Below are 144,179 nucleotides of genomic sequence, written 5' to 3' on the forward strand. Positions count from 1 at the left end.
CAATTTTGCATTGTTGGGTGTGGGGGGAAGGGTCTAATGAACTCTCAAAGACCCCATTCATAAATGCGGAATAGGTTTATGCATTCGGTTTTCCTAGAGTCATTATCTCAGCCCTTTATTTCTTTGCTATTAAACTTGATTGGTGGAATTCCAAGTGAGTTTTGCTTCCCGGGTGCTGCTGTGCTCTTTGGGGTTTAGAATAGAATTTTTTATTGGCCAAGCGTGATTGGACACACAAGGAATTTGTTTTGGTGCATATGCTCTCATGTACATAAAAGAAAAAGGAAATATATATATATATATATATATATCAAAGGTACAACATTTAAAACACAAATGATGGTCATAGGTTGCAATTTAACCCTTAATGATAGCAACAAAAAGTTACAGTCATACAGTCATAAGTGGAAAGAGATTGGTGATGAAAACGATGAGAAGATTAATAGTAGTGTAGATTTAGTAAATAGTTTGACAGTGTTGAGGGAATTATTTGTTTAGCAGAGTGATGGCTTTTGGGAAAAAACTGTTCTTGTGTCTAGTTGTTCTGGTGTGCAATGCTCTGTAGCGGTAGGAGTTGAAACAGTTTATGTCCAGGATGTGAGGGATCGGTAAATATTTTCACGGCCCTCTTCTTGATTCGTGCAGTATACAGGTCCTCAATGGAAGGCAGGTTGGTAGCCATTATTTTTTCTGCAGTTCTAATTATCCTCTGAAGTTTTAATCGCTGGATAGGCAGTTGCTTACCTCCAGATACAGAAACAAAAGTCAAGACAAGGTGCTGGAGTCTAAACAGGAGCTGGCAACTTCCAAGGACTCGGCTGCGAATCCAGAACAAAGGAATTTCCTTTAAAATCTTCATGTTTCTTTTTCCTGTGAACTGCAAGGTCTGATTTCAGCATAATCCGTCGGGACGTCTTCTGCAGTTATATCTGGCTTAGGATCTGGTGCGTTGAATGTAATAGACGCGTAATGGATTTCTTCAGAGTCTTCGGGATCTCCATCCATGGATTCATCGGTGCTTCTTGGTTTGGGGGAAATGCCGTTCATTTCCTGCGTAGCGAGGTTCGAAGTGTTGGGTTTCTGTTGGAAGAGAGGAGCTGAGTGAACGGAGAATCTGCCACCATGAACACACAACTTAAAATTTGAGCTAATTTTAGAAGTCTACCACAAACCAGGTTGCAGTTATCGTTGGGTTTTTTTTGTTTTTTGTTTTCTAAAGAATAAGCAGAAGCAAAATAAGTAGAATCTGCAGAAACAGACAACCCCAAGGAAACCAGTTCTGCAAACTGGGGGGGAAAAAAGTTGCTTAAGCTTGTTTTGGCGATAACATTTCATATTAAAAAGAACTCTGTTTGAACTCGGATGGACTGAACGTTTCATTTCCCTCCCCTCCAAAATTCAATTTTTGAGCTTTATCATCCAGAACTTTTTTTTAAAAAAAAAAAATACCCTGCATATTGAGATTAAGGCATTTTACTGAGACACCAAAATGTAATCATACTTCTTCGTAAATAGTTGTGATAGACTTCAAAAATAGTTCTCCAGATGTTTTAAAGCTACAGCTTACAGCCACTCTTACTTACATGGCTAATGGCTGGAGGGGAGGGAGAAATGTTGGAGAGATCCTTTAGCAGTATCTTAATCATTTTAGAAAATATCTTACAATACTAGACAACACAGTATCAACAGTAGAGACCTTCAGGTTTCTAGGTTCTATCATATCTCAAGACTTAAAATGGACTCCTTACGTCAAAAACATCATCAAAAAAGCACAACAAAGAATGTTCTTTCTGCACAACTCAGAAAGCTTAAACTGCCCAAAGAGCTGCTGATCCAGTTCTACAGAGGAATTATTGAGTCTGTCATCTGCACCTCTATAATTGTCTGGTTTGGCTCTGCAACCAAACAAGACAAACACAAACTTCAACGGATAATTAGAACTGCAGAAAAAACAATGGCTACCAACCTGCCTTCCATTGAGGATCTTGTATACTGCACGAGTCAAAAAGAGGGTTGTGAAAATATCTACAGACCCATCACATCTTGGACATAAATTGTTTCAACTTCTATCCTTGAAACGAAGCTATAGGGCACTGCACACCAGAACAACTAGACACAAGGACAGTTTTTCCTCAAATGCCATCACTCTGCTTAACAACTAATTCCCACAACTCTGTCAAATAATTGTATTACTATTATTCTTCTCTTCCTTACTAGTGTCTATCTCTTCCCACTTATGACTATAACCATGTTGCTTGTATCTTTCAATTATATTGTTTTTATTTCTTTCCTAGTACGATTTGATAGCTTATTAGTAACCTTGACTATCACTAAGTGTTGTATCTTTTTGATGAATGTATTTTATTCTCCTTATGTACACTGAGAGCATATGCACCAAAGACAAATTCCTTGTGTGTCCAATCATGCTTGGCCAATAATGAAGCCTAGTCTAGTCTAGTCTAGTCTAGTCTAGTCTAGTCCAGTCTAGTCTACCACTATAGTTCATACCATAATGTTTCTCAGCCCAACTTTAAGATGTGTGGACTCCCAGAATTCCCTGAGCCACCATGCTGGCTGGGAGAAGTGTGGAAGTCCACACATCTTAAAGTTGTTAAGGTTGGGAAACATAGCCATACCAGCATCTTGTTTCTAAAACTATCCATTCAGATGCAAACAGAGCATGACAATTGCCCATTTGTACTATTTGTTCCTAGCATCTAGTATTCCAAGATTCTGAATATGTTGATTAGTTTGCCAATGGTGAAAATATCTCCTTCACCGAAGTGGGTTTCCCCCTGCCCCCATGTTTTATATCTCCAAAGTCAGTAGGTTTTCACTGTGTTTTCACTGTGTTTTCACATTCACTGTGGTCAATGAGTTCCCTGAATTAATTCTTTGAACAATGAGTTATTTCTCTTGGTGCTGAATCACAATTCATTTCATTAATTCTGTTCGCAATCAATTCCACTGAATTCCAGCGTTTGAGAAAGGATTACAGGAAGAAAAACTGACTCCCTAAAATCTCAACCATATCCACGGTTGAGCTTTTTCCCCTCAAACTTATCAGGAACCCAGAATCTAAAAGTAAACTTGATTTTGCTTATAGGAAAATTCCTGACGTAGCAGTATTGCAGATGGATGATGAGATCAGTCCTGAATTGCAAATAGTTGCAGAAGAAAAACAAGCCTTTCTATTATTGACCCAGTAGTTATAATATCAGGAGAGACAATGGAAACCAATAATTTCCCCACCAACTACCGTATTTACCTGAAAATACGACCTACTCCGAGAGTAAGTCCTAGCTTGTGCGCCCAATATACGTCCTATCCCCCAAATAAGCCCTAAGACCCCACCCACTCCAGGGTGCACAGGTAAAAATTAAGCTAGGGAGGGGATGAGGGGGTGGAGCTGCTCTACTACTTACCTTCAGACAGTCGCACACCCCGACACCTGCCTTGCTGGCCCATGTCTTCTGCAGCTAGCAAGGCCGGCAAGGCTTTCCTGAAGGCCTCTGCAGCAGATAACAGGTGTTATCGACTGCAGAAGCCTTCAGGAAAGCTTTGCTGGTCTCAGAAGAAGTTCCCAAAGGCCTCTGACAGTGAAAAGGAGGCCAGGAGTGATGCGCGCAAGTGAGGTGAGTCAGTGGAGGACACACACCCCCAAGAATAAGACCTAGTGCCTTTTTTTGGTGGCAAAAAATATAGATACAAGAGGGTCTTATTCTGGGGAAAACACTTTAGGCATAAGCATTCTCCAAAGCAAGGGTCTCCAATCTTGGCAACTTTAAATCTTTTCATGCCTTAGGCATGAAAACTGGCTGGATGACTTTGGGCCAATCACCAGGAGATGGTGAGTTCTAGTCCCGCCTTAGGCATGAAAGATGACTTGGTGACTTTGGGCCAATCACCAGGAGACGGTGAGTTCTAGTCCCACCTTAGGCATGAAAACCGACTGGGTGACTTTGGGCCAATCACCAGGAGCCGGTGAGTTCTACTCCTGCCTTAGGCATGAAAATCGGCTGGGTGACTTTGGGCCAATCACCAGGAGACAGTGAGTTCTAGTCCCGCCTTAGGCATGAAAGATGACTTGGTGACTTTGGGCCAATCACCAGGAGACGGTGAGTTCTAGTCCCACCTTAGGCATGAAAACCGATTGGGTGACTTTGGGCCAATCACCAGGAGACGGTGAGTTCTAGTCCTGCCTTAGGCATGAAAGATGACTTTGGGCCAATCACCAGGAGACGGTGAGTTCTACTCCCGCCTTAGGCATGAAAATCGGCTGGGTGACTTTGGGCCAATCACCAGGAGACAGTGAGTTCTAGTCCCGCCTTAGGCATGAAAGATGACTTGGTGATTTTGGGCCAATCACCAGGAGACGGTGAGTTCTAGTCCCGCCTTAGGCATGAAAACCGGCTGGGTGACTTTGGGCCAATCACCAGGAGACGGTGAGTTCTAGTTCTGCCTTTGGCATGAAAGCCAGCTAGGTGAGTATGGGCCAATCACCAGGAGACAGTGAGTTCTAGTTCCGCCTTAGGCATGAAGATCGGCTGGGTGACTTTGGGATTCTGGGAGTTGAAGTCCACAAGTCTTAAAGTTGCCAAGGTTGGAGAGCCCTGCTCCAAAGCATCTACCATGATTCCCCAAAAATAAGACCCTGTCTTATATTTTTTTGAGCCCTGAAATTTATTTTATTTATTTATTATTTAAATTTGTATACCGCCCTTCTCCCGAAGGACTCAGGGCGGTTCACAGCCAAGTAAAAAAGAACAATACATTATAAATACAGTTAAAATACCAGTAAAAAACTTATTTAAATTGGCCATAATTAAAATTTGGAAATAAAACCCATTAAAAACCCATAACTTAAAAAACTAACCCAGTCCAGCGCAGATAAATAAATAAGTTTTGAGCTCATGTGAAAGGTTCGGAGGTCCGGAAGTTGGCGAAGTCCTGGGGAGTTCGTTCCAGAGGCGAGCCCCACAGAGAAGGCCCTTCCCTGGGTGTCGCCAGGCGACACTGTCGCGCCCGGCACCCTGAGAGTCCCTCTCTGTGAGGCGCAGGTCGGTGAGAGGTATTCGGTAGCAGCAGGCGGTCCCGTAAATAACCCGGCCCTATGCCATGGGCGCTTTAAAGGCGTTCACCAACACCTTGAAGCGCACCGGAAGGCCACAGGTAGCCAGTGCAGCCTGCGCAGGATAGGTGTCACTCGGGAGCCACGAGGGGCTCCCTCTATCACCCGCGCAGCTGCATTCTGGACCAACTGCAGCCTCCGATGCCCTTCAAGGGGAGCCCCATGTAGAGAGCATTGCAGTAGTCAGGCGAGGCGTCACAAGGGCGTGGTGACTGTGCACAAGGCATCCCGGTCTAGAAAGGCGCAACTGGCGCGGCGAACCTGGTGGAAAGCTCTCCTGGAGGCGGCCGTCAAATGATCTTCAAAAGACAGCCGTGCATCCAGGAGAACGCCCAAATTGCGCACCCTCTCCATCGGGGCCAATGACTCGCTCCCGACAGTCAGCCGTGGACTCAGCTGACTGTGCGGGATGCCGGCATCCACAGCCACTCCGTCTTGGAGGATTGAGCTTGAGCCTGTTTCTCCCCATCCAGACCCGTCTGACTTCAAACACGGGACAGCACTTGATAGCTTCATTGGGGTGGCCGGTGTGGAAAAGTACAGCTGGGTGTCATCAGCGTACAGCTGGTACCTCACACGAAGCCACTGATGATCTCACCCAGCGGCTTCATATAGATGTTGAACAGAAGGCGAGAGAATCGGCCCTGCGGCACCCCACAAGTGAGGCGCTGCGGGGTCGACCTCTGCCCCCCCGTCAACACCGTCTGCGCGCGGTCGGAGAGATAGGAGGAGAACCACCGATAAACGGTGCCTCCCACTCCCAATCCCTCCAACCGGCGCAGCAGGATACCATGGTCGATGGTATCAAAAGCCGCTGAGAGGTCTAATAGGACCAGGGCAGAGGAATAACCCCTATCCCTGGCCCTCCAGAGATCATCCACCAACGCGACCAAAGCCGTCTCAGTGCTGTAACCGGGTCGGAAGCCGGACTGGAACGGGTCCAGATAGACAGTTTCCTCCAAATAAGCATTTGGCCTTATTTTCGGGAGGGGGTCTTATTATTTTGGGGCACGTGGAGCAAGACTGGGCTCCTCTTGCCATCTTACCTAATTTCCAGCTTTGTCTCCCTAACCCTAATCAGAGGAAATGGCAGGGACCGGCTGCACACATGGTTAAATATTTTCTGGAGAGGGCTTATTTTCAGAGGAGGGCTTATTTTCAGGGGAGGGTTTATTTTCAGAGGAGGGCTTATTTTCAGGGGAGGGCTTATTTTCAGGAGAGGCTTATTTTCAGAGGCTTATTTTCAGGGAGGCTTATTTTCAGGAGGCTTATTTTCAGAGGAGGTTTATTTTCAGGGAGGCTTATTTGGAGGGGAGGGCTTATTTTCAGAGGAGGGTTTATTTTCAGGGGAGGGCTTATTTTCAGAGGAGGGTTTATTTTCAGGAGAGGGCATATTTTCAGGGGAGGGCTTATTTTCAGGAGAGGGCTTATTTTCAGAGGAGGGTTTATTTTCAGGGGAGGGCTTATTTTCAGAGGAGGGCTTATTTTCAGAGGAGGGCTTATTTTCAGGGGAGGGCTTATTTTCAGAGGAGGGCTTATTTTCAGGGGAGGGCTTATTTTCAGGAGAGGGCTTATTTTCAGGGGAGGGCTTATTTTCAGGGAGGCTTATTTTCAGGAGGCTTATTTTCAGAGGAGGCTTATTTTCAGGAGGCTTATTTTCAGGAGGCTTATTTTCAGAGGAGGCTTATTTTCAGGGAGGGTTTATTTTCAGGGGACTTATTTTCAGAAGAGGGCTTATTTTCAGGGAGGCTTATTTTCAGGAGGCTTATTTTCAGGAGGCTTATTTTCAGGAGAGGCTTATTTTCAGGGAGGCTTATTTTCAGGAGGCTTATTTTCAGGGAGGCTTATTTTCAGGAGGCTTATTTTCAGGAGGCTTATTTTCAGAGGAGGCTTATTTTCAGGGAGGGCTTATTTTCAGGGGAGGGCTTATTTTCAGGGGAGGGCTTATTTTCAGGGGAGGGCTTATTTTCAGGGGAGGGCTTATTTTCAGAGGAGGGCTTATTTTCAGAGGAGGGCTTATTTTCAGGGGAGGGCTTATTTTCAGAGGAGGGCTTATTTTCAGGGGAGGGCTTATTTTCAGGGGAGGGCTTATTTTCAGGGGAGGGCTTATTTTCAGGGGAGGGCTTATTTTCAGGGGAGGGCTTATTTTCAGGGGAGGGCTTATTTTCAGGGGAGGGCTTATTTTTGGGAAAACATGGTATAAGTTTGGAGGAAACAGTATATCCTTGACTATTTATCTTCAAACTTACCAACAGTTTCCATTGCCTCTCATGGTATTGTAAATACAATCAAAAAGCAACTGGACTTTCTTTGTTTTTGTTTGAACAAATCTCCCTTCTCACCCATGGAGCTTCTTCTGTTTTGACTGAATGGGGGAGAATTGCTGAAAGGGCTGTGTTGCAAACAGAAGATAGGTGGTGTCGTAACCCTCCCTCTACGGACACCACCTATCTCCTGTTTACAACACAATCCTTGCAGCAAATTCCAAAAAGGTTCCACACCCATTTGACGGGCCCAGATAAACCTCCAAGTGGCCTCAATGACGCTCAGAAAGTGTGCTAATGACCAGCTGTTTGCAAGGAACATAAATCCTTCCATTCCCCGCCATTCAACCAGAACTGAAGAAGCTTTTTGGATGAGAAGCGAAACATCTTCAAAGAAAACCAAAGAAAGTCTTGAAAAAGCACCTTTGGGATAACCGGATGATTGAGAATCTCCATAGACAATGAGGCCAATAATAAAGCCCTTTTCTCTTCTGATGCCACTTCCAATTCCAGGCTGGTCTCTGTTTGTTTGTTTGTTTGTTTGTTTGTTTACATTTATACCCCGCCCTTCTCCGAAGACTCAGGGCGGCTTACAGTGTATAGGGCAATAGTCTCATTCTATTTGTATTTTTTTTTTACAAAGTCAACTTATTGCCCCCCCAACAATCTGGGTCCTCATTTTACCTACCTTATAAAGGATGGAAGGCTGAGTCAACCTTGGGCCGGGCTTGAACCTGCAGTAATTGCAGGCTTTGTGTTCTTAATAACAGGCCTTACCAGCCTGAGCTATCCGGCCCAATAATTGTGGCCCACTAGCAGCCAGCGGAGCTGGTGGCAGACTCAGAAAGTGCGGAGATTGGGGAGGAGCATGGGCCAGTCCTAGAGTCTGGGGAAGATTCTGATGAGTGCTCTGCGTCGGAGGCAGAGATGGGGCCAGGGCCATCTGACAGTTGTCAGCTGCCTTCGGAGTCAGACATCAGTAGAGCAGAAGAACAGATGGAGATGGTTTCCAGTGTACGCATGAGCAGAGCTGCCAGGTGGTGGGAACAGCTAAGGAACAAGGGTCGACTCAGGAGTAAAGCCACAGGTGGACAGTGAATGGCCCCTCCCATAGGGAATAAAGAGGGGCAAAAGGGGAGGGGAGTTTGCAGGAGACAATTAGTTCAATTCATTAGAGTGAAGATCTGTTCCTGAATTCTTGCCGATTATTGTCTGCTACAGAGCGTTTGGAAAATATCAGCCTGGCAGCTCTCCAAGCCTGATAAAGGTCTGCAGTTGTGAAATCTCTTGAAAGACAGTTGGCCAGGACTTTGCTGGAGAGGAATTCCCTTTAAATGAAATAAAAGGGGTTTTATCGGGAGGAGGAGTCGGCTTCGTGCTTTTGGGAAGCCTAGGTCAGCACAATCTCATCGTGCGAAATCGAGTTCATCTCAACCAAGAGATGGACTTGTGAGATGGGACAGGTCCAAATGGAAGCCAAGAACCAAAAAGCATTGTCCCCAACCAGTAGGGGAAATGACTTACATCTCAAGACTTCCTGATGGCAGGTCAGAAAGAGGTGAGGCCGTCACTTTGGCTAAAGGGAAGTGCAGCTGAAGCCCGGCCAATGCTGGAGGAAGAGCAAAGCTTGCTCTGTGGTCTAGTGCAGGGTTCTCCAACCTTGACAACTTTAAGCCTGGCGAACTTCAACTCCTAGAATTCCCCAGCCAGCAAAGCTTAAAGTTGCCAAGGTTGGAGAACCCTGGTCTAGCGGACCTCAAAGCTGAATCTCCCTTTTTTTTTTAGACAACCGCTGAAAGTTATGGAGTTGCAGAGATGAGTGAGAGAAAAAAAAAATAGTGGGCTATCCCACCTTTCTGACCAGCCACCCATTTGAGATGCTCTGTTTTGGTTGCACGATACTCAAATGGGCCTCTGTGGCTCAGACTGGTAAGACAGTCTGTTATTAACACAGCTGCTTGCAATTACTGCAGGTTCTAGTCCCACCAGGCCCAAGGTTGACTCAGCCTTCCATCCTTTATAAGGTAGGTAAAATGAGGACCCAGATTGTTGGGGGCAATAAGTTGACTTTGTATATAAATATACAAATAGGATGAAGACTATTGCTAACATAGCGTAAGCCGCCCTGAGTCTTCGGAGAAGGGCGGGATATAAATGCAAATTTAAAAAAAATGTCCTTGCTTCGAATTGCAGTAGGAAAGGAGGCATTACAAACCTTGACATTCGTTAAGCTATTTCCTGTTTCTGAGACCGTCACCCTTTTGCTCTTCCACCGGTATCTGCAACAACAAAAAATAATAATAAATAAATAATCACTTTCTTTTACATGCTGATTGTCTGGGCTCGGTTAAAGTTCCTTGTTATGAGTAATAAACGTTGGCAAATATGCTTGTCCCTCCACGTATAGATACCACTAGCAAGAATGTTGATTCACAGGACTGGAATTATGTAACAGGATGTACATGAAGAAAGCTAAACCACTGCCCAAAAGAGGGAACGGGCTTGCTTTCCCAGAGAAAAATAATTTCCCCAGTAGATGATTATATCCAGTGGTGGGATTCAGCCAGTTCGCACCACTTCGGGGGAACCGGTTGTTAACTTTGTGAGCAGTTTGGCAAACTGGTTGTTGGAAGAAATCATTAGGGTAGAGAACCGGTTGTTAAATTACTTGAATCCCATCACTGATTATATCCCTACACTAATTCTAGAAACGAGATACAATATTGTCGTTGTCAAATATGAAAGCATAACAATAACAGAATAACAGAGTTGGAAAGGAGCTTGGAAGTCGTCTAATTTAGATGTCATCAAGCTTTCGGACCTCAGGGACCACTAAATTCATAATTTTAAATCCTGCGGACCACTAATATGATCTGCCTAATGACCGCCTGGGTGGGGGTGGCTAGGTGGACATGTGACAGGTGGGGGTGGCCAACTCAATGTCACTCACATCGAGGGATGCTACGCCGGCCTCTACTCGCTCCTCCCCTCCCAGCCACTCCTCGCCTATCCACCCGGGCTCCTTAGGGCCCTAACAGGAAGCAGTTGCTGGAGCTAAGCAGCCACCACGAAAAAGAATTGGCAAAACAGCTGGCTCAGTTCAAATTGGATCTGACCGAGAAGGAGAATCATCAGCCTGTGAGCATAGGATTTCCAAACAGAGGGAAGACCTGTGGGAGTGCAAGGCCAGGTACTGGTGCCTGGAGGCTCAGCGGGCTGAGATGGTCAGCCAGTTCCAGGCCATGATGCTGTCCCACTGGAACAAGGCCTTCCGGCTCTTCACCACCAGCTGTACGTCCCTCCAGCCTTTGCCCAAAGTCCTGCACCAGGAGGCCGAAGGAGACCCCAAGTCAGAATTTCTGCCTCCCTCTGACCCTCACAAAAAGACTCCAAAGGGGGAGACTCTCTGCAGCAACACAAACGTTCATTGCCCATATCCGTCCCAGTGGCCGTAGTTTGAGGACCCCTGATTTAATGCAATATAAAAAATGCAAATTATTTTTCTGTGGACCACCAAAATTCTCTAATGGACCACCGGTTGCTGACCGCTGTATCTAATCCATCCCCTGCTCCAGAAGGAGACCTTATACTATTTCAGACAAATTGCTGTCCAATCTCTTCTTGAACACCTCTAGTGTTGGATCATTCACAACTTCTGGAAGAAGTGGTTCCACTGATTAGCTGTTCTAACTGTCAGGAAATTTCTCCTTGGTTGTAGGGCGCTTCTCTCCTTGGTTAGTTTCCATCCATGGTTTCTTGTCCTGCCTTCAGGTGCTTTAGAGAATAAGTTGACTCCCTCTTCTTCGTGGCAGCCCTTCAGGTATTGGAACACCGCTATCAATTCAACCCTGGTCCTCCTTTTCATTAAATTAGACATATGAAATTCCTGCAACAGTTCTTCATATGTTCTAGCTTCCAATCCCCTACTCATCTTTTCAGTAATAAGCATGAAACATTCAATGGCAAGAATGGAAACCACAACCTTAATGTTAGAAAAAAATTTAAGAAAAGGTAGGATAAGTGATAAGGAGACAGAATTTCCATCCCATGCAGGAAGTTTTTAAGAAAATGTTGGATAACCATCTGTCTGAGATGGTGTAGGGTTTCCTGCTTAGGCAGGGGGTTGGACTAGAAGGCCTCCAAGGTCCCTTCCAACTCTGTTGTTGTTGTTGTTGTTGTTGTTATTTAACCACCAGTGTCATATGGTTCCTATGTATTCCTCCAAAGACTAAGCTAGCTGCCAAATGAAGAAGTCAAAATTAAAATTGAGTTTAAAAGAGTGATGGTGTTCACTGCCTTAGGTATGTGGCAAACAAACTCTGGGAATTAATAGAAAAAGTAGAAGAAACTAGATTTTTAAAAAAATGGTAAATCCCCCAAAGTCACTTTTCCTGAGATGGGTGGTCATATAAATTGGATAGATAAATAAATAAGTAAATTACCAAACGAAACAATCCAAATGGTGCCTACCGTTCCTGTCCTATTGTTTCTTTCCCTACATATATATATATATATATATATATATATATATATATATATATATATATATATATATATATATATATATATATATGTGTGTGTGTGTGTGTGTGTGTGTGTGTGTGTGTGTGTGTGTGTGTGTGTGTGTGTGTGTGTGTGTAGGTCTTTGGTTATTTGGGTTTTCTCCTGCGTAAAATTGGAAGTGTCTTGGCGACGTTTGTGAAGTCTCATTCGTCATCTTCAGGCTGCAGCTTCATGCTTCTGGGAGCACAACCAAGCCCCCACCCAAACAGGACACACCCCAGCCAATCAGAGCACAAAAACCCCATCCAATCAGAGCACAGCCAAGCTCCCATCCAATCAGTTCAAACCCCACTAGCAGTTAAAAGGAAGAAACAGCTGCAATCACACATTGCTCCCAGAAGCACGAAGCTGAAGCCTGAAGATGACGAATGAGACTTCGAAACGTCGCCAAGACACTTCCAATTTTACGCGGGAGAAAACCCGAATAACCAAAGACCTACATACAAACACCTGCGAAAACCTCAGAAAACAAATATATATATATATATATATACTTACACTTCCTTGTTACTCCTCATATATATGGTTATATATTATATAATCTTTTTGTGTTACGCTTGTGTATATTGTTATGATAAAATTAAATAAAAAAAATAAAAAAATAAAAAAATGAAGGTTTGGTGTCTTGTGTGAAAACTCAGTCTGTGAGAACAGTTTTCCTAGGCCTTCTCTCCCCTTTGAAGTTTTCTTGGTATAATTTGATTCTAACATAGCATATTTAATTTGTTCAGTTATAAATAAGAGCAACTTTGCCGGAGAAAATTAAATACTTTGTTATTGTCAGAAAAGAAAGGTTGTGTACTTTATGAACGGAGATTATTCAGACTTAATAATACTCCAGATAATCATCAACTAAGTATGTGGGGAGCTAATAAACCGAAGTGGGAATTCATAGATTTCTTCGTGTCTGAATGAAAGAAGAACAGCCAGAGAGAGAGAAATATATTAGTGGCAATAAAACACTGACAATGGTACATAAACTCATAGGAACAAAATAAAAAATTTAAGAAGCTTCTAAAACATAACAGGACATTTATATATGTCTTAGTAAGTCAACTTTTGGGAGAGAGAGAGAGAGAGAGAGAGAGAGAGAGTTAATCTTTATAGTCAGTTCTTATTTTAATGGTGTAGGACGATGGAGAAGGAATTACCAATGCATAGAGTAATAATATCATACAAGATTGCTGAGGCTATAAAAGTTGGCAGGAGGTCTCAAACTGAGGCTCCCAGCTGTTGAGTTGTGTGCTACCAATATCTTGATGCCTCTGATAAAAGCACTGATGCTGTGAGAGGGCACCATCTCCAGATGAACACATCTATTTAGAGGGAGAAAGTGTCTGGAAAGGTCCAATAAATGACTTACACAAATTTGCAAATGTTTCTGCAAAAGCAGAAATTTTCCCAAGGGAGCTGAAAAACAAAAGTGTCTGCCTGCCTGCCTGCCTGCCTGTCTGTCTGACTCGCAGTCTGTCCATCCATCTATCCATCCATCCATCTATCACTGATGATGTTACCTAATTAGGGTAATGAAATGTCTGGAAAAAAAGCAAGCAAGCTCAGAGAGCACCAAGGACTGCTTTTCTTTTTTTCTATCTATCTATCTATCTATCTATCTATCTATCTATCTATCTATCTATCTATCTATCTATCTATCTATCTATCTATCTTCTCCATCATCTATCTGTATCAACTATCTCTATCTATCTTCTCTATCATATCTATGTATCTATCTATGTATGTATGTATGTATGTATGTATCTATCTATCTATCTATCTAATCTCTATCTTCTCTTTCATCTCTGTATCAACTATCTCTATTATCTATCTATCTATCTATCTATCTATCTATCTATCTATCTATCTAATCTATCTATCTTCTCTTTCATCTCTGTATCAACTATCTCTATTATCTATCTATGTATGTATGTATGTATGTATGTATCTATCTATCTATCTATCTAATCTATCTATCTTCTCTTTCATCTATCTCTATCACCTATCTATCCATCTATCATTTATCTATCTATCTATCTATCTTCTCTATCATCTCTGTATCAACTATCTCTATTATCTATCTATCTATCTATCTATCTATCTATCTATCTATCTATCTATCTATCTATCTATCTATCTATCTATCTATCTATCTATCTATCTTCTCTATCATCTCTGTATCAACTATCTCTATTATCTATCTATCTATCTATCTATCTATCTATCTATCTATCTATCTATCTATCTATCTATCTTCTCCATCATCTATCTGTATCAACTATCTCTATCTATCTTCTCTATCATATCTATGTATCTATCTATGTATCTATCTATCTATCTATCATCTATCTATCTATCATCTATCTATCTATCGATCTATCTAATCTATCTATCTTCTCTTTCATCTATCTATAATCCATCTATCTATCTATCTATCTATCTATCTATCTATCTATCTATCTCTATCTATCTATCTATCTATCTATCTCATCTATCTCTGTATCAACTATCTCTATTATCTATCTATCTATCATATCTATCTATCTATCTATCTATCTATCTATCATCTATTCATCTATCTATTATCTATCTATCCATCCATCTATCTGTATCAACTATCTCTATCTATCTTCTCTATCATATCTATGTATCTATCTATGTATCTATCTATCTATCATCTATCTATCTATCATCTATCTATCTATCATCTATCTATCTATCTATCTAATCTATCTATCTTCTCTTTCATCTATCTATAAGCCATCCATCCATCCATCCATCCATCTATCTATCTATCTATCTATCTATCTATCTATCTATCTATCTATCTTCTCTATCATCTATCTCTATCACCTATCGATCGATCGACCCATCAATCAATCTATCTTTTGAATCAATTTTACAAAGTTTCTATGTTCCTCCAGTCATGTCTGACTCCGTTCAGTTTAAAACCTCCAAATCAACAGTGAACTTGAAATGAAACTCACCAATATAACAGTTTAAACAAAATAACTATTATCATTTCATAAATGCTAAGGAGAAACCATAGCTTATAAGTTTTTTTTAATTTACTCATTTATATCCCACCTTTATTCTTTTTATAAAAAAGATGGTAAGCATGCCAGACAAGAATATCCTGAAATTCAGAAGACGACATTATCTTCCAACGTATATTTTCAACCTCATTGTTCATCAATCAACCCAGAATAAATTCCCACGATTACCTACCTTTTATAAGCAAAGATGATTCCAATGATTATCATGATTACAGCCAGCATGATGAGGGTACCAGTCACCATCAGAAGCAGGGTTGTCTTCGGTTCTTTGGACGGATGGAAAAACAAATAGAGTTCAATAGTCTGTTGTCTTTCCAGTTTGGATTTTAATACAGAGCCAGTTTGCTCTAGTGATTAAGGCATCAGTCTAGAAACCAGGAGATGGTGAGTTCTAGTCCCATCCTTAACCATGAGATCCAGCTGGGTAAATTTGGGATGGTCAACAGGAGGTGATGAGTTCTAATCCTGTCATCCGCATGAAAGCTGACTGAGTTACTTTGAGACAGTCACTAGGACATCATGAATTCTAGTCCCTCCTTAGGCATGAAAGCCAGCTGGGTGATTTTGGCTCAATGACCAGGAGATGGTGAGTTCTAGTCCCCCCTTAGGCATGAAAACCAGCTGGGTGATTTTGGGTCAATCACTAGAAGATGATGAGTTTTAGTCCTGCTAAGTCATGAAAGCCAATTGGGTGACCTTGGGTCATTCACTCCCTCTTAGCCGAACCCACCTCACAGGGTTGTTGTTGTGGAGAAAATAGGAGGAGGAAGGAACGTTAGATACGTTCGCCACTTTCAGTTGGTTATAAAAATAATAATACAGGCAGGATATAAATCTATAAAAATAAATTAAAAAAATAAATAACCCTGCCCCAGCTTTCCCAAAATTCCCTCCCCTCTTTGCTACAGTGCATTCAGAAAGTATCCAGACCCCCTCTTCACTTTTGTCAATTTTGTTATGCTGCAGCCTGATTCTACAGTTCTTGACATTCATTGTTTTTTCCTCATTCATCTACATTTAGCAGCCCATAATGACAAAGCGAAAACAGAATTTTAGAAAGGTCTGTAAATTTACTAAAAATGTATTAAAAAGGAGGGGGGGGGAACCTCTTGAAATATCACACTGGCATAAGGCCGGTGGTGAAATCCAATTTTTTTTTACTACTGGTTCTGTGGGCATGGCTTGGTGGGCATGACGTGGCCTGGTGGACGTGGCATAGTGGGCGTGGCAGGGGAAAGAAACTGCAAAATCTCCATTCCCTCCACACTCCTGCAGGAAGGATCTTGCAAAATCCCCATTCCCTCCCCACTCCTGGGGGAAGGATCTTGCAAAATCCCCATTCCCTCCCCACTCCTGGGGGAAGGATATTGCAAAATCCCCATTCCCTCCCCACTTCTGGGGGAAGGATATTGCAAAATCCCCATTCCCACCCTACTCTGGAGCCAGCCAGAGGTGGCATTTGCTGGTTCTCCAAACTACTCAAAATTTCCACTACTGGTTCTTTGAATATAGTGACCAGACGTCCCGCTTTTGGCGGGACAGTCCCGCTTTTTAATAATTTGTCCCGCATCCCGCGGCAATTCCAAAAAGTTTTTTTTTTGTTTCACTCCCATTCTGGAAATGGGAGGCGGCAATGCAAGAGGAGGAGGCGCAGAAGGGGGAGTGGCAGAGAAAGGGGCGCGAGAGGGAGGAGAGACGCCGCTTGTCTTCACCTGAGAGGAAGAGAAGAGCAGAGAGGAGAGCCGAGGAGAACCGAGCCTGCCTGGAAGAGCCAAGAGGAGAGCCGAGCCTGCCTGGAAGAGCAGAGAAGCAGCAGCCGGTCCTCCTCCTTCAGGCAGGTGGCAAGACTCAGCGCACATGCGCAGCCCACCCCCCCACCCGGTCAATGGTGTCCTGCTTTGCCATTGCTGAAATCTGGTCACTTTATCTTTGAACTGCTCGAAATTTCTGCTACCGGTTCTCCAGAACCTGTCAGAACCTGCTGGATTTCACCCCTGATTCAGGCCCTTCTCTCCGAACTTTGCTGAAATGTCTTTGGCAACAATTACATCCCGGAGTCTTTTGGGATGCAGCGCAACAAACTTTGCATATCTGCATTGTGTGTGTGGGGGGATTTCTGCCCTTCCTCCTTGCAAATCGTGCGAAGTGAAGGGAGTCTGAATACTTTCTGAATGCATTGCATAAGGGTAAGTGCCTGTAATTCCAGATTTTTCATCCCAAAGAGTAAACGCCAAATTGCCTCACATACCTGTTACGAAGAGTTCAACGGATGTTTCATTTGTGCCAATTTCGTTGGATGCGTGACACGTGTATGTCCCAGCATCCTCCAGCTTAAGATCAGAAAGCTTCAGGACATTCAAGGCTTGGGGTAGTTTCCCCAGGTCTTGGCTTCCCTTAGTCCAAGTCACCTTGGGCGAAGGGTTGCCATTTACATTGCAGCGTAGCTGGATGCAATCCCCTTTGTGAACGCTGAGCTGAGAAACGTTTGTGAAATTTTCCTGACCTGCAAGATTCGACAGAGAGAGACTGAGAAGACAATGCCTAGAAATCTCAACATTTGCTCGAATGATTTTACCAACAGGCAACGATTTCGGCAACAGGTAAAAATGTCTTGGTTTGCAACTTGGAGAAGACACTGATGCCATCTCATGGCATTTGTTCATGACTTCCTCCTAACCATGAATCCCGAATTACCAAATAAAAAATTAAGAGTAGTTAATTAAGTTAAGGCCAGTCCCTCTCTCTCAGGGCCAACCCACCTCATAGGGTTGTTGTTGTTGTGGGGAAAATAGGAGGAAGAAAGAGTATTATGTATGTATGTTCACCATCTGGAGTTATTTTTGAAAATAATAAAGGTGGGAGAAAGATAGATGATAGATAGATAGATAGATGAGAGATGAGATAGATGAGATAGAAAGAGGGATTACTGTAGATAGACAAGAGAGATGAAAGAGATAAATGAGATAGAAATGATAGAGGATGGATGGATGGATGGATGGATGGATGGATGGGTAGGTAGATAGATAGATAGATAGATAGATAGATAGATAGATAGATAGATAGATAGATAGATAGATAGATAGATGAGAGACAAGATAGATGAGATAGAAAGAGGGATTACTATAGATAGACGAGAGAGATGAAAGAGATAAATGAGATAGAAATGATAAAGGATGGATGGGTGGATGGATGGATGGATGGATGGATAGATAGATAGATAAGATAGATGATAGAGAGAGAGAGATGATAGCTAGATAGAGATAGAGAGATAGAGATGAGAGATAGAGAGATGAGAGATATTTATTATTTATTTATTTTATTATTTATTAATCAAACTTCTATACCGCCCTTCTCCCGAAGGACTCAGGGCGGTGTACAGCCTTCATTTAAAACAGTTAATATACATATTAAAATAACAATTAAAAAGCTTATTCAATACTAGGCCGAAATTAAAACCGTCAATTGACCATATAAAATACCCAATAAAATTACCATTAAAAGTTTAAAATTTAAAATTTAGAATTTAAAAATCAGGCCAGATAGATAGATAGATAGATAGATAGATAGATAGATAGATAGATAGATAGATAGATAGATAGATAGATAGATAGATAGATAGATAGAGATGAGAGATATGAAAGAGATTGATGAGATAGGGATGATAGAGGATGGATGGATGGATAGATAGATAGATAGATAGATAGATAGATAGATAGATAGATAGATAGATAGATAGGAGATAGATGAGAGACAAGATAGATGAGATAGAAAGAGGGATTACTATAGATAGATGAGAGATATGAAAGAGATTGATGAGATAGGGATGATAGAGGATGGATGGATGGATAGATAGATAGATAGATAGATAGATAGATAGATAGATAGATAGATAGATAGATATGGGTCATGCATAAGAGCACAACAGTGCCTACTGTTCCTGTCCTATTGTTACCTTTCATTATATCCAATTAATATAGTTAATTCATACTCATGCTTATATATATAATATATTGTATAGTTATTTCATGCTTATGCTTATATATACTGTGTGACAAAATAAATAAATAAATAAAAAATAAATAGAAATAGAAATAGATGAGACAGCCAGGCAGCCAGGCAAGACAATCTAGGCAAAAACATTTCAGTTATTTGAAATGGACAACAGTTTAAATTCTTTTTTACTTCTAGGGCAATTCTGAACAATATTAGGTGGGTAAGTAGTTCTTGACTTACCACCACAATTGGGACCAGAATTTCCATTGTTAAGCTACATGATTTTTAAGTGAGTCATAATTGATGTTGTGAGGTTTTTTTTAAAAAAATCACAAATCATTGCAGTTATTAAGTCAATTATTTTATCATTGCAAATGGGGATCCCTTGACCCTGGGGCATTATAATCATCAAAAAAATACATGCCAGGGGGGTCAGCAAAGACTTCTTTTTCTTTGGTCAACTCCTGCTGGCCTTTTCTGCCTCGTTTTTGATACCTCCTTCCTGAGCAAAAGGCTGCTGGGAGAATCACACAACTTACTTTTATTGAAGCGAAAACGTTCCACCTTGATCCCTAACATCTGCGGTTTGACTGTAAGAGAAAAATAAATCATCCAGTTCAGAAATTCTTTCCAACAGAGACTTGGAAGCAATCAGATTACCAACGTTGATTTCCTGGAGCTGGTGTCCCAACCTCTTCTCTTCCACTCTCCCTTTTCGGTTATAAGATGCTAAGAATTGGCCGCCATTTTGATAGGACAGCAATAGCACTTAGACTTATATACCGCTTCACAGTGCTTTTACAACCCTCTCTAAGTGGTTTACAAAATTGGCATATTTCCCCCAACAATCTGGGTCCTCATTTTACCCACCTTGGAAGAATGGAAGGCTGAGTCTGGTGGGATTTGAACTGCCAAATTTCAGGCAGCCAGTAGCCTCAGTGGTGGGGTTCAGCCAGTTCACACCACTTTGGGAGAACCAGTTGTTAACTTTCTGAGCAGTTTGGCGAACTGGTTGTTGGAAGAAATCATTAGGGCAGAGAACCAGTTGTTAAATTACTTGACTCCCACCACTGAGTAGCCTACAGTACTGCACTCTAACCACTGGGCCACCACGGATAATGTCCACATCAGTGTTTCTCAACCTTAGCAATTTTAAGGCATGTGAAGGCATGCTGACTGGGGGATTCTGGGAGTTGAAGTCCACAAAGTTGAAATTTAAAAGTTAAAATTGAGAAGGCTGGGAAACCCTGCCATAGAGAATCTCTGATTGTCCCCTTTTCCCGACAAGCTAATGAAGAAAAACACCTCTCAAAGGGAGCCAGGCTGAGTGAACGAGAGAACAGTAAACTGTGGGGCTTTGCTCTCTGATGCAAAGGACCAGTGCAACTGGTTCTCTCCGGTTCGCTTGAACCGGTAGCGGCAGCAGTGGGAGGCTCTGCCCACCCACCCAGATGTAATGACGCCCTGTTTTTGATGTTCTGCGCATGCGCAGAAAATCCTGTGCATGTGCAGAGGTGGCGCACACGCTTAAATTTGCGAACCGGTAGCGAAGGTAATGCCACCCCTGGACCGGTTACATAGCTCCATTCTTCAAACCAGAAATGAGTTGAAATTGCCTTCGGATTCAGGGCTTAAACACTCACAAATGACATTCAGTTGGACGGTTTTCTCTCTGGGAAGAGGATTGGTCTCATTTGTGTAATTGACCCTGCAGGTGATGTTCCGATTGTGGTCTGCGGCAGAAGGTGTGAAATTCAACACTGAGCTGTAAATCTGGATCCCATTCAGCTGAGAACGAGAGCCTTCGAGTTCGGGAAAGCCATTCCAGATGAATGTTGGAGGCATCCAACTACAGCTTACAGAGGTTGCACAGGTGATGGATGTAGAATGTCCTGCTTTCATCGTACCCGCGATCTGTATTTTTGGTAATTGTCTTTCTAAGAAGACAAGAGAGGAATCAGAAGAAAGTTATTCCAGGACTACACTCTTCCATCCACTGATCTTGATCTTCAGGCTCGTTCCCAAATGAGTCTCAAGTGAGATGGACCCATTGCAATTTTATCGTCTCTTGGAGCAGGGGTCACCAACCTTTCGGATGTCAAGGACCGCCAAATTCATAATTTTAAATCCCGCGGACCACTAATAGGATCTGCCTAATGACCGGCAGGGTGGGCATGGCTAGGTGGTCATGTGATTGGTTGGGCATGGGCAACTCACTTCAAGGGGTGCCTCACCAGCTTGCCCCTCCCCTCCCAGCCTCTCCTCGCCACCCCTCCCGGGCTCCTTAGGGCCCCAACAGGAAGCAGTTGTTGGAACTAAGCAGCCAACATGAGAAAGGGTGGCTGGCTCAGTTCAAATTGGATCTGGCCAAGAAGGAGGCTCAGCAGAAGCACCTCCCTGAGGATTAGGAGCATAGGCTTTCCAAGCAGAGGGAAGATCTGCAGGAGTGCAAGGCCAGATACCAGCATCTGGAGGCTCAGCAGGCTGAGATGGTCAGCCAGTTCCAGGCCATGTGGCAGTCCCATTGAAACAAGGCCCTCCGGCTCTTTGCCACCAGCGGCACTTCCCTCCAGCCTTCGCTCAAAGCCCCACACCAGGAGGCTGAAGCAGAATTTCTGCCCCACTCCAACCCACACACAAAAAAGTCCCTGAAGGAGAGACTCTCTGCAGCAACACAAACGTTCACTGCACGTTGTAGTTGGAGGACCCCTGATTTAGTGCAATATAAAAAATGGAAATATTTTTTCTGTGGACCAACAAAATTTTATCGCGGACCACCAGTGGTCCACGGACCACCAGTTGGTGATCACTGTCTTGGAGTACAAGATTTTATGCAACCAGACATATATTTCAAACCTTTATGAAGATTCTCAGTGATCCAGACCATAGTTGTATTAAAAGTGGGGGGGTTTTTTTCTTTTATTTTGAAAAGGCGACTGGACTGGTGTCTATATTTCAAGCATCTTCTCAAGCATTTGAAGTAGCTTCTCGTATGAGAAGCAAAACTTTTTCAAAGAAAAAAACCCAAGAAAGTCCAGTTGCCTTTAAAAAAAAAAAAGTTCCTTTGGTATGTGCATGAACCCACATTTGTCAGCATCTCGTGAATCTATAACACCTATGAAGCCCACTTCCAGTTTCAAGAACTTTGGTGCGTCCATCTACAAGGGCAAAGCTCCAGCTCCAGCAGCCCAGGAAGTGCAAAACCAGGGCAGGAAACACATCACAAAAGAATTCTTCAGGAGGATCTTCACTGGTGGGCTGTTAATCAAAAGTCTTAGGGCTTCTTTCCCTCTTTTTATCGATTTCTACCATCAAGCTAAGAAAACAATTGCCTTTGACCATGGTTTATTAGAAAATCCACAAGAGGCTTTTCAAACATGGCAAATCTAAACATCACAGTTTATAAATTATACAAAATGGGCTTACACATCCCACTATGGATGTGTAATTTAAATAATTTAAAATATTTAAAAATATTTACAGATCCCTCACATCCAGGACATAAACTGTTTCAACTCCTACCCTCAAAACGACGCTATAGAGCACTGCACACCAGAACAACAAGACAAAAGAACAGTTTTTTCCCAAAGGCCATCACTCTGCTAAACAAATAATTCCCTCAACACTCTCAAATTATTTACTAAATCTGCACTACTATTAATCTTCTCATCGTTCCCATCACCATTCTCTTTCCACTTATGACTGTATGAGTGTAATTTTGTTGCTGGCAATCCTTATGATTTATATTGATATATTGACCATCAATTGTGTTGTACACGTTGTACCTTGATGAACGTATCTTTTCTTTTATGTACACTGAGAGCATATGCACCAAGACAAATTCCTTGTGTGTCCAATCACACTTGGCCAATAAAAATTCTATTCTATTCTATTCTAGCATAAGTCAAAGAAACTGAAATGTCGCTGAGTACAGTGTTGGCGAACTTTTTCGGCACTGAGTGCCGAAATGAGAGAGCGCCAGGGATGAATTCTAAAAATTTTCCTTACTGGTTCTGTGGGCGTGGCTTAATTGGTGGGTGTGGCTTGGTGGTCAGGTGACCGGGTGGGCATGGCCAATAACCATAAATAATAAAAATAATAAACAAAGTACACAAAATAATAAGACGTACTAAAAACCAACTTTCACACTTTACACACACACAACGCAACACAACTGACTCACACACAATGTAAAAGCAGCTGCACCTCACTCAAAATGGCCCCTGCAACAAGCAGGAACCTCACACAGTCACAAAAAGCCCAAAAACCAACTTTTACACTTTACACACACACAACACAACACAACTGACTCACACACACACACACAAAATGCCACATACAGCTTTGTGAGATTTTGTGTGTTTGTGTAGTTAGAGTGAAACACTACAGAAACACACCAAATCTCAGAAAGCTGCACAAATATTTTATTTTATTTTATTTATATTTTTAGATAAAAGCAGCTAAATTTAAAACTTCCTTAACTTTAAATTGCTATGTATAAAAGAAAAATAAAACTCCTAAAAAAACCCCAATTAACTTTAATTAATTAATTAATTAATTTTTAAAAAGCTCCCCCCCCTTACTTACCCAATTCAAGGGAAAAGGCAGGCAGATTGAATTGCTCACCAATGAGATGGAGTGCAGGCAGGCAGATTGAGTTGCTAGCTGATGAGATGGATTGCAGTCAGGCAGATTGAGTTGCTAGCTGATGCAATTGATTGCAGCAGCCAAAGCAAGACCGGAATAGTGAGCGAGACCGAAAGAAGCAGGAATCTGCCAAGTAGGCAAGTGGGGACCGGGCAATTGGGTGGGCATGGGCGCAGGGGACCAAGGATTTTCGGTACCGGTTCTCTGAACTACCCACCCCCATCGCTACTGGATCGCCCGATCTGATCCGATCTGAATCGGGAGCATTTCACCCCTGGAGTGCACGCACATGCTGGAAACCGGAAGAGCAGCCCACCTGGTGCACATGTGCACACCGGAAAGATGATCATCCAGTTTCCGGTGCTCCCGCACTTGTGAAGACCAACTGGCCAGCGCTCCGGAATTCAGAAGAGCAATGGGTGACAGCTCGCATGCCCGGAGAGATGGCTCTGCGTGCCACTTCCAGCACACGTGCCATAGGTTCACCATCAGGGGCTTACTATGACGTGTGAAACTGAGGCCAGGGGGGGAGGGGGTCATCTATATTACTAAGGAAACATTAATGCTCCCCTGAAGCATTTCACTACCCCTGGATGCTTTTGGGTCTAAGCCTGTGGCTGCCTGTGCATGTCACGGTTGTTATCTGCAGCCCCAACCCAGTGGTGGGCTGCTCCCGGTTCTATCTGGTTCTTGCGAACCGGTAGTAAAAGCGGATGATCTGCACAGAAGGGAGCATCCGTAGAATGCATCCGTAGAAGCGAGCATGCAAGCAAAGCAAGCACGCATGAGTTCTCCCGTTGGAACTGGTGATAAAAGGTAAGCAGAACCCACCTCTGCCTCAAACCCAACCGTATTTGTTTATGTATTAATCAAATATGGCCAGAGAATAACTCTGGGCAGCATACAAGAATCCAAGAATCCAATCACTGTATAAAAGAATTAGTACCCCATCCCATCGTGCAACTATTTTAAAAGCATTATCAAAGCAGAACTAAAAGAAGAACAAAAAAGACAACAGAGGGAGGGGTGTTAATAATAACATTTTACAAAGGCTGGTGAAAACGGGAGCTTCCGACAAAGGCCAAACTTTTCCCCAGGTACTCACCTGTCACCTTCAGGTATGGTTTAGTCTTGCGAAAGTCAAAGTTTGCCCGAGGTTCTTTTTCCATTCTGAAAAGGTACTCCCCTGTATCATTTTTTTGGGCATTTAAGATGAGGAGAGAACAGTTTCCTGCTGTTAGATCCCCAATGATTTGGAAGCGATTCCAAGCCTGCTTTTGATTAGAGATGGCTACAGAAACTTGTCTTTTGGATATTTCATTCTTCCAAAATCCCTTCACTGGATTATTGTTATTAGCATCATTTTTAATATAAGTGAAAATGCAAGGAATCACAGCACAGAGCCCTTCCTCTACTGACACATTACCAGCTTCCAGGTTATACCGGTCATTAACCACATCTGCAAAGAATGGAAAACAAGAAGCTCAGCTACCCAGTAACGGACACCTTGTCCCACTTCCATCATTGGAGAGGAGAACGAATCCAGGGCTGAGGTCAAGGGTCAGCCTTTTACCTTCCCACCAGCTCTTACCTTTCCGAAACATCTGTGTTGAAATTAGCCCAAGGAAGAAGGCCATGAACAAGGGGACAAGCCATGTTCTCATCCCTGAAACTTCAGCCTCTTTGGAAGGTTGCAGTCAGCGGTAGGATCCTAAAAAGGCCAAGGAGGCAAACCTGGGTACAGAAATTGTGAGAATGAGTTTTTCCTTGGGAGAATATTGAAGCCGGGGCAGTATCAGATGATGGATACTCAACACAAAATCTATCCATGATTGTAACAACTGTTTCTTCTCCATTCGGACAAATTCAGGTAGTCTTCGACTTACAACTTTTTGTTTAGGTGACCATTTAAAGTTACAACAGCAATTGGGGAGAAAAAAGTGATTTACAACCCAGGCCTTGCTCTTATGACTGTTGCAGTATCTCTATGGTCACTGCATGGTGACACAGTGGTTAGAATGCAAGTATTGCAGGCAAAGTCTGCCCACTGCCAGCAGTTCGATCCTGACCGGCTCAAGGTTGACTCAGCCTTCCATCCAGTGGTGGGGATTCAGCCGGTTCGCACCACTTCAGGAGAACCGGTTGTTAACTTTCTGAGCAGTTTGGCAAACTGGTTGTTGGAAGGAATCTGTTGTGTCTCGTTCGCTTTCCCCGCAGCCAGGCCCGTCTTACCTCCTTCCGAATGCTGAGGAATGTCCTAGCATGCCTCCAGGCCCCAGCCCTGGCTCCATGCCCAGACAGGCCGAGGAAGAAGAAGTGCCTCCAGCCCCCAGCCCTGGCTCCATGCCCAGGCAAACGGAGCAACTAGACCCTCCCCCCCCACAGCATGTGAGCCTGAGGAAGGTCAATTACCAACAGCTGCAGACTGGAGTGACCCTCGCTTCAGGAGAATTGATAGGCGGCGTCAACAGAAGGAAGGGAGGGGCAGGTCTGGATAAGTGCTGAGTCATGGAGCCACACCCCATGGCCTATATAAAGGATCTGCTTTCTGGCATTCTCTGAGTCAGGCAAAGTCTACCTTATATTGCTGAAGTCACTTTCTGGTCTCCTGCCTGCCTTGAGAACTTTGCTAGGACTTTGGCAGAACTGCAGAGGCACGCCTGATTCGGATTTCCCTGACCCGGCCGTCAGCGGAGGAGTGGGACACGACAAAATCATTAGGGCAGAGAACCGGTTGTTAAATTACTTGAATCCCACCACTACTACCATCTTTCCGAGGTGGGTAAAATGAGGACCCAGATTGTTGGGGGCAATTATGCTGAATCTGTAAACCGCTTAGAGAGGCCTGCAAAGCAGTGGTGGGTTGCTCCCGGTTTGGTCCGGTTCTTGCGAACCGGTAGTAAAACCGCCGGGAGGCTCTGCCCACTGACCCAGATGTCGGCATCGACGTACTGCACATGTGCGCGCGCTCCCGTTGCAAACCGGTAGTAAAGGCAAGTAGAACCCACCCCTGCTGCAAAGCACTGTGAAGTGGTATATAAATCTAAGTGCTATTGCTATCAACATTCAGGCACTTATTTTTATGATGGTTACATTGTCCCGGAGTTCTGTGCTCCCTGTTTGCAACCTTCCCAGCCGTCTTTCAACAAACAAAGGCAATGGGTGAAGCCAGTCTACTTCATGACCGCCTGATTCATTTAACAACTGCAATGATTCATAGTAAAATGGTTATTACATGAGACACAGCTCAGTGAACAACAGCTTTACCTAGCAACATAAATTCTGGTCCCAACTGTGGTCATAAGTCAAGGACTACCTGTAGTTTTCCTTGAGGTTGGTAGAAGATGCCATTTAAGTCACTCGGCCTGGGCACAGATTAGGCTAAAAGTCTTTGGAGTTTTACACAAAAATTGTGTAATTTTTTTCCCCCCGATCAAAGTAAATCAGAACAGATACCAGCCGCAATGCAGAGAGAGATTCTGGATCATTCTGGTAGAATACTTTTGAACAAGAAATGCTCTTAATATCTGGAATGGCCACCAAAATACTACCTTGAATGGACCTGAAGATTCTTAGTGATTATCTTCTTTAGTATTGTCAGATATTCTGTAAACATCCAAGTATATTTCCACGAAGTTTGGGAATCAGATCAGAAGTTTATTACATGGCGTAATTATCACGCCATCGGTTGGTTTGTTTTTATCTGGGCCACCTTCCCAACTTCAACCAATTCCTTCCGCCAATAAGGGTGCCAAATTAAGCAAATACACATCCAAGAGAGTCTTTTTGCATAAGGACTTTTGGAGAAGTGGAACTAATATCATATGTAAAACAGGGGTGAAATGTTCCCAGTTTGGACTGAATCTCCCGATCCGGTAGCGATGGCGGTGGGTGGTTCAGAGAATCAGTAGCAAAAATCCCTGCCACCCCTCCCCATGCCCAGCTGAGCCGCAGGATCATAAGAGGTTTTTTTTTACTTTTAAAAGCATTTTTCTTTGGCCGAAAAATTGCTTTTAAAAGTAAAAAAAAAGCCTCTGATGATTGTGCGGCTCAGCTGGGATCATCAGAGGCTTTTAAAAGCATTTTTTCTACAACCTCTTCAGCATAAAAATGCTTTTAAAAGTTAAAAAAAAAAGTTGGCCACGCCCACCTTTTTTTTTTACAATAGAAAGTTTTTTCTTTTTTCTTTTCTTATACACATATTGTAAATGTACATTTTCTTATTCATAGATAATCATACATATTCTCTCTAAAGAAAGCAAAAAATAAAACATTTTAATTGCATTTGGAGTTGCTCGTCTACCCTTTTATTTATTTATTTATTTATTTTATTTATTTTATTTGATTTTTATACCGCCCTTCTCCCGAAGGACTCAGGGCGGTGTACAGGCATAATAAAACCGACAATATAATATACAAGTTTAAAATACGATTTAAAAAACTTATTTAGATTAGCCCAGTGATTAAAATTTACCATACTAAAAAACCCCGTTTAAAATTAATAAATTTAACATTAAAATCCCAATTTAAGCCAGCCCCGTGCGGATAAAAAGATGAGTCTTGAGTTCGCGACGAAATGTCCGAAGGCCAGGTATTTGGCGTAAACCCGGGGGAAGCTCGTTCCAGAGTGTGGGAGCCCCCACAGAGAAGGCCCTTCCCCTGGGGGCCGCCAGCCGACATTGTTTGGCGGACGGCACCCTGAGAAGTCCCTCTCTATGGGAGCGTACGGGTCGGTGGGAGGCATGAGGTAACAGCAGGCGGTCCCGTAAGTACCCAGGTCCTAAGCCATGGAGCGCTTTCTTTCCCTCTGTTTTACAACAAACCTTCTTCTCCTCTTTTCCCTCCCTCCCTCCTTCCTCTCCTTTCCTACCTTCTTCCTCCTCTCCCTCTTCATACCTACTTCCCCTTCCTCTCCCCCACTCCTCTCCTCTTTCCCTCCTTTCTCACCTTCTCTCCTACTCTTATCCCCTAACTTATCTTCCTCTCCTTCTCCTTCCCTCCATCCCTCTCTCTCCTTCACCTCCTCTATCTTACCCTGTATTCCTCTCTTCTTTCTTTCTTCTTTGTTGTATAATATTTCCCTTGTTTGGTAACCGAGCAACTCCAATCTTCTGATATTATATACTTTCTTTTCAATTTTACCCCAAACACGCCCACCCAGTCACATTACCCCACCCACCTACCCACCGAGACACATCCACAGAACCGGTAGTAACAAATTTTACATTTCACCCCTGATGTAAAACTTTACTCTGTTTTTACTTCCCAGACTGTGGATTCTATTTTTATGCAATCAAAACGGGTGCTTCTGGTCACAAGAGGAAAGGAATGTGACTTTAAGGGGACTTCCATAGTTGTTTCAGACTGAGCATCCACAAGCTGAGTGAAAGCGTGAAGGAAGGGATAGTCAATTGGACAAAATAGATTTCTTTTGTAAAAAAAAAATTTTTTTACACAAACACATAATAATACATCAATCTCTCCGTGTGTCGTCTCAGTGTTTCTTCAGTAACTTCTTCTTCTTTTTAGTTACTCCTTCTGTCTTCATTTAATAATAATATAATAATAACAGAGTTGGAAGGGACCTTGGAGGTCTTCTAGTCCAACCCCCTGCTTAGGCAGGAAACCCTACACCATCTCAGACAGATGGTTATCCAACATTTTCTTAAAAATTTCCAGTGTTGGAGCATTCACAACTTCTGCAGGCAAGTTGTTCCACTGGTTAATTGTTCTCACTGTCAGGAAATTTCTCCTTAGTTCTAAGTTGCTTCTCTCCTTGATCAGTTTCCACCCATTGCTTTTTGTTCTACCCTCAGGTGCTTTGGAGAATAGCTTGACTCCCAAATCTTCTTTGTGGCAGCCCCTGAGATATTGGAACACTGCTATCATGTCTCCCCTAGTCCTTCTTTTCATTAAACTAGACATACCCAGTTCCTGCAACCGTTCTTCATATGTTTTAGCCTCCCTTATTTCTTCCCTTATAATTTCCATTTCTCTATTACAATATTTCCCCCCAAGTACAATACATTTAATATAATGTTCTCCTATTTCGTTATCAAAAATCTTTATCTATTTCTCTCTTCTAACCAATCGTAAAATTTTCCCCCATATCTTAAAACATTCCATTATCTTCTCTCTCTTTAATCATCAAGGTTAATCTCTTCATCGGACAGAATAGATTTCTGAACAGTGGCTGTCCCATAGTAGGCTTTTGCTCCCAAATCCCATCAGCTGAAGATAGATCTGAGACAGTTCCATTCTTCTGTCCCTCTAGCACACTTTATGTGATAGGAACTGTTGCTAAAAGAGGGAATTGTGATGCATTGTGGCTGCAATCGAAGAATGCCTTGTGTTTACATTTGTTGCACAGTGTCTAACTTTTGTCAGTTGATTCAGAGAACAAGTCCAGGAGAAACCTGCAGGACACAGAGACCTATTTTCAGTGGTGGGATTCAGCCAGTTCACACCACTTCAGCAGAACCAGTTGTTAACTTTCTGAGCAGTTGGACGAACTGGTTGTTGGAAGAAATCATTAGGGCAGGGAACCGGTTGTTAAATTGTTTGAATCCCACCACTGCCTATTTTGACTCTCATTCTTACTTCTTTAGAACTGGAGACAGAACTAAACGTATGATTTAGGAATGATAAATGACAAAAGATTGACAGTAGCAGATGAGATCGCATCCACCACATTTACAAAATGGTAGGGAGATCCTTGTGGGTTCACATCACAAGCTTCCTACTAGAGGAGTCTCTTAGGGAAGTTAGGAAGCTGGCAGGTAAGCCGTGAGGTCGTAACCCTAATTTATACGGACACTAATTTAGTCTGTCAAATTAGTAGTAAAGTGGTTATTTTAATCAGAAGTTTTCTCCTTAGTTTGTCTTTTAAAACTGCCCTTTTGTGATGGCTGAAGGAATTATGGGCCTCATCATTGCAGACAGGCTTCTCCTGATATTTCTTTACCTCTAGGGCAGTTGGGATTTGTAGTTCCCCAATCTTGCAACACCGAATCCCAAAAAATGTTAATGTATAACTTGGTGAAGTTCTGCTTGCTTTGGTCTCCTGGAATTGCCCACCGTTCAGCTTCACTTCTCTCTAATCCGCCTGGTAAATGTTATGAGCCTTTTCCATATTGTTCAGCTGCTTCTATTCAGAGAGCTAGAAACTTAGAATTTCTCAACATTACCATGTTGCAAACAGGCCACAGATGTTTTGGTATCATGACCATCAAACTTCCTGAATACAGTTTCAAGAAGAAGGAAGGAGAAGAGGAAAAGGAGAGGACGTCAGCGCTGGTAGTCATTATAATAGAGCATAAAGAAAGATCCATGATGAATCTGATGTTTTTAAAGTCTTCCTTTAAACTTCAAATGCATCACAGTTTTAGGCTTGCTATATTTCATATCTCTCTAGGGCTGTAATTCTAAATAAATTACATAATATAAATATATGTAATTCTAAATAGAAAGGAGAATCTTTCACTGTAGATCATGGTTGATGATTTAACACCATTGATAATGTTGCTGCCCTACAAAGCGCCGCTGACTATCTGTCAGAATGGTCGAGCATTTGGCAACTCCAAATCTCAACTAATAAATGCTCTGTCCTACACATTGGCAAAATAATAATAATAAATAAATCAGAACACTAAATACAAGTTGGGGGAAAACAATCTCGTAGATGACCCTCACTCTGTCAAGGACCTAGGAGTACTCATCGCAAATGATCTAAGCCCCAGAGCTCTCTGTAACAGCATTGCCAAAAAGGCATTAAGAGTTGTTAACCTAATTTTGCAAAGCTTCTTCTCCGGTAACATTGTATTGCTAACTAGGGCATACAAAACCTTTGCCAGACCATTTCTTGAATACAGCTCATCCGCCTGGAATCCACACTGTAATATTGGACATTAACACAATTGAGCGGGTCCAGAAATATTTCACAAGAAGAATACTCCAGATCTCTACTCACAACAGAATCCCTTATGCTATCAGGCTTGAAATTCTGGACTTGGACTATCTGGAACTGTGCCACCTGCGGTCTGATCTAAGCACAGTACACAAAATTGTCTGCTTTAACATCTTACCTGTCAACGACTCTTCAGCTTCAACCACAATAATACACGGACAAACAATCGATACAACCTCAAGGTAAACCACTCCAAACTCGATTGCAGAAAATACAACTTGAGCAACAGAGTGGTCAACGCCTGGAATGCTCTACCCAGCTCAAAATCACCACCACCCCAGTTTTAACCTCAAACTGTCTACCGTGGACCTCACCCCATTCCTAAGACATCCATAAAGGGGGCGTGCATAAGTGCACCAGGGTACCTACTGACCGTATTTATCTGTACTTACTTCCTATGTTTATGTTTATGTCTATCCTGCTATCTTGTACATGTTTGACAAATAAATAAATAAACCCTACCAATACTCTAGGATCTGATGGTGCTATTCTCAATATGCCTATTCAGATTTTAAAAACCCCATTATCTTTTTGACATGTTTACTGATAAAAGTGCCTTGGCACGTGCCAGGCCAATCCCCAATGAATGTACAGGCGTGAACTCTGAATTTACTTACTATGAGAGAAACGTCACTGGTACTTAAGTTTCTTAAAAGGTTAGAAATTATGTGTCTGCTTGCTGGAGGAATTTCCGGTATATATGCCCAGATTTCATAAGTGGCTTGAAGATTTCTTTAAAGCAATAGCCTCGTCTTCTTCGTTGCAAATTTCATAGTTACATGTTATCATCATATTATATATAAGCACTCTAAATATATAATTTAAGACCTACCAATCTTGTAAGTGTACATGTGAGTTGAGGATAGAGGATAAAGCATGATTTAAAAAAAAAAACCTGGGGATTTGCTCGGATTTAAAATATATTTCAGGCTAAGCCAGTGGTGGGATTCAACCAGTTCGCACCACTTTGGGAGAACCGGTTGTTAACTTTCTGAGCAGTTTGGTGAACTGGTTGTTGGATGAAATCATTAGGGCAGAGAACCGGTTGTTAAATTATTTGAATCCCATCACTAGATAGATAGATAGATAGATAGATAGATAGATAGATAGATAGATAGATAGATAGATAGACAGACAGACAGGCAGACAGACAGATAGAGTGGTGAATTGGTTGTTGGATGAAATCATTAGGGAAGAGAATCGGTTGTTAAATTATTTGAATCCCATCACGAGAGAGAGAGAGAGAGAGAGAGAGAGAGAGAGATAGGTGGGATTCAGCCAGTTCACACCACTTTGGGAGAACCGGTTGTTAATTTTCTGAGCAGTTTGGTGAACTGGTTGTTGGATGAAATCATTAGGGCAGAGAACCGGTTGTTAAATTATTTGAATCTCATCACTGGGCTAAGCTATATATATTTGGTGGGAGAGTGTAGGGGAATTTCTTTTTTCCTAAAGAAAGAGTTTCCATTTCCAGATTTGAGAATTTCCAGATTTGAGAATTTCCAGATTTGAGAATTTCCAGATTTGAGAATTTGGGGACTTGTAAGCGATGAGAGAATAAGAAGTTCTGAAAGATTCAGGGAAGTATTATCAGGCACACCTTCCTGGTCAAAGCAGACATGAAAGTGGGAAATTGTAGGCAGGATTTACCATCACTTTTACTTCTGGCAGGGAACCCAGGAATGATCACTTTAGGCAGTACTTAAATAAATGACCCAAAGCAAACATCAGAAGTCTGAAAGGACACTTAGTTTCAACTGGAGAAGAATCAGCATTTCAAAAAACACCCTTTGATTCTTGACTCTGTGAGATGCTTGACCCTGTGAGATGCTCACTCAACTCCTACCCTCAAAACGACGCTATAGAGCACTGCACACCAGAACAACTAGACACAAGAACAGTTTTTTCCCTGAAGGCCATCACTCTGCTAAACAAATAATTCCCTCAACACTGTCAAACCATTTACTGAATCTGCACTACTATTAACCTTCTCATCATTCCCATCACCAATCTCTTTCCACTTATGACTGTATGACTGTAACTTGTTGCTGGCAATCCTTATGATTTATATTGATATATTGACCATCAATTGTGTTGTAAATGCTGTACCTTGATGAACGTATCTTTTCTTTTATGTACACTGAGAGTATATGCACCAAGACAAATTCCTTGTGTGTCCAATCACACTTGGCCAATAAAATTCTATTCTATTCTATTCTATTCTATTCTATTCTATTCTACTTTATTGAATTACCCTTTCTGAAATCATTCCTGCTGGATTAAAAAGTGGTATGTGTGTGTGTGTATAAACTACAGGTAGTCCTCAACGTGCGACCACAGTTGAGCCCGACGTTTCTGTTGTTAAGTGAGACATTTGTTAAGTGAGTTTCACCCCATTGTCTTCCCTCAGTTGTTAAGTGAATCACTGTAATTGTTAAGCTAGCGACACGGTTATTAAGTGGCTTCCCCCATTGACTTTGCTTGTCAGAAAGTCACAAAAGGGGAACACATGACCCCAGGACTCTGCAATGGTCATAAATAAGAATCAGTTGCCAAGAATTTTGATCATGTAACGATGGGGATGCTGCAACGGTCGTAAGTGTGAAAAATGGTCATAAGTCACTGTTTCAATGCTGCTGTAACTTGAAACAATCACTGTTTTAAGTTGAGGACTACCTGTATATAATATACATATATATAGGTCTTGGAAACCTACAAAAACATATACATACATACATACATACATACATACATACATACATACATACATATATATATATATATATATATATATATTAATCAGAATGGCAAACCCTTGTGCCATCTTGCATTATATACTCTGGCAATGGTTACTGGTTATGCTGTATTCTTTTTACAGTTCAATAAATTAGGGAGCCATCTACCTGGATATTAACTTCTTGTTCTAGTCTTAAGAAATGACCACATAATGATTCTTGCTTTTCCCCATCAAGGGAAAATATCTCTGCATCCGTCAAGGTAATATATGTAATATTATATGCATTATTTTGGATCACAAAGCATAAAATCCTTTAGAGTAAGAATGCAGGAACGACAAATTAAAAAGCAATTTGCTGCTCTTCCATGTCTCTAAAAATTTGTACTCTGAGGCAACTCCCGGTCAATGCTTGGACCAGCTGTGCAAAAGCTTCTGGTGGCAAAAGCCACCTTTTAAAATATTTTTTCCAGTAAAACAAAACCCTAAAAAAACTAACAGCAGCAACAGCAGGAAGAAAAACTGGGCACTGCCAGGGACTTGAGAAACCAAACAACGTACCCACTTAAACCAGAAATTCCAGAGTGAGCCAAACTCTCTTACGGTGGTCGGCCAGCTAAGCTGCAGAAGTAAAGGGTGCCAATAAAAGCTCAGATTAGACCCTTTAAAGCAGGTGCCTCCAACCTTGGCAACTTGAAGACTTCAACTGCCAGAATTCTGGGAGTTGAAGTCCACAAGTCTTCAAGTTGCCACGGTTGGAGACCCTCTGCTTCAAAGCTCTTTTTGATCTCAGTCAGAGGCCTTTGAAGTCAGCTAGGCTCTTAAAATTCCCACTGAGTGAAAAGGAAGGAAGGTCTCACCTCTTGGTGCAGAAGAGCTGCTGTTCTCCAAGACTTTTGGAGGGCTTCTGTGCTCCTGTGGTTTATTCTGTGCTGTTGTCAGAACAGTGCAGGAAAAGGCCTTTTTGACGGAAATCTCTTTCCTCGCAGGAAAGCAGAAGTGGTTATCATTCTCACAGGCCAATTGCAACACCCTTGTTCAACAAATTCAAAAAGGCATGGGAGTTAGATTGGGTGACATAGGAGATTATTCTTGTTGGTGGGGAATAACAATGCACCCTCAACCAGGGGTCGGTTCTACTTAACCTTTACTCTGGTTTGCATTGTACCCGCGCGCAGAAGAAGTGGGAGGAGCCTCCCGCCAGTTTTACTACCGGTTCTAGAGAACCGGTCCGAATCGAGGGCAACCCACCACTGCCCTCAACGCACGTCAGATCAGAGTATAAAAGTGATTTGTTTCTGGGAGTTCTCTGGAATCGGATTTTGAGTTGCAGATGTTTGATTGCAATACTTCCCCTTCAAAAAAAAAAAAAAGTTTGGAGAAACTTGACTTTGTAAAAAAGTCAAAAAAGTTTGGAGAAAGTTGACTTTGTAAAAAAATATACAAATAGAATGAGACTATTGCCTTATACATTGTAAGCCGCCCTGAGTCTTCGGAGAAGGGCGGGGTATAAATGTAAAAAAAAAAAAAAAAAGAACAATAAAATGCCAACCCCTGAGATACCAGGTAGTCCTTGATGTACGACCACAATGGAGCCCAAAATGTATCTCGCGGTGAGATAAATTTCTTTATTAAGTGAATCACTGCAGTTGTTAAATTAGTACACATCTGTTCATTTGCGCAGGACTGGACTAGAATTTTTAAATTTTAAATTTGGTTTTAATCAGGTTTTATTATTTTATTGGGGTTTTAATATTCGGCCGTATTTAATAAGTTTTTTAAATTGTGGTTTTAACTTGTATTTATCTGTGTATATTTTACTTGGCTGTAAACCGCCCTGAGTCCCTTGGGAGATAGGGCGGTATAAAAATACGATAAATAAATAAATAAAAAAAATAGTAACCCAGTTGTTAAGTGAATCTGGTTTCCCCAGTATAAATCACGTGACCATGGAGATGCTGCAATGGTCATAAGTGTGAAAAATAGTCATAAGTCACTTTTTTCAGTGCCGTTGTAACTTTGAATGGTCACTAAATGAACTGTTGTAAATTGAGGACAACTTATACCAGGGGTCAGCAACCTGTGGCTCTGGAGCCACATGTGGCTCTTTCACCCCTCTGCTGCGGCTCCCTGTCACTCAAAATATGCATCACAACCGCCAATGTGCGGTCATTAAAGCCATCATTAAGACCAGTGGTTCTCAACCTTTATAGTGCTGCGACCCCTTTAATACAATTCCCCACGACGTGGCAACCCCTTTAATACAATTCCCCATGATGTGACGACCCCAACCGTAAAATTATTTTCGTTTTGAATTTATTGCGCCTGAAGCCGTCTTGGCTAGCGATCTGAACTGCTTGCGATTGCCTTGAGGACGGAGGCATTAAAGCGGAGACTCCTCCCCTATTAAGTTTATGGTGCCTGAAGCCAGATTAGGCTAGCGATTGGGAGCGATTGCAGCTGGCTTGAGAGGGAGACATCAGAGCAAAGATTTCTCTCTTTTTTAATTCATCGCGCCTGAAGCCGAATTCGGCTAGCGATTTGAAGAGCCTGCAGGTGGCTTGTGAAGTCAACCATTGGAGCGCGATTCTTCGACTCGCAAGTATACTTCCCATATTTCCGATGGTCTTAGGCGACCCCTGGCAAATCGCCATTCGACCCCCCAACGGGGTCGCGACCCACAGGTTGAGAACCGCTGATTAAGACCACCATGAATGGTCATTAAGCAAACTGTTGTAAGTCAAGGACTACCTGTATGTACATCCATTAGACAAGTGAGGTGACATTGAGTCAATAACATGAAGTTGGGTCTGGTTAGCCAATTCATCAATAGCCGATGATTCTATAGGAACAGAAATCTCTTACAGATTATCCTCGACTTACTACCACAACTGAGCCCAAAACTTATGTTGCCAAGTGAGACATTTGTTAAGTGAGTTTTGCCCCATTTTACAACCTTTCTTGCCATAGTTGTGTTAGAAGAAATATCCAACACAGTTCCCGGTGGGGAAAAAAGACACTGGATCCATGGAAGTTGCTTGGAAAGGAGGTTTATTGATGAACAGGATGACATGCCTTGGAGAGCTTGGGCGGAAAAAAAAGGAAGAGGTGCTGAGAGTCCTTGGGTTTTATACCCTCTCTGGCTCTGAACCTCCTAGGGCACAGGAAGAGTACCCTGACTGGTTACTGTCAGAGGTCGTAGCTAGCTTTTTAAGTTGTCTCTGTCTTAAGTTTGGTTGAATTTTGATGGGTGATGCAATGAGGGGCAATTAAATGGCTCTGCCTGAAGGAGGTAAATCTTTGTTATGTAGAATGGACTGGCCCAGGCCTTAACATTAACAAAGGTGGGGGGGTTGGCTGAGTTTCTGCCTCCCTTTTAGGGGAAATATTCTGCCCTTTTAATATTTCCTAAAATATCTCATTTTCCTAGAAGACTGGGAGGGTTTTGACTTCCTACAGTTGTTACATGAATCACTGCAGCTGTTCACTTAGAAGCACGGTTGTTAAGTGAATCTGGTTTCCCCACTGACTTTGCTTGTCAGAAGTTTACAACAGGGGATCCCATGACCCTGGGACATTGCAACCGTCATAAATATGAACTAGTTGCGCGCGTCTGGATTTTGATCACATGAGCATGGGGATGCTGCAAAGGTCGTATGTGTGAAAAATGGTCACAAATCACTTTTTTCAGTGCCGTTGTAAGTTCGAACTGTCAATAATTAACTCTTGTGCGTGGAGGACAACTTGCATAGGGTCATAAATCAGCTGTCGTCATGCAGAACACAGGGGTGAAATGCTCCCGGTTCAGACCGGATTATCTGATCCGGTAGCAGTGGTGGCGGGTGGTTTGAGAACCGGTAGCAAAAATCCCTGCCCCCCCCCCCCGATGCCCAGCTGAGCTGCGCAATCATCAGAAGGTTTTTTTTTTTAACTTTTAAAAGCATTTTTTCTTCGGCTGAAAAAATGCTTTTAAAAGTAAAAAAAAAAGCCTCTGATGATTGCGCAGCTCAGCTGGGATCATCAGAGCCTTTTAAAAGCATTTTTTTCTATTTTGACGATCCCAGCTGAGTTGCCTGATCGTCAGAGGCTTTTCTTTTCTTTTAAAAGCATTTTTTTTTTGCCTTAAAAGAAAAGAAAAGCCTCTGATGATCAGGCAACTCTGCTGGGATCATCAGAGGAGCCTTTTAAAAGCATTTTTTCTACAACCTCTTCGGCCGAACTGTCATTAATTAACTCTAAACAACCAGTAGTAACAAATTTTACATTTCACCACTGGCAAAACAGGTATTGTTGGTCTTCACTTCATCATGCTACCTTCATACGTCTTGCATGTACACAAGGGCATAAACTAAATTTGGACTGAGACATCTTAAGTCTTTGATGAGTTCTCCATCAAAGGAAACCTCACCTGGTAAGCGTTTTATGCTCAGGGAAGCATAAGGAAGCAATCCCAAATCCCAGTGTCTGAAGGAAAACTTCTGGATCCACACTTTTCCCCTAAAATCCTTTCTAAAATCCTGAAGCACCTTATTTAGCTATCACCTGGATATACGGAAGACTCGGTGTGAGATAAGGTGAACCAGCTCCTTAACTCAGTTTTTATTCACCTGAAAATGGCCGGATTTGTTCCAGCATGAGAATATAAAGGATTATCCCCTTGAAAGCATTTTTCATCATCACTACCCTCACCTAAAGAACCTCTGGTCAACTAGTAGTTTTAAAAAGTTTCCTGCTAGGGCTGAGAATAATCTGATGCTGGCTGTATAAGCTTGATCCTCACTCATTAAGTCATACTTGAGCGACGGATTGAGAGAAGATGTTTGTCATTGAAACACCAAAGGTAATTTTGGAGTTGAATCAAAGCTCTAAGCTCCTGTTATCACATTGACCCTACATTCAATGTTGACTCTGCCCTCTTAGGGGACTGGAGGCTAAAAAGCATATAAAGAACGGCTGCTGGAATTGGGTATGCCTAGTTTAATGAAAAGAAGGACTAGAGGTGACATGATAGCGGTGTTCCAATATCTAAGAGGTTGCCACAAAGAAGAGGGAGTCAAATCGATTTGTCGTGTCCCACTCCCCCTCCGACGACCGGGTCTAGGAAGTCCGTATCAAGCGTGGCCACGAAGCCTCTGCAGCTTTGCCAAATTCCTTTCAGATTTCTCAGGGCAGGCAGGAATCCAAGTTGTGACTTCAGCAAACTAGATGAGACTTTGCTTGACTCAAGGAATGCCAAAAGCAGGTCCTTTATATAGGCTCCATGACTCAGCATTTATCCAGGCCTGCCCCTCCCTTCCTTCTGATGACGTCGCCTCTCAGATCTCCAGAAGCGAGGATCCTCCCACTTTGAATTGTTTTCTGCTGTTTGAGAAAGGGAGGGGTCAGAAGAAGTAGGCCCGAGCAATTCCAATCCGTGGCTGACCTCCCCCGATGGCTGAGCCAAAGGAACACACGCCGCATGAGTGAGGTTTGTTTGTTCATTCCTGACATCCTGTCCAGGCATGGGGCCAGGGCGGGGGGCTGGAGGCATGACAGGCCATTCATCTTCATTATCAGACTCAGAGTCTGATAGCAGACCGGGGGCGAGACGGGAGGGGCCCGGCTGAGGAGAGGAGGGAGGACGAGGCACAACACTATTTTCCAAAGAATCTGAAGGCAGGGTGAGAAGCAATGGATGGAAACTCATCAAGAGAAGCAACCTAGAAACTGAACAATTAATCAGTGGAACAACTTGCCTCCAGAAGTTATGGATGCTCCAACACTGGGGGATTTTAAGAAGAGATTGGACAACCAGTATTCTGAAATGATATGGCTACGGCATTTTCTGCAGCGAGTTGGTCATGACAAATTGGTCACGGTGAGTTGGCCATGGTGAGTTGACCCATTCCAAAGCCAAAGGAGGAGGTCAGTCTATTGAACCTTTGGCTAATAGCACAGTGGTGCAGCACCCACGTGTTTGTCAAATTTCACTGCTACAGGAAGTCTTGGGTCCTGGATTTTGGACCCATTCTGTAAGTTAGGCCGTTTGAGGTACCACGGTTCCAAGATTGTCGCTCTGGGATGCACCATTTCACCCATTTGAAATTTATAGACAAAGAGACACAAATGTTTTAGTAGTAGTATGTCTATATGTACAATATGTATGTATGTATGTATGTATGCGTGGGTGAATTATTACAGTTTTGATCTGGTAGCCCTATCCTCATTACATGTGGTGTTTCTTAGGAATGATTGATTAATTATGTACCATCAAGTCAGTGTCAGTTCTTAGCAATCACACAGGGGAACTTTCTCCAGGATGATCTGTCCCTGACTTGGTCCTTAGGTAGCCCCATTGGGCCTCTGGTGGCTCAGCAGACTAAGTCTGTCTGTTATTAACACAGCTGCTTGCAATTACTGCAAGTTCAAGTCCCACCAGGCCCAAGGTTGACTCAGCCTTCCATCCTTTATAAGGTAGGTAAAATGAGGACCCAGATTGTTGGGGGCAATAAGTTGACTTTGTATATAAATATACAAATAGGATGAAGACTATTGCTTAACACAGTGTAAGTCGCCCTGAGTCTTCGGAGAAGGGTGGGATATAAATTCAAATTAAAAAAAAAATTTGCCACTTATAACCGAATCCATCCCCCTTGCTGCTGGTTATCCTCTTCTTCTCTTTCCTTCCTCCTTTCCGAGAATTTCAGCCTTCTTCAGAGAGCTGGGTCTTCTTATAGGTAAAGGTAAAGGTTCCCCTGGCACATATGTGCTAGTCGTTCCTGACTCTAGGGGGCGGTGCTCATCTCCGTTTCAAAGCCGAAGAGCCAGCGCTGTCTGAAGACGTCTCTGTGGTCATGTGGCCAGCATGACTCAACACCAAAGGCGCACGGAACGCTGTTCCCTTCCCACCAAAGGTGGTCCCTATTTTTCTACTTGCATTTTTTACGTGCTTTCGAACTGCTAGGTTGGCAGAAGCTGGGACAAATAACGGGCACTCACCCCCTTACTCAATGCTAGGTATTTGAACCGCTGAACTGCCGACTTTTCTGATCGACGAGCTCAGCGTCTTAATCTCAGGTCTTCTTATAATGGGTGTGAAATAGATAATGTGAGCCTGATTACTTGTGGCTTGAATGACGGGCTGATTTGATTGATGATTTATTTCTTGGCTATCCGTGGTATCTCCAGGAGTCAGCACCGAAGTTCAAAAAACTGTCAATCCTCTTTCTCTCCCCGTTTCTTCAAGAGCTAACACACTCACTTCCAAGGGCTTTATTTTCTTTGGATTGATGAATATTCCACATTGTTGTCGCTTAAGTCTGGAACGCCTTTACTTTTTGGCTTGAAATCTAGGGCCGCATACTGCAATTCACGTGGTTCTGATCTCTTTGGGGCTGGAACGGTGGACACCTGGGGTACTTTAGGCTTCCTTTCTCCAGCAGGTTTTGGCTTATCGGCTGGGGATAACCTTGGACCCTGAAAGAAAGGAATAACATTTAGGGAGCAAGGAAAAAACCCCTCTTTTCCCACCCTTGTTCTCACCTTATTTTCTAACTGATTGTTGGACACAAACAACAAAGAAATGGGAGAGAAATTTGCTTAGTAGCTTAGGTCAAGTGCCCAGGCTGTTCCAGTGGTGGGACTCAGCCGGTTCTCTCTGGATCGGACAAACCGGTAGCAGCGACTGAGGGAGACTCTGCCCACCCTCCTGAATGCAATGCGTGAGCACTATGCATGCGCAGAAGGCCGTGCGCGTGTGCAAAGGGGGTGCATGAGCGCTCACATTTGCGAACCGGTAGGCAAGGTAAGTGAATCCCACCTCTGGCCTGTGCAAATGAATATAAAGATTTATTGGAAGCTTAAGTTCACTACAAGGGACCATTAAGGGAAATGCACGGAAGTTAAGAATGGAAAGGCATTCAAGGTGGGCTGGACCAGGGGTGAAATGCTCCCAGTTCAGACCAGATTGCCCAATCCGGTAGCGATGGCAGCGGGTGGTTCGGAGAACCGGTAACAAAAATCCCTGCCCCCCCCCTCAATGCCCAGCTGAGCAGTGCAATTATCAGAGGTTTTTGTTTGTTTGTTTGTTTTACTTTTGAAAGCATTTTTTCTTCGGCTGAAAAAATGCTTTGAAAAGTAAAAAAAAAAAAAGCCTCTGATGATCGCGTGGCTCAGCTGGGATCGTCAGAGGATTTTAAAAGCATTTTTTCTACAACCTCTTTAGCCGAATTTAGTTTGAACTCACTACTTCCTTCCTTACCTCCCTCTCTCCCTCCCTCCCTCTCCTTCCTTCCTTCTTTCCTTTCCTCCCTCCCTCCCTCTCCTTCCTTCCTTCCTTCCTTCCCTCCCTCCTTCCTTCCTTCCTTCCTTCCTTCCTTCCTTCCTTCCTTCCTTCCTTCCTTCCTTCCTTCCCTCTCTCCCTCCCTCCCTCCCTCCCTTCCTTCCTTCCTTCTCCAGATGAAAAGACACAGAATAGCAAAGCTACATATGAAGCCTACCATCGGGAAAACGTTGCTGTAGATATGGCTGGAATTATTGGGTTTCTCCTGAAGTTCGCTTCCAGAAGAGGTTCCTTCGACATGGCTAGCTTCGAGCAATGCTTTCTTCTGCTTAAAAACCCTGGCAGGAATTAAGTAGGACAGCATTCGGTTATTATGCATCCGTGGAGTCATAGGGTGGATGGGACCTAGGACATAATTTAATTCAGGCTTCCCCAAAGTGACCAATATTAATTCCAAAGGCTGATGGGAGTATCCAAGGGGTAATCAACACTACTTTAACTAATAGTACTATAGGACTATCCAAGAAGTTTTTGCTATATTTTTGTATATTTATTACATTATTATTATAATAGTACAATAATAAAAGTTTGGGGGTTAATGAGCAATTAGAAACTTCATCAAGGGGTTGATGGACTAAAGAGTTTAAGGAGCCTGATCTAGCCCAACCTCTATTACTAGAGTTCCAGGCCCAAAACGGGGCATGGGGGGCCATTGTGCACCTCCCCCTACACTCCATTTTGCTCCTGGAGAGCTTCCTGCACCACCCTAGAAGCCAAAATGGAGCATGGTGGGCCACGTGACGCTCCCTGTACTCCGTTTTGGGTTTGGAAGACCTCCTGCACTAACCTGGAATCCAAAACAGAGCACGCAGGGGGAGGGACTCGTGGAAGGGGCGGGGTGGGGCGGGGCCAGCCAGAGGTGGGAATTAGCCGGTTCTCCAAACTGGTAAAAAAATTAACAAGCAGTTCACCCGAACCAGTGCGAACCGGCTGCAGCCCACCTCTGAGAGTAATCCATTGCTACAGCAACAGTTATTCCAGAGTAAGAAGCCATCAGCTTCTCCGTTTTTTCCTTCTAAAGCTGATCTCTTAATCCCAAACTTTTTGCTTGTGTCAATTCCCTAATCGGTTTACATCCATCATTTTTCTCTCCCTTTGTCTTATTAATGATGCATTTCCTTCCCATAACAATGCAACACTCCATTTATTTGAAATCATAATTATATTGGGTTGGGGACTTATGTCTTTGTACACACCATACAAATACTAAGAATTCGGATAGCGTCAGCATAGAGGGATAGATCACACTTTGGCTCTTCCCATATGTAACAATGACAGATGGGTAGTTCAGGTTGAACATCTGGAGTCAAGCAGAATGTTTTCAGAGCTATTATAGATACTCGGAAGTAGCTTAGGGATAGTAATCAAACGAACAAATTCCTGCACCTTTATCCTGAATTCCTTTAACCCTAGAGAAGCCGCTACCTACTTTGAGATGGATCCAAATTTTATCCTGTCTAAAGTAGACCTATTAAAATTAGTAGCAGATGCCATTTATTCTACTGGATCTACACTATTCCATGCTTGAAGAACTGTGGATCTTTAAAATGTAATGTGGCTCATTAAAGCAGCTGTGTGACAAAGCCTGAAAAAGTGGCTGCTTTAAAGAGATGCTGTACCAGTTCTGCTCCATGTGTACCGAATCATTTTTAAGCATACAATCATCATCTCTTTTTAATCACCCCATAATCCCTTGTGGGGTGGAGTCTGGGCTACTGAATGGAGCTGAGTGTTTACTGCCCGGATGCCCTTCCTGTCGCCAATGCGGAGTCTTGTTCAGCAGATATATTTCCATTGTGCCCAGAGAAGAGAAATATCTGCCTCTACCTAGGATCGAACTCACAGCCTCCTGGTTTGTGAGGCGAGAGCGCCACCTCTGGGCCACCGCACCACTCATTTTGAAGTATACAATGAGAACACACATATATTGCCACACATTCTCTACCTTTTCTCCTACTTCCCTTTCCCTTTCCTCTTTTGCAGTTAAATATCCCATAAAGAATGGTAATTATAATTAGTCCGTTGCCCCAATTCTTCTTTGGTGTTGATCACAGAACAATTGTTCAGCATTGCAACTCTACGGAAATCTACCAGATCTGGAGCATAACGATTGTCAACATTTAATGATGCTTCTGAATCTCACCATCTATGTATCGAAAGCCTAGAATCTGGAAGGTAGGACCTCGGACGGATCTGTAAAATCTGCAATAGGCTGGCTGTGATTAATTTATAGTGAGATTTATAGATTGATACTACCGTATTTTTCAGAGTATAAGACGCACCTTTTCCCCCCCCCAAAAAAAGAGGGTGAAAATCTGGGTGCATCTTATACTCCAAATGTAGCCCCACCCAGCTTCTCAAACAGAGGTTTCAGAGGCTTAAAAAAAGCCCCAAACATAGCTTCAGAAAAGAAGCTCCCAAACAGAGCTTCAGAGGCTTTTTTTCTAAAGCTGTTTCGGAGGCTTTCAGAGGCAGAAAAAAAAGCCAAAAAAAAAGCATGGCACAGAGCTCACAACCAAGGAACCTGTTGCTAAAATTCACCTCTGGGAAGAGCTGATTGGGGGTATTCCCTGAGGCAAATCCACCTGCCAATCAGCTTTTTTTCTTATTTTCCTCCCCAAAAACTAAGGTGCGTCTTATACTCTGGTGCGTTTTAAACTCTGAAAAGTACGGTAGTTATTGTTCAGAGTGTGATTTTATTAAACATAATGATCTGGAGAGAAACTCACCTGATCAGGAATAAGCACAACAGGAAGATTCCAACTCCCAGAAAAATTCCACATAGCCCAGCGATGAACAAAGCCTTATTAGATTTTCCTGCAACGATAAACCAAGACCTTTGTGGAAAATCAGCCCTGGGGAATTAGGAAGTCTGGTTCTTCGGGTAATAATTTGGTAAGAGATTTTAGGAAATTAGGAAGTCTACTTCCTAAGAGTAGAGAGTTGGTCTCTTGACAGAACACCACTTGAAGAAACTAGAAGCATTTGAAATGTGGATTTACAGGCGGCTGTTACCTATAAACTGGGTTAACAAAATCACGAATGAGGAGGGGATAAGTCGCCTGGGAAAGCCAAGGGAAATCATCAAAGCCATTGAAAAGCGAAAGTTAGAATATTTCGGACATGTGATGCGACACCCAGAAAAATACACCATCCTTCATTTAATCCTCCAGGGAAAGTTTGAAGGCAAATGAGGTCCAGGCAGAAGAAGAACATCATGGCTTCAAAACCTAAGGGATTGGTTTGGACAAAACTCAGCAGCACTTCTTCATGCGGCTGTTGACAAAAATACTATTGAAGAATGGACACTAAAAGTAACGAACTTAGCAGAAATGGCAAAAATTTCAGTATATCTGAAAGACTATTCACAAGAAAGATATATAGTGGAATGGAAAAGATGGATAGAATATATTCAAAACAAATATCAGACTAAAAAGTATCAAATAGCATATGAATGACCAGAAAGTAATAATTGCATTTGTATACAGTATTCCTTTTTTCTTTTATCTTTTTTTATATGAAATAAGGGAGTTGTGGTTCTAGGGGAGGGATGGGAGTTTATGAATAATTAGCATATTTTAGCTTATGATTGGTAAATGGTACACCCTGTATTTGCTCTGGGAAGTCCGGGGGGGAGGGGGGTTGGGTGAAGGGGGGGGAAGGGGGGAGATGGAGGGAGGGTAATTATTTGTTAAAACTGTGGTAAAACTTTTTAATAAAAAAAATAGGATCGCCAATGTCCGATGGCGGGTATGGCACAAGACGAAGAAGAAAAGTTCATAAGACCAAAACAGCTTGGAGATAGAGGAAGGCTCTGTTCCCAAGACTATGGAGAATCAGGGAGATGGCCTTGAAGGAAACAGATAAGAATCATTATAGATAGTCCTTGTTTTACAACCATCCATTCGGGGACCTTTCCTTTTTTTAAAAAAAAAAAGTTTTTTATTTTATAGACAAACAAACATTAAGTATCTGAAAAATACGGTACCTCTCCATAGTGCTTTATAGCACTCTCTGAGCAATTTACAATGTCAGCATTACCCCCAACAATCTGGGCCCTCATTTTACTGACTTCAGAAGGACAGAAGGCTGAGTCAACCTCGAGCCCATCAGGATCGAACTCCGGGCTTTTGGCAGAGTTACCCCACCAAATTAAATTGCAATACTGCAATTTAACCAATGTACCACCAGAGCTCTTATTGTCTAGGCCAGGGGTCTTCAACCTTAAATATTCAAAGAGCCATTTGGACCCGTTTCCCACAGAAAAGAAAACACCGGGAGCCACAAAAACCCTTCCTGTGCCTGACTGTTTCTTGAGTGGCCACAAAACTAGCATATGTAGTTGAATTAAACATTCCGTTTTCTTCTGAAATTTTTCTTTTCTTGGATTTGGCCTACAGGGGGTTGAAAAGCTCAATAAATTGCATGCCAGCGGGTGTCGCACATTGGCAGTTGTAACATATATTTTGAGTGGCAGAGAGCCTCAGCAGAGGGGTGAAAGAGCCACCTGCGGCTCCAGAACCGCAGGTGTCTGACCCCTGTTCTAGGCTGTGGGTTTTCCTTCTACTTTTCAAGGTAATTCCCACATATCCTTACACGCACCTGGTGGAGTTCCTTACCTATGGAAGATTCTGAAGTTGGGTCTCTCTTGGCATTCAACAGGAATTGCACGCTTTGGATTCCATAAGAATTGCTCCCCATGCAGATAATATTATGAGCTCTATCCAGGCTGCCAGTCCAGTTTAAGGTACTGGTGACCTCATTCGTCTCGAGTGAAGGTTGGACTGTCCAGTTTCCTCTTCTCCTGCTCTCCTCGGTTATCCTCTCCCCATCCACCTCCCACTCGATCTGGGGAGGTGGCTTAGCATGCAAGGTACAAGTACACAGGACACCATTGTCGTGATAATAACAGGTTGTATTTTTGTGGGGGCTTCTTCTAAGCTTTGGGGCATCTGGAAAAGAGCAAAAGAGCCATGTAGTTCAAACGTTAAGACTTTGTCGCAGATGTGCAAGACTTTGGCTTCTTGGCGTGAAAAGGAAAACGGTGACATGCTTTTTCCAAATGTAGGACTGTCATCGTGATGAAAAGTATCACTGATAAGAGTCTCACTGTCCTATAATAATAATAATAATGGCTTAGGGCCTGGGTACTTACGGGACCGCCTGCTGTTACCTCATGCCTCCCACCGACCCGTTACGCTCACACAGAGAGGGACTTCTCAGGGTGCCGTCTGCCAAGCAATGTCGGCTGGCGGCCCCCAGGGGGCTCCCTTCTCTGTGGGGGCTCCTACCCTCTGGAACGAACTTCCCCCGGGTTTACGCCAAATACCTGACCTTCGGACCTTCCGCCACGAATTGAAAACACATTTATTTATTCGCGCGGGGCTGGCTTAAATTTTATTGGTTTTAAATTTTTATTATTAATTTTTAATGGGTTTTAGTTTTATATGTTCCAAAGTTTTTAAGCCAATTATGTAATAAGGTTTTTAATTCGTATTTTAATTGTATATTGCACTGTTTGTTTTACCTTGGCTGTACACCGCCCTGAGTCCTTCGGGAGAAGGGCGGTATAAAAATCGAATAAATAATAATAATAATAAAATAATAATAATAGACCTTTAACCCTTATTTGACCTTCCTCGTTATGAACATCCTACTTGGCTTGTGGTAGCAAGGAATCTGTCCTCGATTCTCTCTCTCTTCAGCCCAACTGAATCTCGACTGGTTTTCTGCCAAGGATGAGAAATGTCCTATGCCTCAAGCAGTCAACAGTTTTAATATCTTCCTTCTAGAACTGTGATGGTGAACCTATGGCATGTGTGCCAGAGGTGGCACACAGAGCCCACTCTGTGGGCATGTGCACTGTCCCCAGCTGATCTTATAGTTTCTGGCACATATTTCTATGGTCATGTCCGCCAGCCAGCTGGTCTTCACAGGCACCGAAACACCAGAAAACAGCCTGAAAAACAGCCTGAAAACGGCCCGAAAAACAGCCAAAAATGGCTAAAATACAGGCATGCCTGCACCAGTGGTAGGTTTCAAAAATGTTTACTACTGGTTCTGTGGGTGTGGCTTGGTGGGCATGGCAGAGGAAGGCTACTGTAAAATCTCCATTCCCTCCCCAATCCAGGGGAAGGTTACTGCAAAATCCCTATTTCCTCCCCAATCCAGGGGAAGGATACTATAAAATCTCCATTCCCTCCCCAATCCAGGGGAAGGATACTGTAAAATCTCGATTCCCTCCCCACTCCAGGGGAAGGTTACTGCAAAATCCCTATTTCCTCCCCAATCCAGGGGAAGGATACTATAAAATCTCCATTCCCTCCCCAATCCAGGGGAAGGATACTGTAAAATCTCCATTCCCTCCCCACTCCAGGGGAAGGTTACTGCAAAATCCCCATTTCCTCCCGATCAGCTGGGATTTGGGAGGCAGAGAATAGATGAGGGCGGGACCAGTCAGAATTTTTACTACCGGTTCTCCGAACTACTCAAAATTTCCGCTACCGTTTCTCCCGAACTGGTCAGAACCTGCTGCAACCCATCTCTGGCATGCACCGGCCAACTGGTCTTTGGGTTTCCGGTGCTCCGGCATATGCAAAAACCAGCTTGCCGGCACACATGTGCTTGCCGGAAACCTGAAGCTCAGCCAGCCAGCGCATGCACGCGCACTGGCCTGCTGGTCTTCGGGTTCCTGGCACTTCGGCACATGCAAATGCACATTCGTGCACGCACATTCCGGTTTGGGCACTCGGTGCTGGAAAAGTTTGTCATCACTGCTCTAGAAGGATGTGCCTTCTAGAGGATTATGGTTCACTTACATGTCACATAGAGCCGGAAGGTCCCCTCAGTGTCGCCGTGCACGTTTTTAGCTTTGCACACATAGACACCCTCATCTTCAACTGTCAGATTGGTTAGTCTCAGTTGGTTATCTGGAGGTTTCTGCAAGCGGCCGTCCCTTTTCACCCAACTTGTTGTGGCTGGAGGATTGCCATCTGCTTTGCAGAACAGCTCCAATGAGTCACCTACTTCGGCTGTCCACTCAGATGCACTGGCCAGCTCCTTGGAGCAACCTGAAACCAGAGTAAAAGCATCCATCATTTCCATGAAAGAGCCCCGGTCAAGCCAGCCAGTGGCCTCCTTCAGAAAAAAGAGAGGAATCCTGCTTGCAGTTGCAGCCTAAAGTACCTTGAGTGAGTAGGGAGCCTCTCCTGTGAGTTTGGGTGGTGTTGAAAACCAGCATCCTTGGACGATCTGGAAAAAACACACAAAATCATCTATTGCAATATCCTTCCTGTTGAAGACTACTTCAGCTTCAATCGCAACAATACAAGAGCAAACAATAGATTTAAACTTAATGTCAACTGCTTCAAACTTGATTGCAGAAAATATGACTTCTGTAACAGAGTTGTTAACGCTTGGAACTCATTACCTGACTCCATAGTCTCTACTCAAAATCCCAAAATCTTCAACCAAAAACTGTCTGCTATTGACCTCACCCCATTCCTAAGAGGACTATAAGGGGCGTGCATAAGAGCACAAAAGTGCCTACCGTTCCTGTCCTATTGTTCCCTTCATTATATCAAATTAACATAGTTGTTGCATGTTTTTACTTATATATACATATATTTCTTTCATGATATCTTGTTTTTATTTATGACGATGTTTGTGTATACTGTTTTGACAAAAATAAATAAATAAATAAATAAAAGCTTTTGTGGAGAAGAAGGGTAAGACCTCTGGCCTGCAAGACAGAGCCTCTTAAAGGTTGCTTCAGAACTTATGGTCAGTAGATGACAAGTGTGATGAAACTAGGGGTCTCACTTTCTCTTACCAAAAGGTGAAGAAACGAATTTTCATGGCTTTTCTAAAGAACTCCAGAATGAGGAGTCAGAAGTTCGAAATAAAGGATTTGTCGTGTCCCACTCCTCCACTGACGGCCAGGTCAGGGAAATCCGAATCAGGCGTGCCTCTGCAGCTCTGCCAAAGTCCTAGCAAAGTCCTCAGGGCAGGCAGGAGACCAGAAAGTGACTTCAGCAAGATATGTTTAGACTTTGCCTGACTCAGAGAATGCCAGAAAGCAGGTCCTTTATATAGGCCATGGGGTGTGGCTCCATGACTCAGCACTTATCCAGGCCTGCCCCTCCCTTCCTTCTGTTGCCTCCATCTATCAAGTCTTCTGACGCAAGGGTCACTCCAGTCTGCAGCTGTTGGCAATTGACCTCCCTCAGGCTCACATGCTGTGGAGGAGGGGGAGGGGTCTAGTTGCTCCATTTGCCTGGGCATAGAGCCAGAGCTGGGGGCTGGAGATACTTCCTCCTCTTCAGCCTGTCTGGGCATGGAGCCAGGGCTGGGGCCGGGAGGCATACTAGGACATTCCTCCATGTTCGGAAGCAGATAAGAAGGCCCCGGCTGTGGTGAGATCGGACGAGACACAACAGGATTCAGACTGTGTGAATTCTGTATTCTTCTACACAAGGGTCTAGGACAGGGGTCAGCAACCTGTGGCTCTGGAGCCGCATGTGGCTCTTTCATCCCTCTGCTGTGGCTCCCCATTGTTAGTCGGCTCCACAATTGATAGGGATTTCAGTTAGGATAGGTAAAGGAAAAAGGATGCCGCGCTAGGAGGAGACTCTATGGTGGGGGAACTGACTTCCAGTCAGCAGAGGAAAAAGGACGCCGTGATAGGAGGAGACTCTATGATGGGAGAACCGAACTTCCGGTCAGCTCCAGAATTGAATGGTGGCTTCCGGTTACGACTTTTGTGGCTCTTTGAGTGTTTAAGGTTGCCGACTCCTGGGCTAGGACAATTGGCTATGGCCAACAATTAGCCATGGCAACCTTGTTGTAGACACTTCACCAGGGTGGCAGGATTGCAGTGGGTCAGCTGGAATGGTGGGGGAGGGGGGGACAGTGAAGTGGCCACAACAATGGCCAGTTGTCCCATTCCATCAGCCCAGCACCCCAACAATAAAATACCCATTTCTGGGTCACCGACTATATTTCCTGCATCCTTCATTGTACACATTTCCTGAATGGGACGTCATGTATTCCTTCCATATCATTATTGGCCTCGTTAGCAGGAGGGAAGTTGAAGAAAGAGAATGAAGTAGAATAATTTCTAATTTAAACTTCCTTTTTGGCATTCTGAGGATCTAGATTTCTTTTTTTTTCTTTTTCTTTTTTTAGAAGTAAAAAAAGTGGCAACTCATAGAGGAAACAAGCCAATATCAGATTTTGTATTCTTGCAGCAATTCTACAGATGCAGCTGCACAACCCGTAGCATTTCAATACAATTTCTTACTGAGGAAGAAATTCTTATCTGCTTTTAAGGGGTGGGGGGGGGAGAGAGCGACAATCTTCATTTTCCCCTGAGGCAGCCTTTTCTAATCTTGTATCTTCCCCCAATACTTTGGGTTATAATTTCCGTCATCCTCAACCCTCAAAGTAGAATAGAAAAGATTGATATATAGATGTCTCTCCAAAGCGAAGCAGACCAAAAGCTGAAAGAAAAAGGTTTGAAGCAGCAGAGCAGAGAAATGTATTGTGCAAACGGCTCCAGCTTTCCTTGCTCAACTTTCATTTTAGGAAATAAGACACCACACCCATATTCCTTTCCTCAGTTTATACAATCGTTGCTTCCCCTCAAAAGTGTGTAGCCTGTTCTTTTGCGGTAAAAGGGAGATGCAACTGAAATGTTTTAAAGAAAGGGAAAACGTAGTATGATGCTTATGGCAACTTTCTTAGAAGGCTCCATTCCTTATTAAAGGTAAAAGTAAAGGTTCCCCTCGCACATATGTGCTAGTTGTTCCTGACTCTAGGGGGCAGTGCTCATCTCTGTTTCAAACCCGAAGATCCAGCACTGTCCGAAGATGTCTCCATGGTCATGTGGCCGGCATGACTCAATGCCAAAGGCGCATGGAATGCTGTTCCCTTCCTCTCAAAGGTGCTTCCTATTTTTCTACTTGAATTTTTTACGTGCTTTCAAACTGCTAGGTTGGCAGAAGCTGGGACAAGGAACGGGACCTCACCCCGTTATGCGGCACTAGGGATTCGAACTGCTGAACTGCCGACCTTTTGATCAACAAGCTCAGCGTCTTAGCCACTGAGCCACCCCATCCTGCCCTAATAATTCCTTATTAGCTCTAGAAACAGCAAAGGACCATCCTTCGCTGTGGCTCTGCTAGGAGTGAAATGCTCCCGCTTCGAACCAGATCGGCTGATCCGGTAGCAATGGTGGTGGGTGGTTCAGAGAACTGGTAGCAAAAATCCCTGCCCTCCCGCCATGCCCAGCTGAGCCACACGATCGTCAGAGCCTTTTTTTTTTTTTTAACTTATAAAAGCATTTTTTTAACAACCTCTTCGGCTGAAGAGGTTGTTAAAACAATGCTTTTAAAGTGTTAAAACAAGGCTCTGAAGATCCCAGCTGAGGTGCCTAATCGTCAGAGGCTTTTTTTTTTTTTTTTACTTTTAAAAGCATTTTTTAAAAGGTAAAAAAGCGGCAGCCTGCTAGGCAAAAAATGGGGGCTGTAGAGAAAAATGGAGGGTTGTTTGAGAGAGAGAGAGAGAGAGAGAGAGAGAGAGAGAGAGAGAGAGAGGGAGGGAGGGAGGGAGAGGGAGGGCGGGAATTAAAAGGAGAAGAAGGAAGGACTACAAACCTGGCACTAGATGCAGCTTCAGAGGATAATCCAGGGTTGGAAGGGACCTGGAGGTCATCTAGTCCAACCCTGCTCCAGCAGGACACTCCACCGAGTCACATGACCACCACCCCACCAAGCCACGCCCACCAAGCCACACCCACAGCTTGCCCATGCATGCAGCCCTCCCGAGCTCCATTTTCACTGGCAGAGGGTTGCAGGAGGCCGTCACAGCCGGAAATGGAGTTCAGGAGCCTGTTTTCGCTGGCAGAGCGCTCAGGCCACCAAAGCCCCCCCGCCAGACACAAGTGACATTGAGCTGTCCATACCTCCCTGGCCATGCCACCACCACCCCGCCCCAAGGTCAAACACAACTCTGATGCCACCCTCAATGAAATTGAGTTTGACACCCCGACTTAAGAGGAACAACAGGCATTCACATCTGCACTATGCATTTGCAGTGACCTCCAGGGTAAGGATTCACCTGGGTAAGGATATATTGACCATGTGCTGCTGCACCAGATAAAATGGGAACGTTTGCTGGGTGACTGTAAGTAAGAGTGGCTGTGGATGCCGGCACCCCGGTACAGCAATTGCAGCTGACTGTTGGGGGCGAGTCATTGGCCCCAATGGAAAGGGTGCGCAACTTGGGTGTTCTCCTGGATGGACGGCTGTCTTTTGAAGACCATTTGACGGCCGTCTCCAGGAGAGCCTTTTACCAGGTTCGCCTGGTTCGCCAGTTGCGCCCCTTCCTGGACCGGGATGCCCTATGCACGGTCACTCATGCTCTCGTGACATCTTGCCTGGATTACTGCAATGCTCTCTACATGGGGCTTCCCTTGAGGAGCACCCGGAGGCTTCAGTTAGTCCAGAATGCGGCTGCGCGGGTGATAGAGGGAGCCCCTCGTGGCTCCCATGTGACACCACTCCTGCGCAGACTGCACTGGCTGCCTGTGGCCTTCCAGGTGCGCTTCAAGGTTTTGGTAACCATCTTCAAAGCACTCCATGGCTTAGGGCCGGGTTACTTACGGGACCGTCTACTGCCACCGATTGCCTCACACCGACCCGTGCGCTCTCACAGGGAGGGACTCCTTAGGCTGCCGTCCGCCAGGCAGTGCCGACTGGCGACACCCAGGGGAAGGGCCTTCTCTGTGTGGGCTCCCACCCTCTGGAATGAACTTCCCCCAGGACTCCGCCAACTTCCTGACCTTCGAACCTTCTGCCGCGAGCTTAAAACACATCTATTTATCTGTGCAGGACTGGACTAGAATTTTAATTTTAAATTTAATTTTAATGGGGTTTTTACCATTTTAATTTTAAATTTTGGCCTATTTAAATAAGTTTTTTAATTTAGTGTTTTATCTTGTATTTATCTTGTATTATATTTGTATTTTTATCGGGCTGTAAACCGCCCTGAGTCCTTCGGTATTGTTGTGACATGACAGGTATAAAAGTTTGATTAAATAAATAAATAAATAAATAAATAAGCTACAGTGGATGAGTGTTTTCAGCTACATAACCCAACAACAAGTAAAACTTACACTGGACAATCACTTCAACCATCGTCTTGATGGTCGACCTGTTCTGATGATTTGCCAGGCACCAATATTTCCCAGCATCCTCTGGCCCAATTTCACGCAGCTGAAGGTAACGCTCGGGTTCACCAATTTTCTGGTTCTCCTTCATCCAGGATAGGTTGGGAGGTGGTCTACCATCAGCAGTGCAGATTAGGTTGACAGTGTTTCCTTCCTTGACTATCACACGGTTGAGTCCTTCTTCATTTTGCCATTCTGATGAGCCTGCAACATTTAGGAGCATCAGTCAGGGAACTACCCAAAACTGCAAATTGGAAACTCCCCACCCCCATCCCCGATCTGGCATAATTTCAGAAAACCAAGATAGTTGAATATTGTTTGGTTGTTTGGTTTCTTTCATGAAATATATAATGCTAAACATAATCTTGCATAGCTTCTTCTCCAAAAAAACTACACTACTAACCAGAGCATATAAAACATTTGCTAGACCAATTCTTGAATACAGCTCGACTGTATGGAACCCATATTACATCTCTGACATCAATACAATTGAACGTGTCCAGAAATATTTTACAAGAAGAATTCTCCACTCCTCTGAATACAACAAAATACCTTATGCCACCAGACTTGAAATCCTAGGCTTAGAAAACTTGGAACTCCGTCGCCTTCGACATGACCTGAGTTTAACTCATAGAATCATCTATTACAATGGCCTTCCTGTCGAAGACTACTTCAGCTTCATTTTCAACAATATACGCGCACACAATAGATTTAAGTTTAATGTTAACCGCTCCAATCTTGATTGCAGAAAATATGACTTCAGTAACAGAGTTGTTAATGCTTGGAATACACTACCTGACTCTGTGGTCTCTTCCCAAAATCCCCGAAGCTTTAACCAAAAACTATCTACCATTGACCTCACCCCATTCCTAAGAGGTCTGTAAGGGGCGTGCATAAGAGCACAAGCGCGCCTACCGTTCCTGTCCTATTGTTTCCTTTCATTATATCCAATTAATATAGTTATTACATACTTATGCCTATATATATGCTTATATATTGTATAGTTATTTCACGCTTATGCTTATATATACTGTGTGACAAAATAAATAAATAAATAAATAAATAAATGCAAATGACCTCGACCTTATAAAATGGAGGGGGGGAGAGAGAGATGCTTCTAATGGGACAATCAGATAAAAGGGGAGAAGGTTTCAAACTTGCAAGAACATTTGGGAACAGAGCAGAGAATCAGCCGTCTTCTACTGTGCCTGAAGGGCTCTGCAAAAACATTCATGGTTTGAAATCTCACCAGAGTAACTTGAGCCTTCGATGTTCACTGTAATAGTGACTTTCCGGGGTGGTTCTGAAACACAGGAAGAGGAAAAGTGAAAGTTCCAAGAAGGTATATAGGGTCAGCAAGCTCATGGAAGACAGGGTCAGCTTTGGCAACTTGGCCGGTTAGAAAAGAAAGACACTCGACTCCATCCGTAGTGAAAGTACATTTTACTAAAGCCAAGCGGTTACAAGGTAGCAAAGCCGAATCTGATTTTTCACGCCCAAAGCATCTGGTTAACTCTTCCCTTCTCCTCACCTTCCCCTTTGGTTATCTCCCCATCAGGGGTGAAATCCAGAAGGTTCTGGAGAACCGGTAGCGGAAATTTTGAGCAGTTCGGAGAACTGGTAGTAGAAATTTTGAGCAGTTTGGAGAACCGGTAGCGGAAATTTTGAGTCGTTCGGAGAACCGGCAAATACCACAACTTGCCTGCAGAAGTTGTAAATGCTCCAACACTGGAAATTTTTAAGAAAATGTTGAATAGCCATTGAAATCGTGTAGGGTTTCCTGGGTCGGCAGGGGGTTGGACTAGAAGACCTCCAAGGTCCCTTCCAACTCTGTTATTACATTATGTTATATTGCAATATCCATCCCCTGGAGTGGGGAGGGAAAGGGGATTTTGCAGTATGTTTCCCCTGGAGTGGGGTGGGAATGGAGATTTTGCGGTATCCTTCCCCTGCCATGCCCATCAAGCCACACCCACCAAGCCACAGAACCGATAGTAAAAAAAAATATTAGATTTCACCACTGCTTCCCATGTCCAATCGCTTTCAACCAATTTGTTTGGTAACCATCCCTGGCTTGGCAGGCTGGAGGGTGTTGCATTCCATGACGTGACACCTTGGACCAGACGGCAGCTCTTACAGGATGGCATGATGTGTAGTTTCAGTTCCCCCTTATCCCAACCCCTTGCCTCCCTGCAGCTCCCCCCACCAGAGGAAAAATACTGCAAAATCCCCTTTCCCACCCCACTCTGGGGCCAGCCAGATGTGGTATTTGCCAGTTCTCCAAACTACCCAAAATTTCCGCTACCGGTTCTCCAGAACCCGTCATAACCTGCTGAATTTAATGCCTGCTTCAATCACATAGTCACAGCGGCCATCTTGATTTTTTTTTCACCCAACGCATAGATTGAGTTCCTCCGAATAGCTGTTTTCCTAGATCTTTTCTGATCTCTTCACTACATAAAAGAGACCAAAACAGCAAAATGAACACCTCATCCAACAACAGAAAACTACTTACCTATCACATAAACATGAGGTGTAGTATGCCCATTTTCTTGGAAAAAAGAAAATCGAATTCGATCTTTTCCCTCAATTCTCAAGTAGTATCGCCCTTCATCTTCTATGCGAGCATTCGTGATCACAAGTGAGCAATTTCCTTGATTTGAATCTCCTAATAAATGGAAGCGATCCTTGGCTGACTGTTCGATTGTCCGATATGGGTTGTTGGTAGCTACGAGATTGCAGGCTTGATAAAGCGATGGAAAACAGGAGGGGAAATGTGGCCAATACTTAATCCAATAAACATATATATGGTCATTTTTCAACAGGTCTCCCTGGTTATAAGTGAACTGGCATGGAATATGAAGAACGAGACCACGCTGTACGGAAAAAGAAGAGTCCACGATGATACTATACTTCCACGATTTTTGACTTCTGATTCCTGATCCAAGAAAAACAAAACAAAATTAGTTTGGTTACAGACAAAACCTAAATGGAAACACTGAGGAAACCCCCCAAAGGTTTCTTGCAGGACCAGCTCATAAAATGGAGAATACCACAGGTTGTCAACACGCCCAAAAGATAAGGCCGTGTATCCACTGAGCATCCTCTCCACCATACAGTGGGCTCAAGAGGTTGAAAGAAAAGATGTCATTTAGCAGTTTAGGGTTCTCTGTCTTGTGCCTCACATCTTGGACATAAATTGTTTCAACTCCTACCCTCAAAACGACGCTACAGAGCACTGCACACCAGAACAACTAGACACAAGGACAGTTTTTTCCCCCAAATGGCATCAACTCTGCTAAACAAATAATTCCCTCAATGCTGTCAAACTATTCACTACGTCTGCACTACTATTAATCTTCTCATCGTTCCCATCACCCATATCCTCCCACTTATGACTGTACGACTGTAACTTTGTTGCTTGTATTACAATTTATACTGTCATTGATTGTTCCCTGATTGCTTATTTGTAGCCTATGACTATTATTAAGTGTTGTATCATTAAGCCTTAAATTTGTACCCTATGACTATCATGAAGTGTTGTAAGTGTTGTACCTTGATGAAGGTATCTTTTATGTACACTGAGAGCATAAGACAAATTCCTTGTGTGTCCAGTCACACTTGGCCAATAAAAAAATCTATTCTATTCTATTCTATTCTATTCTATTCTATTCTATTCTATTCTATTCTATTCTATTCTATTCTATTCTATTCATGAACAACAACAACTGTGCTAAGCCACGGTATAGTTTTGGTGTTTGGGAATTGTACATAACAGAAAGGCAGCAATTGTCTATTATTAATCCAGGTTTAGGGTTTCCAATACAGCCAAAATATCCAAGACAATAATAGCAATACCTCTTAGACTTCTATACCATTTCACAGTGCTTTCCAGCCCTCTCTAAGCGGTTTACAGAATCAGTCTATAGCCCACAACAATATGGGGGTCCTCATTTTACCAACCTCGGAAAGGATGGAAGGCTGAGTCAACCTTGAGCCTGGTGAGATTTGAACTGCCAAATTGCAGGCAGCCGGCAGGCAGCAGAAGCAGTTTGCAGTTCTGCATTCTAACCACTGTGCCACCTTGGTTCTTAAAAGGTATCTGGAGCATAACATCTGGAGCACCACTGGCATTGACAAAATCACGATCAGCAAAAGGCAGCTTTATCTGGAACAGCTTACATCCTCTGACAATGTAGGTTGCCCATTCATTTAGCAGCTATTTGAAGTTATGCTGCTGAATGAAGGGTATTACAAACTTTTTAGCGACCCCACAGTCACATGATAAAAACTTGGGTGGCCACACTTATAACTGCCGGGGGAGCTGCAATTCTCATTGTCTCACAGAGCCTCTGTGGCTCAGACTGGTAAGACAGTCTGTTATTAACAGCAGCTGCTTGCAATTACTGCAGGTTCTAGTCCCACCAGGCCCAAGGTTGACTCCGCCTTCCATCCTTTATAAGGTGGGTAAAATGAGGACCCAGATTGTTGGGGGCAATAAGTTGACTTTGTATATAATATACAAATGGATGAAGACTATTGCTTGACATAGTGTAAGCCGCCCTGAGTCTTTGGAGAAGGGCGGGATATAAATGCAAATAAAAAAAAACAAAAAACTGTCAATCTTTCCCTGGTATCAGCAGGGGAAACAGCCCTTGGCCGCAATGCTGAGCCTTGGCCTAAAATAGAGGCCTGGGGCCTTCAGCAATCTCAGCCATTTCCACCACCCCAGGCCTCGACGCCAGCCCTAGCTAGCACTGCTGCTAGCCAGTTAGAATCGAACTCCTGATTGTGGGTAGGGTCAGTCTGCAACACTGCATTCTAACCACTGTGCCACCACTGCAGTATAAATAATAGATGTAACTCTACAATGAAATGATTCTCTGTGGTTTAAGAAAATGCAAGGAGAAAATCATAATTGGACACTTATAACTCATAACTATTTACGCATAAAAAGTGAATTTTGCCAGATGGTTAAACCATCTCAGTTGGAAAGGGCAGACTGAATCAAGAGATGTGTAAAGACTGCCATCAAAATGCAACTAACATCCAGTTGTGGGAAACTTATCTAAGAATCTTCTGGATTTCTCACTATCTTTATTTACAAACTATCTTCTGATCTCCCTGTCTGGGAATAACCAGTACAATGTTCTATATCATGGGTGTCAAACGCATCCAGTTCAAGGGGTGCTTAGATCTGGCTGCCCAATCTCCATTTTCACTGGCAGAGGGTTGAAAGAGGCTGTCGCAGCTGAAAACGGAGCTCAGGAGCCCGTTTTCACTGGCAGAGGGTTGCAGGAGGCCGGCACAGCCGAAAACAAAGCTCAGGCACCTGTTCTCGCTGGCAGAGGGTTGCAGGAGGCCATCGCAGCTGAAAACGGAGCTCAGGAGCCGATTTTCCCTGGCAGAGCGCTCAGGCTGCCACAGGCACCCCGACACAAGTGATGTCGAGCTGGCCACACCCACCCTGGCCACACCCATCTCCATCCCCCACCCTGAGGTCAAAAACAACTCTGATGATGAAATTGAGTTTGACACCCCAGTTCTATATCTATGCCTCACTTACAGAGTTGAGGTTCTATCTACAGTATCGCTAGTTTCTCATTCTACTTTATAGCCCTAGTATTCTCTGGAGGTCTCTCATCCAAATCCTAACCAAAGCTGATCTTTCTTAGCTTCTCAAAACAAGCAGGTTGCTCCTAATCAACTTAGGCATTTGTAAATAAACCAAATTTCATAGAAACATCACAAGCCTCCAATGTGAGAAGAGAATGGAGACCGGTGCTCCGAAGGAAACTGAAATCAGAGTAGAACAACCTTCTGTCCGCCAGATATGTTGAACCCTATCCCTCCCAATGTCAACTGGACAATAATATTTAATTCCATATGTTTTTCTTCTTTTACTACATTGCACCTACCTTTGCAGAGAATGGCCAAGATTGCTGCCAAAGAAAGAAACAGTCTCTTTCTCGTACAAGGAAGAAGTCTTATCTGACCAGTGCTCTCATTTTCCGGCATTTTGTTTTATCTTGATATTTATTTGGATGGAGGAGCTCTGTAGCAGGAAGAGAAGCAGTGTAAGCTAGGTTCTGACCAGTTCTGGAGAACCAGGAGTGGAAATTTTGAGTAGTTCGGGGATCCGTAGTAAAAATTCTGACTGGCCTTGCCCCCATCTATTTTCTGTCTCCCGAGTCCCAGCTGATGAGGAGGAAATGGGGACTTTGCAGTAACCTTCCCCTGGAGTGGGGAGGGAATGGAGATTTTATAGTATTCTTCCCCTGGACTGGGGTAGGAATGGAGATTTTGCAGTATCCTTCGCCTGCCAAGCCCACCACGCCACGCCCATCAAGCCGTGCCATGCCCATCAAGCCACACCCACAGAACCAGTAGTAAAAAATTTTGAAACCCACCACTGGTTGATACAACTGCCTAATACGCAGGCAGCCCAAGTTCGAATTTGAGTAAGGGTATGGCTAGCTGATGAGAACTAAATAGCTTGAAATAGATCTATACTAGTCTCTCTTTATTTCTTTACCAGCAAATATAAATTTGGTACAAAGTAGTTTGTCGTGAAAGCGACTGCCTGAGGGCTCCTGGATTGGAGCTGAAAGGCAAAAAGGAAGCAGTAGGTTCCCTCCATATTGGGGCAGACCAGGTGCTTCAACAGAAAAACATTTAATCTCTCCCCTGGCTCAGCTGATAAAGGGAGGAGAACTTGTGGCTCAGAGATTAATACAGCTGCCTAATATGCAACCCAAGTTCAAATCTGAGTACGGATATGGCTAACTGATGAGAGCTAAATAGCTTGAAATAGATCTATACTAGTCCCCCTTTATTTCTTTATCAGCAAACATAAATTTGGTGATAGATAGATAGATAGATAGATAGATAGATAGATATGTTTGCAACCTGTCACAGAGATCCTCTGAAGAATAAGTGGATCCAACGTCTTGGGGTGGAAGGTAGACTTGTTTCAATTATCTCAAGCAAGGCCACCTCCTAACCAGAATGGTAGCCATGTAGGGCAACGTTAACAGGATTCACCTGAAATATTTTGGCAGTAAGATTGGATGAGTTAAGGCTGGGGGGGTAAAACTCGATTTCATTGAGGGCCGCATCAGGATTGCGTTTGAGCTCGGGGGGGGCGGGGGGGGGAGACCAGGGTGGTCAAGGCCACGTTGATGTTACTCGTGTCAGGGGCGTCTGTGGTAGCCCGAGCGCTCTGTCAGCGAAAACAGGTTCCCGAGCTCTGTTTTCAGCCGCGATGGCCTCCTGCCGCCCTCTGCCTGTGAAAACAGAGCTCATCCCACCACCCCACCGAGCTCCGTTTTCACCAGCAGAGGGCGGCAGGAGGCCATCGCAGCTGAAAACGGGGCCTGGGAGGGTTGCACACGGCCCACCCGAGGCTCCATTTTTGCTGGCAGAAACACTGTGATCTGGTCCTTTGCTGTTTCTAGGGTGGCCCCACGGGCCAGATCTAAGCACCCCGTGAGCTGGATCTGGCCCACGGGCCTTGAGTTTGACACCCCTGAGATAAGGAGTGACTCTCTGTTTGATCCCCATCTGAGCAATCCCAATAGTGACAATTATTAACCTTGATCACGATTATTTGCCATAATTATGACATTTCTGTCTTTTGACACCATCCAAGCCTGTTTATTATTATTTTTTATTTATTTATTTATTTTTGAATTTATATCCCGCCCTTCTCCGAAGACTCAGGGTGGCTTACACAGTGTTAAGCAATAGTCTTCATCCATTTGTATATTATATACAAAGTCAACTTTTATTGCCTCCAACAATCTGGGTCCTCATTTTACCTACCTTATAAAGACTATAAGACTATTGCCTTATACACTGTAAGCCGCCCTGAGTCTTCGGAGAAGGGCGGGATATAAATGTAAAAAAAAAAAAAGGATGGAAGGCTGAGTCAACCTTGGGCCTGGTCAGACTTGAACTTGCAGTAATTGCAAGCAGCTGCTGTTAATAACAGACAGACTTAGTCTGCTGAGCCACCAGAGGCACCATGTTCTGCATGATATTTTTAGCATGCCTGAATACAGGTCTCTGGTCTAGAGCAGCGGTCTCCAACCTTGGTCCCTTTAAGACTTGTGGACTTCAACTCCCAGAGTTCCTCAGCCAGCTTTGCTGGCTGAGGGACTCTGGGAGTTGAAGTTCACAAGTCTTAAAGGGACCAAGGTTGGAGACCCCTGCTCTAGAGAAGAGGTGATATGTTCTTTTTTTTTTTTAACTTAAGAAAAGATCTTACTGTAATTTAGTCGTTTAGGAAAAAGGAAAGTATTTTTATGAGAACCGAAATAACTATTAATTACTTTGAAATGTTAGTTTTTAGGGTCAAGGGAAAAAAATTTCTGAAGAAAGGTAAAACTGAAAGTGCAGGTTCAGTTTGGTTTCCCAGTTCCTCTTAGCCAGATTCTGAGACCCTTCCAAACAACGGCCCCAAAGAGGAAGCGCAGAGTTCCTTTGATTCAGTTGGTTTGCTTCATCAAAACAAACTCTCAAGTTACTTCCTGAATTAGTTCTATAGCGCCGGCACTGAAATTATCCCTGGCTGTTTTTTCAACGATCTCTTCCGATTTTATGAAAAAAAAACAAGAACTACTTTTCCATGTTTTCGATGTTCTGTGTTTCCTCCTTCTGCTCAAAGGAGTACGTTTGGGTGAACTTCTACTAGGTAAGGTGCACCATCTTCCTCTGATATTGACGTGTGGGGTGGCTGAAAGGTATGCGAGTATCCTAACATAACATAACAACAGAGTTGGAAGGGACCTTGGAGGCCTTCTAGTCCAACCCCCTGCCCAGGCAGGAAACCCTACACCATCTCAGTCAGATGGTTATCCAACATTTTCTTAAAAATTTCCAGTGTTGGAGCATTCACAACTTCTGCAGGCAAGTCGTTCCACTTATTAATTGTTCTAACTGTCAGGAAATTTCTCCTTAGTTCTAAGTTGCTTCTTTCTTTGATCAGTTTCCACCCATTGCTTCTTGTTCTACCCTCAGGTGCTTTGGAGAACAGCCCGACTCCCTCTTCTTTATGGCAACCCCTGAGATATTGGAACACAGCTATCATGTCTCCCCTAGTCCTTCTTTTTATTAAACTAGACATACCCAGTTCCTGCAACCGTTCTTCATATGTTTTAGCCTCCAGTCCTCTAATCATCTTTGTTGCTCTTCTCTGCACTCTTTCTAGAGTCTCAACATCTTTTTTACATCGTGGAGACCAAAACTGGATGCAATATTCCAAGTGTGGCCTTACCAAGGCATTATAAAGTGGCACTAACATTTCACGTGATCTTGATTTTATCCCTCTGTTTATGCAGCCCAGAACTGTGTTGGCTTTTTTAGCAGCTGCTGCACACTGCTGGCTCATATCTAAATGGTTGTCCACTAGGACTCCAAGATTCCTCTCACAGTTACTACTATTGAGCTGTTTGTCATTGCACCGTCTTTTTCCCAGGGAACGTGGGATGGTACACTTCACTTAACAACCGTGTTACTAACGGAACAACTGCAGTTATTCACTTCACAACTGTGGCAAGAAAAGTCATAAAATGGGTCAAAGCTCACAAAGTAACTGTCTTGCTTGACAACAGACATTTTGGGCTCAGTTGTGGTCCTACATTGAGGACGTGATAGCAGTGTTCCAGTATCTGAGGGGCGGCCACAGAGAGGAAAGGGGTCAAGCTATTTTCCAAGGCACCTGAAGGCCAGACAAGGAATAATGGATGGAAACTGATCAAGGTGAGATTCAACCTGGAAACAAAGATAAATTTTCTGATAGTGAGAATAATCAACCAATGGAACAGAAATTGCCTTGAGAAGTTGTGGGAACTTCATCACTGGAAGCTTTCGAGAAGAGATTGGATTGCCATCTGTCAAAAATGGTGTAGGGTCTCCTGCTTGGGCGGGGGGTTGGACTAGATGACCTACAAGGTCCCTTCCAACTCTATTCTATATCTGAGATTCACATTCTTAGTAGCTGATTTTCCTGGGTAGTAAGTCAGGAGAACTTACTTGTTCCTACAGTAGACATGAGGAATAGACTAAGAACCTGGGAAATGTTGACTATTAAAAAGGAAAACAATCCAATTGCTGTGACTTCCGTAACTTTATCCTATCCTCTTCCGATAGCCTTGGTAAGGAAACTCTGAAAGAATCTTTCTTTGAAGGCCAGGCAGCCTTCAAGAACTTCAGATCTGATGTCTCTTGACCTTCTCGCTAAGTCTAAGACAGAGATGTATGATCTGAAGCTTCATGACGATCTACTATGCAAAGTTGTTAGAGAAGAACAGAATCTATGAACCTCTGATAAGTAATTATAGAAAAACTAGAAAGCCATTAAGAAAGAATTCTAGAACTGCTGGGTATCAAAAGCAAGTCCTACCAGTATATCTAGTGGGGGGTATAGTAATCATATTTCTGTGCCTCTTTCTCCAGCTTGAGCTACGTAGTAGCTGCTTGGACAGATTCCCTTTTGGGTGGAAGTTACCCTAGTTACCCTCTGTCCTTCATGTTAGCAATGGATTGTGTTGATGGTTGGTTGCTTTCCTCTTAATGTAGGAGAACTAAGTTTGACAAGTCCTTAAGGAAGAAGAAATTTTTTCCCATGGATTTCTTGTGACCTTATCTCAATTGCAAGGTGAGAGAGACCTGTGTGAAGGTTGTTCCATTTTGTAGCTAGGCTTCAGCTTCCCTGCACTTTGGTTCAGTCCCCAAGGAAGAAGTTAACAAAGGAATTTCTCCGTGGACCATTTTCAGATTAGGAAGCCAAAATAAGCCCGAAAACATCTGGAGGGATGTCACAGATAATAGAATGCAGCAACATTTGCATGCTCTATAGCCTTGAAACAGTGAACACCAAAATGTAACTCATTGGGGCTGGGTGGGGGGAGACACTGAAATCATTCTTAGAACAATGTAGAAGAATCAAAGACTCCTTGCATGTTGAAGGAAAAAATTAGAGGAATGAGAAGACAATTGCCACAGCGGTGTTATTTTTATGCATGACCCTGTGATTCAGCAATCCTGACTTCTAGTTCAAAGTGGACTTAACATCCAAACTTAGTTCTGGTTTATGAAAGAAAGCATCTAAAATCCAGTTTTGAGAGATAGTTCGGTGTAGTGGTTTAAGCAGTGGTGGGGTTCAAGTAATTTAACAGCCGGTTCTCTCTCTGCCCTAATGATTGCTCCCAAAAACCAATTTGCCAAACTGCTCAGAAAGTTAACAACCGGTTCTCCCGAAGTGGTGCGAACTGGCTGAATCCCACCACTGGGTTTAAGGCATCAAGCCAGAAACTGTCAGTTCTAGACCTGCCTTAACCACAAAGGCAAGTGACTTTCTCTTCGTTCTGGGAGAAAGGAAAGGATAAACCACTTCTGAAAAACCTTGTCAAGAAAACTACAGGGATTAGTGCTAGCAGTCACCAGGAGACAACAATGACTCAAATGCTTCCACGTTTGTGCGTACATGCACACACACAAACCCAAATTTTTATCTAACACGAGTGTCAGGATTTATGTTCTGAATTAATTTGAGTCAGAAGTTATCCAAAGCAAGGGTCTCCAACCTTGGCAACTTTAAGCCTGGCAGAGTTCAACTCCCAGAATCCCCCAGCCAGCAAAACTGGTTGGGGAATTCTGGGAGTTGAAGTCCGCCAGGCTTAAAGTTGCCAAGGTTGGAGACCTCAGATCCAGAGGATCAGCATTTGAATGAAAATAGTACACCATGATGTTCCCTCAGAAAAGTTACTTAAACTCGCCACAAGACTATACCTTGGTTTCTCCTTCCAGATTTCGTCCCTTCTCCGGTGAGATCTTTCTGTTATATTATGGCTAAATAATCTACTTTCTCTTCCCACCACGACCGGTGCTTACTGATTCTGCTGGGAGACAGACTGTAGAGCTGAACTGCAGGGAGACGTTTTCTGAAATTAAGAGATAGTGGTGTGCAAAAAAAGCAGAAGTGTATGAAAATTGTGTGTGCAAGGGGAGGGGTATGATATTTTCCTCAATTACAACATGCGTTCAGAGGTCATTTGGGAGCAAAAAGATGGGACAGAATTCCAGTTGCATCTTTTATTTACTTACTTACTTACTTACTTACCTACTTACTTATCGATCGATCGATCGATCGATCTACAGCATCTATCTATTTTTTTATTTATTTCCTGCCTTTATTATTTTTATAAATAACTCAAGCTGGTGATCACCCACCATATTCCTTCCTCCTCCCATTTTCCCCACAAGAACAACTCTGGGAGAGTTGGGAAGAGAGAGAGAGAGAGAGAGAGAGACTGGTCCAAGGTCACCCAGCAAAGAAAAATGAAACAATGCTAAATTTGCTTAGCATGTTGTACGAACCAACCGTGAGAATCTTGGATGGAAATTAGCCAGGGAGAGAACCAACCTACAATTAAGGAGAAATTTCCTGCCTCCAGAAGTTGTGGATGCTCCAACACTGGAGGTTTTTAAGAAGAAGTTCAGACAACCTTTTGTCTGAAATGGTATAGGATTTCCTGCTTGAGCAGGGGGTTGGGTTAGAAGACCTCCAAGGTCCCTTCCAATTCTGTGATTGTGTTAAATTTCTTGACTTGTTACAGGCACGGAGACAAAGTTCTCAGGGTTAAATTTTGGTAACTGCAACAGTTGCATGGAAATCATACACCACCAGAATATATTTTTTTTTGTCACAACAATATACACAAGCATCAACATAAAATAACTATATATCATATAAGCATGTATATGAGCAAAAGTATGCAATAACTATATCAATTTGATATAATGAAAGGAAACAATAGGACAGGAACGGTAGGCACTTTTGTGCTCTTATGCACGCCCCTTAGGAATGGGGTGAGGTCAATAGTAGACAGTTTTTGGCTAAAGCTTTTGAGGTTTTGAGAAGAGTCAGGTAGTGTGTTCCAAGTGTTAATAACTCTGTTGCAGAAGTCATATTTTCTGCAATCAAGATTGAAGCGGTTAACATTAAGTTTAAATCTATTGTTTGCTCTTGTATTATTGCGATTGAAGCTGAAGTAGTCTTCGACAGGAAGGACATTGCAATAGATGATTCTATGAGTTAAGCACAGGCCTTGTCGGAGTCAGCGGAGTTCTAAGTTTTCTTATGTGCGCATTCTCCATGGAGTTACCTGAGCACACGAGAGTGTCTACTCCAAGTTGCACCAATGATCCGAGCACACTGAATTTGGTTAAATGAGCATTTTCTGCCCACCAGGGTTCAGCAACTGTGACACAAAGAGAGATAAAGCCTTGTACTGCGGTGTCTTCCTTCTACAGGGGAATTGCCTAGCTACTCAATATGCAGGCAGGGGGTTTCCAGAGAGGAGACACGTACAGTAATTCTACTCTGAGAAATTCTGCTGTTCCTCTCAAAGATGCTCTGAGTGCAAAATTACTAGACGGAATATAAAATGGCTGACTAGACACAGAATTTCTTTCTCGTAACATGGGTAAGAAATAACTAGTATGAAGGGGTGGGGAGATTCTCCTCTGGGAGAATAAGACAGAAGAAAGTGGAAACGGTGCTACAGAAGACCGAATTCTTAGTTCTTCAAAATATTTAAGAAGAAGGAACCTCCTAGGAAGAGGTAAGTGCAGTGATGCTGAAAACAAAGAGCAGTCTGTGCATGGGGCTACTCGTGGCTATTCAAATGAATGTCCTCCCTCTACGTTGTGGAGGGAACAAGGTTTGTCAGGTGGGACGCAAAGTCTTGGAGGTCAGCTGATGATTTGTTCTTGGCGCTTTGAGAATTGCCTCGTGTCAATTTCTGTTTGAAATGCAGGTTTTATAATTAGTTGCTCAACAGCTTGAGGTCTGGGGAGCTCTACATACACATATACATACCAATGATGAAATCCATTTTTTTTTTTACTACCGGTTCTGTGGGCGTGGCATGGTGGGCGAGGTGAGGCTTGGTGGGTGTGGCTTGGTGGGCATGGCACAGGAAGGATACTGCAAAATCTCCATTCCCACCCCACTCCAAGGGAAGGATATTGCAAAATCTTCATTCCCACCCCACTTAGGGGCCAGCCAGAGGTAGTACTCAAAATTTCTGCTACCGGTTCTCCGAACTGCTCAAAATTTCCACTACCGGTTCTCCAGAACCTTGCTGAACCTGCTGAATTTCAGTATGTATGTATGTACCTGCTGATACATTGATACATACATACATACATACATACATACATACATACATACATACATTTGTTGTATCTTATGAATAATGATTGCAACTATGAGCTATGACTTACCACTTTATTGCTTGTATGCACAGTGAGAGCTTACGTACCAGAGACAAATTCCTTGTGTATCCAATCACATTTGGCCAATAAAGAATTATATCTATCCATCGATCGATCGATCTGTCTGTCTGTCTGTCTGTCCGTCCGTCCGTCCGTCCGTCCATCTGTATATCATCTGTCTGTCTATCTAATCTAAGAATAGAATAGATAAGAGATAGAATAGATAAATGATATTTTTATCATTTATCTACCTATTCTATCTCTATCATCCATCTATCTATCGACAGTATCTGTCCTATCTATCTGTCCTATCTGTCTGTCTAGGGCAGGGGTCTGCAAACTTGGCTCCTGAAGTCCACAAGTCTTAAAAGAGCCAAGTTTGCAGACCCTGGTCTAGGGATTTATCTTGAACCAGGAGGATATGTCACCCCACCCCAGAATAAAGCACATTTGTTTATTAAGAATATATATATAGCTGTAACTCACTCACTGAGACTCCAGGGTGTTTACAGAAATAAATACAGGACAAGGGGCAATAAATGCCCATCCCTCTCTGACAACAATCAAACCAACCATTTAATGCAGGGGTCTCCAACCTTGGCAACGTTAAGCCTTGTGGACTTCAACTCCCAGAATACCTCAGCCAGCTTTGCTGGCTGAGGAATTCTGGGAGTTGAAATCCACAAGTCTTAATGTTGTCAAGGTTAGAGACCCCTGATTTAATGGGCTCCATATCACACTGAGTCCCAAGGCCTGTTGGCAAAACCATGATTTCAAGGCCTTTTGCAAAAGAGAGTCAAAGTAGGGGCCAGTCTTATTTCAGCAGGGAAGATGTTCCACGGGAAGGAACCCACCACAGATCCACCACCGTCTTCTTGAACCCATATTAATTTATTAAGATGGCCAGATTAATCGCCCAAGAGAAGAATCAGCTACAGTGACGTTCTTCCTTTCATCTTCAAAGTATGCCAGAAAACATAGTTTGATCCATAGTTCATTTCCCTTGCAGGTCAGCATCAGTGGTGGGTTTCAAATTTTTTTACTAGTGGTTCTGTGGGTGTGGCTTGGTGGGTGTGGCTCAGTGGGCGTGGCAGGGGAAGGATACTGTAAAATCTCCATTCCCTCCAGATCAGTCTGGGACTTGGGAGGCAGAGAATAGATGGGGTCGGAGGCAGTCAGAATGTTCTCCAAACTACTCAAAATTTCCGCTACCGGTTCTCCAGAATTGGTCAGAACCTGTTGAAACCCACCTCTGGTCACCATCAAAAGGAGGCATGTTCTAATTTTTCCCATCAGTTCTGAGATGACCACTCATTACCAAAGCTTGTTAAGAGAAATTTTCTTGCATTTTTTTTGTTCCCTTCTATCCATTTTTGCTCAGCGGAATGAAAGACGTTTTGTATCTAAAAGTCCATCAAAGAAGATGAGCGCGTAGGAGAAAATGGCAAGTTTGGAGCATGTATTTCTCACCTTGCTCTGCCAAGATGTGCCCAAGGGCTTCAGCAGGTTCTGACCAGTTCTGGAGAACCGGTAGCAGAAATTTTAAATAGTTTGGAGAACCAGTAAATACCAGCTCTGCCTGGCTCCACCCCCATCTATTCTCTGCCTCCTGAGTCCCAGCTGACCGGGAAGAAATGGGGATTTTGTAGTAACCTTCCCCTGGAGTGGGGAGGGAATGGGGATTTTGCAGTAACCTTCCCCTGGAGTGGGGAGGGAATGGAGATTTTGCAGTAACCTTCCCCTGGAGTGGGGAGGGAATGGGGATTTTGCAGTAACCTTCCCCTGGAGTGCAGTGGGAATGGAGATTTTGCAGTAACCTTCCCCTGGAGTGGGGAGGGAATGGGGATTTTGCAGTAACCTTCCCCTGGAGTGGGGAGGGAATGGGGATTTTGCAGTAACCTTCCCCTGGAGTGGGGAGGGAATGGGGATTTTGCAGTAACCTTCCCCTGGAGTGCGGTGGGAATGGAGATTTTGCAGTAACCTTCCCCTGGAGTGGGGAGGGAATGGGGATTTTGCAGTAACCTTCCCCTGGAGTGCGGAGGGAATGGAGATTTTGCAGTAACCTTCCCCTGGAGTGGGGTGGGAATGGAGATTTTACAGTATCCTTCCCCTGCCATGCCCACCAAGCCACACCCACAGTACCGTTAGTAAAAAAAAATTGAAACCCACCACTGCCCAGGGGGCATTATGGGTCTCCAGCATTTCCTTCCGTGAGGCTTTTCAACAATGGTGCTTCAGTTTTGCCCTTGAAAAAGAGCGAAGTTCTCCTTTCTGTGGAAAAACATTTGCAAAAAAGGAAGAAGAATCCAGGAGGGCCGCACATTTGCATTGGCAATTTGCATTGTCTGCCTCTTGAGAGCCTGTGGGGCACATACTGGAAAATCCAGTTTATTCATTCCCCTGGCTGCCGTTTTGCATGCGATGGCCTTTGAGAGAATGACTCCTCTAAAGGCATCCATTGGAAATTGTGTCTGTGTGTCAGTGGTGGGTTTCAAACTTTTTTTTACTATGGGTTCTGTGGGCGTGGCTTGGTGGGCGTGGCAGGGGAAGGGCACTGTAAAATCTCCATTCCCACCCCACTCCAGGGAAAGGTTACTGCAAAATCCCCATTACCTCTCTATCAGCTGGGACTTGGGAGGCAGAGAATAGATAGGGGCAGAGCCAGTCAGAGTTTTTACTACCGGTTCTCCAAACTCCTCAAAATTTCCACTGCCGGTTCTCCAGAACTGTTCAGAACCTGCTGAAACCCACCTCTTTTGTGTGTGTGTGTGTGTGTGGGTGGGTGGGTGGGTGTGTGGGTGTGGGTGGGTGTGAAGTAATTTCTGATATTGCAGATAAGCCTCAACTTCCCCTTTAGCAACCGTCTGGAGTTACGACAGCACTGAGAAAAGTGACTTACGACTGGTCCTCACTTTTACGACTGCTGCAGCGTTCCCAGTGTCACATGATCAAAATTTAGGCACTTGGCAACAGAGAAGCTTTTACAATAGTTGAAAAGTTGTGAGGTTGTATGGGCACCATTTGTGGCCTTCTCTGCCAACCTTTAACAAGCAAAGCCAGTGGGTGAAGCTGGATTTATTTAACAACAGTGTGATTCACTCAACTGTGGCAAAAAAAAGGTCACAAATTCATTTAACAACTGCCTTGCTTAGCAACAGAGATTCTAATCCATATCACTCTGCTAAACAAATAATTCCCTCAACACTGTCAGACTATTTACTGAATCTGCACTACTATTAATCGTCTCATAGTTCCCATCACCAATCTCTTTCCACTTATGACTGTATGACTATAACTTGTTGCTGGCAATCCTTATGATTTATATTGATATATTGACCATCAATTGTGTTGTAAATGTTGTACCTCGATGAACATATCTTTTCTTTTATGTACACTGAAAGCATATGCACCAAGACAAATTCCTTGTGTGTCCAATCACACTTGGCCAATAAAAAATTCTATTCTATTCTATTCTATTATGGTCATAAGTGGAGGACTATCCGTATTATCTGGCAGTTATAAGCTGCAAGGACAATAACGTGATTAAAAGCAGGCTAGAATCCTACAAAAACACATATAATAAAAATTGTAATCGAAGCCCCTCCTCTTTTTGGGGGCGTATCTGTCAATGTAGAAAAAGGAATCCTAAAAAAACTGGGTTTTGTTGGAACTTGCATTGTACATAAGATAACAGCTCTACCCAGAGTTGTAAATAGGAAAAAAAAAACAAATGTTATGATTTATTAATATGTCAACCGCACACCATAGGGACACAATTGTCTGATGTGTCATTTCCGCTAGAGAGAGTAAAAATCAAGAAGAGGGATGTTTGCAGACGAAGTCTTGAAGGAGGAATGGGCTGAAATGTCAGTGGATTGTGACTTCTAAATCCCGTTTCACAATCCAGTCTAATTATACTTGAGACATGATTTTGTTCTCACTCGTTCAGAAAGATGGAAGGAAGAAACTACGTCGGCACCATTTATGAACTTTCTGAACATCAGACCTGCGAAGACCCTAAGTCTTCAAAGCAAATTCTTTGTGTTCCCCCAATTTGCTGCTGCAGTTTATGTTGTGACCCAGGCCCAAGTAGGGAGTAAGAATCTCAATCCATGAAAAAACAAACAAACTTTATTCAAACGGCTGAGAATTACTTCATTCCCAGTGTAGTTAAACTCAAATTAAAACAAATGCCTCCCAACACAAATTCCTCAGTTCTCTCGCAAACCTTGGTCCAATTAGGCAAAAGTCTTTTCTGCAGGAAGGGGTTTTCTGGAACGTTGACAAAAGGGGGTTTCAGATTGCCAGATTGGGAACTGTACTATCAGGCCTCTGTACTTACATGGGTGAAAAAATGGATAAATTTGAGGCATAGACGATTATTAACCTTGGAGGGACATGATCTCCAACTGTGGCATGCCTTCTTATGGTATGGGAAAAGCAAAATACACAGATACTTTCAAAGACATTATGTTAGAAATGCATTATTGTTAGCGTGGGCAAAAAATAAAGATAAACATTATTTGAAAATACCAGTCTGGCTCTCCCCGATGGAGGCATTGATACATCAGAATGTTGTTAACATGGAAAAAATTACAAGGACATTTTAAATGAAAAAGGGGAACTTAAAAACTAAGCAAGAACTGAATAGTCAAGAGATTGATTTAGTGTGGTGGCCGCATTTGCAGATACAATCAGGGTATGAGAAAGATGCTAACATGCACGGCTTTTAAAAAGAATCAACTGAACTAGATCAGATACTAACAGGAACAGATGAAAAGTCCAGTTGCCTCCTGAGAAAAAGCACCTTTGGGACAACCACGACCTGGATGACTGAGAATCTCTGCAGACTTTGGGACAGATGATAAGGCTTTCATCAGGACAAGCTGCTCTCTGCATCAATGGCACAACATGGGTAGCTTTAACCCAAAATTCACTGAATTCATAAGTGATGGTTTTCTAGAATAGAATAGAATAGAATCAGAACTCTTTATTGGCCAAGTGTGATTGGACACACAAGGAATTTGTCTTGGTGCATGTAGGAATTTAGCATTCACCCCTCTCCTAGAAGAATGAAATATTTTGGAGGATATTGAAGAGGGCAGAGTATTGTGTTTCCCTGGATGAGAAATAGAGAAACCTGTTTTAAAGACAAAGCAGCTTCCTGCCTCCTCACACCTTTGGCAATGGGCCATTAAGGCCTCAGCCAAGCTCACTCATTCCCCCCACCTTTGTCAATGGACCATCATCTGCAACACAATAGGACCCATCTAGCAACAGAAACTCACCACATGGCAAGGCTCAAGCAAGCTTGAGAGACAACCTACAGAGTTAGCTAAGACCCCCTAGACTACCTGGGAGTTTGACAACCAATCTGGGTACATTTCTTATACAGGAACAGGAGGCACCAAGGTGGGGCCCCACAGAGACTATAAACTCAGGCACTCAGCATCTTGTTCTTCCCCTCTTCCCTCTTCCCTTCTTCTCCTTTTCCTCTCTGGTTCTTCACCCAAAACCTTGAAACATGTGATCACCTTTTCGACTCAGGAACGCAAGCCATGTGCTCCTGTTCAGGAACTCAAGCCATGTGATTCCTGTCCACCATTAAACCATCTTTCCAGTCTCCATGTTTCCAGTGTCTTTATCCCTACTTGGAACAGAACCCAGATGGACATTTCTTCCAACATGCATATGCTCTTTCTAGCAAGAAATGTTAGACCAGTTTTCTTAACGTTCCAGATACAGTATGTGGGGTTTAATTTAATAGGAAGATAGAAAAGAGCAATTTAACAGTGGAATCAGTGGTTCAAAGAAGAGGAAGGGTTCCCGGGATGTTTGCAAGCCAAGTCACGATTTCCATGGGAAAAGCTTTAATCTGGACTCCTCCAAGGAGGGAGAATTAATCCAGCTTTAACACACACATCTAACTCTGTGTTTCCAATAAGAATCAATGAGGTTTTAATATGTGCAGCAAGTTCTTCGTCCCATGTAAATAAAATAATAAATAAATAAATAAATAATAAAAAAAATGTGCACATACACACAGAGAGAGAATCATGCATACACTCAATCAATAATGATTTTATTTTGGAAGAAGATAAGATTAGCAAACGAGGACTGAAAATGCCTTTTGCATCAAGCCCCGCCCAGCTAGGGTGAGGTCATAGACCTATGACGTACGCTTGCGTCACAAGTTATCCTTGACGTCACCGCAATGGGAAGAATAGAGGCAAAGTTGCTTTGGCAACCTAGTCACACACTAGCCCTCCCCTGCTTCTGCCGAAAGAAAAGTTGGTTCCACTCTGGGATTGGTTACTATGAGCTGTCTCTCAAAAACATTGTCTAATCGCCTCTCCATAATCGGAAGGCGGAGTTAAGGTTGCATTCCAGGGGCGGGACTATTCGATAGTCCTTTGTGAGCTTTATGACAGAATGAATAAAGATCCTATTATGAATCGGAAAAAGGCGGGAATATAGTCCATCTAACCAATTGAGATGAAAGAGAGGCGGGCGTAAACGACCTGATTCCCAAATCTCTTTGTGGGTGGCGCAGTTCTGAAACATCTGTCCAATGAAGAATAAGAAAGCCAATGACAGATAGACAGCTATGCTAAATTAGAAGATCGGAAACGGGGAACGCGTCTAAAAAGAATCCAATCAGCTTCTCACATAAGACGGAGTGACAACCCTAGGGAACCAATGGCCTCTCACCCGCCCCTGCAAGGCAACAGCGAGAACCCCGCGCAGTCTTCAGAAGAGAAGCCGGGAGCTAAGATGGCGGCCGCCGACGGAGATGACTCCCTTTATCCTATCGCTGTGTTGATCGATGAGCTGCGGAACGAGGACGTTCAGGTATGGCCCGATTCGGCGGTCGTTCAGCTGTTGCTGAGGGGAAGAGAGGGGAAAAAAAACAACAACCGCGGGGAGAATATTTCAGGCCCGAGAACCCAGCTCCCGGCACGATGGCCAATCAGGGGCGATCTTTTATCTTGAGAAACCCGGATGGGAGTACTGAGAAACGGAGCCGGATTGGTCGCGAGAGGTCTCATTGGCGAACGCCAAGAGGAAGCGGGTGGCTAATGAGAGCGGCCGTCTTATCTGTTTCTCCCCTCCTGCGGCTATGCAAGCAGGCGCGCGATTGGTTGGGCCACCCGTTTCTCTGCTGGTCGGGGGGGGGTTGGTGGTGGAGGGGGAAGAAAGGGAAGCAGGTCGTCTTCTCTTTATAAAGCGTACTTGGGGAAGAGAGCGGAGGGCTCTGATTGGGTCCTGCCTAGCTCCATTCAAGCTTCCTAGCCAATCGGTGAAGAGCCTTGGGGCAGCGGCTAGGAAGGTGTCCTGGTTCTGGCATTTCTTTGCTGGGGATGTTTTAGTGCCCCCCCCCCGTTCCCTCTGCATGAAAGGCGGTAAGGGAGGGGCTGTCAATAGAGGGTGCCGAGGTGGAGGTATGATGGCTGAGGAAGGGGTGGAGTCTCCCCTCCCCACCCCTCTGGCTTCCGGCTGGATGCCCTCCAGATGTGTGGCTCTTCTCCCTCCACAATCCTGAGCTTTCTGGGGCGTCTGTGTGTGAGAAAACAGCTGGCCCAGCCATTCTCTTCGCTGTGGATGTTTCATATCGGAAGAGAAGAGCTGGAAGGGACCTTGGAGGTCTTCTAGTCCAGCCGCTCAAGCAGGAGAATTTATACCATCTCAGACAAGGGTGGCTCAATGGCTAAGACGCTGAGCAGTTCAAATCCCTCGTGCCGCGTAGTGGGGTGAGCTTCCGTTCCTTGTCCCAGCTTCTGCCAACCTAGCAGTTTGAAAGCACGTAAAAAATGCAAGTAGAAAAATAGGGACCACCTTTGGTGGGAGCGTTCCATGCTCCTTTGAGTCATGCCGGCCACATGACTACGGAGACGTCTTCGGACAGCTCTGGCTCTTCGGCTTTGAAACGGAGATGAGCACCTGCCCCCTTGAGTCGGGAACGACTAGCACATATATGCGAAGGGAACCTTTACCTTTTACAGACAAGGGACTGTTCAGTCTCTTCTTCCTAAAAAACCTCCAGTGATGGAGCGCCCATGATTTCTGAAAGGCAAAATGTTCCAGTGGTTTAATGGTCGATGGGAGATTCTCAGTCATCCAGGTCATGTTTGTCCCCAAAAGTCGTAAATAATAAAGGCAGGATACAAAAGAAGTAAAATAATAATTAAAAAAAAGACTTAGCTACCCAAAGGTGCTTTTTTTTCTTTTAAGAGGCAACTGGGCTTTTTTGGGGTTTTTTTTGAAGATGCTGAAGGAGCTTCTTGGATGAGAAGCGAAATGCCTTCGGAAAAAAACACCATAGTCCAGTTGCCTCTTGCCATAAACACTTTTGGGACTCTGCTATGGGTGTGCAAGAAAGAAAGAAAAAACACCACCACCTAGGGCTCTCTTGTTGCAGGAGTAGCTTTAGGGATGACACTCACTCGGTTTGGTAGGATCAAGTGAGCCCAACCAGCAGGATCCAGCCATCTTATGTCCTGTAAAATGCTTAAAGGTAAAAGTAAAGGTTCCCCTCGCACATATGTGCTAGTCGTTGCCGACTCTAGGGGGTGGTGCTCATCTCCGTTTCAAAGCCGAAGAGCCAGCGCTGTCTGAAGACGTCTCCATGGTCATATGGCCGGCATGACTCAAAGAAGCATGGAACGCTGTTACCTTCCCACCAAAGGTGGTCACTATTTTTCTACTTGCATTTTTTACATGCTTTCGAACTGCTAGGTTGGCAGAAGCTGGGACAAGGAACGGGAGCTCACCCCACTACGCGGCAGCACTAGGGATTCGAACCGCTGAGCTGCCGACCTTTCGATCGACAAGTTCAACGTCCTAGCCCCTGAGCCAGTCTGTCTATTGGGTCAGTGTCTCTCAAACTTGGCAATGGTAAGATGCAAGGACTTCAACTGCTGGGAAACTGAGAACTTGAAGTTCATGCATCCTATTCAGGGGTGTCAAACTGGCGGCCCATGTGCCGGGTGCATCATGCACAGGCCATGCCCACCCTGGCTCCGCAAAAGCAAAAAACATTGTGATATGTCACGTGACGCGGTCAAGTTTGAAACCCGTGCATTGTTGCCCCATGGTTGAGAAACACTGCCTTGCAATAAAGTAGGAATTGAGTCTTAAAGAGGGGTGCAGTCCTTTCTGGAAGCCAGTCAGTCTCATTATGACTTTGAGCAAATGAACCTCCTAGGCAGTGAGGCCTGTGTCCTTTCAGAATAGAAATAGAATGGAATAGAATTCTTTATTGGCCAAGTGTGACTGGACACACAAGGATACATGTAATGAATCCTTGGGTAACATATATCACAATGTCCATGTAAACGGTAAGTAATAGATCACAGATGATCAATGAGGCTCTCTAAACTGAACTAATTCAGCAGAATGGGATACAATGGTATGCATCTGAACTTTAAACGAGGCATCTCCAATTGAATAACCCATCAACGGTAGGGGAAGAAAAACATTATCTTCTTGTTTGAAGATAGCGCCCCCACCACTATTGCCGTTTCTTTCCCAGTTTACACTCTTATACATGCTTCACTTGGAAAGGAATCCAGTGTCTGTTGGATATGAATAGAAGCAATACAGCAGGATAGTGCTAAATGGTCATCTAAAGGAGCAGTCTGTATTTTTTTACTTAGATAATGTATATCTGACTTGGTGCTTAATGTACCACAGGCAAATGCAGAATAAAAGCATTATTATGTATTAGTCACCAGATGTAAACAGCAGTCCTGTAGCTTTTGTGTGAGGGGAAAAAAAGGAAAAAGGTGAAGTCTTGCTGAGTGCAGTTATATTCATTATGTCCTATCATTTTATCTTAGTAGTATATGATCAGGGTTATTCAATTGGAGATCTTGACAGTTCATAATACTGTCATAATTTGTAGAAAGGTTCAGAAAAGTCAACATGCACTAGACATACAGGCAAGGAGTGGACATCTGTTTATAAAATGGGAACAAAACAGTAGTTTCTACTAAAAGTGTGGTTTATGTTAGCCATACATACTATTATATATACTGTATACTATATATACTGTAGATGAGCAGAGCAATACAGATTTGTATGTTTGAAAAAGTATATGAAAGGGGGCACCTGCTGCCAGGTGGGTGGATTATGAAGATGAGTCCAAAAATGGAGTGCTTTATTAGTGCCATAATCGTTAAAAGTTTTCTGCAAAGTCAGTATTCAGCATTCAGACAAAAGTGGCAGTTTTCTCCTGAGATTCATCACCTGTGTGAATCTGTTCCTTGCATTTCTCCCTCCCATATATGCAGCTTCGTCTGAATAGCATCAAGAAACTCTCTACCATTGCGCTGGCCCTGGGCGTTGAGAGGACGCGCAGCGAACTCTTGCCTTTTCTCACAGGTAAATGAAAATATTCGGCAAGATAGGAAATAGAATGTGGAACTAGCTTAGAGACAGTTTGGGCATATTTCTGTTCCAGTCATTTATTTTTGAGGATTGCAGTGTGCCTGCTCCGTGAGCATGAAGGTCCTGAAGATATCCTTTACACCAGAGGTCTTCAAACTTGGCAGCTTTAAGACTTGTGGACTTCAACTCCCAGAATTTTCCAGCCAGGAGAATTCTGGGAGTTGAAGTCCACAAGTCTTAAAGCTGCCAAGTTTGAAGACATCTGCTTTATGCCATGCTCATTGATAGAATCCCAGAATCTGCCAAAGGCTATGTGGGGAGTGAAATTTCACTGGGGCTAAATCTTTGCTGATCTGCATTAACTCAAAGAATGTTTCAGTTGTCAAACGATCCTCTTTATGGACACAGTTAACTTCCTCACTTCAGTTTTCATTTGTCATCAGAAATTTATATCTAAATAAGTTAATCATCTTTATTCATAAACCGAACAAAAAGGAAAGATTTGTGGAAATACAGTGTCCCTGGACCTACACCTGTATCTCACAGTAATCAAGTCTGCAATTGTATGTCAGGCCTCCCCTCCTAACATGAAACATGCCAGAGGTTTTGCCCAATAGCTCCATTCCTGACTATTGATCATGCCGGCCTGGGATTGATTGAAGTTGTAGTTGAACAGGTATGGAATCATATCCTGCAAGCAGCGTCACCAAGGTTACCCTTGGAAGTTGTATAGAGTATTCTATGTTCTAAACGATTCAAATTTTGCCCGGTATTGTTTCTTCTCAGGACAGTTTGTGAAATATTGATGAATTTCTGTTAGATTGGACATGGTTCTACCATGGTTCATTGGTATTGCTTCGAATCTCTCCTTAGATTTCTTAAAATCTATGTTCTCGTAGTCATTTAAACTCAGTGCTATTTATTACTTAAAAATAAATATCTGCCCAGCTATTCAGAGACTCATTTTGGGTGCCTGTCAGTTCTACCCTGTACATATGGAAGGATAACTAAATAAAATGGAATTGCACTTTGCATTTTTTTTTTTGTTGTTGTTCTAAGAATATACAGGCTTTGTCTTACTTTTTGTTGTTTTCTCGTTTTTTAATTTCTTGCAGACACTATTTATGATGAGGATGAAGTGTTGCTTGCCCTGGCAGAACAGCTGGGAACATTTACAGCTTTGGTCGGGGGTCCAGAATATGTCCACTGCTTGTTGGTAAGTTATAGGCCAGTTTCTGTGACGGGCTCAGGAAAAGGAACTAACACAGAGGGGAAATGAAACCACTTCTGTTCCTTCCAGAAGATGAAATTGGGGTACGCATGTTGTTACAAGCCCAGAGATAACCAAGTTGCTGATAAGTTAGCCTGGGTGGTTTAGGATCCTAGATTATCATCATCTTTTAACGACCCCATCATCCCTTGCGGGGTGGAGTCTGGGCAACTGAACGGAGCTAGCAGTGTGTTTAATGGCCGGATGCTCTTCTTGTCGCCAGTGCAGAGCTTTGTTCAGCACATATATTCACAGTGCAGCCAGAGAGAGAAATATCTGCCTCTGCCTAAGATCGAACTCACAGCCTTCTGATCGTGAGGCGAGAGCTCTATCTCTAGGCCATCGCACCACTCCTGGTTTAGGGTCCTAGATGGTTTAGTTAACTAGTAAAGAAAATGTTTATCCCCTACCAAATTTAAAAGTGTTAAAATGATACTTGGTGATCATTGTTTAATTCCTTATCATAGGTGGATTTAATGGTATATGGGAATTTTTTTTCCCCAGATGTTTGAATTGTACCCAGATAGAACAGTATGACTGGAATGTCACTTATCCCATTTGAATGCACAAATCCCAATTTTCGATCATATTCCTTGCCCCCTGTGTAGACTTCCTTACCTTCTTCTCTTCTCAGAAAAGAGCGGAATTACTTAAATTCTTACAGTGAATCCAAATGAACAAGGCAATAATTAAATTATAGGAGAGCTCTTTTGTTTTTCCTTCTTGGTTGTTCATGCGAGATGCATAGGTAATTTCCTCCCCCTTTCTCCAGCCCCCACTCGAAAGCCTTGCTACGGTCGAGGAGACAGTGGTGCGGGACAAGGCCGTGGAATCCTTGAGGGCAACCTCCAATGAACATTCTCCAGCTGACCTTGAAGCTCACTTTGTGCCCCTGGTGAAGCGCCTGGCGGGGGGTGACTGGTTCACCTCTCGCACCTCTGCTTGTGGCCTCTTCAGCGTCTGTTATCCCCGAGTTTCCAGTTCAGTTAAAGCTGACCTCCGCCAGTAAGTCAAGTGCCTTGAAATCAAAATTGGGACCCCGTTATAAAATTCTGAGTCATCAAAACAAGAGAGATTCTTCCTGTCCCAGTATGTTGCAGTTAATAAGTTTTCACCTTCCTTCTTTCTTTTTTTTTCCTGGCAGATATTTTAGAAACTTGTGTTCAGATGATACTCCAATGGTGAGGCGAGCCGCAGCCTCCAAACTGGGCGAATTTGCCAAGGTCTTGGAACTGGAATATGTCAAAAGCGAGATCATTCCCATGTTTTCGAACCTGGCGTCTGACGAGCAGGTCTGTATGGCCTGGCGTTAGCTTTGGGGTGATAAAGGGAGTAAGTTGAACCTGAGGGGTGGGCTGTACCTACCCCTTGTGCTCTTGGTGAGGAAGATTTTCCATAAGAGCCGAGGTGGCCCAGTGGTTAGAGTGCAGTACTGCAGGCTACTTCAGCTGACTGCTAGCTGCAGTTCGGCAGTTCAAATCTCGGCAGGCGCAACGTTGACTCAGCCTTCCATCCTTTCGAGGTGGGTAGAAATGAGGACCCAGATTGTTGGGGGCAATAGGCTGACTCTGTAAACCGCCTAGAGAGGGCTGTAAAAGCACTGTGAAGTCTAAATATAAATATATTTAATGAAATATAAATATAAGTCTAAATGGTTTTGCTAAGGAAGGGATGGGAAGAATAAGGGAAGGAAAGAAGGAAGGCGGGCATAGCGACACACTTATAATGCAATATTGCAAGCTAACTCTGCTCACAGTTAGGAGTTCGATCCTGACCGGCTCAAGTTTGACTCAGCCTTCTGTCCTTCTGAGATGGGTAAAATGAGGACCCAGATTATTGGGGGCAATATGCTGATTCTAGAAACCGCTTAGAGAGGGCTGGAAAACACTGAAGCGATATATAAGTCTAAGTGCTATTGCTATGTCACACACAGGACTCTGTGCGCTTGTTGGCTGTGGAGGCCTGTGTTAATATTGCTCAGCTCCTGCTTCAGGAGGACTTGGAGTCCCTGGTGATGCCGACGTTACGACAAGCAGCCGAGGACAAGTCTTGGCGAGTCCGTTACATGGTGGCTGAGAAGTTCACGGAGGTTTGTGCAAATAACTTGTGTATTTTGAAGATCGCATTCGCTTCATTTTTGAAAGTTAAATGACCATAAATGTTAAAAATGTACCAGTGTTTTTCTTGTTCTGCCCACCACTGTCAGTTCTGCAGACCGAGAGTTTTTGGGGTAGAATTATTTCTGGCAGGGAGGAATGTTTTGCTGTTTGGAGTGTTTGCATGGTCAGTTTTGGGACTTGGTGATTTTTTTTCCCCCCCATAGCTCCAAAAAGCTGTTGGGCCAGAAATCACAAAAACTGACTTGGTCCCGGCCTTCCAGAATCTCATGAAAGACTGTGAAGCCGAAGTGCGAGCGGCAGCCTCCAGCAAAGTCAAAGGTGATTTTTAATCAATATCGATACTGTCTTGATATTTACATAGGATTTCCCTGCACAGGGAGCCCTCAAGTTACAATCATTTGCTTAGCAACTGTTCAAAGTTACAGCAGCACTGGGTGAAAAATGGCGTAAAAGCCGTTGCAGCATCCCCATAGTTCCGTGATCAAAATTTGGGCGCTTGGCCACGAGTTTGTATTTACATAAGTTGCAGTGTCCCATGGTCATATGAGCACCTTTGGCAACCTTCCTGGCTGTCTTTTTTACCAGTAAAGTCGATGAGGAGAGCTGGATTCACTTAGCAACTTTACAATTCACTTATCTGCAGTGATTCACTTAACCGTGGCAAAAAAGATCATACAGTTGGGCGTGACTCACTTAACAAACTGCCTTGTTTAGCGGTGGAAATTCTAGTCTCAGTTTGGCTTGTAAATCAAGGACTACCTGTATAAAGGCTTTCTGAAAGGGATGGACTTCTGGGCAAGAAAAGAAGAATTTGATTTATTAAAAAAACTTAGTTGTAATTGTTTTAAGCAGACGCTTGATGTGTAAACAAAAGGGAATTGTCTGGATCCAGCTGTAGGAAAACTTAAGTTTTCAGATCAAAGTTCAGGAATATTTTTGTGTATAGTTTCGCAGATGAGTATAGTACCATGATGGCGAACCTGTGGCACGCGGAGCCATATATGTGGGCACACGAGCGTTGCCCTAGTTTAGCTCCAGCGCACACCGGCCAGCTGATTGTCGGGCCTTGGAGAAGGCCGTTTTTGCCTTCCCCTGGTTCCTAGAAAGCCTCTGGAGCCTGGGGAGGGCAAAAAATGGGCTTACCGGGCCCACCGTGCTATCACGTGCCAAAAGCAGGGGGAGCACGCACATTCGCGGAGGGGCAGAACGCATTAAATTACGGGTGTGGGCACGCGCGCGCAACCCCTCTGCTCTCCTGCTTTTGGCACGCGACGACAAAAAGGTTAGCCATCACTGGTATAGTATCCCTTATGATGGTCTGGAGAGGTTTAAGTACTTAGTTGATAATTAGGTGGGGGGAAATATTACCTGGGTGAAATCTGCACTGAAATTCTTATTTCTCCATCTTTCTTTCCCAAGAATTCTGTGAGAATTTGTCTCCCGATTGTCGTGAAAATATCATCATGACTCAGATTTTGCCCTGTATCAAGGTATGTACCAGGAAGCCACCTTCTCTAGTAACTTTTGAGCAGTTCTTATAAGCTCGTAGTTTTAGTTGGCCCAGTCAGAGGCATGCTTGCAGGAAGGCTGAAGAAGGCATGGTGGTGGTGTCCTTAAAGAGGACAAGTACAATGAAAGCCATTGGTTGCCTCTGCCTCTAAGACGTTGATGTTCACAAGGTGACCAAATTGTAGAGGGAATCTGGCTGGCTTCCTCTATGAGTGTGTGTTGTAGATGTGTGCCAACGAGTGCCTGATTGTACAAGTTTAGAATACACTGTCTTAATGGACTGTAGTTTAATATTCCATTGGTGTGAATACATTGGCTTATGGAACTGTACAGTAGTGGAATTGAATCTTTTTTACTACCAGTTCTTTGGGCATGGCAGGGGAAGGATATTGCAAAATCTCCATTCCCTCCCCACGCCTGGGGGAAGAATTTTGCAAAATCCCCATTCCCTCCCCACTCCGGGGGAAGGATACTAAAAAATCCCCATTTCATCCCCACGCCTGGGGGAAGGATATTGCAAAATCTCCCTTCCCAGCCCACTCTGGGGCCAGCCAGAGGTGGTATTTGCCTGTTCTCCGAGCTACAAATTCCTTGTGTGTCCAATCACACTTGGCCAATAAAAATTCTATTCTATTCTATTCTCAAAATTTCCGCTACTGGTCCTCCAGAACTTGCTGAATAGCACCCCTGGAACTTTTATTTCAATATTCCAGTTGTTTATTACAATCAACAAATAAAATGGCAGCAGTGGTGCGTACAAAGGCAGTGAGACTGGAGGCATTGCAGAAATAGTTTGCGGTGTCTTAAAATACGTCCTTTTTATCATTTAGGAACTAGTATCAGATGCCAATCAGCACGTGAAATCCGCTTTGGCGTCCGTGATCATGGGATTGTCTCCTATTCTGGGCAAGGACAATACAATTGAGCATCTTTTGCCTCTCTTCCTGGCTCAGCTCAAAGATGAGGTGAGTATCCCCCCCTCCCCTTTTTGAGGTCACTTAAGAGCCTTTGTGGTTAACTCTTGGAGGTGAACATATTAGTGTTATCTGCTTACATGGCTTTGCTGCACTGAGATTAATGAGTAAGAACAATTAAAGAAAATCTATTGGTTAGTGCTTTGTTTCTCAATTTTGGCCACTTAAAGGTGTGCGGACTTCCAACTCCCAGAATTTGGAAAGTTGCCACGGTTGAAAAACACTTTGAGTTAGTGGTAAGGCATGTATAATCATCACTAGTTAAACGATCTTAGATAATCTATAGTAGACACTTCCTAGTTCTGGGATGAATATTTTTTCTGAATAGTGCTTGATGTACCGGATTTTTTTTTCCACTGTGCTTGATGTACCGGATTTTTTTTTCTTCAAACCTTGCATCTACTATATTTTTCGGAGTATAAAACGCTCATTTTTTCTCCCTAAAAGAGGGTGAAAATTTGGGTGTCTTATACACCAAATGTAGCCCCGCCCAGCCTCTGAAAGGAAGGTTTTAGAAGCTGAAAAAAGCCTCTTAAAGGGAAGTTTCAGAGGCTAAAAAAAAAGCAAGGTGCAGAGCTCACAACCAACAAACCTGTTGTTAAAGTCCACCTCTGAGAACAGCTGATTGAGGGTATTCTGGGAGGCCATCCACCCACCAATCAGCTTTTTTTCTTATTTTCCTCCCCCAAAATTAAGACGCGTCTTCTACTTTGGTGCGTCTTATACTCCAAAAAATTTGGTAGTCACATTATTGCCATCTTTGAGCTAATCAGAAAGTTGAAAATGTAACTTTGGTTCCTTTTTTCATCCTACCCGAGTTCTTACCTGAACCTCCCTTTAAACTAGCACGACAGGAAGCATTTTAGAAATGACAGTTGAGGCAGGAGCTCTTTCTTCCCCATTCTCATCTGCTCTTTTTCTGCAGTGCCCCGAGGTCCGACTCAACATAATCTCCAACCTGGACTGTGTGAATGAAGTGATTGGCATCCGGCAGTTATCTCAGTCTCTGCTGCCAGCAATTGTGGAGTTGGCAGAGGATGCCAAGTGGCGTGTGCGGTTAGCTATTATTGAGTACATGCCCCTGTTAGCTGGACAGCTGGTGAGTGTGGGTTTGGTTTGGTTTGGTTTTGATCTTTTGAAAATAACTGTAAACATTTGAGCTTTTTACTCAGCAACCTGGGCATTATTAAATCAGTTAGAACATTTATAGTGACAGGTGCTTGTAGAGTTCCTGCTTTTCTTTGATTAATTCTGCTAGGGCTGTTTTGTCAAAATCTCCCCAAATTCGATGACTTATCTGCTAGGTTGCCCTGCAGTGTCTACTAATTGAACAAAAGTCTGTTTCTCCAGATTTCTGTTTCTGTTCTGTTGGTTTGTTTTTTTGTTTAAACAATGAGAATTCTATAACCTTATTTGTAACCTCGTAATTTGTAATCCTTGCTGATTCATTTGCTGTCACTTTAATGTTCTCTGCCTTCAGGGTGTGGAATTCTTTGATGAGAAGCTAAACTCCCTTTGCATGGCCTGGCTAGTGGATCATGGTAAGACCTGATAACTGATATTGGTTAGTTTCTCCTTTGCTAGTCATCTCCTGTAACATTTGGTCACAATTGCACACATCGCTTCTAAGTTGCCCTGTACATGTCAAGGAAGGTACAGTACCAAATCTGAAGACAGCTGTATTTTTACAGGTAGTTTTTCACATACGACCAGTCGTAGACACCCAGAAGGTACTTACAACCTGGTTCCAAAGTTTTGACGGTCCCAAGGTTATATGACCATATTTGGGGCCCTTGATTCCTGGCCTGTATCTATGGCCACATGTAGCATTCCGTGGTCCAATGTTTTTTCCAAAAATTGGCATTTACTTCCAATATTTGGCAAAAAACAACAACAGGGAGCAATGGATTTGTGTAACAACTGCTGCAAAAAGAAAGGTCTTAAAATCAGGTCGGTCATGTGATGGACCACTGGCAGCCTCCATGATGGTCGTAAATCGAGTATTGAAATCACCAGAATCTAATTTTGGGAGCGGCGATTAATTCTGTGTTTATCTCCAGAAGCATTAATAGTTTCAGGGCATCTTGAGGTTTAGCTATGATGCCAGCTGCAGCTGCAACAGACCGGAAGCTTTTCCTCAGTTCTCCATTCTCTGGATGAAGAATATAATGCAATCAGGCTTATATGGCAAACTCTGGAGTTATTGCGTGGGATATTTGAAGAATTAAATTAATAAATAATAAATAAATAAATAAATAAAATAAAAGAATTAGCACTTTTATGCATATTCTGTACTGAATGTGAGATCATCCGAGAAAATGCTATCAGTAGCTTCCAGTAAGTGCAGGGCAGTGAATAACTGTTAGTACAAAGTTCCTTTTTTACGGAATCCTTGGAATAATAACTTTAGGGAAGACTGGTTTCTGTATTCTTTCGTCACTGGTTTTTCATGTGCTAACTCTTCATATATCTAAATGCCCTAGATACTTTGTAGATCTATTTCATTGTTTATAACTTATTTTTATAGTAAACACCTTAGAAAACTTTTTCTGGGGTTTCTAATGGAGGTTATTAATCAGGTTTTTTTTTAAAAAAAGAAATGTAATTGTCTCATAGGCATAGAAGCATACTTTCTTTCATCTCGGCTGCTGAACATTTATTTGATTAATTGATTTTTATCCCACCTTCATTGGGATAAAACAGACCTAATAGTCCTTCCTTCCCCTATTTTCTCCACAACAACAACCCTGTGAGGTATGTTAGACTGAGAGAGGGTGACTGGCCCAAAGTCATCCAGCCAGCCTTCATGCCTAAGGCTGGACTAGAACTCACAGTCTCCTGGTTTCCAAGCTGGCGCCTGAAATCACCAGACCAGATTTTCATGCAATTCATCCCAATTACCTGTAGAAGTAAGAGGCTGTAGCACAAGGGGAGAATATAAGTTAAAGTAGTTATTTGGCTTTGAGCCCGCATATTTCAGAATTAATGGAATCCATTGTGTCAGCAATTTTCTCCAGCTGAGAAAATGAATCACTGAAAAGCTTTTAGCACTAAAGTAAAGGAGGTTGAGTCACATTTCGGTATTTAATGGGATAATCTTTTCTAGCAATTAAATTCAGATTTAATGCAAGTACATTAGAAAAAAAACATTACAACACTAGCTTTTTTATCTTTTTTTTTTTTTTGTTTCAAACTTTGATTATTCAGCATGCGGCATTCATATAATTTTCCGTTATTTTTATTATATTTTGTATCGTTTTGAGCATGTTGATGATAACAGTGAATTTGCGCTTTTTGGTCTCATTCTCACCTAATAAAATGTGCTACCAGCAGTTCAAGCTCTGACTAGTAATTATACAACATGGTTAAAAGCTCATTTTCAACCTAGAAATTCACTGTCGGTTTCAGTTATGTCTGGGATAGGTACAGAGTAGCTACAGCATGAAATGAGGATATAAATTGCCGGTGGAAGCCAATTGTAGCAAAGCTCCCGCAATTATATTTCAGGTTCATCTACCATCAGTTCCAGTTGGATAGGAAAGAGGTAATGCAGCCTGTAAAAGAATACAGTTGGCTCAATTAGAAATGCTGCCTGTGGCATAAAACAGAACTGGTTTCCCTTGCTGTGTTCCAAGAAAATGTAGAGATAGGACTCCACCAAAGGACAGTAATTTGGCCAGTGTCAAATGTACAATGGAAGCACAGTCACGTCACACTCCCCCTAATAAAGGAGAATATTTATAGCTCAGGGTTGAAATGAGTCCCTGGTGCTCTCTGAACTTGCTTGTTTTCCTGCAGATGTTTCATTATCCTAACTAAGGAATAGAGTGGATTAGAGTAGAGTAGAATAGAATTCTGTGTGGGAGCATCGACGCTCTGGAATGAACTCCCCCCTGGCCTACGTCAAGTGCCTGATCTTCGGACCTTCCGTCGTGAGCTAAAAACATATTTATTTATTCAAGCGGGACTGGCATAAATAGTTTGATTTTAAATTGGGGTTTTATTAATATTTTAAATTTTAAATTCATTTTTAACGATCAGCCGTTTAGTAATTGTTATATTTTAATTCGTTTTAATTGTATATATCTTGTATTTTATTCTGGCTGTACACCGCCCTGAGTCCTTCGGGAGAAGGGCGGTATAAAAATTTAATAAAATAAATAAATAAATAATAAAAAAATAGAATAGAATAGAACAGAACAGAACAGAACAGAACATGGAATGAAGAATAGAATAGAACAGAACAGAACCTTGGAGGTCTTCTAGTCCAGCAGGAAAACCTATACCATTTCAGACAAATGACTGTCCAGCTTCTTAAAAACCTCCAGTGATGAAGCGCCCACAATTTCTAAAGGCAACTTCTATTCCACTGGTTAATTGTCCTCACTGTTAGAATTAAGTTTCTCCTTAATTCCAGGTTGCTTCTCTCCTGGATGAGTTTCCAACCATTGTTTCTTGTCCTGCCCTCTGGTGCTTTGGAGAATAATTTGACCCCCCTTTTCTTTGTGGCGGCCTCTCAGATACTGGAAGATTCCTATCATGTCACCCCTAATTCTTCTTTTCTCTAGACTAGCCAACCCCAAATCCTACAGCTGTTCTTCATACGTTTTAGTCTCCAGGCCTTTGATCATCTTAGTTGCTCTTCTCTGAACATTTTTTCCCCTCTTGACTACCACCGATGATGTTACCTAGTTAAGGTAATGAAACATCTGCAAGAAAACTAGCAAGTTCAGGGAGCACCAAGGACCCCTCACACTTTCTCTAATTAAAACAGTATTTCTGCAGCCCCAAAGTATCTCAGCATTTTAGAGACAGGATTATTTTTTTAAACAAAATCTTCCAAGTTATTTTTTCCTCATAATCTTTTGACACTCCCCCATATCTCTGAATATCCCTTCGTGCTGCAGAGTTCACCCATTGAAACAGAAAATCGTGTGATTGCTGCAGGTATATCTCAAATCAAGTCTTAGGTTTTTACAGCAAGAAACTTGGCTCCCTTAGTCTTCTGTGTATTGCTCTTCTAGAACATGTGTTCTAGCTGTAATCCGTCTTGTGTCTTACAACTTCCCTTGTGCAGTTTATGCCATCCGAGAAGCAGCCACCAGCAACCTTAAGAAGCTTGTGGAGAAGTTTGGCAAGGACTGGGCCCATGCCACAATCATCCCCAAGGTGCTGGCCATGTCCAATGACCCCAACTACCTTCACCGCATGACTACGCTGTTCTGCATCAATGTGAGTTGGGAGCCCAAAGAAAAAAGTGGGACCAATTGAGGGAATGTGGAAAGAGGTGCGTGCGCTGGTTGTGAAGAGTCAGCGTATGACCTATGAAAAGTTAAGAATTGTCCTTATTCTGGGGTTTTCTGGATTGGAGAGAACAGTTGGTCTTGTTAGGGAACTGAATCAAAGAGCTGCAGAACCAGGTCAGCATAAGCCTGGCTCCAAAACAGCAAACCTCTTAAATGATAAGAGCTCATCGGATCCAAGTTGCACACAGGGCCCTTGATCTACTTTCATGGCTCTTCCTTTGCTAGGTGCTGTCAGAGGTCTGTGGGCAGGAAATCACCACCAAGCACATGCTTCCCACGGTATTGCGGATGGCCGGCGATGCAGTAGCAAACGTTCGCTTCAACGTAGCCAAGTCACTTCAAAAAATTGGACCAATCTTGGATAATAGGTATGGGGAACAATAACTGTTGTCGATGGCATCCGGGCTTGGGGCTTATCTTGATCATTGGGGTGGGAGGAAATGAAGGGAAGAGGTAGAAGCCGTTGGTGGCACGAGTGGTTAGAATACAGCATGGCAGGCTAAACTCTGCCCACAGCTAGGAGTTCGATCCTGACCCGCTCAAGGTCGACTCAGACTTCCATCCTTCTGAGGTCGGTAAAATGAGGAAACCCAGATTGTTGGGGCAATCTGCTGACTCTGTAAACCAGGGGTAGTCAACCTTTTTATACCTACCGCCCACTTTTGTATCTCTGTTAGTAGTAAAATTTTCTAACCGCCCACTGGTTCCACAGTAATGTGCCATGTATCGTCGTCTGCGCATGCCTCTCGCGCATCGTGGATTGGGTTGGGGGGAGGCGCCGGCTACCAGCTCTGCTTGTCTGTTACAGCTGGGTGGTGTGGGGGGAAATGCACGAGCTATTCTGGGACGAGGCTCTTTTGTTTGCGGTCGCACTATAGCGCCATTTAGCTTCACTTACTAATGTGAACTAAACTTACGCACGGGCGATACAAATAGTATATTTTCAGAAATTTAAATTGTCACAGGGAATTTAATGAAAATGTTTTTAAATAATGCTATAATTTTTTTAAAAAAAAGTCAATTTAAAAAAAGGAAAGTGCTTCAGTATCAGACAAAACCCCTACTGCCCACCATGAAAGCTGGAACACCCACTATTGGACGGTAGGGACCAGGTTGACTACCACTGCTGTAAACTGTTTAGAGGGGGTAAAAAGCACTGTGAAGCTGTATACAAGCTCTGTTGCTATAATGGAAATACTGAGACTTTGGCGAACCTTAGATACAGGCCTTGTCTTCTGCCTACTTCTTCCCCCTCATTCCTTGCCTGCTTCTTGTTTTCCTCCAGTACCCTTCAGAACGAAGTGAAGCCAGTGCTAGAGAAACTCACCCAGGACCCTGATGTGGATGTCAAATACTTCGCCCAGGAGGCGCTGACTGGTGAGTGGACTCAAGCATATTTCCTTCCTTCCTTCCTTCCTTCCTTCCTTCCTTCCTTCCTTCCTTCCTTCCTTCCTTCCTTCCTTCCTTCCTTCCTTCCTTCCTTCCTTCTCTCTCACTAGACCTCTGCCTAATTCTTACCATGGAAGGCCCTGTGGAGGTTGGATATAAACCTTCTCTCTTCTTAGGCTTTGTCTTTGAATTTCTGTTTCCAAGGTGACTTCAAGCTCACTTGGCACTGAGCCCGATATTTGAATGCACCCGATCCTTTGTTTTCCCTGCTGTTAGCTTCTTTCCAGCAGCAGGCTTCCAGGAGAAGGAGAAGTTTCTTGATCAGCTCCTTTCTAACCACTTTAGAGAGGGAGATCTATGGGTTGCTTGTAATCTTGGGCCTAAGCTTGAGCAACAAGTATGCTAATTTTGTCTGTAAGGATTACCGTATTTTTCGGATGATAAGACGCACTTTTTTATCTTCCAGAAGGGGGTGAAAAATGTCTGTGGGTCTTATAGACCAGGGGTCTCCAACCTTGGTCCCTTTAAGACTTGTGGACTTCAACTCCCAGAGTCCCTCAGCCAGTTGCTGGCTGAGGGACTCTGGGAGTTGAAGTCCACAAGTCTTAAAGGGACCAAGGTTGGAGACCCCTGTTATAGGCCAAATATTGCTGAAGCCCAGCCCACCCACCAGCCATTTTTTTTTACCTCAGCATGCTCTGTTTTGGGCCCAAAAAAGGCCACAAAAATGGGCCACAAAAAGCCTCAAAAATGAGCCCAAAAAAGCCTTGAAAATGGGCCGAAAAAAGCCCCAGAAACAGGCTGGGAAAAAGGCCCAAAAAAAGGGAGGCCAAAACCTTTCATTTTGTCGTTTTTCTCTTCTAAATATAAGTGCATCTTATAGTCAGGTGTGTCTTACAGTTCAAAAAATACGGTACTGCCGAAAGTTACCTCGAAGTCAGCATTTGGTTTCCCTTCTCAGCCAACCAAATATTTGTGGAAACTGCAGAAGCAGAAGCTGAGGTCTGAGCAAGAGTTTCATAGAGGATTTGAATCTTCTCAAAAGCTCAATCCCCTGACTATTTCAGTGTTGGTTTCTTGGAGCAGCATCCTTCCCAAACATGGGGGTGTGGGGGGGACTGTGTACACCAGGGGTCTCCAACCTTGTGTCGTGTCCCACCCCCACTCCGACGAACGAGTCAAGGAAGTCCGTGGCAAACTTGGCAACGAAGCCTCTGCAGCTTGCCAAGTCCCTTCGAGGTTTATTAGGGCAGGCAGGAGTCCAAGTTGTGACTTCAGCGATAGGGTCTGGTATCAGCAAACTCGATAAGACTTTGCTTGACTCAAGGTTGGAATGCCAAAAGCAGGTCCTTTATATAGGCTGTGGGGTGTGGCTCCATGATTCAGCATTTATCCAGGCCTGCCCCACCCCTCCTTCTGCTGGCGTCGCCTCTCAGATCTCCGGAAGCGAGGGTCCTCCCACTTTGAATTGTCTTCAGCTGGATTTGGCTGGCTTCCTGCTCACACGCTGTAGGAGTGAAATTTATCAGGCTTGTCCGTTTACTCCTGGAATCCTCTCCAGGCATGGGGCCAGGGCCGGGGGCTGGAGGCGTGACAGGCCGTTCATCTTCATTATCAGACTCTGAGTCTGATAAAAGGCCCGGTTGGAGACGGGAGGGGCCTGGCTGAGGAGAGGAGGGAGGATGAGTCACAACACCTTGGTCCCTTTAAGATTTGTGGACTTCAACTCCCAGAATTCCTCAGCCAGCTTTGCTGGCTGAGGGACTCTGGGAGTTGAAGTCCACAAGTCTTAAAGGGACCAAGGTTGGAGACCCCTGGTGTAAACAGTTACTCAGGATCTAGGGATTGAGGGGCAGCAACTTATATATTTGAGATGATGTGGAAATTGTAGCAGAAAGCCCCACTTGCACCCTGCAGGGACCCACCAGTGAGCACCTAAACAGCTGGGGTCTGTACAGTGTGAGACTGTGGGCTTGGAACTCCCCTTTTCAAATCAATGCTAGCATTTGTGAGGAACAGCAGAGTGGTGCGGTGGCCTAGAGGTGGAGCTTTCGCCTCTCAGTCAGGAGGCTGTGAGTTCAATTCTAGGTAGAGGCAGATATTTCTCTCTCTCTGGGCACACTGAGAATATATCTGCTGAACAAAACTCTGCATTGGCGACAGGAAAGGCATCCGGCTATTAAATCCTGCTAGCTCCATTCAGTTGCCCAGACTCTCCCCTCTCTCCCCCCACCCCCAGCAAGGGATTACGGGGTCGTTAAGTGACGACGATGACGATTTGTGAGTAGCAGTGTACAATGGGCACCGCACAACTGAATTTAGCGCCGTTAATGAAATTGTTTATTAGCTTTCATAAACTATGAACGTTTAATATACTCTTTTCCTCTCTCTCTCCCGTACAGTGTTGGCGTTAGCTTGAATCCGGGACCTGGCTCTGTTGTCTCTCCAACTTGGATGCTGTTGGGCCAACCATTTTTTTTCTCCCTTTTCCCTGCATGTGTATGACCAGCCCACCCATCTCCTATTGGATGTACATGATGGAATTCGGCCATGGCTGACTATTGTCTTCTCGGGAGCCCCGCCTCCCTCTCCTCCTCCTCTTCCTCCTCTTAGCTGTGTGTTTTCGGAACCTTCTTGGGCAGCTGTGATATTTTCTCCCCTTCTCATAAATAGTCAGGTTCAACTTAACAGTTTTGTTCCCACCATCCGGGGGCCGTACAGGTGACATCCTCCTCCCCCCCCCCCCCGCTTCCCCTTAGTTCTGTGAAACTTACAAGAGAGACAGAGCAGGGGAAGGGAGGCAGAATCTATTCATTGAGGCCTCCTGTCACTTCTGGGCCACAGTTTGCATGGGAATGCCACCGCCATGCAGCGTATTAACTCTGCATGACGCACCCCTTAGTTGAGCTTTCTCCCAATCCACGCTTGGCCTGGTCGGTCCCTTACCTTTTTCCATCCCGATGATTAAAGCCGCCACCTTTTTCCCTCCTACTTGACGTTGGAAGTATCAGTCAAATGGAAACGTTTGCCTTCGCTCAAAATCAAACCCAGCGGCGTCTTTGCCTCGGTTTTTTAGTTCCCGCGAAGGTAGAAGGGTAGTTGTTAAATCCTTGATTTAAATCTCTCGGTTTATCAGGCTTCGTAATATGGTGTTTCCCAGTTCCTCTGCATGCTTCTCTCCTGTGCCTTTTCTGTTCACGATACGTTTCCTTTCCCTGGCCTTTGCTGGAAGGAGGTAGCTATTTGGCGCATGAGATGTGTCTGTGTGTGTATGAGAGAGAGAGTGAGAGAGAGGGAGACAGGCAGACAGAAAGATAAAAAGCTGTGGAGCCATTGACATGGGCTAAAGAGTAGAAAACCCAAGTCGCTTTGGCTCATCACAGTGGGATGCTACCTCCAGGCTAAATGTTGTCCCATATTCCCACTGAACTTCCAAACGGGAACCGTTCCCAAATTTGGGTGGGTCCAAAACGTAAAGATGCTCTTTGATGAAAGAGACATCCGTTGGCGGGAGAAAAGGGGACAATTGGACGGTTTTCTCCAGTTCTGATTTCTGTACTGTAGAAGTTCCTCCTCCCTTCCAGCTTTGCCTTAAGTGATGTCCCAAGCTTTTCTTCTTCGGCACCTTTTAAGTTCCTTGCTGGTTGTCTCTCTAACCCTGGCACTGGACATGTGAAAGAAGTTGTGTATTCTAACCACTCATCCCCTAACACAGAGACACAAACACACTGTCTCTCTCTCTCGCTCCCGTTAGCGGAACGTCATTTTAAAAATGTCAGGATTTTTGTGCGTGTGTATGTACACTTGTTTTATTTTATTTTTTCCTCCTCTCTCCGATTAATAAAACGCTCAATCGTTACTTAACAAGGCTGGGTAAGACTGAAGCCAGGTCAGTGAACCTTTTGAAATGAGGATGCGGAGGAAAACCACTGGCCATCCATATAATCCTGGTCGATCGAGTCTTTCTTCGGTTCTAGCCAAGAGAGCCAGGAGCAAAATAGGGGAGTGTATACAGATAGTCATCGACTTATGACTGTAATTGGGCCTCCCAGTGTGGTGGTCATGAAGTGAACCCATTGTTTGCTACAGGGTGGTTTTTCTGTGGATTCATAACTTTGGAAATTGGTCATAAGTACCTTTTGGAGATGCATTGTAGCTTCAAACGGACGCTGAGCAAAAATTGAGAACCACCTGTTTAGAGGACTATCACTCCCCTATTTCTCTTAGAATAGAGGTCTCCAACCTTGGCAACTTTAAGCCTGGCAACTTTAAGCCTGGCGGCCTTCAACTCCCAGAAGTTCTGGGAGTTGAAGTCCGCCAGGCTTAAAGTTGCTAAGGTTGGCGACCTCTGTCTTAGAAAGTGATCGTTGACAGAGACCAAGGACTTGAGTCACATTGTGCTAGGTCTCCTTGCATTAAATTATGACCTATTATTCGGGTTACAGTTCATTCTGTATGTAAAAAATACAGTGGATCGCTCTTTTACAGATCACTTGAGTGCTTATACAGCATTGGATTTCCTCATTTGGGTTTTGGTTTGTGTTTTTTTTGCCTGCATAAGCAGAACACTTTTTCCTTTGCTATCTTCCTTCCAAAGATACCTTGTGTAGTTTTTTAACAGCTCCTGTTTGATACTGTCCCTCAATCTCTGGCTCCTATTTCAAATGTTAAAATTTTCAAAAAAAATATTATTCCGGAGATCTTTTAATACAACATTTGATCCAGCTTTGGCTCTCATCAGAGCTAATTTCCATGTTGCATTTCCTTGGAGCAGGGTTCTTTGACCTTGGCCACTTTCAGATGTACTGATAGAAGAGGATATTTGTACCTTAGGATTGAACTGTAGGGCTCTTGGTGTTCCCCGAGTTTGGCTGTTTTGCTTGTAGACATTTCACTACCATACAAGACAGCATCATCAGTGCCACCGCATCTGCAAGAAAGCAACCAAGCTCAGCACCGTGGACCCTGCAGACTTTCAGATGTGTGAACCTCAACTCCCAGAATTCTCCAGCCAGCCTTGGAGTTGGGAGTTGAAGTCCACACATCTGAAAGTGACCGAACCTTGGAGAATAGTCAAGCTGCTTGGGAGCTGGATCAGGTCCTTCAGCTCGTGGAAAGTGTTCAGTCACATCTTTTATGCCTCCAGTGCCTACATTCATTTATTTATTCTGCCTGCTTTTTCTCTTCCAGTCATGTTTTGGGCAAACAAAAACAAAACAAAACAACAACCCTGCATTGTTTCATTTGTTCCATCATTTGCCATAATGAAAAGGCCTACCTTTTATGTAGTCGGGTTTATCAGATTCTGTTGTTAAAATCAAACAGTGTGCTAACAGCTAGGCTGGTACGAAGGGGGGGAAAAGCAAGATTGACTTGTGAAGAAAATGGCATAGAGCCGTGATGGTGAACCTATAGCACACGTACCCAAAGTGGCACGCAAAGCCATGTCACCAAGCACACGTGGCCTTGCCTGTTTGTCTTCCAGGTTTCTGGCTTGCATGCGCATGCGGCGATCAGCTGTCTTGCTCACGCGGCAGTGCTAAAAAACCGGTGTGAACATGCACGCCGGCCAGCTAATTGTCAGAAACAGAACCCGGAAGTTCAGCTTTTCCAGAGCGCAATCCCTTTCCCCGCACGGCAATGCTGAAAAGTGGCCTGTGAATGCGTGCCGGCCAGCCAATCGTCGGGCACACATGCACACTAGAACAGGGGTCTCCAACCTTGGTCCCTTTAAGACTTGTGGACTTCAACTCCCAGAGTCCCTCAGCCAGCAAAGCTGGCTGAGGAACTCTGAAAGTTGAAGTCCACAAGTCTTAAAGGGACCAAGCTTGGAGACCCCTGCACTAGAATCCGGAAGTTCAGCTTTTCCAGAGCGTGGCCCTGATGAGGATGCGTGTGTGATGTTTCCAAGCGACAAGGTTCGCCATCACTGACAATTTCTTTTTAAATGGTGGGGCTTCCCAGTGAAAATTAGCGTGCCATCCATAACACGGTCTTAAATCCAACCAGTCCTGGTGCTTTATGTAATGGATCTTCCAGCGTTTTTCCCATTTGTACTTGTGGTTTACTCAGAATCTTATTTGTGTTCCTTTGATGACGAACGTGGAAGACAAAAATTTCAGGGTCAACAATCAGAAGCCTGGTGATGTTTTTAATTCAAGAAACGACATACTAAAACAGGTTCCCACCACCATTCCAGGGTAGGGTTTTTTTTTTGCTTGTTTTTTCTCGATGGAAAGGCAGTAGGAGATTGGCGATGTCTTTAGCCCACTTGCTTTATTTATAAATATACAAACAGCATGATTCAAAGCAAGCAGCCGTTTTCCCAAGACAAATAAATACCCCCACATCCACGCTTAGCCATTTATAGCCAGTTTTTCTTTTACTCATTCTAACTGCAGAGGTTTGCACTGTCACAATGCCTGGAATTTTCCCTCTCGGGAGCATCTACAACCATGAAACCAGTGTTTTCTCCACCTGGGCCACTTGATGAAGATGTGTGGACCTCAACTCCCAGAACTCCTCAACCAAGGTGAATCCTTGGCATTGGAATCCACCCATCTTCAAGCAGCTCAAGGTTGAGAAATACTGCATTAAAGGAACACTTGGGCCTCTTTCGGGAAGGATCACAACCCAGCCTATCTTCTTAAACTGGTCATCCTCCACTGCAGGTCAAAAAACTGGAAAGATATATGATTTGACCAGTATTTTGACTGCTGTTTTTTGTAACTGCCTAACCCCATCGCCAAATTTGAAGCAGCAAGTATCTAATGGTTTCCCCTTCCCCATGAACGTGTTTTCTGAAGTTGAGGCCAGAATACTCAAAAGTTGTATTTTTTTGATACCAGAGAGACCTAAAGTATTGAGTTTTTAAAAACTGCTCACTAACCATGTTTCCCCGAAAATAAGACATCCCCGGATAATAAGCCCTCTCCGGAAATATATAAAAGCATACGCAGCCGGTCCCCACCATTTCCTTTGGTTAGGATTAGGGAGACAGAGCTGGAAATCGTGTCCATCTTGTTCCCCGCACCCCAAAATATTAAGACCTCCCCGAAAATAATTTCAAGTGCTTATTTTGGGGTTCAAAAAAATATAAGACGGTCTTATTTTTGGGGAAACACAGAAGATATCTGGCCATCACTATCGCCACCCGTATCTGGAGATGGGAGGCTAGTCCACAAGCTGTCCATTATATAAATATGATTTTAGATGTCTTTTTTTAATGAAGGAATCAAGTTTTTTCCTTTTTCTTGCTTTTCTACTCACACTTGGAAAGCTTCACTGCCACGCTAGGGTTGTGGGTTTTTTTTTAATCGTCTTGCTTCTCTTAATTCAGCAGCGAATGGTGGTTCTACTAAAATGACCACGCTTTGTTCATCCTGTGCAATTGGCAGCCGCTGGGCTAATCAAAAGGATTTTTTTTTCTTTTGCATTGCAGAGAACATTGTGCTTCTCTAGAACGGGCTCTGACGGTGAATTTACATCAGAGGATAGTTGCTCCTCACTCTTTTTCTACCGGGGAGGCTCTGCGGTATCGAGATGATGAGAGGAAGATTATCCCTGTCCGTCATAGAACGCCTGGTGCCTCGTGGCTGCCGGCAGGGGCTTATGGCAATTGTAACAGGACAGGCGTTTGGTACTGGGTGTCCCTGGTCTTCCAGATCACAGATGTCCAACCTTGGAAACTCTTTTAAGACTTGTGGACTTCAACTCCCAGAATGAGGAACTCTGGGAGTTGAAGTCCACAAGTCTTAAAAGTTCCCAGGGTTAAACACCCCTGTTTCAGATGATGGTTGAGATGCACATAAAATGACCCTCAACTCTTACCTTCAAGTTGAGGCATGTTGAAGTGTTCTCAGCTAGGCTGAGAAAAGTATAAAAATGTCAAGACGACATCCCGCCCCCCCAACCTCAAAAAAAGTGACTTAATTTTACATGCAGGTTATGCTGAACCTGGTCACTAAACACATCTGCACTTGATAATGTCAAAAGCTGTAAGCTAACCAAACGGGTTGAATTCAGACAACATCACTAAGCCATATTGCGATTATAACTAAGCTTTACATGCTGGGCCACGTCAGCTGTTAAAAGTGGTGTATAAAACACAAGCTTTTAAAAAGTGGTGTCCATTCTTTTTCTTAAATGGGCACATGATTCGTCCCCAAGCACAGTAGGATATAAGACGTGGTAGGAGTTTGAGGATGGCAGGAGAAGGGTGATTGTCTCTCAATTCGCTCTCCATCTCTTAAGTTTTGTTATCTTAAGCAGCAGGCATCTGTTTTATGCCTCCCCCTGCACTCCGCCCCCCGCCCCCCACTCCTCAATCTGGGGTCCAAAGAACAGCAGTTTTTTTAGCCTGACTCCCCGCTCGATGCAAAATACGAAATGCTAGCCACATTTTGCTGAAACGCTCCAGAAAGACGAGACCATTGTTTGAGACATCCTGTCCCATTCACCAAGTTTGGTTGCTGGTTAGTTGGCATTTGCTTTCTTGCACAGTCCAGCTTTTGGTTTTAAGTTACACGCACAGGAAAAAGTTCCGTTTTGTTCCCCCCACTTAGGAAACTTGATCTGAAGTAAGAGAGATTATGTCTCGCTTTAAAATCAGCCCCCCAAAAAATCGAATGGAAAGAGCGAGTTCTGTAGCCATCCAGAAAGCAAATATTCTTTAAAGCCCTGGAAAGATGGCTCTCCATCTTTCTAGACCAGGGGTCGGCAACCTTAAACACTCCAAAGAGCCGCAAAGGTCCTAACTGGAAGCCCCTGTTCAATTCTGGAGCCGACCAGAAGTCTGGTTCATCATAAGAGTCTCCTCTTAGCACAGCATCCTTTTTCCTCTACCTGTCCTAACCAAAACCCCTCTCAATTGTGGAGCTGACCAGCAACAGGGAGCCGCAGCAGAGGGATGAAAGAGCCACATGCGGCTCCAGAGCCGCAGGTTGCTGAGCCCTGTTCTAGACCATAAATGGTCTTAGAAGCAACTCTCTTCGCAGCTGAAAATCCAAACAAATGAAAATTGCTCCATTTTGTTCAAAAACTTGAGATTTTTCTCTTCGTTGGGTGGGTCACATCCACCTCCCCAATCTCGTTTCTCCAGCCTTAAGATCAGGCCACCTAAACCTTGCTAATGGAGTGAGTGTTTCTTCCTCCAAGAGGCAAATGAGAAAGGTTAAAACGTCCTCCCCGCCCCCACCTCCAATCCCTCACTCCATGCTCTGCACAAAGAAAAAAAAGGGTTGGTTTAATTAACTTTGGGGGTATGGTCTCTAGATGGTCACTTAAAAACAGAAGGAAGAGATTGTCCTATCCATTCTAGAGAAAAGACCAGTCTCTTGCTTTTCAGTGAGCTAATTATCAGTGGTTATTATTCACCCCCGGGGACATTATGAAGAATGGGATAATGGTAGCCAGGGTACAGTGTGCTTCTTGTTGGTGATCTTTACAAACGGAAAACATCTCAAGGACAGTGAGAGCTTTTGCAAGTAATATGACCAAGACACAAAAGAGTTTTTAAGGACGAAAGCGATGCAAGGATCTTCTTAATTTAAAAGTAGAGTTGATCATGTCAGGGATGTAACCCTAGCTCAGGGGTCGGCAACCTTAAACACTCAAAGAGCCACAAAGTTCCTAACCGGAACACCCCCATTCAATTCTGGAGCTGACTGGAAGTCCAGTTCCCCACCATAGAGACTCCTCATAGCGCGGCGTCCTTTTTCCTCTACCTGTCCTAACCGAAAGCCCTATCACTTGTGGAGCCGACCGGCGACGGGGAGCCGCAGCAGAGGGATGGAAGAGCCACATGCGGCTCCAGAGCTGCGGGTTGCTGACTCCTGCCCTATCTGAATGCTAACTTAGAAGGTGAACAAGTTGATAGTAGGCAAAACTGTGTTTCTGATTAAATAACATCATGGACACAGACCGTCATCTCAGACAGAGAACTTTCTTCAAAATAACTCACAGCTTGTTTTTTTCCCCCTGAACGATTACTCAAGTAGTGCAAAACAAAGGCTCCCTATTTTAATTGACAAGCGATTGATTAAAAGTAGTTTTAAAAGTCCCCTTAGCTGCAGACACAGAAACCCTGCGGCATGCTTTGAAAAAATGAAAATTTATCCTGTGGCACATAAGAGGAAAAAGTGGTGCTATGGGGGAGGATTCCCAGAAAAGGGATGCTTTGCATTACTTAGATATATATATTTTTTTAAAAGGGACCATTTAATTGTTTTAAATAATTCCTTGTGTTCTGACTACGGTTCCAAAGCTCTGGTGTGACACTAAATTGGTGTTTGCAAACATTAAGATATGTGGACTTCAACTCCCAGAATTCCCCCAGCTGGCTGGGGACTTCAGGAAGTTGAAGTCCACCTTCTTGAGGAGTTCTGGAAATTGAAATCCATACCAGTGGTGAAATCCATTTTTTTTACTACCGGTTCTGTGGGCGTGGCTTGGTGGGCAATGTGTGGCTTGGTAGGCGTGGCAGGGGAAGGATACTGCAAAATCCCCATTCCCACCCCACTCTGGGGCCAGCCAGAGGTGATATTTGCTGGTTTTCTGCACTGCTCAAAATTTCCGCTACTGTTTCTCCAGAACCTGTCAGAACCTGCTGGATTTCACCCCTGGTCCATATATTTTAACAGTGGCTGAGAATGAGAGGCACTATTATGTATAGGAATCTCGGGGTTATTAGCTAGACTGGGAAGTAAAAAACAACAACAATTCTCCAGTAAAAGCAGGAGCCAACCATTTCCATCTGATGCCCAGAAAATGGCCTTGATGTATGTATGCCACCAAAAGCCAGGCTCAACTTGATGAAAAACTTGTACTTTTTTAAGAAAAATGAAAAGGGAGGAAGGAGGAATACATGGAATAGGACCGTGTTTTTCAAACTTAGCAACGTGAAGATGAATGGACAATTTTTCAACCTTGGCAACGTGAAGATAAGTAGACTTCAACTCCCAGAATTCCAAGGCTGGCTGGGGAATTCTGGGAGCTGAAGTCTACTCATCTTCAGGTTGCCATGGTTGAGAAATACTGGGATAGGATGTAATCTAGAAAAGGTAACCAGGGGTCCAGCTATACTGACCGCCATGACAGAAATACACCAAGCGGTAGGATTATTTTTTTCCCCCCTGCAGATTTTGCTTTACAATAATTTACATTTTTGAGACAGGGAGGTAGGGAACTGCTCAGCAGAATGGTGCGGTGGCCTAGAGGTGAAGCTCTCGCCTCACAATCAGGAGGCTGTGAGTTCGATCCTAGGTAGAGGCAGATATTTCTCTCTCTGGGCACACTGAGAATATATCTGCTGAACAAAACTCTCCATTGGCGACAGGAAGGGCATCCGGTCATTAAAACATTCAGCTAGCTCCATTCAGTTGCCCAGACTCCAACCCACAAGGGATTATGGAGTCTTTAAATGGTGATGAGGTAGGGAACAGCTCCAGTTCCTCTCTCACCCCATCCTCATCCCACTTTCCAAGGGAGTCTCTGACCCAAAAAACATTGGGAAAGGAGACCATCCAAACACCTATAAGCAGGACTGCTTCTCCACGAGCTGCTGCAAGTTGAAAAAAATGGAGCAGTCAAGCCAATAAACGGCACACCGAACGCAGAATTGTACTAGCTTAAGTAAGGCGGTAATCTTTTCCACTGAAGTGTACCCCCACCACCCACCCCACTGAGCTCAATGGGGACTGAAGTTTGAGCAGATTCACTAGTAAGGAAAAAGAGGGACAAAAATGGAGAGTTCCCCAGGTGGCCCGGGTTACGCACATTCAGCAATTCTATGCTTCCATCGCACCAAGGTGGTGTGCTAATTATCTCATCCTTTTCACTTCCGTCCTGGTTTGTTTTTGTTTGTTTTTAATCCTGGTCTCTCTGTCCCTCCCACTCCTAATAGTTTCAGAATGCCCTCTTCTGCCAGGGAAACCCTGAGAGACCAGCTTTCCTGGTTGACATCTCTCAGAGATTGGCGCCCAAGGGCGCTTCCTCAAAAGCGGTCTTGAAGATGTGCAGCAAGGATCTCCTGACAGCATCTTGGAATTCCTGCCCTACAAAGACGTAAAGCAAGGGGTTGATGCAGCTGTTGAACAAGGCCAGGCATTTGGAGAGGGGAATGGCCACCAGCCGCATGCTCTCGGGCACGTGATCCATCGAGATCCTGGCCAGAGCCAAAGCATGATAAGGGAGCCAACAGAGGAAAAAACAGAAGACCACCCTGGTGACCACCAAGAAGGGTTTGCTGGATTTGTTCAGCTTCTTCTTGCTCATGGTCACCACCAGGATCGTGTAGGAAATGGAGATCACCAGCAAAGGAAGGAGGAACTGATAGAGGAAAATGCAAACGGTGAGGACTTCGGCTTGTTGCCAGTCCTGAAAGATGTCCAGGTTGTTGCAAGAGCTCCGGTTGTTGTTATCCACGGAGACCTGGGTGAAGAAGTATGAGCTGGGGACGAAGAATGCCAACGACAGCAGCCAAAGGAATCCACAAGCCGCCCAGGTGAGTCGGGGCGTGCGGTAGTTCTGGCACCAGACGGGAGCCACCACCAACACGCAGCGATCCACGCTGATGGAGCTCAGGAGCAACACACCGCTACATACGCTCAGCCCGAAGAGGCAGTTGGCCACTTTGCAAGCCACGGAGCCGAAAGGCCAATGTAGGTCAAGAGCCAAGTTGAGTACCGTGACAAAGATGAGGGAGGTGGATGCTAAGTCGGCTAAGGCCAGATTGAAGAACCAGACAGTGTTGGAGGTCCATCGCAGCTTCCACCCGGTGACCCACAGGACTACCCCATTCCCAGTTACACCAGCCAAGAAGATGAAGCTGAATATCACCCCTGTGATAACCTTTACGCTGTCCCGCACGGAGTTTTCCTCCACGAGCACTTGGGAGGAAGAGCCATTGACACTCCGGTTTGTTGACATCTCCCTGTCAAAGAGAGAAGAACAAGGACAAAAGGTCTGATTATTACTTATCCAGACCAGGCAACGCGTTTAGTTTGCCAGGGAACACTTTTTTTTTACCGAAAAGCAAATTATCCCCAAGGGTCGCAAAGTTATTGATGGTAATGTCCCACCCTTGCACCATTAACTATTAAAATTGTAAAGATAAAGGTAAAGGTTCCCCTGGCACATATGTGCTAGCCGTTCCCGACTCTAGGGGGCGGTGCTCATCTCCGTTTCAAAGCTGAAGAGCCAGCGCTGTCCAAAGACGTCTCCGTGGTCATGTGGCCGGCATGACTCAACGCCAAAGGCACACGGAACGCTGTTCCCTTCCCACCAAAGGTGGTCCCTATTTTTTCTACTTGCATTTTTTTACGTGCTTTCGAACCGCTAGGTTGGCAGAAGCCGGGACAAGTCACGGGAGCTCACCCCGTTACATGGCAGCACTAGAGATTCGAACCACTGAACTGCCGACCTTTCTGATCGACAAGCTCAGTGTCTTAGCCCCTGAGCCACCACATCCCTTGTCTTGTATTTGTACTTAATTGTATTAATTAAATACAATACAAATATTAATATTTGCATTGTACTTCATTGTACCTGATGCAGTACAATTAAAATTGTACTGCATCAGAAAAATGTGACTAAACATCACTGGATGTTTTTAAGAAGCGACTGGACAAGCCGGTTGTCTGAAAGGGGTAGAGGGTCTTCAAAGTCAGAGCTGAAGAAGCTTCTTGGATGAGAAGCGAAATGTCTTCAAAGAAAAAACAGAAAGTCCAGTTGTTTCTTCGTTCAAAAAAGTTTTATTTTGATATTCTTGTCCAATAACATATCCATTAACATATTTAATGTACCATCATATACAATTAATCGGGTCTGCCCGGTCACCACCCCCTTCCTTTTCCTTAAACTCTCCTTCTCTACCTTCTTCTACTTTCCATAGCCATCCTCCCCCTCTCTTATCTACATCCTCTCCTCTTTCCTCCCTACTCCTTTCTTCTCCCTCTTCCCCTCTTCCTTCCTTTCCTCCTCCTCCTCTTCTCTTTCCTCCTTCTCTCTTCTACTTCCTTCTTTCCCATCATTCTAAAGTAGTAGCCGGGCAGATCCGATCTTACATTAATTATACATCTTCAATCATTTTTGTACATTAACTATCAATCCATTTTCTACCCCCTCCCCCTCCCTTCCCCTTCCTCCCCCCACCCCCCAGGACTTCCGAGAACCGAATACAGGGTATAAAACTAACAACAAAAATTAAAATCTAGCACAAATCATAATCCATAATCATTCCTTAAAACCTCCACTCCCCTTCCAGAGACAAAGAAGATACTTTTCTTCCAATCCATTATATATCAGACCATTCCACTCCTAGAGTTCTCAGAAGTTTCCGATTGAGTTAGTGTTTGTTCTTGAATAAAGTACATAATTTTTAATATCCAACCTTCATCAATCAATATCAAAACAACGTTCCATCTTCCAATATTCACCAAGGGTTCTTCTAAAATGTCTTCTAAAATGGACTATTGCTTACCCTTGAAGGTTGGAGAGAAAAATTAAAGAAACTAAGTTGGAAATATGAACTATTTTTGAGAGACTGCTTAAGGAAGAAAGACATTTTAGAAGAACCCCAGTTGCTTCTTGAAAATGCACCTTTGGAACAACATTCACCTGGATGACTGGGAATCTCCATAGACCTGATCCCCTTTCGTGACCTTCTGAAAAGCAAAGTCAATGGGGAAGCCAGGTTCACTTAACAGCCATGTGACTCACTTATCAACAGCAGTGATTCACTTAACGACTGCAGCAAGAACGGTCATAAAAGGAGGCAAAGCTCACTTAACAAGTGTCTCGCTTAGCAACAGAAATTTTGGGCTCAATTATTGTCGTAAGTCGAGAATTTACCTGTAGTCCTGAAATTTCCTAGTGATCCCCCCAAGTTCTAGCCAGGTCCAGCTCCTCTCAGCTTCTTTCCATGTCTATTCCGTGAGCAACAGATTCCCAAGTGAAAGGATGAAAGCTATAGTAGTGGCCAAAATTGTGGAAACCTTTTGGGGAAAGTGTATTTTCTAAAACTAGCTAATAACACCACTTTTTTTTTTGGAGTAGTACCATAAAATTATATATCAATGGAAAGATCATTTAATCAAGAATGGAATGCAATAACTTTTATGAAGGATTTGCTATTAGAATAGCAGGTACAGTATAAAGAAGAAAAGTGAAACACGTAGAAAAAACGAGATTTACAAAAATTATCACCATAGAAAAAACGAGATATGCAAAAATGATCCCCATGTCAGTTAATCCTTAGTTGGGTAACTCTAGCATCAACTACGGCCTTACAGTGTCTTCCCATGGAGTGAACCAAGTCTTTGAGTTCTGCAGCTGTTATAATGTGAAACCAAGATTGAATGATGGTTTCTATTCACTGGGTTTTATTGCTGAGTCGCTTCTGACTAACAAGTTTCTTTAGTCGGCTCCATAGATTTTCAATTGGCTTAAGGTCTGGGCTATTCCCAGGCCATTCCAGCAGTGGAATAGGATTATCTTGAAACTCCAAAAAAAAAAAAAGTGCTGTTATTAGCCATCAAACCTCAAAAATACACTTTTCCCAAAAGGTTCCCACAATTTTGGCCCTACTGTATGTTAAGGGAGTTAAACACAAGGCATAAGAGAATCACACTTCTATCCTACACCAGCAGCCGGTGGGAAGCAAACTGGGATTGAAAGAACTGCAAGGAAGCTTAGGTCTCCTCACGATAATTTTCCCTGATTAGACTGGTTTTGGGGATCGCACTAAAGCCCTCCCGCGGTCAACTGGGGTTTCACCGAGTGCAACTCGCGAAACGCAACTATTAGCCACCGTGGCTTTGCAAACCAGTTTTCAGCTGGTGCACTGGACAAACCCAGCCAGCTGAATTTCACTCCAATCACAGTTAAGCAAACCATGAGTCGGGACAAAGCAGGGAGCGGGTCTCTCCCATAGATACAGAGCATTCCCATCTTGATATATAGGGCAGGGGCAGTGGTGGAATTCTATTTTTTTTTTTTACTACCAGTTCTGTGGGCATGGCAGGGGAAGGATACTGCAAAATCCCCATTCTCTCCCCACTGCAGGAGAAGGATACTGCAAAATCCCCATTCCCTCCCCGCCACTGGGGGAAGGTTATTGCAAAATCCCCATTCCCTCCCCGCCACTGGGGGAAGGTTATTGCAAAATCCCCATTCCCTCCCCATTCCTGGGGGAAGGATACTGCAAAATCCCCATTCCCTCCCCGCTCCTGGGGTCAGCCAGAGATGGTATTTGCCAGTTCTCCGAACTACTCAAAATTTCCGCTACCAGTTCTCCAGAATCTGTCAGAACCTGCTGAATAGGGCAGGGGGAAAGGAGAGAGAAAGTTGGAAATTAGAAAAGAAAACCAGAATTGTTTGCCAGCATCTTCAGCCTGCAGCTCAAGAGGGGATGATGAAATGGGAAATTCTGTGTTCCTGAATGTTCCTCTCCTAGGGGTGCTCTTAGCTACGCTGAAACCCACCCGTCGCCCCAATCATCTGCATTTCCCCCACTTCCGTAATGGAAATTTTCAAGGGCAGTCTCTGTTGCTCTGGTTACGATATTACCTTCTGACATTGTCAGATGTATTGCAGAGGGAGGCACGAACATTCGTGAATGAGCTTCTATTCAAAGCTAGAAAGTTGCCATGGGGGTTGCATAGGGGGCTCGGTTGCCAAGCGATGCGAAGAAGAGAGTTGCCAAGTGGCACAAGCTGAGCCACAAAACAGGTTCAGGATGTGACCTCTGGAAGCTGAACAGGGCCGGGTGGGTGTGCTCCAAAAAGCATCAGAAAGGGATGTAGAGGCAGCTCCAGCCAGCAACACATCGTCATCCTGAACCCCATCAGCGTTTTGATGGGCTTCCATTCCTCGCAACGCAGAGCGGGGAATTTTCCACTGGATTGCATTCAGAGTTACGCAGCCTGGAGGTTAAAGAAATTTTGTGCTGCTGGCAGTTAGAAGGCAGTATTTGCAGGCTAACTCTGCCCACAGCCAGGAGTTTGATCCTGACCGGCTCGAGGTTGACTCAGCCTTCCATCCTTACAAGTAAAATGAGGACCCAGATTGTTGGGGGCAATAGGCTGACTCTGTAAACCGCTTAGAGAGGGCTGTAAAACACTGTGAAGCGGTATATAAGTCTAAGTGCTATTGCTATTGCTAAGCGAGACAGTTGTTAAGCCAATTTTGGGCCCTTTTTACGACCTTTCTTGCCACGGTTGTTAAATGAATCACTGCCGTTGTTAAGTTAATAACAGGGTGAAGGCTTCCCCAGTGACTGTGCTTGTCAGAAGGTTAGAATGCAGTATTGCAGGCTAGCTCTGCCTACAGCCAGGAGTTCGATCCTGATGGGCTCAGAGTTGAGTCAGTCTTCCATCCTCACAAGATCAATAAAACGAGGAGCCAGATTGCTGGGGGCAATAGGCTCACATTTGTAAACCGCTTAGAGAGTGCCATAAAAGCACTGTGAAAGGGCATATAAGTGTAAGTGCCATTAGTGCTATTAAAATTGTCGACCAGACAATGTCGGCTGGCGACCCCCCAGGGGGAGGGCCTTCTCTGTGGGGGCACCAACCCTCTGGAACGAGCTACCACCGGGTAACTCCCTGATCTCCGGATCTTTCGACGTGAGCTGAAAACATTTCTGTTCCATCGCGCAGGACTGGCCTAATGGTTTTTTTAAATGGGGTTTTTATCGGTTTTATAGCGTCCAGCCAACTTTGAATTTTTGCTTCTTAAATTGGTTTTAATTTTTGTATCGATTGTTTTATTCTGGCTGTAAACCGCCCTGAGTCACGGGTTAGAACTGAATAAACCAATGAAAACAAGATGAGGATTTATCCAAAGGCGCTTTGTCAAAAGGCAACTGGATATTCTTAGGAGGAATGTGGGGGGGGGGGGTTCCCCTTGAAAATGTTTCATTTCTCATTCAAGAAACTTCTTCAGTGTTTTTCTTGGATGAGAAGTGAAATGTTTTCAAGGGGGGGAAAAAACCAAGAAAGTTTAGTTGATTTTTGAAAAAGCACCTTTGGGACAACCATGATACAACACAATACAAGAGCAAACAATAGATTTAAGCTTAATGTCAACCGCTTCAAACTTGATTGCAGGAAATATGACTTCAGTAACAGAGTTGTTAATACTTGGAATACACTACCAGACTCTGGGGTCTCTTCCCCAAATCCCCAAAGCTTCAACCAAAAACTATCTACCATTGACCTCACCCCATTCCTAAGAGGTCTGTAAGGGGCGTGCATAAGAGCACAAGCGTGCCTACCTTTCCTGTCCTATTGTTTCCTTTCATTATATCCAATTAACATAGTTATTACATACTCATATATATGCTTATATATTGTATAATTATTTCATGCTTATGCTTATATATAATGTGTGACAAAATAAATAAATAAATAATTAAATGACCTGGATGGTTGAGAATAGCCAATTAGAGATTTAGTTTCCCTTTTTGCAACTTGGCTAGTGATGGTGGGGGTGGGGAATACATCGAGTGTGCAAAAGTGTGAAATATGAGTGGATTTACCCAAAGGGAATTTGTAAGGAGGGCTGTTCACGTGCAGATTTTCTAAGACTAATTTGACGCGAGGATGGATAACTTTTCAGCTCTCCCGGGCTTCGCCTGATCTCAAAATCCTTCTGCGATCTGCTTCATCGGGAAAACCTCGGACACATCACGCATTCCTCAACAGCCAGGCTTGGGTTTTGTGGCTGCCAATAATAGCATTCAGGCCTTAGAAGTGTGATTACTCTTTTGGCAACAGAGAGGAAGCTGGTTGGTGGATGACTGAACTTAGTTTCAGTCCAGCACTGGGCATGTCGGAGCCGAGAACATAAACCCAGCAGGGTGTTCATCGCTTCTAGCACCGCTTGCTGCTTGCTGGCAAGTCCGCATAATAATGGGAACCTGTTATGCAACCCTGCTGCTTCAAATGGGGTTGTTTAGTTAAAACCAGTTTTGGATTTATTGGGGATAGTTGGAAGGAGAGCTGCATATCTCTCTCTCCCTCCCTCCCTCCTTTCCTCTCTCTTTTCTTCCCTTTCTCCCCCTCTCTCCCCCTCCCTCCTTCTCCCCCTCCCTCTCTCTACCTCTCTCTCCCCCTCCCTCCCTCTCCCTTGCTCTTTCTCTTCCCTTCCCTTCCTCCCTCCCTTTCTTTCCCTCCTCTCCCTCCCTTTCTCTCCCCCTCCATTCTTCTCCTTCGCTCTTTCTCTTCCTTCCTTCCTCCCTCCCTCTTTCTTTTCCTCCCTCTTTCTTTCCCTCTCTCCCTTGCTCTTTCCTTCCCTTCCTCCCCTCTCCCTCCCTTTCTCTCTCTCTCCCTCTCTTTTTCTGTCTCCCTCTCTCTCCCTTGCCCTCTCTTTCCTTCCTTCCCCTCCCCCCCTCTCTCTCCCCTTCCTCTCTCTCCCTTGCTTTCTCTTTTCCCTCCATCCCCCTTTCTCTCTCCCCCCTCTGTCCCTCTCCCTCCCTCCCCCTCCCTTTCTTTCTCTCTCTCTCTCCCTCCCTCTCTGCATGGGGGTGGGGGGAAACAAACAAGCTTCAGATGTTGGTCAACCAGGAAACATGCCTTACCTGGAAGGAGATAAGAAAAATAGACCAACGGCTATATTTGCCAGGGTTTTGTTTTGTTTTTTTTAATCTTGCTCCACTGCCTAAAACTGAACCTCCAATTTTTTAAAAATTCTTCTCATTATTATTTTCTTACTGGCTCTGCAAAAGCCACAAATAACACACCTCCTTAACCACACACCACTTTAATTACCCTTTTGTCAAAAGGGAGGAAGTTGGGCGATGGACTTGTTAGTTTCGCTCCAGCACTGAGCAATTCCGAGCCAGAGAACATCAACTGAGCAGGACGTCAAACAAAAGAGCCCATCATCTCTAGTCCTAAAAAGACTCGTGGATTTTTCAAGAGGTGGGAGAGCCCTTCGCTGTTTTTTTGACTTTCCACTTCTGCTTTTTATTGTCTGTCTGTCTTTTCACACAGTTTAGCAAAGACACAGAAACCAGCCCAATGGCAAAGAAAGGTTGGTTCCATCAGAGTTTTCCAAAGCTTATTTCTTCCTTTCCTTTGCCGTTGGCTTCCCACAACCTATTAAGCCTCGGTGTTGTCATTCTTCTGGTTTTGATTTAGAAGGCCGCCTGAACCCAACCATGTTTATCTCGATGCAAACCAAAGTTCCCTAGAATAAAACAGAGCTGGAAGGGACCTTGGAGGTCTTCCAGTCCAGCCCCCTGCTCAAGTAGGAGAACCTATATTATTTCAGATAAGTGGCTGTCCAGTTTCTTCTTAAAAACCTCCAGTGATGAAGCACCCACAACTTCTGGAGGCAAAGCTGTTCCACTGGTTGATTGTCCTCACTGTTAGGAAGTTTCTCCTTAATTCCAGGTTGCTTCTCTCTTTGGTTAGTTTCCATCCATTGTTTCTTGTCCTGACCTCAGCTGCTTTGGAGAATAATTTGACCCCCTCTTCTTTGTGGCAGCCCCTCAAATATTGGAATACTCCTATCATGTCCCCCTTAGTCCTTCTTTTCTCTAGACTAGCCAAACCCAAACCCTGCAGCCATTCTTCATATGATTTAGTCTCCAGGCCTTCGATCGTCTTAGTTGCTCTAGTTAGTTGCTCTAGTTAGTTGCTCTAGTTAGTTGCTCTATTAAACATAGTTAGTTAAGTTAAGCATAGCTTAATCTTAAAGATGAAAAAAGATTTGCAATTGGAGCACTCGAAGAGCCCAAATTTCCCACTCGGGACATTTCTATAGTAGTATTTTCATTCCAGACATTTCTAGAGCAGCACTTTTCATTTTGGGTGTTTAGAATCATCTATTTTAATGTCCTTCCTGTTAAAGACTACTTCAGCTTTAATTGCAATAATACTAGAGCAATTAATAGATTTAAACTTAATGTCAACCGCTTTAATCTAGAATGCAGAAAATATGACCTCTGTAACAGAATCATCAGTGCTTGGAACACTTTACCTGACTCTGTGGTCTCTTCCCATAATCCCAAAAGCTTTAACCAAAAACTTTCTACTATTGACCCCACCCCATTCCTAAGAGGACCATAAGGGGCGTGCATAAGAGCACAAACTTCTTCCTATATATATATATATATATATATGCTTATACCTCCTTATATTTACTCATATATGAGTTTATATACTATATAATCTTTTTGTATGATACCTACATATATTGTTGTGACAAAATAAAATAAATAAATAAATAAATAAAATAAATAGAAGAGGCAGAAGACTGAAGCCTTTGTCTCCGAGTACAGAATTATTAGGACGCTCGAACGCCAGCATCCAAGAGGACCAGGCTGTATTCCCACAAGATTCTCTTCCCCAGCTTGCTAAAATACGCTCGACCCATTCACACGACCCGGGTCGGCTAGACACGGGTTTGCCGGCGGTCGGCGCCTTGCGCAAACTCAGCTCCTTTGATCGCTCGCTGCAAACCCGCCCCGCGATTTTCATTCGGGAACTCGGGATCGGGGGGAAACAACCGGGCGGCCATCCATCTATCTATCTATCTATCTATCCATCCATCCACTCTCTTCCGTCGTTCGCCTGCCCAGCGCAGGATAGGGCAGGGGAAGGCAAGGGCAGCTGAGCCCCCGCGACGGCTCAGCTCCCGGGGCGAATTAAGTCTCGCCGCCCCGCCTGCCTGTCTCCCCGCTCGGCCAGGCTGGTTAATAATTAGGCATCGGGATGGAGCAAGCCGCGCGGGCGGCGCTTTCGGGGAGGGGTCGAGGCGGCGGGGAGCGGCGGCGCACGTGCTGCGGAGCTGCCGAAGCCCATTAGCCCGGCGTTAATCGATGCGCGCCCAGCTGTTTCGGTACCCACGCCCGGAAAGGCCAAGCGGGCGGGGCCGGTGGCGCTGCGGGGTTCGCTGGATTGGAGCAGAGCTGGTCCCGGAGCGGAAAAGCAGGGAGGGTGGGGGTGGGTGGGCGCCCCTACCACCCACTCTATAATGCCTTGGTAAGTATTCGCACTTGAAATATAAGATGGAGAGTCTCAATCATCCATCCAGGTCCCGGTTGTCAGGAAGGTGCTTTTTATTCAAGAGGCAACAGGACTTTCTTGATTTTTAATAACAACAACAACAACAACAGAGTTGGAAGGGACCTTGGAGGTCTTCTAGTCTAACCCCCTGCCCAGGCAGGAAACCCTACACCAGGGGTCTCCAACCTTGGTCCCTTTACGACTTGTGGACTTCAACTCCCAGAGTTTCTCAGCCAGCTTTGCTGGCTGAGGAACTCTGGGAGTTGAAGTTCACAAGTCTTAAAGGGACCAAGGTTGGAGACCCCTGCCCTACACCGTTTCAGACAAATTGTTATCCAACATTTTCTTTGAAGACCTTTCGCGTCTCATCCAAGAAGCTTCGGCTCCTCTTGAAAGGCAGAGCTGAAGAAGCTTCTTGGAGGAGAGAAGCTTGAAACGCCTTCAAAGAAAAACCGGAAAGTCCAGTTGCCTCTTGGGGGGGGGTGGAAAGCACCTTTTGGGACTCTGTTGTGGATGTGCAAGAAAAACAACAACCACTACCTAGGGCTGTCATCACAATGTAAAATAAGATGTGGAGACTCTAGAAAGAGTGCAGAGAAGAGCAACCAAGATGATTAGGGGACTGGAGGCTAAAACATATGAAGAACGGTTGCAGGAATTGGGTATGTCTAGTCTGATGAAAAGAAGGATTAGCAGTGTTCCAATATCTCAGGGGCTGCCAGAAAGAAGAGGGAGTCAAGCTCTTCTCCAAAGCATCTGAGGTTAGAACAAGAAGCAATGGATGGAAACTAATCAAGGAGAGAAGCAACCTAGAACTAAGGAGAAATTTCCTGACGGTGACAACAATTAATCAGTGGAATTGCCTCCAGTATTTATAGGTACTCCAAGACTGAAGGTTTTGAAGAAGAGATTGGACAACCATTTGTCTGAAATGCTATAGGGTGTTCTGTTTGAGCAGGGGGTTGGACTAGAAGACCTCCAGGGTCCCTTCCAATTCTGTTATTCTGTTGCCACCTCCCCCCTCTCCCCTCCCCCCCCCCGTTCAACTTATCCGGATGCTGGTTCTCACACTTCCCCATTCTCAAAAACTCGGCTGGTTGGGCTATTGGCTTAACTTGTGGGTCAGCTGAATCTATGGAAGTTATTCCCACAAACTTCGGTTCAGCAAGTTGAGATACCCCAGTATTTGGAATTCCCCAAAAAGGGAGAGTTGAAGGCAGCCACCCAACATGTCTGGGCTCCCCGAGATCCGCTTTTGTGCTGCTCTGCTCACCAATGGCCCCTCCTAGCTAAGGGCAAACACCAAAGGTGCCAATTCTATAAGCCCTTTCCGTCTTTATCTCCCCACTGCCACAAGAGGCGGTTGTGACAGTGTGCGCTGAGTGCAGGTGGTCTTCACATGACAGTTTTTTTCATGGAGGACATACGGTACAGCTCCAGTTCCCCGAATTTAGGTTTCCCATTTTCACTATAAGAGTTGTTTCCCCCCCCCATTTCCGTTCCATGGATCGAGCATGCGTGCCCACAGCAGGTCTGGCCATTGGTGGAAGATTCATTTATTTATTAAACTTATATGCCACCCATTTGGCTACCGGAATCTTACAATCATTTGGTTAAAATGCAGAACAAAACATTAAAACAATAGGGAACTCAAATTAAGATTCAGTTAAAATGAACCAAGATGGATAAGAACCAGGGGTGAAATACAGGTTCTGGAGAACCGGCAGCGGAAATTTTGAAAAGTTCGGAGAACCGGTAGTGGAAATTTTGAGTAGTTCGGAGAACTGGCAAATACCACCAGAGTGGGGTGGGAATGCGGATTTTGCAGTATCCTTCCCCTGGAGTGGGGTGGGAATGGAGATTTTGCAATATCCTTCCCCTGCCACACCCACCAAGTCACGCCCACCAAGCCACGCCACGCCCACCAAGCAACACCCACAGAACCGGTAGTAAAAAAAAAATAGATTTCACCACTGATAAGAACTGTATAGGGAAGCAGAAATCCACCAATATTCTACTTAATACTTTGCATCTTCCACTTTTTCTCTCTCGCAAGAAAGTCGGGTGGAAGAGAAAACTTGGAATTGCTGTCGAACGTTATGGTTTCTGAATCCCAATGTGACGTCCAAAGGAAAGACAATGCACCAAGATGTTTCTGAGCGTTAGCCAAGCTCCCTGCTGGCTCTAATTTTATTTGCTTTTAAAAGATGATTGTAATTTTAAAAAATGAATGGTGAACTAGTCTGCTCCGAACAGCCTGAGAAATAAACCATTTTTCTAGTTATTCTCCCAAGGTCCCCTTTAATCTCCCGGGGCATTCTTAGAAAATAAAAATGGGAGTAAAAGTTCAGAACTGTTGGTTGGGTTTTTGTTTTTTTTTGCTTCTTAATAAATGGGTATTTTGCCAACATCCATTCTGGCCACCATTCCACAAGCGTGCCCCAAATATGCACTCAAGATTCCCACGGTCCCCTCTGTCTCCTCAAAATTAGATAACCCTCATTTGATCAGACCTGACACTGTCTGCCAATCTGGAAACCAACCAAAATGCGAGTTCCGATAGACTGGAGTTAAACTTAGAATATTCTTTGTGGCTGTGTTCACACAACAAGTCAAACCCTGGTGCACAATGTCTGAGTTCACACAACCTGCCGGGATCAAACAAACGGTAACATATTTTAATGCGATGTCTGGTTCATTCCACACCCAAAGACAAATGGCTGGGGTTTCAAAGCAGTGGCTTTGTCTTAGCATGTTGTGTGAATCCATCCACTGAGTTCTTTTTCTCCTTTTTCTTGGTTCGATTCTCTACCACTTGTCTCTGATCGGTGGATGCCTTACTGATCCTTATAGCTCATTAATTGTTCTAACTGACAGGAGAAATTTCCTGGCGGTCAGAACAATTAATCCGTGGAACAACTTGCCTCCAGAAGTTGCAAATGCTCCAACACTGGAAGTTTTTAAGAAGAGGTTGGATAACCATTTGTCTGAAGTGGCGTAGGGTTTCCTGCCTGGGCAGAGGGTTGGACTAGAAGACCTCCAAGGTCCCTTCCAACTCTGTTATTCTATTCAATAATTGACAAAAAGAGAGCAGCGTCTACCAGGGTGCATTAAAACACACCCAATCGAGGGGGGGCAGGTGTGCAATTCCACGAACAGGTGGATTGAATCCAGGGTTCGGTAGAAAAGCTGAAAGTTACACCCCTTCTTTTCGGGGTGGGTTACAAATCATCATTAGCGAGTGAGCCGTTGTTTTAAAAAGTTTTGCATCTATAATAGTAATAACACTTCAAGAAAGCTTAATGCTTGTCTACATGACATCTCAGAATCCTTATGATTTATATTGATATACTGATCATCAATTGTGTTGTAAATGTTGTACCTTGATGAACGTATCTTTTCTTTTATGTACACTGAGAGCATATGCACCAAGACAAATTCCTTGTGTGTCCAATCACACTTGGCCAATAAAATTCTATTCTATTCTATTCTATTCTATTCTATTCTATTCTATTCTATTCTATTCTATTCTATGACATCTCAGAATAATCGCCATCATCATCTATAATACTTAAGCAGAATGGAACATAACTTGGGAGGTGGGGAGGGGAGAGTCATCTTAGAAAGCCCTTTCTTATTCTTCCCACTTTATTCTTATTTATTTCTCTTGGGATGGGGTGGTGGTGGGGGGGTGAGGTAAACAAGGTAGCCCTTGCAGGACTCCACTCACCTTACTTTGCTGGCATTTGCTGCCTCTCCCGGATGAAGAGAAGGAGAGGTTTCCAGCTGTCCCCCTTCCCAGCCATCGGCGGCGACAGGAGAAGAGAAGGCGGGGTGGGGGGGTGTTCCACAGCTGCTCAGGCAAAGGAAATGCTGCTCGGTCCAGACCCAGGCAGGGAGTACCTGGGCTCCAGTAGAGAGGAGGAGGAGGAGGAGGAAGAGGAGGAGGAGGAGGAAGAGGTGGTGTGGATGATGCTGTCCATCAAGCTGAAACTCGGGGATGCTGTGTGAAAGAACAGATGAATGAAAGCAGATTAGCTGTTCCTTGAGAGGTGGCTTGTTTGCATGTGTGGGTGTCAGTCGGTCTCACAGTCCCTGTTGAGTGTGTGCTGTCTGTCTGTGTGTGCGTGTGTGTATATATGTGTACGTTTGCACTGGGCTGATTGTTGCTTGTTTGCGTGTGGGTGGATGTGTCTCTCTGTGTGATCTTGGGCTGATACAATACTGTATGCATTATATGGACTAATCATGGTTTGTTTGCATATCTATCTATCTATCTATCTATCTATCTATCTATCTATCTATCTATCTATCTATCTATCTATTCTATTCTATTCTATTCTATTCTATTTACCATATTTTCCCCAAAATAAGATCTTGTCTTATATTTTTTTGAACCCTGAAATAAGCACTTGGCCTTATTGCCATGCCAGATTGGGCTTATTATCAGGGGATGTCTTATTTTGGGGAAAACAGGGTATCTATCTATCTGTCTGTCTGTCTGTCTGTCTGTCTATCTATCTATTTATCTATCCACTAAGTCTGCATTACTATTACTCTTCTCATCGTTCCCATCACCCACCTCCTTCCACTTATGACTGTATGATTGTAACTTTGTTGCTTGTATCCTTACAATTTATATTGATTGTTTCCTAGTATGATTTGATTGCTTCTTTGTACCCTATAACTATCATTAAGGGTTGTACCTTATGATTCTTGACAGATGTATCTTTTCTTTTTATGTACACTGAGAGCATATGCACCAAAGACAAATTCCTTGTGTGTCCAATCACACTTGGCCAATAAAGAATTCTGTTCTGTTCTGTTCTGTTCTGTTCTGTTCTGTTCTGTTCTGTTCTGTTCTGTTCTGTTCTGTTCTGTTCGACTCGACTCGACTCTACTCTACTCGACTCTATTCTACTCTACTCTACTCTACTCTACTCTACTCCACTCCACTCCACTCCACTCCACTCCACTCCACTCCACTCCACTCCACCGCATTCTACTCTGCTCTAGCCGATCCATCCACCTATTTACCTATCTATCTTATCTATCTATCTATCTATCTATCTATCTATCTATCTATCTATCTATCTATCTATCTATCTATCTATCTATCTATCTATCACTTGTGGCTTGTTTGCATGTGTGTGTGTGTGTGTGTGTGTCTTTCTCTGCATATATGTATAATTTTAAAAAAGAGATGGGAACCAAGGTTGCACCGGGCTTAAGAAAGCTGGTCTGGCTGTCCAATCAAAGGAGGAATTGCTCCCTTTTTCCATTCATTCAAGGGGTGGGTGTGAGTGCAACTTGACCTCTATCTCCCACTCCCAATTTGCCAGCTCTAAGGATAGACTTGGATGGAGATGGAGAGCAGGTCAAATGACTTACCAGGGGCAGTAGATTCTGGCATCCACCTGGTTTTGAAGCCATTTTTGTGGTTTTTGCTTTAAGGCATCTGACATGCTCCCTGGGGCATTCTCAGGGGTGGGCTTCAAAAATTTTGCCAAGGGGTTCTCTGCCCGGTTGATGAGTGGTCGTGGCCATGGTGGGTGTGGGCTAGTCGGCCTCCTGCACCATGGTGGGCAGGGGAGAGAAGTGTTTTTGCCCTCCCTGGGCTCTGGAGGCTTTCCTTGAGCCTCCGGGAGGACGAAAACAGCCTCCCCAGGCTCCAGAGGCCTTCTGGAGGTCAGGAACAGGCCTTTTTGAACTTCCGGTAGGCCTGTTTTTTGCCCTCCCCAAGCCTCCGTGCAGGCTCTGCACTTACCTGCATCCAAAAAGGGCTGCGTGGGGATTCCTGGAATAGATGGGGTGGGTGAGCGGAGCCAGCCAGGAGTGGGATTTGGGGGTTCTCCAAACTGCACAGAATCTTAGATAGAGGTTCTCCTGAACTCCTGCGAACCCCCAGCAGCCCACCTCTGGGCATCCTGGAGCCAAATGTTAGGAAAGGAAAGCAAACTGCAAATGTCAATTGCTCTCACTCAGCTTCCAGACCTCAACTTCGGCAAGTTTAAAATTATGATATTTATAAACTGACTTCTGGAAAGAAGCTTCAGTGTGGCCAGAGATAAGAAACCACATTTTAAAAAAAATGCAATCAACTAGCACAAGGTAGAAAAAATGCTGAACTCTGTTATGAGATGGTTCGAAGCCCTGCAGATGAGAAGGAAAATATACTTTTGTTCAGTGGTGGGATTCAGCCAGTTCGCACCATTTCGGGAGAACCGGTTGTTAACTTTCTGAGCAGTTTGGTGAACTGGTTGTTGGAAGAAATCATTAGGGCAGAGAACCGGTTGTTAAATTATTTGAATCCCACCACTGCTTTTATTACTCCTTGATGTGTCTGATATGTGTCCCTTAAAAAGGGACATATTTTAATAAAGTATTCTATTAGAGCGTGCAAGCTTTTGAGTTCCACTGAACTCTTCATCAGAAGATGCCCGTTGAGCTCTCAGTAAAAGCCACTGTCTGGGTTTTTACACCTTGGCTAAGCATTCATATAATGGTTCAATGCCAGCTTCTTGTGTACTTGGAAACCCAGTTTTTCTGAAGCTAAATACCAATATTACCATTTGATGTGTTGTGTGAATCCCACCATCCTTGCTTTCTTTCAGAAACTCTTCTTCAGCAGAACAAGCCTTCGCTTGTACTATAAGCCCATCTCTACCTTTTGTAAAAGGGGGAAGATAAACGTAATAACGGAGTTGGAAGGGACTTTGAAGGTCTTCTAGTCGAACCCCCTGCTCAAGCAGGAGACCCTATATTATTTCAGACAAACGGTTGTCCAATGTCTCCTTGCAAATCTCTAGTGATGGAGCACCCACAATTTTTGGAAGCAAATCATTCCACTGTCAGGAAATTTCTCCTTAGTTCTAAATTGGTTCCCTCCTTGGGGAGTTTTCATCCATTGTTTTTCTTGTCCTGCTTTCTGGCGCTTTGGAGAATAGCTTGACCTCCTCTTCTTTGCGGCAGCCCCTCAAATACTGGAACACCACTATCATGTCACCCCTGGTCCTTCTTTTCACTAACTAGATGAGGGGTGTCAAACTCAAGGCCCGGGGTCTGGATCCGACCTGCAGGGTGCTTAGATCTGGCCCACAAGGCCACCTTGGAAACAGTGAAGGACTGGGCAGAGGTGCCTCCGCCAGCGAAAACGGAGCTCGGGAGGACCACTGGCAGAGGGCTGCAGGTAGTGGTGAAATGTAAAATTTGTTACTACCGGTTCTGTGGGCGTGGCTTGGTGGTGGTGGGATAATGTGACTGGGTGGGTGTGGCCAACTGTTTTTTTTTTTACTTTTAAAAGCATTTTTTCTACAACCTCTTCGGCTGAAGAGGTTGTAAAAAAATACTTTTAAAAAGCTCTGACGATCCCAGCTGAGCCGCGCGATCATCAGAGGCTTTTTTTTTTACTTTTAAAAGCATTTTTTGGCCAAAGAAAAAATGCTTTTAAAAGTAAAAAAAACCCAACCCTCTGATGATTGCGCTGCTCAGCCAGGCATGTGGGGGACAGAGATTTTTGCTACCGGTTCTCCGAATCAACCACCACCATCGCTACCGGATTGGGAGATCCGGTCCGAACCGGGAGCATTTCACCCCTGGTTACAGGAGGCCGTAGCAGCCAAAAACGGAGCTCGGAAGGACCACTGGCAGAGGGCTGCAGGTAGTGGTGAAATGTAAAATTTGTTACTACCGGTTCTGTGGGCGTGGCTTGGTGGTGGTGGTATAATGTGACTGGGTGGGTGTGGCCAACTGTTGTTTTTTTTTACTTTTAAAAGCATTTTTTCTACAACCTCTTCGGCCGAAGAGTTGTAAAAAAAAATACTTTTAAAAGGCTCTGGCGATCCCAGCTGAGCCGCGCAATCATCAGAGGCTTTTTTTTTTACTTTTAAAAGCATTTTTTGGCCAAAGAAAAAATGCTTTTAAAAGTTAAAAAAACCCTCTGATGATTGTGCTGCTCAGCCAGGCATGTGGGGGACAGAGATTTTTGCTACCGGTTCTCCGAATCAACCACCACCATCGCTACCGGATTGGGCGATCTGGTCCGAACCGGGAGCATTTCACCCCTGGTTACAGGAGGCCGTAGCAGCCAAAAACGGAGCTCGGAAGGACTTTTTCGCTGACAGAGCACTTGGGCCGCCACAGGCCCCCCCGAAATGAGTGACATCGAGCAGGCCACGCCCACCCTGACCACGCACCCACCCTCCCCGCAAGGTCAAACACAACCCTGATGTGGCCCTCAATTAAATTGAGTTTGACACCCCTGAACTAAGACATACAACTAGATTTTCTAGGCTTTTGTCGCAGGCAAAAGTTTGGCTGGCGTGACTTGTCTTGCCATAGTATTGGGGTTTAATTCTACTGTTGGGAAGGAAAAAAACGCAATTGGTTGTAGACGTTCTTTTGACCACCATATAATTATTATGACTCGCCAGCTGATGAGTGGTGGAATGCTTCATGACAATCCCGAAACAGCTGCTGCTAATTTTTCCTTATTCTTTTGGTTCCTATATTTAGCTTCCTTGTGGTGTTAACGATTTCCAGCCGGAACATTTGTCTGCATGGGACTATCAAGAACCCTACGGAAATATTACGTCTTGCAGGAAGTTAACTACATCTATCCTTCAAAAAAAAAAAAAAAGCTGCTATTTCCTTAGTCAACAAAAGTTGTTTTCGTTACAAGAGCCTCACGAGACAAATGCATCGGATCAGTGGTGGAATTCTGGTTCTGTGGGCGTGGCAGGGGAAGGATACTGCAGAATCTCCATTCCCACCCCACTCCAGGGGAAGGATACTGCAAAATCTCCATTCTCACCCCACTCCAGGGGAAGGATACTGCAAAATCTCCATTCCCACCCCACTCCAGGGGAAGGATACTGCAAAATCCCCATTCCCACCCCACTCCAGGGGAAGGATACTGCAAAATCTCCATTTCTACCCCACTCCAGGGGAAGGATACTGCAAAATCTCCATTCCCACCTCACTCCAGGGGAAATAAACTGCAAAATCCCCATTCCCTCCCCACTCCAGGGGAAGGACACTGCAAAATCTCCATTCCCACCCCACTCTGGGGCCAGCCACAGGTGGTATTTGCCGGTTCTCCGAACTACTCAAAATTTCCACTACTGGTTCTCCAGAACCTGTCAGAACCTGATGAATAGCACCCCTCATCGGGTACAATATTTCCTCCTTCTCATCCTCATCCTCTGCCTGCCCAAATGCTTGATTAAAGAAAAAAAAAGAAATACTTATTACTACATCCCTTACTACATAGATAGAAATTCAAGATTCACAACTTTAGGGCCAAGTGCAGGAATGCCCACAGATGGGTTAAAAAAAAAAAGTCAAGTCAGCAGCCCCAACTAGATAATCAAAGGCGGGCCCCCCCCCGCCTTTTAAATGATGCCTCAAATATCTACGACTGCAATTCGGTGCGCTGTGGCTGCCATTTTGACTTTTATGACGCCCTTCAGGTCTTCCCGGCTGGGTTCGTATTGAGATGATGCAGGGGTGCTATTCAGCAGGTTCTGACAGGTTCTGGAGAACCGATAGAGGAAATTTTGAGTAGTTCAGAGAACCGACAAATACCACCTCTGGCTGGCCTCAGAATGGGGTGGGAATGGAGATTTTGCCATATCCTTCCCCTTCCCCAAGAATTGGGGAGGGAATGAGGATTTTGCAGTATCCTTCTCCTGGCATGGGGAAGGAATGGAGATTTTGCAACATCCTTCCCCTGGAGTGAGGAGGGAATGGAGATTTTGCAGTATCTGTTCTGTCCCCTTCGCCTCAGTCCGGGAGACACGAGCGATGACTTAATTAGCCGGCAACTATTAGCTCTGGCAGCAAACTAGCAAGCATCTGCCAAGTGTCTCTGTTATCTCCCTTGATGCCGATGAGTCAACCAGGAAACCAGGAACAAACAGTACTTCAGCTCAAGTTCTCTCCCTCTAAGCAGTTGATTTGCTCGCCACGAAGTGGTATAGCAGCCCTTGCTATATATATATATCCTGTGGGGTGTGGCTCCATGACTCAGCACTTCCTAGGCCTGCCCCACCCCTGCTTCTGTTGTTCCCGCCTCTCCTGCCTAAGAAACCTAGGGTCCAGCCAGGCCTGATTGCCATCAGCCGGCTCTGGAAGCGTGGCCTGGTGGGGGAAGAGTCAGGGGACGGAGGCCTCGTTATCTCCTCCACCTGACCTGCCTCTGGCTCCTGGAGCTGAGCCAGGGAAGCCGGTGCTCCAGAGGCAAGTCCTGATGGCTCTTCCCCCTCACTTTCCAAGTCACTTTCTGGCAGGGGGCCCGGCTCGGGGGGGATAGACACAACAGTACCCTTCTCCTGGCACGCACACCAAGCCTCGCCCACAGAACCAGTAGTTCTGAAATTTGAATTCCACCACTAGGATGATGGCTTTTTTAGAAAAATCAAAACCCAGCAAAACTGTAGGAAAAACAGCTAAAAGGAGGTGTGTATGTGGGGGGGGGGGGAGAGCTTTTAACAGCTTTCCATTTACCCAATGCTAATTCTTTGAGCTCTGTAGTGCCAGGAGTAAAAGCATTAAAAACCCAAATAGCTGTTTTTTCCCACCCCCCCAAAAATTGCCCTCCTTCCTCCAATTTTGTTCTTTCTCAGCCACTTTTCTGTACCTCTCTGAATAATCAAAACATTATGTGTAGAAGCCTCCTTCCCTCCTCCCCCACTTTTTTTTTTTTAAAAAAAATACCATTTTTTTAAAAAAGGACTTGTTGCTTTTAGCAATACTTTCGTTTGAATTGCAGGGCCAAATCTTTTTCCGCGAAGAAGAAAAATCCTGCAGCTGCTGTTGTGGGAGAGGGGGGGGGGGCAATTCAGGGCCATCCTGCGGAAAATCAAGGGCTGGGCTTTTTATTGTATTTGTATGGCATTTTATTTCCTCTGGATGGCTTTTTTCCCCTGTCTTTTTATGATACCACTTTATCGTAGCAGGGTTAGGCTCTGTTGTCCATCAAGATGAGGAAAGATGATAATTCCTGCTCCAGATTCAAGAGGCAATAAAACCAAACTCTTTGTCTTCAAATTGTTATATTTATGACACACCTGACAAAAGTGCCCTTGCAGCAACCAATGGACTAGGTCAGGGGTGTTAAACTCGATTTCATTGAGGTTGTGTTTCATCAGGGTTGTGTTTGACCTCGGAGGGCTGAGGTGGGGGTGTGTGGGTGGGTGTGACCAGGGCTGGGCGTGGCCATGGTGGGCGTGACACGGGACTAGTGTTGAGGGCACTTGTGGTGGCCAAGTGCTAACACATAACTTCCGTGAGACCCTCCCTCACTCTCATTAATCCTTCCTTCCTTCCTTCCTTCCTTCCTTCCTTCCTTCCTTCCTTCCTTCCTTCCTTCCTTCCTCCCTTCCTTCCTTCCTTCCTTCTCTTCTTTTTCCTTCCCTCTTCCTTCTCCTTCTTCCTTCCCCTCTTTCCTTCCTTGCTCTCTTCCTATCTTCTTTTTCTTTGTCTTTCCTCTTTCCCTTCTTCCTTTCCTGCCCCTTCTTGCATGCTCAAATGTAAAAGGGGAAATATTTCTCCTTTTGTTTTATTTTTACTTTGTTTTTTTTTTGTTTAAATAATTTTTATTTCCATTTTCCAACATCATATTTATGTACAAACTATTATCCATCATTAATCATTAATTTTATTTATTACTGATTCAGGCCTGCCCGACTTGCCACTTCCTTTCTTCACAACCTCCCTCTCTACCCTCTACTACTTTCCGATCCTTCATCTCCTTCGCTTTACTACTTCCTTTCCTCCTCCTCCACTCCTTCCTTCTTCCACCCTATCTAACCTTCTTATTCCCCTCCTCCTTCTCAACTCTTTTCTACCTACTTTCTTCCCTCCTTCTACTTCTCTCTCCTTTTCTTTCTGAAATGGCAGTCGGGCAGCCCCAATATCATTTTAAATTTTATTTTCATATGTTCAAACATTACTGTACATTAATAATCAATCCATGTATCATTTTCTCCCCCTTTCCCCCCTCCCCCCCTTCCCCCCCCCCTCCCTCCCCCCGGACTTCCCAGAGCAAATACCGGGTATTATGACCAACAATCACAAGCTAAAGTATACAAAATATACATAACCTCCCACCCTCAAAAATTTAAAACTTTAAATCCCCTCACAATAAAAATAAAGAGATAGGAAAGAATAATAAAAAAGAAAATACTTACTTTGTTTTGATAGCCCTCTGCCAGTGAAAAGAGAGCGCGGGTGGGGCGCGTACGGCCACCCCGAGCTCCGTTTTCGCTGGCAGAGGCACCGCGGGCCGGTCCTTTGCTGTTTCCAAGCCAGCCCCGTGGCCCAGATCTAAGCACCTGGCCTGCGGGCCTTGAGTTTGACACCCCTAGACTAGGCAATGCAAGAAACAGCATCAACCACTCTACTTATGAAGGTAGTCCTTGGCTTCTCGCTACAGAAGAGAGGCTACAGAGGAGACCAGAGTTACAACTGTGGCAGTCATTAAATGAGGCTCCCATACGATTGCCTCACTTAACAACCACAATCCCTGCTTTGGTGGGTGGGGGCAATTTATGGCATCCCTGCAATTGGTCATAAGAGTGGGCCGATTGCCAAACCCTTGAATTTTGTTTCCATGACCGTGGGATGCTACAGTAGAGATGCTACAATATTGGGGTCCTGATCATAAAACTTTTCTTTTAGCACTATTGTAACCGTTGCTGAACGAACGGTTGTAAGTCGAGGACTAACTGTCTATTAGCGTAAGCAAAACGAACCACTACGGGAGCACTCAGGACAGAATTCGGAGAGCCGCGGTGGTGCGGTGGTTAGAATGCAGTATCGCAGGCTAATTCTGCTGACTGCCAGCAATTCGGCAGTTCGATCCTGACCGACTCATGGTTGACTCAGCCATCTGTCCTTCCGAGGTCGGTAAAACAAGGACCCAGATTGTTGGGGGCGATAGGCTGATTTTGTAAACTGTTTTGAGAGAAAGCTGTAAAGCATGGTGAAGTGGTATATATTTTTTTATTTTTATTTTTTTTAATTTGCATTTATATCCCGCCCTTCTCCGAAGACTCAGGGCGGCTTACACTATGTCAAGCAATAGTCTTCATCCATTTGTATACTATATACAAAGTCAACTTATTGCCCCCAACAATCTGGGTCCTCATTTTACCCACCTTATAAAGGATGGAAGGCTGAGTCAACCTTGGGCCTGGTGGGACTTGAACCTGCAGTAATTGCAAGCAGCTGCTATTAATAACAGACTGTCTTACCAGTCTGAACCACAGAAGCCCATTTTGCTTCTCTCCTTGGTTAGTTTCCACCCATTGCTTCTTGTCCTGCCCTCAGGTGCTTTGGAGAAGAGCTTGACTCCCTCTTCTTTGTGGCAGCCCCTCAAATATTGAAAAACAGCTATTATATCACCCCTAGTCCTTCTTTTCTCTAGACTAGACATCCTCCATTCTTGCAACTGTTCTTCTTATGCTTTAGCCTCCAGTCCTCTTTGATGCTCTTCTCTGCACTCTTTTTTTTTATTATTTGCATTTATATCCCGCCCTTCTCCGAAGACTCAGGGCGGCTTACACTATGTTAAGCAATAGTCTTCATCCATTTGTATATTATATACAAAGTCAACTTTATTGCCCCCAACAATCTGGCTCCTCATTTTACCTACCTTATAAAGGATGGAAGGCTGAGTCAACCTTGGGCCTGGTGGGACTTGAACCTGCAGTAATTGCAAGCAGCTGTTGTTAATAACAGACTGTCTTAGCAGTCTGAGCCACCAGAGGCCCTGGTATATGAATCTAAGTGCTACACTGCTATTGCTAGACTGCTTTGTGCACCCCAGGATTTGGTTTCCTCTCAGCAGATCTGAATGTAGACGGTAACTCAGGTTTAATGCTCACCTTTGTGCACGCAGAAAGCATCTAGTTTCTACAACCCCCCCACCCCCCCTCACTCCAATTAAAACCGGGGAGAGTCCGCCTTTCACTCTGTGGCACGTGGTACTCATCCCTCACCTTTCCCCCATAGTGCTGCTGAAATTCAATAACGTGTTAACTTACAGGGATGGGGGATACTAAACTCCGCAAGAAGCAGTGAAAGAAACATGTTAAGCCTCTGGTGGGATTAGTAAACTAATTTCACTTAGAAAAAAAGAGGAAAGGAATAAAAAAAAGGCTCCTAAAAGCAAAACCTAGAAATCGAAAACGGTGCTCCCTTTCCATCCGTGATGTCGGCTTCCCTAAAGTGCTTGTCCTTGAGTCGGAAACGATGGGGGAAGAACCGCTAAGAGTTGGATGCTTGGTTGGAACACCTGTAATGTCAGAAGCATCGAAGGGCTGGGTGGGTGGCGGTGTGTAAAAAAAAAAAAAATCAAGGTGTTGGCTGTGCAACTGAAGCCGTTTCTCTTTTCAATATGGGTTGTGTTGCCTGGATAAAATGCGGAGGGGTCACATGGTTTCAGCTATCCTTTTGACTATAGTGACCAGACGTCCCGCTTTTGGCGGGACAGTCCCGCTTTTTAATAATTTGTCCCGCGTCCCGCGGCAATTCCAAAAAGTCCCAATTTTTTTTTTGTTTCACTCCCGTTCTGAAAATGGGAGGCGGCAACGCAAGAGGAGGAGGCGGAGAAGGGGGAGTGGCGGAGAAAGGGGCGCGAGAGGGAGGAGAGACGCCGCTTGTCTTCACCCGAGAGGAAGAGAAGAGCCGAGAGGAGAGCCGAGGAGAACCGAGCCTGCCTGGAAGAGCCAAGAGGAGAGCCGAGGCTGCCTGGAAGAGCAGAGAAGCAGCAGCCGCTCCTCCTCCTTCAGGCAGGTGGCAAGACTCAGCACGCATGCGCAGCCCCGCCCACCCCGGTCAATGGTGTCCCGCTTTGCCATTGCTGAAATCTGGTCACTTTACTTTTGACAGGAAGTTCAAGTGCAAAGCCAAGAGAAGGTATAAACACCCACACACCCCACTCTCAACTCCATGTGGTCAGCTGCACCAGAACCATCCATGTGCTTCTGCTTCCATCAATAAACCATCTTTCCAATCAGCCTCCAGCCTCCATTTTGTCTCCGGTGCCTTTCTCTCGACTTGGAACTGGACCTGGATATTTCTTTCAACACTAGTTAGGCAATGAACTGTCTTCAAGCTGACAACCGAGTCAGCAGCCACGTACCTTCCCAGAGAATGAAATATTTTGGGGAATATTAAAAAAGGCAAGATAGAATATTCCCTCTAAAAGGAGAAATAGGGGGCGGGAATCTTAAGAGAGGCAGAAATCAGCCCCAGTCTCTCTCCCCCAAGCAGAAACTGAGGAGGCCAGCTTTCAGACATGCAGATTTGGTAATCCATTCAGAAAGACTGGGTCAGACAGAAACTTCAGATAAGCGGCAAGCCAAAGGCTGACAAGATCAGACAAACACCTAGGATTTGCATTTCCTCTCTTGCCTCTAGAGCCAGCCATGACCCCTACATGACCCCATAGGGATCCAGAAGGTGTTTAAGCCACCCACTCTCAACTCCATTTTGTCAGCTGTCTCAGAACTGAACGCCGTGTTTGTGTTGGTTCTGTTCAACCAATAAACACAACCTTTCTTTCCAGTCGGCCTCCATTTTATTCCCATCTTGGACCTGGAACTGGATTTTTCTTCCAACACAGAACCAAGCTGGAAAATCCCTCTTAGCTCAACCTACCTGCTGATAAAAAGAGGGGAAACTTGTCTAAGTGTCCAGCTGGCTTCTAATAAGAAAAAGGCAGCTGAGATGGGCAACCAGTCACGAATAGACCAGGGGTGGGCCTCAAAAATTTTAGCAAGGGGTTCTCTGCCCGGTTGCTGGGTCGGCGTGGCCATGGTGAGCATGGCCTAGTCAACCTCCTGCACCACAGCAGGGGTGGGGTTGCCCTCCCCAGGCTCCGGAGGCTTTCCTCAAGCCTCCGGGAGGGCGAAAACAGCCTCCCCAGGCTCTGGAGACCGGAAATGAGACAATTTCTGGCCTTATCGAACTTCTGGTAGGTCCATTTTTTGCCCTCCCTGAGGCTTTGTGCGCGCCCTGCATTTACCTGCATCTAAAAGAGGCTGCTTGGGGATTTCTGGGAGGGATGGGGTGGAGTGGGTGGGGCCTGCCAGGAGTGGGATTTGGGGGTTCTCCAAACTGCACAGAATCTTAGCTAGAGGTTCTCCTGAACCCCTGAAAAAAAACCCAGCGGGTACCCCCGGAATAGGCCCATTCTGATCTAGCAGCAAGGAGGTCAGATTAGCCCATCCTGAGCTTAGGGTACCATCCCAGACTGTTCTTAGCTTCATTTTGCATCCAGTTCTGAGCTGACCTTTTCTTCCATAAACAGATAACCATTTCCACCACCACCGAAAGGGCCTCTCTCCCTGATTAAATTGCTTGTTTGCTGTTTTCCTTTCCTAGGCAGAGATGCTCCATCCCAGTAGGACGGGAAAAGGGATTAACAGTGGGAGAGAAAGATTTTTCTCCTTTCTGACAGCTGCACTATTTGCTTTTGTCTGCAAGAGAGGGGTGGGGAGAGTTCGATACAAAGGATGCCCATTGTTGTTAAGCTGTTCTCTCACCATTGGCCAAAGTCTGCAGATTCAGCCTCTGCAGTAGAATAAACAAAGCCTTGCTCAAAAATTAATATTGAGTAAGGAGATCAATAGGTAGACTCAGTGGTTCCAAATGCATTTTTTTTTTTTAGCTCGGGGGAAATTTTTTCCCCCAATTTCTGCATTTTGGGGAGGCCTCTAATGGTCACAGAGGTGTGACCAGCATCTGCTGACAATCCTACTGGACAAAGAAATCTTGGCAGAGAGCAGAATGTGGAGCATTTAAGGTTAAAAAAGAAAGAAAGGAAGGAAGCAAAACAGGTTCATCTCCAGAAAACCAGTTGCTTGGTTTGTAATCTTTGGGGAGCCGCTCTCCGTAGACAAACTCATTGGGAGGTTGCAAAATAAAGAGAAATAGTGTCGTTGGGGGAGAAACCCCCGGATGACTAACTTTTGCACTGTGTTTTTTTGTTTTTGTTTTTGTTTTGATTTTTTTGGAGAAAAGAAAAATGTTTCACGCAGCAAGCTAAGTCCAAAGAGACAATGCCAGGGCTGAAATATGTGACTCCGATCATTAAAGTGCCATTTAGGTTAGCACAAATTCACTTTTCTCCATTGCAAACATAATGTTGTCTCTGCACCCCCCGAGCCGGGTCTGCTGCCAGAAAGTGACTTGGAAAGTGAGGGGGAAGGGCCGCCAGGACTTACCTCGGGAGCACCGGCTTCCCTAGCTCAGCTCCAGGAGCCAGAAGCAGGCCAGGTGGAAGAGATAACGAGGCGTCCGTCCCCTGATTCTTTCTCCCCCCCAGGCCACGCCTTCAGACCCAGCTGATGGCAATCAGGCCTGGTTGGACCCTAGGTTTCATAGGCAGGAGAGGAGGGAACAACAGAAGCAGGGGTGGGGCAGGCCTAGGAAGTGCTGAGTCATGGAGCCACACCCCACGGGATATAAAGGCAGTGAGCACTGCTGTGTCTCTTCGTAGCCGGCAAATGAACTGATTAACTGAGAGCTGAAGTGACTCACCTGTGTCGAAGGAGATATCAGAGAACTTGGCAGATGTTCGCTATCCTGCTGCCAGAGCTGATAGTGCCGGCTAATTAAGCCATCACTTGGACGGAGGTGAAGGAGGACAGAACACGTAAGATGCCGTAGTTCAGTGAGGATTTTGTCTGAAATGGTATAGAGCAGGGGTGTCAAACTCAACGCCCGTGGGCTGGATCCGGCCTGCAGGGTGCTTAGATCTGGCCCTCGGGGTGCTTAGATCCCACCCAAGGAGCTGGGCTGGATATAGCAAAGGCCCGTAATGCCTTTGCTAGCAAAAGCGGCCCATTTTGTTTGGCAGGATGATGCAGGAGGCCATCCAGGTTGAAAATGGGCTGCATTGGGAGCTGCCTGCGCCCCCCCCTTCCCCTGTGGCCCATTTTAGCCAGCAGGGTGCTGCAGGAGGCTGCCCAAGCCAAAAACTGGCTCTCCGGGGGCTGCCCACGGCCCCCAGGCCCTGTTTTGGCTGGCAGGGTACTGCAGGAGGCCGGCTGTCCTGTCTCCTCTTTGCCCCCCCACACCAGCAGCCTGAAGAGGACAATTAAAATGCTGATCCAGCCGTATAGAAATCCAGTTCGGAGAACTGGAAAATACCAACTCCGGCTGGCCCCAGTGTGTGGTGGGAATGGAGATTTTGCAGTATCCTTCCTCTGAATTGGGGTAGGAATGGAGATTTTGCAATATCCTTCCCCCGGAGTGGGGTGGGAATGGAGATTTTGCAATATCTTTCCCCTGGAGTGGAGTGGGAATGGAGATTTTGCAGTATCCTTCCTCTGAATTGGGGTAGGAATGGAGATTTTGCAATATCCTTCCCCTGGAGTGGGGTGGGAATGGAGATTTTGCAATATCTTTCCCCTGGAGTGGAGTGGGAATGGAGATTTTGCTGTATCCTTCCTCTGCCACGCCTACCAAGCCACGCCCCTCCAAGCCACACCCACAGAATCGGTAGTAAAAAAAAAAATGAATTTCGCCACTGCTTAGAAGGCCGGGGTTGCCAAATGCCCAAATTTTTTATCACGTGACTGTGGGGCGACTGCGATGGCCATAAAGTGTGAGGACCGGTAACTTTTTTCATTGCCATTGTAACTTCAAAGAGATGCTAGATGAAGGGTTGTATATTGACGACTTCCTGCCGTCTGTTGTTCAGAATTTGGAACTGGATTTTAGCTGCGCCTGTGATGAAGGCTGCTGCTTTGTAAACCACCATCAGGAGTCGTTTGAAATGCTAAAACCTCTTTCCTGCCAAAGAAACCATTTGTGCAGAGGTCGTGCATTCGTAATCGGTTCGTCCTTTCAACAGCCTCCAAATGATGTTGGCCGAACACAGAATAACAGAGTTGGAAGGGACCTTGGAGGTCTTCTAGCCCAACCCCCTGCTAATGATAACAATCTATTTTCATAGACTTGCTTTTCTCCCTGATGTAGTTCAGAGCAGTGCAGAAGTGAAATCCAGCAGGTTCTGACAGATTCTGGAGAACCGGTAGCGGAAATTTTTGAGCAGTTCGGAGAACCGGCAAATACCACCTCTGGCAGGCCCCAGAGTTGGGAGAGAATGGAGATTTTGCAATATCGTTCTCACAGGAGTGGTGAGGGAATGGGGATTTTGCAGTATCCTTCCCCTGGAGTGGGGAGGGAATGGGGATTTTGCAATATCCTCCCCCGTGGAGTGGGGAGGGAATAGAGATTTTGCAATATCCTTCCCCCAGGAGTGGGGAGGGAATGGGGATTTTGCAGTATCCTTCCCCTGGAATGGGGAGGGAATGGAGATTTTGCAGTATCCTTCTCCCAGGAGTGGGGAGGGAATGGGGATTTTGCAGTATCCTTCCCCTGGAATGGGGAGGGAATGGAGATTTTGCAGTATCCTTCTCCCAGGAGTGGGGAGGGAATGGGGATTTTGCAGTATCCTTCCCCTGGAGTGGGGAGGGAATGGGGATTTTGCAATATCCTTCCCCATGGAGTGGGGAGGGAATAGAGATTTTGCAATATCCTTCCCCCAGGAGTGGGGAGGGAATGGGGATTTTGCAATATCCTTCCCCGTGGAGTGGGGAGGGAATAGAGATTTTGCAGTATCCTTCTCCCAGGAGTGGGGAGGGAATGGGGATTTTGCAGTATCCTTCCCCTGGAGTGGGGAGGGAATGGGGATTTTGCAATATCCTTCCCCGTGGAGTGGGGAGGGAATAGAGATTTTGCAATATCCTTCCCCCAGGAGTGGGGAGGGAATGGGGATTTTGCAATATCCTTCCCCGTGGAGTGGGGAGGGAATGGAGATTTTGCAATATCCTTCCCCCAGGAGTTGGGAGGGAATGGGGATTTTGCAGTATCCTTCCCCTGGAGTGGGGAGGGAATAGAGATTTTGCAATATCCTTCCCCCAGGAGTGGGGAGGGAATGGGGATTTTGCAATATCCTTCCCCCAGGAGTGGGGAGGGAATGGGGATTTTGCAATATCCTTCCCCCAGGAGTGGGGAGGGAATGGGGATTTTGCAGTATCCTTCCCCGTGGAGTAGGGAGGGAATAGAGATTTTGCAATATCCTTCCCCCAGGAGTGGGGAGGGAATGGGGATTTTGCAATATCCTTCCCCGTGGACTGGGGAGGGAAAGGAGATTTTTTTCGATATCCTTCCCCTGCTACGTCCACCAAGCCACACCCACCAAGCCACACCCACAGTATTGGTAGTCAAACTATTTGGAGCAGTGCCCAGAGAAGAGTAAAAATAAATAAATCTAGTTAGTGCCAGTAGCAACATCCAGATTGCAAGGTGGGGTAGAGGAAGGAAACAATTTCGTGATTAAAATCCATCAAATCCAATTTATTCATGTTTGTTCTTGTTGCGTTCTACGAGCAACGGCAAAGAGACACACACTTCAAAAGGCAAAATGGTTGAGAGCTGTAAGCACAGCTCCTTCCTCACTTTTTTTTTCTTCTTCTTTCCCTTGGCTGGAATTTGATATCACTTTTAAGCCAGGGATGATTAGAGTAATGAATGTAAGCAGACCTCCAGCAAATCAGGCTATTAAATAACTCTGAGGGGTCTGGATGACCTTCCGACTGCAATTGATGGTTTCTTAGAAGCAAAAAAAGCTACGTGGAAAATCATTTACTTTTCTTTTTTCTGAGTGGGGTGTTTTTTTTGTGTGTGTTTTTTTGAGGGGAGAGAGGAACTTCTTCTGAATGCAGATATGCATCTATGTCAGGGGTCCTCAACCTTTTTAAACAGGGGGACAATTCATGGTCCCTAACACTGTTGGAGCAGACCAACTGGGTGGGCGTGGCTCAGTCATATGACTAGCTGGGCGTGGCCAATTTAGCAGACCATTAAACCATGCACACAAATTAAACTTTAATTTATTTTGCTCCTGGGCGGCATTTTATTTGCCTTTGTTGGCATCTTGCTCTTTTGGTTGACTTTTCTTTTTACTAGATCATTTTTTCAGTTGTTTAGGAGCAGGGGTGAAATGTTCCCGGTTCGGACTGGTTCGCACGATCCGGTAGCGATCATGGTCAGTGGTTCAGCGATCCGGTAGTGATGGCGGTGCGAAGCTCTGCCCACCCACCCAGGTGTCATTACTTCATGTGGTGTGTTTTTTTGCTTTCTGTGCATGCGCAGACAGTTTTGTGCATGCGCAGAAGGTTTGTGTGTGCATGTGATGTGGCGTGTGGTCTGCGCGGTGCGTGCACTTCCGAACCGGTAAGGAAAGTAAGTAGATTTCACCCCTGCTTAGGAGTCTAGTGGTCCACTTCAGAAAACTCAGTCATTCTCATCCCCAAGGAGCTTGAGAAATCTCTCTCTGTCTCTCTTCTCCCTCTCTCTCTCTCTCTCTCTCTCTTTCTGTCTCTGTCTCTGTCTCTTTCTGTCTCTCTCTCTCTTCTCTGTCTCTCTCTCTCTCTTTCTCTAGCTATCTTCTGGAGGTGGGGGAGGTGAAAACAACCTTTTTGGCCTCCTGGGGTGTCTGTTCTGGTCCGCCAGCAATCTGTGGAGCTGGCAGAGGAGTCGGACAGTGAGGAAGCTGGGGAGGACCATGAGCCAGTCCTGGACTCTGGGAAAGGCCCGGATGAGGGTTCTGCATAAAAGGCAGAGATGGGGCCAAAGCCATCTGGGAACGATGTGTGGACTCTTGAGCCTCCAGAGACAGACTGCAGAGAGGCAGAGGAACAGGAGGAGCCTGTTCCTAGTGCATGCATGCGAAAAGCTGCGAGAAGGCAAGAACAGCTAAAGCAAAAAGGACTATTCGGGAGTAAGGCCACGAGATGATTGGCTCCTCCTATAAGGCTTAAGAGAGCAGCAACAGCTCTTGGGCTCTTTGTAGGAAAGCAACGTTGCTACAATTGTTTCTTGTCGGCGTCTCCTGTTTCTGAACTTTGTGGGGTTTTTGCCAAGAAAAGCCTTTGGCAGGGTGCCAAAGAAGACAAAGATTTGTGATAAGGCCGAAGGACTTTTTCTGAAGGACTTTGTTTTGGACTTAATTTGGACTAAGCCTGAGAATGAAGTAATTCTCAGCTGTTCTAAAAAAAAATATGTTTGTTTAGGACTGATTGTGTCTGGTAATAACTACTTGGGTTTAGGTCACAACAGCGCCCCGTTTTTCACCTTGCTCGCTTCCAACAGCATTCTGCAGGCCAAAAACAGGCAAAAATGTTTTTGCCAAAAACAGGCCGTTTTCCCCTGGGGTTTTTTGGGGGGGGCCTCCTGGGGTGTCTGTGCGCCCCATTTTTCACCTTCCCCACCTCTGCAGGCCAAAATTGTTGGCCTTACCTTTCAGTTCCAGCCCGCAGGGCATGCGAAGGTAAGTCCTGCACTCAGCTGAAAAATGGGCAGGGCGATGTGGGCAGGGCAGCCTCATGGCGCTGCCCAGGCCGGATTAATGGCTTAGATGTATCTAGACTCAATCAGAGTGTAAATTATATTTTACAAACCTGATAAAAGCTCTGGAAGCCTAAAGTTAAGAAGAAATTCTTAATGTGTTTGTTCTCAATTAGAGCATGCAATTCTATTTCACAGCCTGCCCAGCTGCTGTGGCCTAGAGGTGGAGCTCTCGCCCCACCATCGGGAGGTTGTTAGTTCAATCCTACAGAGAGGACAGATGTAGGTTCTCCTGCTTGGGCAGGGTTGGACTAGATGACCTTGCAAGGTCCCTTCCAACTCCATTAATCTGTTAAAGCTTCATTTCTGTTTTGACCTACAACAAAAGATAGAGAATCTAAAAAGGATGCTCTCTAGGTAGATTTTGATATTGTTGCTGCTTCCGAGGTGTGTTAACCAGTGACTCAGAAAGATGGGAGACTCCTTCTGAAGCATCTTATGATTCTAGCGTTCCTAAAACAGGTCGTTTGAATGGCACCAACAAGTCCAATAAAGAAACACTCTACTATTGCTAGCCGCATCGATTGGCTTCCTCTTTAATGATGAAACCAGGAACTCTTTCCTATGGATCAGATCTTTCTGCAGCTTTCTATTCTCTGTGCCATACAGGATCCTTTCAAAATAACAGAATAACAGAGTTGGAAAGGGACCTTGGAGGTCTTCTAGTCCAGCCCCCTATTCAAGCACGAAACCTTCTACCATGTCAGACAAATGATTGTCCAGTCTCTTCTTTAAAACCTCCAGTGATTCGCGCATTCACAACTTCTCGAGGCAAATCGTTCCACTGATTAATTGTTCTCACTGTCAGGAAATTTGTCCTTAGTCCTAGGTTGCTTCTCTTCTTGATTAGTTTCCATCCTTGCTTCTTGTCTTGCTTTCCAGTGCTTTGGAGAGCAGGTTGACCCCGTGTCCTTTGCCGCAGCCCCTTAGATATTGGAACACTGCTATCACATCACACTTAGTCTTCCTTTTCATTAAACTTATAACAGCTTCTGAATTGAGTGTTATGATCGAACCGCCTAATTCCTGCGTGAATGGGGCTCTTTCTTAAAGTTGAGAGCATCTAGATTCAAATACAGGCTCTTGAATCTGAAGAAAGATAGGGTTTTGTTTTTTTTATCTTTTCCGCTTAGTGCCCTCCCTTAATGCATTTAAAAGTTTCTTCCGCAAAAGTCCATTTCCTGCAGCCTCTAAAAGATCTGAAGTGCCACTAGCAAGGAAGATGCTTCACAACAAGAGTGGTTGCTATGAAACCTTTGAGGAAAAAGGTTTCATAGCAAAGCTGACGCCATCAAGCAGGTTTCAACCGATCCGTTCACCCTGTAAGCAATCAAATTTGGCCATAGCAATTGCACTTAGACTTATATACCGCTTTACAGTGCTTTTACAGCCCTCTCTAAGTGGTTTACAGAGTCAGCCTATTGCCCCCAACAATCTGGGTCCTCATTTTACCCATCTCAGAAGGATGGAAGGCTGAGTCATCCTTTAGCTGGTCAGAATCGAACTGCTGGCAGTTGGCAGAATTAGCCTGCAATGTTGCATTATAACCACTGTGCCACCAAGAAAGAAAGGAAGTAGAAAAGGAAGGAAGGAAGGAAGGAAGGAAGGAAGGAAGGAAGGAAGGAAGGAAGGAATGAATAGCATTTAGACTTATATACCGCTTCACAGTGCTTTACAGCCCTCTCTAAGCGATTTACAGAGTCAGCCTATTGCCCCCAACAATTTGGGTCCTCATTTTACCCACCTGGGAAGGATGGAAGGCTGGGTCAACCTTGAGCCTGGTGAGATTCGAACCGCCAAATTGCAGGTAGCCGGCAGTCAGAGGAAGTAGCCTGCAGTACTGCATTTTAACCACTGCGCCACCACGGCTCATAGGTAGTCCTTGATTTACAACCACAATTGGTCCAAGAATTTCTGTTGCTAAGTAAGCCAGTTGCTGAGTGAACTGTGCCCGTTCGACTACCCTTTTTTTTTGTTTGCCATGGTTGTTAAGCAAATCATTGTAGTTGTTAAGTAAATCATGCAGTTGTTAAGCGAATTCAGTTTTCCCCATTGATGTTGCTGATGATCAGAATCCGATTGATAAGGTTGCTGATGGCAACCGTGACACCGCAACCATTTGTAAATACATGATGGTTGCCAACTACCCAAAATTTGATCATGTGACCATAGGGATATTTTGACGGTTGTAAATGCAAAGACCAGTCATAAGACACTGGGTGGCATCGCTGTAGGCAGCCCTCCCCTCCCCCAGAGAATGAAGTACTTTGGGGGATATTAAAAGAGGCAGAATATTATATTCTATTCCTATTCCTATTCCTATTCCATACCATCAATGGTTGTATTCAGCCGGTTCGGGAAAACCTGTTGTGTCCTCTTCCCCTCCGTCTGAACGATGGCTTAATTAGCCGGCTCTTATCAGCTCTGGCAGCAAAAGAATCAGCGTCTGCCAAGAGCCCTCGATAGCTGCCAAGACGCTGGTGAGTCACAACCTTCAGCTCTAGTCAATCCGTGGATTTGCCTGATACAAAGAGACACACTAGCTCTTGCTGCCTTTTATATCCTGTGGGGTGTGGCTCCATGACTCAGCACTTCCTAGGCCTGCCCCACCCTTGCTTCTGTTGTTCCCTCCTCTCCTGCCTACGAAACCAAGCCTGATTGCCGTCAGCTGGGTCCGCAGGCATGGCCTGGGGGGAGGGGGAAGAGTCAGGGGATGGAGGCCTCGTTATCTCTTCCACCTGGCCTGCTTCTGGCTCCTGGAGCTGAGCCAGGGAGACCGGTGCTCCCAAGGTAAGTCCTGACGGCCCTTCCCCCTCACTGTCCAAGTCACTTTCTGGCAGCAGGCCTGGCTCCAAGGTACTTTCAGGCATGGGGCAAGGTTCGGGGGCGGGAGCCACAGCAAAACTAGTGGCAGAGATTGTGGGTGGGCCCACTCACCCGCCCATCCGCTGGAAGGTGCATGTGCACGCAAAGCAAGCATGCGCGCGCGGGGCAAACCGGTAGTAAAAATATGCAAAACCCACTTCTGCATGCCATGCCATGCCATGCTATGCCATGCCATACCATATACCACTACCTGCTGTTGCTGCAACTGCTTTTGCTGCATGTGTGTGTTGTGTATGTGGACACCTTTGAGTCATCTTTTGGCTACTTGGCTTTTCCAGGAAGACCGTTTGCTCTAAGCCTGCTTAGGACTTCCTCAAAACTCACAAACTGATTGCAGCACAAACACACATCCAGCCCTCGGGTTTAATCTGGCAGTTAAAGCTGCAATCGTAGCACACACACAGTTCAGCTCATTGGGCTTTCTAAGAAGTTTGCTAAAAACAGAAGGGATGGTAGATAACACTTCCATCACAAGAGGGCTCTTCTATACATCATTCTTAATTACAGAGGAGAGAGCCAAAAAAAAAAAATGCCCAAAAAACAAAAAAGAAGGAAAAGTATATCTAATGTTTGTAGGGAAAAGCATAGGTAAGCTACCTTATTTCTCCAAATGTCACAATTTTAAGCAATTCATTCTTGTTCTCCTATAGTTAAAGAGCTATAGCGAAGGGTCTCTACTGCCACATCTGGCGGTCTGTCGAATTTCAGAATCATTTACAGAATGATATTTTTTCCTCCCATGTGCTTTTAAAAATATTGGGGGGGGGGGAGAGGGGGGAATATACACACCATATTTATATGGCTACCCAATTCACAGACAAGAGACTGCGGGTGACATATGACAAAGCAAAAACTATCTATCTGTCTATCTGTCTATCTATCTATCTATCTAAAGGTAAAGGTTCCCTTCGCACATGCTAGTCATTCCCAACTCTAGGGGGCGATGCTCATCTCCATTTCAAAGCCGAAGAGCCAGCGCTGTCCGAAGACGTCTCTGTGGTCATGTGGCCGGCATGACTCAACGTGAAAGGTGCATGGAAGGCTGTTACTTTCCCACCAAAGGTGGTCCCTATTTTTTCTACTTGCATTTTTTTTAACGTGCTTTCAAACTGCTAGTTTGGCAGAAGCTGGGACAAGTAACGGGAGCTCACCCCGTTATGCGGCACTAGGGATTCGAACCGCTGAACTGCCGACTGTTCGATCGGCAAGCTCAGCATCTTAGCCACTGAGCCACTGTATCCATTATCTATCTATCTATCTATCTATCTATCTATCTATCTATCTATCTATCTATCTATCTATGAACTTTAACATTATAAAAGGCACAAAGCTGAAAATCAAAATGGGCTTTATTATTTTCATTCACATATATTGGATGTAGAACAGGTATTAATTACAAAAGAGCCATCTCCATGGGGTTTTTTTGCCAGTCCTCTGGGGGGTCCCAGGCTTGATGTCACAACTTCCTGAAAGTTAAAAAGGAAAAAGCTACCCTCACTTTGGGAAGAAAAAAAATGTTCCGTAAACAGGGGGCCAGAGCAGAGAAGCTGTCGTGTCCCACTCCGACGAACGAGTCAAGGAAGTCTGTAACAAACTTGGCAACGAAGCCTCTGCAGCTTGCCAAGTGCCTTCGAGGTTTATCAGGGCAGGCAGGAGTCCAAGTTGTGACTTCAGCGATAGGGTCCGGTATCAGCAAACTAGATGAGACTTTGCTTGACTCAAGGTTGGAATGCCAAAAGCAGGTCCTTTATATAGGCTGTGGGGTGTGGCTCCATGGCTCAGCATTTATCCAGGCCTGCTCCACCCTTCCTTCTGCTGGCGTCACCTCTCAGATCTCCGGAAGCAAGGATCCACCCACTCTGAATTGTCTTCAGCTGGACCTGCTGTCAGCGTCTGGGAAAGGGAGGGGTCAGAGGGAGTAGGCCCGGGTAATTCCACCACCTGGCTGGCTTCCTGCTCTGAAGGCTGAGCCAAAGGAACACACGTTGTATGAGTGAGGTTTATTGGGCTTCTCCTTTCACTCCTTGAATCCTCTCCGGGCATGGGGCCAGGGCCGGGGGCTGGAGTCATGACAGGCCGTTCATCTTCATTATCAGACTTGGAGTCTGATAAAAGGCCCAGTTGGAGATGGGAGGGGCCCGGCTGAGGAGAGGAGGGAGGACGAGTCACAATAGAAGCTACATTGCCTATCATCTGCAAATGAAGCTCCTTAGCTGTGTCCCTTCTCTGCTGGATCTGATGGGATTGTCAGAGGTGTATGTGCATGTGTTTGTGTGCAGCTGTAGATTGCACAATCCTGTTTGGAACGTTGGTCCTCGGAGACATGGCTGTCACTTACCCTTTGAGCAGATGTTGTGAGTGCCAAGGTTCCGACAGATGCCCTAATTAACTCATGAGTCTCGAGTCAAAAGAAATCCAGTTATTTATTAGGAACAACATGTCAACATCTACTCTAGTGGAGGTCAACTCTGCCCCCACGTAATTTATTGCTCAACTTGGAGCCTGTTTCCCCACCTCCTCTCAGTCTGTGTCATAAATCACATTTTCCAACGAGGCGTTCTCAAGGGCTGTGGAAAACACGCCTCAGAAACTGGCTTTGGTAATCTGAGATCCAAGCGTGGAAGAAGGTGGGCGTGGAAGGTGCTCCCCACTTATGGCAACTCAAGAGCAGCCTAGAAATGCTTTGTGAGTTGACAGTGAGTCAACTAGACAGTGAGTCTAGGACATGGGCGTCAAACCAGTGGTGAAATCCATTTTCTTCCCCTACGGGTTCTGTGGGCGTGGCTTGGTGGGTGTGGTGTGGCTTGGTGGGCGTGGCTTGGTGGGCATGGCAGGGGAAGGGTACTGCAAAATCTCCATTTCCTCCCCACTCCTGGGAGAAGGATATTGCAAAATCTCCATTCCCACCCTACTCTGGGGCCAGCCAGAGGTGGTATTTGCCGGTTCTCTGAACTGCTCAAAATTTGCGCTACCGGTTCTCCAGAACATGTCCGAACCTGCTGGATTTCACCCCTGCGTCAAACACACATTGCCATCATGTGACATTTCACGACATTATTCTCCCTCACAGAGCTGGAGTGGGCATGGCCTGCGCGTAACACATCCAGCCCATGAGCTACCAGTCTAGGAGAATGCTAGTCTAGGAGAATGTGCAAATTGTCCCCTGGTCTGTCCAACAGAGTGGAAGCCCATTTAGAACCCAAGATGGAACAGGTCCAGATCCAGGAGTCCTTAAAATCTACTTTTATAATATAATATAACAACAGAGTTGGAAGGGACCTTGGAGGCCTTCTAGTCCAACCCCTGCCCTTTTATTAGTCTTCCAGCTCAGTATGTTCTTTCCCATTGAAATCCTCGCTTCTTCCAGTCAGAATAATATTATTGGACAATCAGGATCTTATAATTGAATATCTTTAACAGGTTGATGGTATCTAGCCACCACCACCACACCATGGATGATCTACCCAGTGGCTTCATGGAACTGTTAAATAAGAGTGGTGAGAGACTCAAGTCCTAAGGCATCCTAAAAAGTAACGGTTGAGGACTGGATTTCTCCCATATTAACACTGATTGGAAACATGACCAGAAGAAGGAAAACCACCCTAATATCATAACTCTGAATCCCAGCCCTCCTAAGCCAATCCAGAGGAAGGCCATGATCGGGTGCGCTTCAAGGTGTTGGTTACCACCTTTAAAGCACTCCATGGCTTAGGGCCTGGGTACTTATGGGACCGCCTGCTGTTACCTTATGCCTCCCACCGACCCGTATGCTCACACAGAGAGGGTCTTCTCAGGGTGCCGTCCGCCAAGCAATGTCGGTTGGCGGCCCCCAGGGGAAGGGCCTTCTCTGTTGGAGCACCTACCCTCTGGAACGAACTTCCCCCTGGTTTGCGTCAATTACCTGACCTTCGGACCTTCCACCGTGAATTGAAAATGCACTTGTTTATCCAAGCGGGACTGGCTTAATTTTTTAAACTTTTTGAATTTTAATAATTTTAATTGGGGTATTTTTATGAATTTTATGGGTCAAATTTGACGGTTTTAAATTTTTGGCCAATTATAGAATATGTTATTTTAATTTTGTTTTAATTTGTATATTGTACTGTTTTTTAATCTGGCTGTACACCGCCCTGAGTCCTTTGGGAGAAGGGTGGTATAAAAATCTAAATAATAAATAAAATAAATAAATAAATAAATAAATAAATAAATAAATGATCAATGCAGTGGTGAAATCCTCTGCGGATTGCCAGCGGTTCACTGCCCATGCATCTGCGACACACACCAAATGCACACCAAACGCATGCTGTGTGCGTACATGCACAACACACACCAAATGCGCACTGCGTGCAGAAAAAAGAGCCGAGCGAGCGAGGGGGGGAAACAGCTGTGTCACATGATTTAGATTCACTAGAAAGCAGGATTTCCCACTTTCTAGCGATTTTAAATTGTGCGGCACAGCCGATCAGCAGAAATACCGCTTCGGACGAACCAGTAGCTTTTACTACCGGTTCGCCTGAATTGGTAGCTTTTATTACTACCGATTTGCCTGAGCTGGTGCGAACTGGTAGCATTTCACCCCTGGATCAATGGCATTGAAGTTAATTGATCTCTTATAGGAGAACCAAGATGGGCACTTCATCTACATAATGCTATCTTGGTACTATGCCCAAGGCCTGAAGCCAGATAGAAAAAGATCCAGACAATTCATTTCTGCC

At 44.5% G+C, this 144,179-nt stretch overlaps 3 protein-coding genes across 3 annotated transcripts; 1 reads left to right on the top strand and 2 right to left on the bottom strand.

Moving 5' to 3' along the window:
* Window positions 1-201: 201 nt before the first annotated feature.
* Window positions 202-66,834, bottom strand: LOC131204554 (uncharacterized). The gene is made up of 18 exons (XM_058195943.1): window positions 66,691-66,834; window positions 60,816-60,952; window positions 57,413-57,835; window positions 56,147-56,200; window positions 54,844-55,101; window positions 49,854-49,919; window positions 49,487-49,738; window positions 47,288-47,620; window positions 45,398-45,485; window positions 42,826-42,946; window positions 41,602-41,803; window positions 24,754-25,107; window positions 20,645-20,938; window positions 19,541-19,591; window positions 17,257-17,511; window positions 15,181-15,274; window positions 9,611-9,674; window positions 202-1,080 (listed from the first exon to the last, which is right to left on the bottom strand). The coding sequence occupies exons 2-18, from the start codon at window positions 60,913-60,915 to the stop codon at window positions 856-858; spliced, it is 3,234 nt and encodes a 1,077-aa protein (XP_058051926.1). The 5' UTR covers window positions 60,916-60,952; window positions 66,691-66,834; the 3' UTR covers window positions 202-855.
* A 9,027-nt stretch (window positions 66,835-75,861) lies between these two features.
* PPP2R1A (protein phosphatase 2 scaffold subunit Aalpha) lies at window positions 75,862-95,996 on the top strand. The gene is made up of 15 exons (XM_058195724.1): window positions 75,862-76,032; window positions 79,473-79,563; window positions 80,685-80,785; window positions 81,612-81,844; window positions 81,984-82,131; window positions 82,773-82,928; window positions 83,163-83,277; window positions 84,379-84,449; window positions 85,299-85,433; window positions 86,368-86,541; window positions 86,923-86,983; window positions 90,520-90,674; window positions 90,974-91,116; window positions 92,034-92,125; window positions 94,540-95,996. The coding sequence occupies exons 1-15, from the start codon at window positions 75,880-75,882 to the stop codon at window positions 94,554-94,556; spliced, it is 1,845 nt and encodes a 614-aa protein (XP_058051707.1). The 5' UTR covers window positions 75,862-75,879; the 3' UTR covers window positions 94,557-95,996.
* Window positions 95,997-99,896: 3,900 nt separating this feature from the next.
* On the bottom strand, window positions 99,897-120,112 carry LOC131204808 (C3a anaphylatoxin chemotactic receptor-like). The gene is made up of 3 exons (XM_058196390.1): window positions 119,918-120,112; window positions 117,881-118,153; window positions 99,897-105,068 (listed from the first exon to the last, which is right to left on the bottom strand). The coding sequence occupies exon 3, from the start codon at window positions 105,062-105,064 to the stop codon at window positions 104,102-104,104; it is 963 nt and encodes a 320-aa protein (XP_058052373.1). The 5' UTR covers window positions 105,065-105,068; window positions 117,881-118,153; window positions 119,918-120,112; the 3' UTR covers window positions 99,897-104,101.
* Between the last annotated feature and the right edge of the window lie 24,067 nt (window positions 120,113-144,179).

This window comes from Ahaetulla prasina, chromosome 10 (genome assembly GCF_028640845.1).
Source record: "Ahaetulla prasina isolate Xishuangbanna chromosome 10, ASM2864084v1, whole genome shotgun sequence".
Taxonomy (NCBI): domain Eukaryota; kingdom Metazoa; phylum Chordata; class Lepidosauria; order Squamata; family Colubridae; genus Ahaetulla; species Ahaetulla prasina.

Coding starts and splice junctions, on each gene's coding strand:
- LOC131204554 (XM_058195943.1), bottom strand. CDS start 60,915: ATGCCGGAAAATGAGAGCACTGGTCAGATAAGACTTCTTCCTTGTACG. Junction 55,102..56,146: donor CGAAGGCTCAAGTTACTCTG/GTGAGATTTCAA, acceptor TAAATGTTGCAG/GCTCATCAGAATGGCAAAAT. Junction 1,081..9,610: donor ATAGCTTAACGAATGTCAAG/GTTTGTAATGCC, acceptor CTCTTCCAACAG/AAACCCAACACTTCGAACCT.
- LOC131204808 (XM_058196390.1), bottom strand. CDS start 105,064: ATGTCAACAAACCGGAGTGTCAATGGCTCTTCCTCCCAAGTGCTCGTG.
- PPP2R1A (XM_058195724.1), top strand. CDS start 75,880: ATGGCCTCTCACCCGCCCCTGCAAGGCAACAGCGAGAACCCCGCGCAG. Junction 86,984..90,519: donor GGCCTGGCTAGTGGATCATG/GTAAGACCTGAT, acceptor TCCCTTGTGCAG/TTTATGCCATCCGAGAAGCA. Junction 91,117..92,033: donor GGACCAATCTTGGATAATAG/GTATGGGGAACA, acceptor GTTTTCCTCCAG/TACCCTTCAGAACGAAGTGA.